General features: G+C 53.7%; 5 protein-coding genes and 1 long non-coding RNA gene across 11 annotated transcripts; 3 read left to right on the top strand and 3 right to left on the bottom strand.

Moving 5' to 3' along the window:
- The first annotated feature begins 839 nt into the window (after positions 1 to 839).
- ANKLE2 (ankyrin repeat and LEM domain containing 2) lies at positions 840 to 28184 on the top strand. Of its 2 annotated transcripts, none has more exons than XM_030335952.1 (13): positions 840 to 942; positions 9330 to 9803; positions 12246 to 12452; positions 13576 to 13769; positions 13850 to 14038; positions 16542 to 16664; positions 19242 to 19308; positions 20850 to 21022; positions 22693 to 22799; positions 23639 to 23823; positions 24198 to 24843; positions 25980 to 26111; positions 26473 to 28184. In XM_030335952.1, the coding sequence occupies exons 2-13, from the start codon at positions 9335 to 9337 to the stop codon at positions 26675 to 26677; spliced, it is 2697 nt and encodes an 898-aa protein (XP_030191812.1). In that variant the 5' UTR covers positions 840 to 942; positions 9330 to 9334; the 3' UTR covers positions 26678 to 28184. The 2 variants fall into 2 exon arrangements, with proteins under 2 accessions (XP_030191812.1, XP_030191811.1); XM_030335951.1 differs by lacking the exon at positions 840 to 942 and adding an exon at positions 1747 to 1960.
- A 1884-nt stretch (positions 28185 to 30068) lies between these two features.
- PGAM5 (PGAM family member 5, mitochondrial serine/threonine protein phosphatase) lies at positions 30069 to 37393 on the bottom strand. Of its 2 annotated transcripts, none has more exons than XM_030335954.1 (6): positions 37182 to 37393; positions 34283 to 34461; positions 33209 to 33334; positions 33016 to 33104; positions 32764 to 32897; positions 30069 to 31105 (listed from the first exon to the last, which is right to left on the bottom strand). In XM_030335954.1, the coding sequence occupies exons 1-6, from the start codon at positions 37370 to 37372 to the stop codon at positions 30955 to 30957; spliced, it is 870 nt and encodes a 289-aa protein (XP_030191814.1). In that variant the 5' UTR covers positions 37373 to 37393; the 3' UTR covers positions 30069 to 30954. The 2 variants fall into 2 exon arrangements, with proteins under 2 accessions (XP_030191814.1, XP_030191815.1); XM_030335955.1 differs by having other exon boundaries at positions 32764 to 32894.
- A 3119-nt stretch (positions 37394 to 40512) lies between these two features.
- On the bottom strand, positions 40513 to 50663 carry PXMP2 (peroxisomal membrane protein 2). The gene is made up of 5 exons (XM_030336553.2): positions 50527 to 50663; positions 48590 to 48703; positions 46917 to 47079; positions 43436 to 43555; positions 40513 to 40849 (listed from the first exon to the last, which is right to left on the bottom strand). The coding sequence occupies exons 1-5, from the start codon at positions 50646 to 50648 to the stop codon at positions 40781 to 40783; spliced, it is 588 nt and encodes a 195-aa protein (XP_030192413.1). The 5' UTR covers positions 50649 to 50663; the 3' UTR covers positions 40513 to 40780.
- Positions 47008 to 48460, top strand: LOC115528429. Its single transcript, XR_003973259.1, has 4 exons — positions 47008 to 47098; positions 47278 to 47394; positions 47484 to 47577; positions 48013 to 48460. It is a non-coding gene; the product is annotated as an uncharacterized LOC115528429 (long non-coding RNA).
- Positions 50664 to 50976: 313 nt separating the features above from the next.
- Positions 50977 to 96744, top strand: POLE (DNA polymerase epsilon, catalytic subunit). Its single transcript, XM_030336552.1, has 49 exons — positions 50977 to 51038; positions 53134 to 53275; positions 53697 to 53777; positions 54390 to 54434; positions 54582 to 54674; positions 54990 to 55144; positions 57300 to 57441; positions 57556 to 57636; positions 58377 to 58484; positions 58776 to 58886; positions 59157 to 59242; positions 59478 to 59597; positions 60843 to 60975; positions 61069 to 61182; positions 61312 to 61524; positions 61777 to 61884; positions 66558 to 66686; positions 66771 to 66873; positions 66965 to 67111; positions 67509 to 67654; positions 69946 to 70094; positions 71008 to 71100; positions 71294 to 71438; positions 74383 to 74540; positions 74907 to 75102; positions 76179 to 76393; positions 79480 to 79582; positions 79998 to 80078; positions 80199 to 80321; positions 81072 to 81284; positions 81536 to 81745; positions 81950 to 82093; positions 83313 to 83453; positions 83618 to 83771; positions 83858 to 83964; positions 84124 to 84300; positions 84383 to 84606; positions 84701 to 84921; positions 85210 to 85414; positions 85840 to 86013; positions 86967 to 87092; positions 88178 to 88310; positions 89682 to 89871; positions 90742 to 90873; positions 91014 to 91207; positions 94447 to 94647; positions 94842 to 94967; positions 95636 to 95725; positions 95858 to 96744. The coding sequence occupies exons 1-49, from the start codon at positions 50977 to 50979 to the stop codon at positions 95969 to 95971; spliced, it is 6858 nt and encodes a 2285-aa protein (XP_030192412.1). The 3' UTR covers positions 95972 to 96744.
- Positions 96745 to 98870: 2126 nt separating this feature from the next.
- On the bottom strand, positions 98871 to 102065 carry P2RX2 (purinergic receptor P2X 2). Of its 4 annotated transcripts, XM_030336400.1 has the most exons (12): positions 101890 to 102065; positions 101646 to 101781; positions 101474 to 101545; positions 101291 to 101366; positions 101124 to 101220; positions 100885 to 100965; positions 100622 to 100760; positions 100086 to 100216; positions 99842 to 99932; positions 99660 to 99725; positions 99502 to 99579; positions 98871 to 99342 (listed from the first exon to the last, which is right to left on the bottom strand). In XM_030336400.1, exons 1-12 carry the CDS (start codon positions 102063 to 102065, stop codon positions 99238 to 99240), a joined length of 1248 nt encoding a protein of 415 aa, XP_030192260.1. In that variant the 3' UTR covers positions 98871 to 99237. The 4 variants fall into 4 exon arrangements, with proteins under 4 accessions (XP_030192260.1, XP_030192259.1, XP_030192261.1 ...); XM_030336399.1 differs by having other exon boundaries at positions 98871 to 99579; XM_030336401.1 differs by lacking the exon at positions 99502 to 99579.
- Positions 102066 to 117089: the final 15024 nt, after the last annotated feature.

Raw genomic sequence — 117089 nt, 5'->3', positions numbered from 1 at the left:
GGTTTTCAGAATCATCCGTGTTATTGCTGAATGGTACAGCACCATAGGACTTTCAAATGACGGTTCCACAATTTGTGCATTCTTCCAGAGTTTATCCAGACACCTGGGCGTTTCCTGTTTGGGACTGCCACAAACATTGTGTGCCCGTCCCTCTTCATACCTAAGGCTGCACTACTGGGCCATAGAGCAGAGTTTGTCTGCTTATGAGAAACTGCCTGTTTTCCCCAGTGGTTAACTCATTTTACTCGTGCCAGCAGTGTAGGAGAATGCCAGAATTATGCCATTCTCACCAAAATCAACCGTTCTGGTGGGTGTAAAGCAGTATCTCACTGTGGTTTCATCTGCAGTTCACTCACCCTCAAATTTACTGACTCTTTGGTGCCCAATCCACTTAAATTTGCTTTTACCAAAGATGTCAATTGTATTTCTTCAGGGTTTTTCCATTTAAAAAAAAAAAAAAGTCTGAGTTACAAGGGCGAATGGGTGGCTCAGTCCTTAAGCATCCAACTCTCGATTTCGGCGGGAGCCCCACGTTGGCCTTTGCTGGTAGCTCGGAGCCGGCTTGAGATTCTCTCTCGCTGTCTCTCTGCCCCTCCCCTGCTTGCGTGCACTCTCCCTCTCAAAAAATAAACTTCTAAATGTTACAGAAGAGTCACCCTTTTCATCGTACACGTCGGAGAGTTCTGACAAGCTTGACAGGCATAACGCTTCCATCAGCCCCTACAGCCCTTCCCCCACCCCCGCCGCTCCCCCCGCAGCCACCCCTGCTCGGCTCCAAGCCCCTCTGCGCCAACGTGGAAGGAATGGGAGCACGCAGCCTGGAGCCCGACTAGACTACAGCGGCGGGCACCTGCTCCTCGGGGAAGCCCTCCGCGCCCCAGGACTAGGGCCGGGAGGAAACAGATTCACTCAGGCCACGGGAATACAACGCCGGCCGGCCAGGTAAGGCCAGCTTCACGGGCGGCAGGAAGCAGTTCTCCCGCGCACACGCGGCAGCTGCCCGGTCGCCTGCTTTGTCTGGCGCGGAGAACGTGGTTCTCTAAAAGCCCAGGCGGTCACAAATGCCGTTTCAAAGCGGGTCCGGGAGAACAAAATGCCGACTCCGGCCTGGAGAAGCTGGGTCGCTCCGATCCCGCGAGCGGCCCCGTTCCCACTGGGGCCGCGCGGAGCTAGCGCGCTCGCGGGGGCACCGCCGGCCAACGCCCAGGCCCCGGCTCGCCCCCGCCCTGGCTCGCGCGCAGGCCCTCAGGCCGCCCCCGGGGTCTCCAGGACCCGCCCGGCCGCCCCCGGCCCCCGGCGTTCAGATCCCACCGCCCCCTCCGCCCCCGGACCTCCGCCCGCCTTCCGGGCCCCCCTCGGCCCCCTGCCTCCCCCCCCCGCCCGTCCCGCGAGCCCCCGCCCTCCCGCCCTCCCCTCTCCCCAGCCGGGCCCGGGATTCCCCCTTTCGCCGAGCGCCGCCGCCGAGGACGCCGTTCGCCTCAGGACCTCGCGACCCGAGCTGCCCACGCTACTGCCTGACGGCGCCGCACCCAGGGGTGGTCGGTGCGGAGCCGGGATTTCACGCGGGGGCCGCGGCCTCGCTCCCTTGCCGGGCTACGGGGCGCGGCGGGCGAGCGCCCCGGCCGCCGCGTGCAGTCCCGGCTCCGCACCGACCACCCCTGGGTGCGGCGCCGTCAGGCAGTGGCGCGGGCAGCTCGGGTCGCGGGGTCCTGAGGCGGGCGGCCTCCTCGGCGGCGGCGGCGGCGACCGGGCGGCGGCGGCCGAGCGGCGGCGATGCTGTGGACGCGGCTGGCGGCGGCCGAGTGGGCGGCGCTGGTCTGGGAGCTGCTGGGGGCGTCCGTGCTGCTCATCGCGGTGCGCTGGCTGGTGCGGCGGCTGGATAAGCGGCCGCAGGGCCTGGGCCGGAGCGGGCCTCCAGCCCCGCCGCCCGGCGCGGCCGCGAACTCGGCCCTCGACCCAGGTGAGGCCTGGGCCTGAGCGCCACCCCCCCTCCCCCCTCCCCGCGCCCCGCTCGCTGGCCTGGGTCCCCTCCCCTCGCCCGGCCTGGGTCCCTTTCACTCCTCAGGCCTGTGTCCCCTCCCCTTGCCCGGCCTGTGTCCCCTCAGCTTGGTGGCCTGGGCCTCCTCCCCTCGCCCAGCCCGAGTCCCCTCAGCTTGGTGGCCTGTGTTCCCTCCCCTCGCCCGGCCTGGGTCCCCTCAGCTTGATGGCCTGTGTCCCCTCAGCTTGGTGGCCTGGGTCCCCTCAGCTTGGTGGCCTGGGTCCCCTTCTCTCGCCCGGCCTGGGTCTCTTTCACTCCTCAGGCCTGGGTCCCCTCTCTTCTCCCGACCCAGGTCCTCTCAGATTGGTGGTCTGTGTCCCCTCCCCTCGCCCGGCCTGGGTCCCCTCAGCTTGGTGGCCTGGGCCTCCTCCCCGCGCCCCGCTCGCTGGCCTGGGTCCCCTCCCCTCGCCCGGCCTGGGTCCCCTCAGCTTGGTGGCCTGGGCCTCCTCCCCGCGCCCCGCTCGCTGGCCTGGGTCCCCTCCCCTCGCCCGGCCTGGGTCCCTTTCACTCCTCAGGCCTGGGTCCCCCCCCCCCCCGGCCTGTGTCCCCTCAGCTTGGTGGCCTGGGTCCCCTCAGCTTGGTGGCCTGGGTCCCCTTTTCTCACCCGGCCTGGGTCCCTTTCACTCCTCAGGCCTGTGTCCCCCTCCCCCTCCCCCGGCCTGGGTCCCCTCAGCTTGATGGCCTGTGTCCCCTCAGCTTGGTGGCCTGGGTCCCCTTCTCTCGCCCGGCCTGGGTCCCTTTCACTCCTCAGGCCTGGGTCCCCCCCCCCCCCCCCCTGGCCTGGGTCCCCTCAGCTTGGTGGCCTGTGTCCCCTCCCCTTGCCCGGCTTGGGTCCCCTTCACTCCTCAGGCCTGGGTCCCCTCCTCTTGCCTGGCCTGGGTCCCTTTCATTCCCCAGGCCTGGGTCCCCTCTCTTCTCCCGACCCAGGTCCCCTCAGATTGGTGGTCTGTGTCCCCTCCCCTCGCCCGGCCTGGGTCCCCTCAGCTTGGTGGCCTGGGTGCCCTCAGCTTGGTGGCCCCTCGCCTGCCCTGTGTCCTCTTAGCTTGGTGGCCTTTGTCCCCTCCCCTTGTCAGGCTTGGGTCCCCTTCACTCCTCAGGCCTGGGTCCCCTCCCCTTGCCCGGCCCAGGTCCCCTCAGCTTGGTGGCCTGTGTTCCCTCGCCTGCCCTGTGTCCCCTTAGCTTGGTGGCGTGTGTCCCCTCCCCTTGCCCAGCTTGGGTCCCCTTTACTCCTCAGGCCTGGGTCCCCCCCCCTCCCCCGGCCCGGGTCCCCTCAGCTTGGTGGCCTGTGTCCCCTCCCCTCGCCCGGCCTGGGTCCCTTTCACTCTTCAGGCCTGTGTCCCCTCCTCTCGCCCAGCCTGAGTCCCCTTCTCTCTTCAGGCCTGGGTCCCCCCCCCCCCCCCCGGCCTGGGTCCCCCCCCCCCCCCCCGGCCTGGGTCCCCTCAGCTTGATGGCCTGTGTCCCCTCCCCTCGCCCGGCCTGGGTCCCCTCCACTCCCAGGCCTGGGTCCTCTCCCTCCGCCCGGCCCGGGTCCTTTTCATTCCCCAAGCCTGGGTCCCCACCCCTCCCAGGGCCTCAACTCTGTCCTGGGGCAGGGCTCTGCCCCCTCCCCTGGCGGGCCCGAGTGTGGTGTTTTGGGCGAAGGCCTGGAGTAAGTCCCGGAGGCTTCATGCGCACACGATAGGGAAGCGGGGAGCCGCGGGAGTGGCGCCCCTGTCTCCGGGCAGTCTTCATCCGCTTGGCTCCTTCGTTTGGCCGAGTTCTTCTCCAGGCCCTGCGGTCTGTGGTCCTCTCCCTCGCGGCCTCGCTCTGCCGTGCCACAGTGGTGGGCTTCCCAGACCGTGTGCGCCTGCAGGCGTTAGGGACCCTGCTTCTTCATACTGAGTTCACTCTCTCGCCAGAAAGTCGGCTTTCTTTTTGGAGAGTCAGCGGTCGTTCCTTAAGTACTCTGATAGGAGGATGGCGTTTAATTAGCAGAAAGTAAAGTTAATGACCGCGTCTCGGCATCTTGGGGCTAACCGTCAGGGTCCGTACGGATGGCTTCCTTCTGGTGTCCTGGCCCTGCAGCTGAGCACACAGGCCCCAGGAAGGGCCACCGGTGGTTGAGAGCACGCGGCTGGGAGGCTGGGGCCGGCTGGGACTGTAGGCCTGCTGACACCCGGTCCGCTTCCCCTCCGTCCTTGGGTTGCTTCCCTTTCTTCACCTCCTGGAGAGAGTTTTAGCCGGTATGTTGAGAAAATAGCACGCTGATTTGTCCGGTCACACCGCCAGCCCTCTGCCAAGTAGCCACACGACGCCGAGACTGCACACCGCCTGCATGCTGAAGCTAGATGATGTGTGGGGCCACGAGGTCAGGGTTGGGAGCGCCCCCCCCCCCTTTTTTTTTAAGATTATTTATTTGTTTTTGAGAGAGAGAGGTACTTGTATTCTCTCACGAGCAGGGGAAGGGCAGAGAGAGGGGGAGAGAGAATCCCAAGCAGGCTCCATACTGTCCATGCAGAGCCCGACACGGGGCTGGATCCCAGCAACCCGTTGGATCATGACCTGAGCCAAAATCAACAGTTGGACGCTCAACCGACTGAGCCACCCAGGTGTCACTGAAGTCATTTTTTAGACTTATAAAAAATTACAAAACTAGTATGAAGCAAATGTATGTGCGAAAAGGTGCTCAACGTCGCCAGCCAGTGGTGAAATACAGATTAAACCTCCAACGAGATACTGCACCTGTTAAAATGACTAAAATGAAAGGAGCCAGTACCGCAAGCTGCTGGTGGAAATGCTGAGAAACTGGGTCTCTCATTTACTGCTGGTGGAAATGTTACAGGGGCAGCCACTCTGAAATCAATTTGGCAGTTTCTCAAAAACGTAACTGTGCGCTGTATTTTTGGGCATTTATCCTAGAGACATGAAAACATTTTTACACAAAAACCCGTATGTGAATGCTTATAACTACTTGTAGTTTCCAAGACCTGGAAAAAGCCCAAATGTTTCTCGAGGGACAAAAGGGTAATAAGACTGGCTTGTTCACACCACGGAATGCTGCTCAGCAGTGAGAAGGAAGGAGGTGGTGGTGTGTCTCAGGAGTATTGTGCTAATTGAAAAAAGCCAAGGAGGTTTAGAGGGTGTGATTCCATTTATCAGAATGTTCTTGAAAGATTACGATGGAAGAGAACAAATTAGTGGTTGCCAGGGTCTGGGGACAGTGGAGGAGGTTGGGGGGGGGACAGTTCTGTGATCATGACTTTATCCACGTGATGGGTGGTGGTGGAAGCACGTACAAAGAAGAGCAGAGTCGTGCCGACGCTGGTGAGGCTTAGCCGGTGTCACTTCCCTGATTTGGGTGCGGCACTGTCACCAGCGATGGGTCCCCAGGAACTTCCCATACTATTGTTTGTGTTTATAGTTTTTTTCAAAATAAAAAGTTAAATCTATGCCATTCGTTTAGATTCCCTGATGTTAGTAGCTTACATAATCACTAGGAGTAGGACAGCCTGGGAGTGTTCATTCAGCTCGCAGACCTGACTGGGTTTCCTATACCGTCATCTTTGTCTGTCTGTCAGTCAGGGTTTGGCCGATACTTTGGATTCCAGCCCGAGGGTCGAGGGTCGGCAAACCGCATCTTGCCAGCCAAATCCAGCCCCCACCTGCTTTTTCAGTCTTGCTGGATCTGTAGCTGTTCTTGAGTGTTCGAGAGACCTTCTCGCTCACAAGTCTCACCCTTAGTCTGTGGCCCTTTATGGATGTTTGCTGACCCCATTTCTAGCCTCCTTGCTTGTAACTCCCTTCTGTCAGTGAGGAACTGGACTCTCCTTAGCCATGGTGTATCCAGGTGCTTGCCGACCCCTCAGGCTGGTGTAAAGTAGCTTCAGGATCGTGGACCTGTAGAATGTACAGTCACTGGGTTCGTTCACCACCACTCCTTGTACTTCTGTTGTCCACTTGGAAGGTCTTTCTCCATCTTTTTGTTTATTTACTTATTTTTTAGTATGTGACTCACAAATGTGTTTCTTTTATTCTTTTTCTTTTTCTTTTTTTTTTTTTTTTTAACATTTATTCATTTTTGAAAGACAGAGAGAGACAGAGCACAAGCAAGGGAGGGGCAGAGACAGAGGGAGACACAGAATCCAAAGCAGGCTCCAGGCTCTGAGCATCAGCACAGAGCCCGACACGGGGCTCAAACTCATGAACTGTGAGATCATGACCTGAGCCCAAGTCGTACACTCAACCTACTGAGCCTCCCCAGGCACCCCCCAAAAACGTGTTTCCAAAAGTCAGAACATAAGAGCGATGTTCAGAGATGTTTTTCTCCCCTGTGCTGGCCCTCTGTCCATTCTTCCTGTCCAGTTTCCATACTCCACTCCTACTGGGAGTTTCTGCTTTATTCTTTATTTGGTACAGGTGAGCAGGTATTCGTATACTGTATTACAGTGTGTATTAAACAGTGTATTAAAGCAGTGGTTTTTATTCAGATTGACTTTCTACCATATTACATGTGTTACAAAATAATAAGCCTGTGTAACCTAATAACTAAAACTGATAGTTGTGAGTAATTTGTCAGTGTCAAACCTAGCAGCACGGACTTTACATGTATTTTTCACCTCACTCTTACTGTAGCCTGAGGGGTAGAACTGTCATTATATCCATTTTATAGATGAGGAAACTGAGGCTTAGAGTTTACATAACTTGTCCAAGGTCACACAGTTAGTGCCGTGATGTGATGGAATTGCTCTGTTTAGGGCTTGCTTGGTTGCAAGGACAAACTAGCCCAGATCAGAAGGGTGGCTTTAGAGCAAAGACACAGGAATGGCATGAAGACTGGACTTTTCTAGGAATGGGTGTGGCCTCTCTGTTTATTTGGAGCGTCTGCCCCAGTTATCCCAACCCCTTGCATGTGACTTTGACCTACTTTGTGACGTTCACATCAGTTTCCCATCACTGAGCCACCTCTGTTGCTCTTATATCGAGGTTTGTAGGGAATCACCTGGGTACCCCCCCTAGGTGGAGTGGTCAGTAGGCCCTCCCCTTGAAGTTCTGTGGCAGATTTGGGGTCTGTGCGGTACACTCATTGTTTAAAAGGCCAGTATCCCCTTTGCCAATAAGTAATAGCCAGTTTTGAAATCTTGGAGTTGGGTGGGGAGAGATGGTATTAAAAGTTAAAAAAAACAAAACAAAACAATTTAATGTTTATTTATTTTTGAGAGAGAGAGCATCCAAAGCATGCTCCAAGCTGTCAGCACAGAGCCCGACACAGGGCTTGAACCCACGAGTTGTGAGGTCATGACCTGAGCTGAAGTCAGATGCTCAACCAGCTGAGCCACCCAGGTGCCCTGGCATTAAAAGTTTTTTAAAAAAGAAATTCACAGAAAAGATGGGGTAATATAAGAACTCTTTGCTCATAGCTATCATCCAGCTACAATGGGTATTAATATTTTGTGAATCTTTTTCTATCTCTCACTGCCTCCCTCCTTTGCTCTCCTGCTAGAATAATTTATTTTTTAATTTTTATGTATTTTTTATTGATTTATTCTGAGAGAGAGAGAGAGAGAGAGAGAGAGCAGGTGCACAAGCAGGGAAGGGGCAGAGAGAGGGTGAGACAGAACCCCAAGCAGGCTCCACACCATCAGAGCTTGATGCAGGGCCTGAACTTACAAACTGTGAGATCATGACCTGAGCCAAGGTCAAGATTGGATGCTTAGCCGACTGTGCCCCCCCACGGGTCCCCCTGCTAAAGTGTTTTCAAGTCAATCCTGGGTGTCCCATCACTTCATTTGTAAACACCTCCTAAAACCCTCTACTCCTTGGTTTCATTTTGTATCAGTGTGTGCATTTCTCTTCATCTCCTCTAGGGGTTTCTCTCTTTTTACTGTCAGGTTCCACTTTAGGCTCACTGTCTTTGTGTTTGTTCCTTGTTATTCCTGGTTTATTATTGGCATTAGAGCCAGCATGTATGTGCTTGTGACTCCCACAACCAATTTTTCCCACTCTGAACTTCTTCTAAATCGAAACACCTGATCGGTAGGCATTAAGATGTTTTTGATGCTCAGTGCGTAAGTCTCCACCTCTTCTAGTTCTAGTATTCTCTGCCTTGGGTCAGGTCACTCATCGGCACCTGGACCAGAAATCTGAGTGTCATCCTAGGCTGCCTGCAGGCCCACACACCCCTCCTCATGGCCTCTGATCCATCCGTCCTTCACACCTCCAGTTTTTCTCACCTAAGTGCTTGTTTCCAGCCCCATTACAATGCTAGTCTGTACCCCAATATTTCTTCCTTCTCCCCGATTCTTGCTGACCACACTTAAACCTGCGACCTGCTCTTTCTCTGAAGGTGTGGATTAGAGCTCCTGCTCCAATTCAGGTGCACTCGCTGAGTGGCTGTGTCACTCGAACAAGTGACTGAGTGTCTCTGTGATCCAGGTTCTTCATCTGTAAAGTGGGGTGAACAGTGGTGAGACCTGCCACACAGAGAAATCATGCTGGTTAAATACTTTGTGTAGTGCGCTTACACCGGAGCCAGGCACATGGAAAGCCCCCCACCCCCAAACCTCAAACATTAACTACTTAATATTAGCAAAGTGACTGCCAGAGCCATCTCTGAGGCTCCTCTGGTTAAATCTTTGTATAATTTCCTTTACTTATGGAATGAAGTGCACGTGTATCTATAGGATGCATCTCTAGAGTTGTATTTTTTTTTTTCCCAACGTTTTTTTATTTATTTTTGGGACAGAGAGAGACAGAGCATGAACGGGGGAGGGGCAGAGAGAGAGGGAGACACAGAATCGGAAACAGGCTCCAGGCTCCGAGCCATCAGCCCAGAGCCTGACGCGGGGCTCGAACTCACGGACCGCGAATTCGTGACCTGGCTGAAGTCGGATGCTTAACCGACTGCGCCACCCAGGCGCCCCTAGAGTTGTATTTTTGACGGATATTGTTCACATGCCCTCCTTGGGTTTGTTCTAGATTACACTCTAAGTAGCACCAAATGATGTGCCTGTTCCCCCAGTGTGAGTACCTACTTAGAAAGTTAGTGTGATTGTGTCACGTTATAGTATCAGGTTCTAAGATTCTTATCCAAATAAACCAGAAATTGCTTATCTAAATTTGGTTAGATTATGATCGATTGGGAAACAGTTTCAGAAAGCTCTCATAGGAGGCTCATAGACTACCAAAAATATGGACAAACACTGGCTTGAAATGAAACTGAAGCCAGCATTTTTGCCACTTGTGTTTTTTGTTTTGTTGCTCGTAAGAAAACAATGTACTTCTCACCATCAGATTAATTCTTGTCTTGGCCTAGGTGAGATGACAATGGACGCTATCTTGGCTCGATTGAAACTCCTGAATCCAGATGACCTTAGAGAAGAAATTGTGAAAGCTGGATTGAAATGTGGACCCATTACATCAACCACAAGGTTCATTTTTGAGAAAAAATTGGCTCAGGCTCTACTGGAGCATGGAAGAACACTGCCTTCACAGCCTCCTGGCCACGACATGTCAGGAGCCACAACCATAAGCCAGGACGCACAGAGAAATTGGAAGTCGGCTGTAGGGAGCCAACCTGAGCAGGTTGGCTTGTCTGAGGACAGAGATTTTGGTTACAGCGTGGGCCTGAATCCTCCAGAGGAAGATGTCGTGATGTCTAAGACCTGCTCTCTGTCCTTCGGTGCTGCCACTGGGGTCAACGGTCACAAAGCCATGGTGATGGCCTCTGCAGGGCCGCCTCTGTACTATGGGGTATGCCCGGCGTACGAGGACATCCCTGCAAGAAACGGTAATGTGACAGGCACCTGGTGTTTCTCACATGGGGTGGATGGACAGCAGGGGAAGGTGATTTTGAAAATCACAAACTACAGAGAAGAAGTAGGCCCCATAATTGCATTGCCCCAAATGAACCATCGTCAGCATTTTTATATAGAATTCTGCTGAATTATTTGTAAATCTACATGTGAATTTTTATAAAGAAAATTGGATTCTGTGAGACATGCTTCACTTGCAAGTAGTTTTTGGCTGGCTACCATTTCTTGATTAATCTTCTTCCTCCTTTTTTTTTATTCAATATAAGCTGAACCCCTTTTATGTTAATGTAAATGGCTAATGCAGCTATAAGTAATTTTCAACATCAAAGAATTGCAATTTTATTTTATTTTTTTTAATTTTTTTTTTTTTTAACGTTTATTTATTTTTGACAGAGACAGAGCATGAACAGGGGAGGGTCAGAGAGAGAGGGAGTCACAGAATCTGAAACAGGCTCCAGGCTCTGAGCTGTCAGCACAGAGCCTGACACGGGGCTCGAACTCACGGACCGCGAGATCATGACCTGAGCCGAAGTCGGACACTGAACCGACTGAGCCACCCAGGCGCCCAAGAATTGCAATTTTAAACAAGACTAGAGTAGGTAGCATTGGAAAGAATTAATGAAAGCCTGATATTGATTAGAATGTCAGAAATCCAGACTATCACTATTGTGATATCATTTGGGGTGGCACCCCAAAATAGGAGATTAGACACATTATGTACCATGAGTAGAACTGAATGTTTATTTTGAGAGAGTACGCGCGAGCAGGGGAGGGGCAGAGGGGGGGGGGGGGCAGAGGATCTGAAGTGGGCTCTGCTGACGGCCGACAGGCCACTGTGGGCCAACTCACGAACCTTGAGTTCATGACCTGAGCCAAAGTCAGACGCTTGACTGACTGAGCCACCTAGGAACCATGAGATCATGACCTGAGCCAGAGTCAAGAGTCGGATGCTCGACCAACTAACTGAGCCACCCAGACACCCCAAAAGGTGTGCATTTTCCTTTGAAAGCCACTGTCCTCCAGAAGCTGTTAGTACTCACTGTGTTTGAGAGAGTAACTTTCCCAGTCTGTCTACAGTATTGAACGCAAGGTTTTTATATCTGTAAAAAGGGAAGTCTTGTTTCCGTTCTGTCAGCCAAACTCCAGGTTATTGAACTTTCCTTTTTATGTTTTGAATAAGGGAAACTTCTGTCTTGTAGGTCAGTTACTTTTTATATGGTTTTAATTTATTATTAATTGTATGAATCTGTTGGTCATATCTACTGACCGTTTTTACTGGGCAATAGACATTACGATTCTTCTCTTATATTGGTTAAAATTTTTTTCTCCCCATTAAAAAAATTTTTTTTCTTCCCATTTGTATTTTATGTATTTTTGAGAGTTTCAAGCAAGCTTGATTGTGATAGTTCGCCTACAGAACTTTAATATTCTTATGTAATAGGAACTTTTCCTTTATGTATTCTGGGTTTCTTGGTACACTTAGAAAGGCATTCCCCACCCAAAATTATGTTTAAAATTCTCTTGCAATAGTCATAATTTTTAACTTGCTTTTTTTGTTATTTTTATTTATAACATTAATCCAGGAGTTTTATTTTTCAGTATGAAATCGTATCCTTAGATACAGTAAAGTTACACATGTGTATAGCATACACATTATTTACATTCACGTCCATGCATATGATCAGTCTTATTAACTGTGTTGTTTTGACTAGCTAAGGCCCTTTTTCTCAAGAATGACTTGGCTCAGGTCATGATTTCATGGTTTGTGAGCTCAAGCCCCACATCGGGCTCTGTGCTGACAGCTGTCAGCACAGGGGGCCCCCTTCAGATCCTCTGTCTCTCTCTCTGCCCCTCAGCTGTGCATGTATGCGTCTCTGTGTCTCTCAAAAAGAAGTCAACATTTTTTAAAAATGGCTTTAAGATTAAAAACCTGAAATACTGGGGCACCTGGCTGGCTCAGTTGGAGGAGCGTGCGACTCTTGATCTTGGGGTCGTGAGTTCAGGCCCCACATTCGGTGTAGAGATTACTTAAAAATAAAACCTTTAAGAAACAAATCTGAAATACTAATGTGAAAGAAATCAGACAGCTGGTAATGGTTATTATGAAACTCGGGGGGCACCTGGGTGGCGCAGTCGGTTAAGCGTCCGACTTCAGCCAGGTCACGATCTCGCGGTCCGTGAGTTCGAGCCCCGCGTCGGGCTCTGGGCTGATGGCTCGGAGCCTGGAGCCTGCTTCCGATTCTGTGTCTCCCTCTCTCTCTGCCCCTCCCCCGTTCATGCTCTGTCTCTCTCTGTCCCAAAAATAAACGTTGGAAAAAAAAAAAAAATTAAAAAAAAAAAAAAAAAAAAAAAACTCGGGGCCTTCGGGTGTGAGCCAGTTACTTCTCTGTGATTTTCCTGTTACTTTTCCTACACAGAAAGGATTCATGTTTATGAAGATAAAAAGGAAGCACTGCAAGCTGTCAGAATGATCAAAGGATCTCGATTTAAAGCTTTTTCAAGTAGAGAAGATGCTGAGAAATTTGCTAGAGGACTTTGTGATTATTTCCCTTCTCCCAGCAAAGCCTCTTCAGCACTTTCTCCTGTGAAAACAGCACCACTCATGAGCATTGGTGGGCTGAAAGGTGAGTTATATAGCAGTCCGCTTCTGGTACTGCTGTCAGGGTTACCCCTGGTGGTTTCTGGGCCCTCTTTCCTGATGTGTTGTGACTGGTTTTCTCCTCCTTTGAGAGAAGTCCAGTTTGCCAGGAAGTAGAGAGCTGAGGCCTAGGCCACGGAGTAGCCGAAGGAGAGTGGGTCGGTCACCTGGTCTGGGAAGGACTAGGGACCTTGAGGGTAGAGGCAGCGGGGCACTGAGGGGGCCCTGAACCTGACAAGGCCACTGTTGGCCCTTCCCTTCTGCTGCCTCTGTCTCCCTCTCTGCCTGCTGCCATGGGATCCTGGGGCTTTTTTAGATGCTGAGACCTGTCTCCTTCCCGCCTGCAGCCACACCTACTTCTAGGACGGTGGTGCCTGCTTTGGCACACATAGTCCTGCGGAAGGAGCTGGCCTGCGGGGGGAGCCCTGCAGCCCGGAATCCCACCACACCTGCTCCAGCTCTGAACAGGGGTCTCGTGAGAGGCCTTTTCGATAGGCCTTGTGCAGAACCCCAGCAGCCTCTGACCGTGGCCCACGCTCCGCCTTGCCCCCTCCTGGAGCCCGCAGCTGTCCTGCTTCCTAGGCTGGCTGGGGCTCCTGGGGAAGGCACCCTCTCCTTATGGACATACAGCCTTCAGTCGAAAGCTCCGCCAGCCTGTTTTCCTCTGCTTCCTTCCTCTGCTCACACAGGTGCTTCGTAGACGAAGCCACAGTGATTTCTAATACTTAGAGGTTTCCCTCTTTGCAGTCGGTAAAAATACTCAGATTGTTTTCAGACATTCTCGGGTGTTGTAATTAAAACGACAAATAGTCTTGGCTCACTCTGCCTTCGTGGGCGTGCTCCATGCACGTGGAGGTTCCTGTGTGCGTGCGGTGGTGTGCCCTCACCCTCCTCGCCGCCTTTTCTAGCTGCAGGCCACTCAGGCCCTTTTGCACTTGGACTCCTGCTGTGGTGGCACGTTTGTGCCCCGCTGTTGGCTAGCGCACTCCCAACTAGGTGGTGATGAGCTTGTGTGGGGGCGATTTCTGCGGCCTCAGCGTAGCACACAGTGGGTGATGAGAAAATGTTGGTGAAGTTAAACATTCTTAAATCCTTTCTCTTGATGACAGATGGTTTGTACCCACCTGAGTCTGAAACTGTAAACAAAGAGCGAGCCAACAGTTACAAAACCCCCCGTACTCAAGATCTCACTGCCAAACTTCGAAAGGCTGTGGAAAAGGGAGAAGACGACACCTTTTCCGATCTCACCTGGAGTAACCCCCGGTATCTGATTGGTTCGGGGGACAATCCCACCATTGTGCAGGTAAGCCTGCTTCTGGCACCGTTAGCCTCGGAAGACTGTGCTTGGCAGAAATGAAGCTCACATCTACAGTCTTCTTTCAGGAAGGATGTCGGTACAATGTTATGCATGTTGCTGCCAAAGAGAATCAGGCTTCTATCTGCCAGCTGACCCTAGAGACTCTGGAAAACCCCGAGTTTATGCGACTCATGTACCCGGATGATGACCAGAACATGCTGCAGCAGCGCATCTATTACATCGTCGACCTGTACCTAAACACGCCTGACAAAGTGGTGAGTGCTCCTAGGAGAGGTCATGTCAGCCTGGCAGCAAGCTTGGTGTCCCCGTGTGCATTTCCCCACATCGCCATGCACGTGGAGGGTGGGACAGGAGACGCGCGTTCATCATGCTCAGCTGCCTTCAAATTAGGGGTGGGGACGGGATCTGTTCACACATAGGAGATCTGCCGTCCCAGGCGGGGTGTACGTGGGTCTCACCTGTGGCCAGAGTTGCTGCAGGAACACGTCCCTCCTGGCCTTTGTCCGGGGAGACCTGAGCTGGGCTTTGATGAGAGGCTGAGCCAACGCCAAAACCTAGAGAGAAAAGAAAGTAAGAGGTTGTGGTGCCTTTTATTCGAGGGTTCTGTGTGGTTTTTTTTTTTTTCCCCCACTTAATATGAGGAATCTTTCCTGTGGAGGTAAAAATCTCAAAGGTTTGGTTTTTAATGGTGCATAAGGCTTATGTAAGAATTGTTAAAACAGAAGAATTTTACATAGTTTTGTAAGGCAGAACCCAGTGATAGCTTAGAGCCAAGACTTGTGAGCCCTGAGCAAGCCCGGGAGTTGGGAAAGTTGTGGTTGGAAGGAGAGGGAATGACAGAAGCGTGCTGAAGGTGTCATGACTCACTGTTTCATGACACATACTGAATGGGACACATCAAACTCCACGGTCGCAGAGCAAGGGTAACCTTTAAATTAACAAGAGAGAAAAGAGGGAGTGAAGACACATTTGGCCAATCTGGCACAATTCTAGAAGGAGGTATGGGAGAAAGCGATGATTATACATATGGAAGCATTACTAATTGTAAAAGAAGACAGAAGGAGCACAGAGTTCTGTGCTTTAGACTCAGTAAGGAAGGATTCCTGACTTGGTTATTACAATCAGGAAGTGTGACTTGAAAGGTAAAACAGAGAAGCGTGTGCCCTACAGAAAATACAGTATTTACAGAAAATATGCATATGTACATCCACAAGGAACGCTTAATAAATTCTTGAAATTAGATGTTATAGGCTATCTTTGAGCAGAACTCACTAAGAGTAGGAATCAAAGTATTAGACACAAGTACCTGGCTTGGCAGAGCCCAGTGTCGGTGAGAAACACCCAGAGCCTGCTGTCTGGGCAGGAGAAGCGGTTCCTGGCAGGAATGCGGGCAGAGGCAGGAGTCACATTTGCAGAGCTCGGAACAGGTTAGAGACGGATGTTCTGTGGTGCCAGGGAGAGGGGTGGCCAGAAGGATGTGGGCTGTTAGGTGCTGAGTGGAAACACTCACCCCTGCTGTGCCGCGATCGGTGTCCCCCCGCCTCTGTAGGCCTGGCACAGGAGGTCAGGCTATGAATGGATCTCGGGCCCAGAGCAGGAGTGTCCCCAGGACAGCATGAATTGAGAAAGTGCTAATGCAGAGAATGCACTAGAGCAGATCTAGGAAAGGCCGGCCTGTTTTGATAAATGAAGCTATACTGGAACACGAGTCTGCTCGTTCTTTCTGTGTCATCGTGGCCTCAGACACGCATAGAGCAGGGTGGCTGCCCTTGGCTGAGGCAGCTTGCCAACCTGGACGAGCGGGCAGGGTGCGGTCAGCACTGCTACGGGCAGACACCCAGACCTCTCCGGGTTCGTGTGGGCAGTCGTGTGGGATGGTGAGGTGGTCCTGGAGGGTGTGGAACAGGGAGTGGGTGCCTCCTGGAGGATATTTGTTCCCACGGGATCACTTGGATCACCTCTGGGGGATGCACAAGGTGGCGGTGTGAGTGTGAGTGCAAGTGGCAAGGCCCACGAGGAGTCTCGGAAGCCCGTGCAAGAGGCTAAGGGGAGGCCGGCACGTGGGGGACTTGCGAGCTGGGACATGCCGTCCTTGGTAGTCACAGGTGGACCGTGGCATTGAGTTCCTGGCCCTGGTCGATGGGAGTGGGTTCTGTTTCGGATGTGCTGCATTTGAGCCTGTGGCCGTTGCAAGTGAGGGTGCCCGGTTGAGGCGGGCTCCACAGCTCTTGGGCTCAGGGACGCTGTTAGTCGAAGGCCCGCTGATCTGTAGGCCTCAGTGGAAAGTATCCGGGGAGCGTTGGGAAGCGTCCTGAGGTCAGGAGCAGAGAGTCTCATTTACTGTGGTGTTGGCCGCGAGAGAGGGTTGAGGGCAGACCAGGTTCACAGACTTTGTTTTTTATTCTGGGTATTGCATCCATCTGTGTACCTCACCTTTTGAGCATTGATCATAGGACTTTGTACTGGGCCCTGAATTGTTAAAGATGCAGTTTACTGAGCGGTAGTTATGCCCCAGCTCACTTGTCAGCTCCGTCTGGGCCTGGGCACCTGTTAAGTGGGGTGCTGGGCTAGCCTCAAGCTCTGGCTTCAAGTGAGGGTAAGTGCTAACACGCCAATTATTTCTCAGTTATAAAAACAATGCCTTTCTATGGTCTTTTGTTTTTGAGCATTTTTTGTTCTGCTAAATACCTATTTTTATCTTAAAGCAACTTTATGAGACAAACATAAATAAATATTCTTCCTCTGCACCTCTCACAGGGCTATGACACACCATTGCATTTTGCTTGTAAGTTTGGGAATGCAGACGTGGTCAATGTGCTTTCTTCACACCCTTTGATTGTAAAAAACCCAAGGAATAAATATGATAAAACTCCTGAAGATGTAAGTATTTATTTTTGGTTTTAAGTTTATTTATTTACGTTTTTGAGAGAGCATCTGCATGTGTGTGCACATGCACATGAGTGGGGGAGGGTCAGAGAGTGAGGGAATCCCAAGCAGGTTCCTCACTGTCTGCCCAGAGCCCGATGTGGGGTTCCATCTCACAAACCGTGAGATCATGATCTGAGCCAAAACCAAGAGTTGGACACTTAACCATCCAGATGCGTCTGTAAGTATCTACTAAATTGCTGTTACTATATAGTACTAGATATGAAAATACACAAAGTTAGAGTCACTGTGAAGTCACAGTAACTGTTTGAACATGTTTGCGTCACAGGCACATCTTAGAACCATGATTACTGAGTAACGGGCATAGCTCCTGGCTTTCATCAAGTTTCCTCTGTGCGTACCTCAGTTGACCAGGGAACTGGAGAACAGAGGAGGTGATGGTGTTGGTCGTTTGGGTGATGATGATGTTGCTGATGGTAATGAGAAGGTGGTGAGGATGACAGAGGAGAGGTGGTGATAACGAGGGAAATGGTGGTGATGGTGGGGATGATGGTGATGTTGGTGCTGGTGGTGATGGTGATAATGGAGATGAGGATGACAGTGATGATGATGATGGTGGTGATGGTGGCGGTGATGATGATAAGGCCGGGGATGATGGTGCTAGTGGTGCTGGTAATGGTGATGACAGTGATGATGGTGGTGAGGTTGGTGATGGCAGTGATGAGGATGATGGTACTGAAAGCTGACGTGTTTAGCTCATGATGTACCAGCCGCCGTCCTAAGCCCCTTCCAGATATTCTCACCTGACCTATACAAGCCTTGTTAGGATTGATATTGGCCGTTGAGCAAAATGTGCCTTAGAGAGGGCAGAAGTGAGGTGGGGAGGGAGGTGGACCTGACGGAAACTGAAAGAAGCGTGATTTGTACTGTGCATCGGAGCTGTTGGCAAGCTGACCTGGGTCAGCCAGCCCTTGAGATGGAATCTGTAAGGCTCTTCATCTGGTAGCAAATGCCACCTGTGTAGTTGCTATGGTTATGAAGATAGTGCCCATTTTCTATAGAAACTAGAATACATGTAAACAGAAAATTTTTCATTCTATAACTCAGAAAATTACTATTGTTTTTCACATGTATGACTCAACTGTTTGTGTGCATAGGTATGTATATTTATTCAATATAAGATGGTCTTTGGTAACTGCTATTCTTTTTAAATTAAAAAAAAATTTCTTGATGCTTGTTTATTTTTGAGAAAGAGAGAGACAGAGGCAGAACATGAGTGTGGGAGGGGCAGAGAGAGAGGGAGACACAGAATATCAAGCAGGCTCCAGGCTCTGAGCTGTCAGCACAGAGCCCGACACGGGACTTGAACCCACGAACCGTGAGATCGTGACCTGACCCGAAGTTGGACACTTCATGGACTGAGCCACCCAGGCGCCCCAGTAACTGGTATTCTTTAAAGCATTTGCCTTTCGGGGCGCCTGGGTGGCTCAGTTGGTTGAGCATCCGACCTCGGCTCAGGTCATGATCTCACAGTTCATGGGTTCGAGTCCCGCGTCGGGCTCTGTGCTGACAGCTCGGAGCCTGGAGCCTGCTTTGGATTCTGTGTCTCCCTCTCTCTCTGCCCCTCCCCTGTTCATGCTCTGTCTCAAGAATAAAAAATAAACAGTAAAAAAAAAAAAAAAAAAGGCATTTGCCTTTCCTCACAATCAGTTACACATTTTAAATTTTTTTTTTTTTCAACGTTTATTTATTTTTGGGACAGAGAGAGACAGAGCATGAACGGGGGAGGGGCAGAGAGAGAGGGAGACACAGAATCGGAAACAGGCTCCAGGCTCTGAGCCATCAGCCCAGAGCCCGACGCGGGGCTCGAACTCACGGACCGCGAGATCGTGACCTGGCTGAAGTCGGACGCTTAACCGACTGCGCCACCCAGGCGCCCCTCAGTTACACATTTTAAAAAATAGTTGCACTACTTACAGAGTAGAGTTTAGTTTGTTTTTTTCACAGGCTGGCAGGAGATGTTAATTTTGTAGTTCCTTCCTTATTTTAAGGTTATTGTGGTTTTTTATTATTTCTAGTAAGAATGTTCTTGGAACATCCTGCAATTCTTTAAGGAAGAAAGTTGATTCCTAGAATAGCAAGAATAAAACACCGTATTCTCGTTAAATAGGAACTGTTTTAACCCATCCAAACAAGAGCAACAAACAGGCCCCCAGGCATTGGAGCTCATAGAACTAAAAATTACAAGTGTCTCTGCCTGTGTTTACCTAACTGAACATGCCTTTCCTTGAGGAAAACTAGAAAGTGTAGGGTAACACGAAGAAAGAAAATCCGTTCACTCCCAGGGTTTGTTTTTCTTGTCCTGATCCCTTTAGCTTTTATAGAACGTTTTGGGAGAAAATTGTACTGTTCAACATGGGTTTTTTGGTTGTGAGTTTGATGAAATATTTACCATTAGGACACTATCCTTTTTTTGTTAACCTTAAAACTTGCTTTTATAAAATTATTTTAATGATAAAATGTGACAAATTAAGATTTAAAGTGTTCACATACTGTGTCTTTTTAAAATAGGTCATTTGTGAAAGAAGCAAAAATAAGTCTGTGGAGCTGAAGGAGCGGATCAGAGAGTACTTAAAGGGTAAGGGGGACCCTGGCCTGGCGTCGTGGGGAGTGGATCCTCTCTCAGGGTGACAGCCTGAGGGTCGTCTTCTGCTTCCTGAACCCCCAGCTCAATGCCATCTTGTTGTCCTGTCATCCCTCCTTTGAAGCCTGAGCTTTTCCGAGAGACGCGGGTTGTCTGTCCTTTGACTATTGCTCGTGGCTTCACCCCGTCATCCCTGCCCGTGTCTCGTGCAGCAGGACCCTCTCTGGTCCCTGCTACCTGGGCACGGCCTGCAAGTTGGCAGAGCAGAGAGTGGGAGGGGCCCTTCCTGGAGCACTTGGGTCTGGGGTGTCAGTGGCTCCCCATCAGCCCTTTCCTGTGCCGCCTGCTGCACCCGGCCCTGCCGCTCCTGTAGCTACAGCTAGGACTGTCCTCACCTTGCTCCCAGAGGCAGCCCCGCTCCCGCCCTGGCCCAGCCCTCGGCGTTCTAGGCTGATGCTTGAATTTGCGTGAGCCATGGGGGCAGCCCTTCCTGATCAGGGCTGTGGGGGCTCTTCCCCGCCTTCTGGGCCTGCCTTTGATGGTGAAGAGCTTTAGAAGCGTGAAGATGGCCGGTTTCAGAAAGGGGTTGTTGCCGGTGGCTTCCTCTGGGCTGTTTCCAGTGTGTTCTGAAGGTGGAGGCACAGGTGCCTTTCCTTTCGTTTTCAGCTGGAAGTCTGGTGGCCCCATTTCCTGTCTTTCCTTCTCTCTTAGTTTCTGTTAGATCCGTTTAAAGCAAAGGTCAGCAGATGCCTGCCTGGCCTGCCACCTCCTTTGCAGATAAAGCTTTATTGGCACACCACAGCCACAGCTATCCTTCTGTACGTGGCGTCTGGACCCCTTCCTGCTACACCGTCCCAGGTGACATCATCACAGTCCACCATCGTTCTTTCCGCATTTCACGAGAGTGTCGCATGATGCCGGGTCTGTTCGGAGTTGTGTGTTCGATGATAGAAGATTGTATCGTAGGGGCGCCTGGGTGGCTAGTCAGTTGAGTGTTCAGCTTCAGCTCAGGTCATGATCTTGTGGTTCGTGGGTTCGAGCCCCGCATGGGACTCTGTGCTGACAGCTCAGAGCCTGGAGCCTGCTTCGGATTCTGTGTTTTCTCTCTCTCTCTGCCCCTCCCCCACTTGCATGTTTCTCTCTCAAAAATAAATAAACTTAAAAAAAATTTATTAAAAAAGAGAGTTAAAATCGAACTTTCTCTTTTTAACAATTCTCAGACTCCCATTATACTAATGTTGTTCACACAGGCCCAGTCCTTTTAGTACCTGGGGGTGAGGAAGTCTGCTGCTGCCCTTCCTTCCTTCCCCTTATTTTCCTGGCAGAGGAACAATGTGTGGCTGAGTGAGTCTGGCAAAAACTGGCCGCTTCCCCAGGTCTTTTGGCTCCAGAGCTTTTGTACCTTTTAGAGCTTTTGCAGCCTTTTTATCACTGAACAGCTTGCAAAACCCTGGTGTTTCTCAGACTGCCTGACACGGCATTGAGGTGAGGACCTGCCCAAGCAGATGCCTTTAGCCGGTGTCTCCTCCTCCCAGGCCACTACTACGTGCCACTCCTGAGAGCTGAGGACACGTCGTCTCCGGTGATCGGGGAGTTGTGGTCTTCAGACCAGATGACCGAGACCTCTCATGTCAGCCATGGTGGAGGCGGCCCCAGAGATCCTGTTCTGACCCTGCGAGCCTTTGCAGGGCCCCTCAGCCCATCCAAGGTGAGCTGCTGTGGAAGCTTCTGGAACCAGCTCCTGGCCATCCCCACCAGAAGTGCCGGGTGTTCCAGCTCTTGCTTTGTGTTTGGTGTTGAGACCAAGACTTATGGAATCGTAGTCAGTTGGTGACAAGGCTTGAGAACATCTGCTGGAGAAACCAGAACGTGTCTTAACCCTGTTCCTCACTCGCTAGCCAGAGCGGATGCGGTGGTGAGCCCATACGTGAGAGAAGTGAAGTTTACTTGGGCTGACCCTCCATGCTGTCGTCACCTGGTGCTCCGGTCCGTGTCAGTGGCCCTTCTCACAGTACATGCTGGTCTAGCCTGGCTGTCTATTCCCATATTCCTGGATTTGTATTGTCACTAGGAAACTTGCATTTGCAAACTGTGCAGTTCACCTTCTGGGCGGAGGTATTTCATACACTGTGTGTCATTTTCCTCTCGTTAAAAATAATTTTAAAGGGGTGCCTGGCTGGCTTGGTCGGTTAAACGTCCACCTCTTCTTGATCTCAGCTTAGGTCTTGATCTCAGGGTTGTGAATTCAAGCCCCACATTGGGCTCCTTGCCGACAGTGCAGAGCCTGCTTGGGATTCTGTCTCTCTTCCTCTCTCTCTGTTCCTCCCTTGCTTGTTCTCTCTCAAAATAAATAAATAAACTTAATTTTTTTTTTTTTTTTTTAATAAAGGGGCACCTGGCTGGCTTGATGGGTGGAGCGTGAGACTCTTGATCTCAGGGTTATGAGTTCAAGCCCAACATTGGCAACGTTGAGTGTGGAGATTACTTAAAAATAAAATCTTTTTTTTTTTTTTAATGTTTATTTTTGAGAGAGAGGGGGACACAGAATCCGAAGCAGGCTCCAGACTCTAAGCTGTCAGCACAAAGCTCAGTGCAGGGCTTGAACCCATGAAATGCGAGATTGTGACCCGAGCTGAAGTCGGGTTAACAGACTGAACCATCCACATGCCCCTACTTAAAAATCAAATCTGAAAAAAAAAACAAAAATCGCTTGACATGAGACCTACCATCTTAACGAAATGTAAAGATAAATCATTTCATTTATTTTTTAAAGTCTGTTTCTTTTGAGGGAGAAAGTGCACGTGAGCAGGGGAGGAATAGAGAGAGAGGGAGAGACAATCCCAAGCAGGCTCCACACTGTCAGTGCAGAGCCCGACATGGGGCTCAAACCCAGGAGCCATGAGATCATGAGCTGAGCCAAAACCAAGAGTTGGATGCTTAACTGAGAGCCACCCAGGCGCTCCAAAAATAATAATAATTTTAAATAGTTATGTGCGGTTACAGAAGTGTCTCCAAAAACAGGTGTTATTAGTTAAGATTAGATTCATTTGTGTAAAAGAAGACTCTAGTTAAGAGTGACCTGAAAACATAAACATGCATTTACTCTTATGTGATGGGAAAGTGGCTTGAGGGTGGCAGCTCTCCAGTGTTGGCCTCGGGGTCCCCGCGGGAAGCTCCGACCCTCCCAGCCCAGCCTGGGCCCCTGGAAGGGAGCAGGACCACGCCCCCTCGGAGCCTTGCCTCTGTGTGAGCGCCGCCCTGAGGCCATCAGGCTGCCAGACCAGAGGGGGAGGGAGGAGGGGCGCTGGGAGGTGCTCGCTGGTTCTGTTCGTTCACCTGTGACTTGGGTGAGCACCGCGCCATCCGGTTTCTCCTCAGGCAGAAGACTTCCGCAGGCTCTGGAAGACCCCACCTCGAGAGAAAGCGGGCTTCTTTCACAGTGTCAGGAAGACGGATCCAGAAAGAGGCGTAGAGAGAGTGGGAAGGTACTTGCCAGCGCAGTATGAAGCGACACGGAGCTGAGTAGCAGTGTCCTTTCATCCGCTGCGTGTGTCTGTGTTGAAACCAGTTAACAGCCTTCAAAATGTCATTCCTGGGAAGCGTTCACTGGGGGGACATAAAGCCTCTTTACTGAGGTGTGATCCCGCTGTGGCGGCCACTCTCCCGGCAAGATTGATGGGTAGCGTGCCTGGGTTCACGGTGTTTTGTGTGACGTGTCATACAGAGGGTGCCCTCTTGGCAGTAAAGGAGGAAATAAAACACAAGAAGAAGGTGTGGCTTGAAACTACTAGTAAAAAGTCCCAGAAAAGCATTTTTCCCACCATCAGGATGCTGAATACAGCGTCATCAAATAAGGCTACACTGAGTTGTTTCAGAGCCTTTTCTCAAAATATGTGCCCCCCCCGCCTCCCTATGTATATGTATGTATATGTGTGTCTGTGTGTGTATGTCCACACACATATATAACGTGCCTAGTTTCAGGTTGACAACTTGAACCTCAAAAGAACTTCCAAACGTTTATTTACGTGCTCAGCCAAAACCAGAGTCGTTTGTGGTGCGAGTGGGGTGGTCAAGGCCTCCTTGCCGTGACTTTAATACATTCAGTGTAACAGTTCACGAGTGAAACCGCTCTCAGTCCTGGCCTGCTTTAGAAAATAAAAACTGCTATCTTAGCCCCAAATTTAGGATAAAGTAAAAATCATAACCAGAAGTACAGGCATTACTTGGGCACTTTAGCACAAAGTGGCTCTTTTCTGTATAGTTGGTTCTGTGAGCGTTTTTTCCGACTGGTTTTCTAACTGATGGATGGTATCTCTTCCTGCAGGGAGCTGGCTCATGAGCTGGGGTATCCCTGGGTCGAGTACTGGGACTTTCTGGGCTGCTTTGTTGACTTGTCTTCCCAGGAGGGTCTGCAAAAACTAGAAGAATATCTCGCTCCCCAGGAAGTGCGCAACGATGCCCAAGAGTCGGGAGAAAACGAAGCCAGCCATCAGGACGCCTCTGTCTCTGGTAAGGACGCGCAGGCACATGTAGGTTCTCAGGACGCGGACCCTGTCCAGTGGCCGCGGACCAGGAAGCATGTCCACGTGAACGAGCAGATGCCTGCTGCTCCGCCTGCCCCTTATGTCCTGGCGAGTCATGACCGCATGTGCCTGCCCTTGACTTCCTTCTCCCTTTCCTGCTTTTGAGGGCAGGGTGCTGGGCCTGGAGGCTGTGCTTTCTGTTTGGCTTTTCCCAGGGAGCTCACCTCTGTCAGGGGCTGAGGAGGCGGCCTCGGCAAGAGGCTGGTTTCTGGCTGGTCCCGGGGATTTGCAGCCGTGCTGCCTGACGTGTCGCAGACTGCGTCGCCCGCGCCTCTGCATAACTGCTCCTCTCCCTTGCAGGCCGTCGGAAGTGCAGCAATTCCATCTCCGTGAGGGCTTTTCTGGACGAAGATGACGAATTGAGCTTGGAGGAGGTTAAAAATCGGCAGAACACAGCTCGGAACAACACCCGGCCCACACTTGGCACTTTTGGGGACTCGGAGTGTGACATCCTTCCCTTGGAGCAGGAGACCGAACTCATAGAAGCCTCCACCCTGACCAGTGCCCACAGAAGCAAGAATGGATTTTGTAGCCCCCTAAGCGGAGGCCAGACTCTGGGGAGGAGGCGGCCAGAAGCCCCGCGTGGGGAGGAAGCCCTTCTCTCACCGGTACCGGGCCTGACTGTTGAGTTTGATAAACTAAATTTGCAAGATCTAGGAAGTAACTTTTCTAAGACCCCGAATAAAAATATGAAAACTGCAGACAGACGGAGCCCGACATCAAGAACGGATGCGGTGGAGAGGGACTTGTTAGAGCCGTCTGCTGCTGATGCTCTTACAAATGAGCAAATGAGGACAGAAAATGAAATGTCAGCCAGAATTGCTAAGATACGCCTGGGTCTTGACGCTCCTGGGCACGAGGCACAGCAGAGCTACAGTTCCCCATCCCCAGAGCCCTCAGGGGTCCCAGCTAGGAAGGAACCCATCCAGAGGCTCTTCCTTTTTGGGTATGAGTGGGTTGTGTGCGTGTGGGAGGCTGTGGGAGTAGACATGGGAACGGAACATGGCAGGAGGCCATGGGGGTAGACGTGGGAGCACATGGGAGGTCATGGGGGTGGGGGTGGATGTGGGAACATGGCGGGAGGCGGTGAGGGTAGACGTGGGAGCATGTGGGAGGCTGCGGGGGTGGACATGGGAGCACATGGGGGTAGGGGTGGACCTGGGAGCATGTGGCAAGTCATGGGTGTGGGGGTGGACATGGGAGGCTGTGGGAGTAGACATGGGAACATGGCAGGAGGCCGTGGGGGTAGACGTGGGAGGCTGTGGGGTGGATGTGGGAACGTGGTGGGAGGCCGTGACGGTAGACGTGGGAGCACGTGGGAAGCTGCAGGGGTGGACGTGGGAGCATGTGGGAGGTCATGGGGGTGGGGGTGGACGTGGGAGACCATGGGGTGGACGTGGGAACATGGTGGGAGGCCATGAGGGGTAGACGTGGGAACATGTGGGAGGCTGCGGGGGTGGACGTGGGAGCACGTGGGAGCACGTGGGGGTAGGGGTGGACGTGGGAGCACGTGGGAGGTCGTGGGGGTGGGGGTGGACGTGGGAGGCTGTGGGGTGGATGTGGGAGCACGTGGCGCCATCCTAATTCTCCTGAAGCTTTTTTCTGCCCGCAACCTGGTTGGACGTGCACTCCTGGCTCCTATGTCTTTGATGAGTTTGTAGCTCTTGGTGCTTTTTGTGACCCTCCAAGTTGGCGGGAGACGCGTTTTCCTTTCCAGCTCAGCCTCCCGTCCTGCTGTACTTCTGGGGAAGCTGCGCTGAGAGCTCGGTGCGTTTTGGGAAGAACATCCCGGGGAGTCTCAGCCTTCTGGTTGGTGACCTTCGGAGGTGGCAATGCTCAGAATTGCATTTTCAGTGGGATGGTGTGTCCTCTCTGCCACTGTGGCTTTTGTCCTCCACAGCCCTCACCGCAGCTCTGACAGCCAAGCCCTGCAGTGGCAGCAACGGACCAGCTGCCCGTGCTTCCGTCCTGCTGCTCTGTTCCTGTGCCCAGCCCTCGAGTTCAGAACATCATGGTGTTGGAAGTCTGTGTTTCTAACTATGGGTATTTTTGTTTTTTCTTTCCTTTTTTTCTGCCTGGCAGAGAGGAGCCGTCCAAACTGGATCGGGACGTGTTGGCCGCTCTGGAGGGTACAGATGTGGACCCGCAGCGGTACCCGGCTGTCCACAGGTGGAAGAGCGCCGTCCTATGCTTCTCCCCCTCAGACAGACAGAGGTCAGTGGGCCTGCAGGGTCACCGGTCTCTTATATGGGGGCTGTTGGTGGCCGCCTTCCAGAACGGTCTGGTTCTGAGTCGGTGTGTGCACGCAGTGGCTTATCTGGGACACTGGCAGATGGGTCGGCCACGCTGACATGTGGCTGCCTGCACAGACAAGGGGTCTGCAGTTAGGGAGAAAGGGGACCGGGTGCTGCCAACAAGGTTGGGGCAGAGGATGGAAGCAGCCGGGGGTCTTGTTCAGGGCCACACGGGACTCGTGTGGAAGAGCTTGTGTGCTGTGAATCCACAGGCCTCGCAGGGCTGGGGCGCGGGGCCCACGTCACCATCCATGCTGACAGACCTTTCTTGGTTTCCTCAGTTGGCCGAGCCCCGCGCTGAAAGGGAGGCTGGAGTGTCGGCAGCCGGATCTTGGTGGCCCCCACAGCTGCAGCCCAGGGAGAAGCCCCGGGAAGCCCGGCCCCACACCCCACTCCCCAGGCCTGGGCAGCCCTGGGCGCTATAGCCCCGCAGGCGGGGGCCGCCTCCGCAGGATGGCGCGCCTGGCCCAGCTCACGGCCTTGTAGGGCTGGTGCCAGCTGCTGGGCGTCTTTTATTCTGTGTTTGTAAAGAAAGAAGGGTAACGTGTTTATTGCTAAAATTCTACCAAAAAGAATATATTCTGATTAATTTATTCTCATTTTGAGAGTTAAAAGAATTTTAGAAAATGCACATTTTTTTTGTATAAAATTTCGTTCTCTGGTGTTTTGGGAGAACTTGATGAAAGCAAACTCGGATACAGATTTTCTGAGAATTGTCACTTGTACCGACGCAGACTCAAGCTCACCGTCCCAGGCGGACGGCAGGTTGTGGGTGCCAGAGTTGGGGCGGCCAGATCGGCGGTGGCGCCCCTCGAATAGCTTCATTCACTTCAGTTCCGTTCTTAGAACAGATGAATTTTGTGTCGTCTTCCTTTTCTGGGAAGGAGTCTTGGACTTTCTAGTTCATGATAGAAAAATCTTTGTTTTGCCAGTGGATCCCAGTGGATTAGGCCAGTTGATAAAGGTGGCTGTCCGGCAGTAAACGAACCTTAAATAGGTCTTAGACTTGCAGCAATGTTTCTATTTTGGGTCATTACAAACATTGAACTAGGTTTTCTCTGGGAATAAATCCTCTAGTCTGTAGGAGTCCTAGGAACCGTCCGTAGCACTGGACAGGCCAGCAGCAGACCTAAGAAACCTGCACTTGCAGTTACTTTGTTTAGTTGCCAGAGTGATACCAATAAAATGATCTTTAAGTTGTTCTCTGGTTTTCAAATGTATTGCATATTTTCGAATTCATTTCCTTCCGATTTCCTGTGTAAAAGTGTTGTGTTTTAGTACAGAAACTAGAGGTTTATCTCTGAGTCCTGGTCAGTTACCGTAGTGCATTTATTTCAGCTTCCCCTTGGCCGTGACCTCTTGGGGGGTCTGCCTGGAGCGTGGGGGCCACCTTAGAACCACTGCCATGACTGACACCCAACCCACGGCCCCACGTTGAGGGCCGACCTTTCTCGGGTGTACGTGACCGCTCACACGCTGCTGGTGCTCTGTGAGCATGTCCAGTGTTATCCAAAATGCAAAGCTCTACCAATTTTTGCTAAATTCAGTGCCTTTTGTAAATTATTTTTTATTTTCCTGAAACTTGCTTTTTTGAGAATATACAGAGATACTAAGTAGGCATGAGGTTTTTTGTTTTTTTTTTTTTTTTCCTATGAAAACTCTGATTGGGAACTTGTGTTTAAAAAAAGTTTATTTCTTTCATGTGTTAATAAGAGACAGGTCAGGAATATTGGAATCTAGATTTAGATTTAAAAATTTTAAAGGTTGTTACATAGAGTGTGTAACACTGATGTGACAATCTAGATAAAACACAGAAAAATACATTCTATTCTAAAAGCCAATGGCGTTTATAAAAGGCATCTTTGTCCTCAAAAGAAATTAGAATACAGATAGCATATTCACAGTGGCAATCTGTTTTCTATAAAACCTTACCGTACTGTCCTGTATGTTGTTGTAAATATCCAGATGGAAATTAAAAGTGTTTCTGTCCTAATTTTGCAGACTGTGGTTCTTGTTTTCTGAGGTTTTAGGTCGTCTTTGACTATTTCCTCATTTGTTTATAGAAGGTGGCCCTGGCCTCAATGAATGCATTATCGTGTGTCTTAAGGTGATTTTGCATTGTTTTTTAAGCTACTTAATGAAATTATTATTAAAACCATGTGGTAATAATTCTAAGCTTTCAGAAAGACTGCTCTCACTGGTGTCTGGACAAGTACCGTTTTTAGTAGAATCTTAAGCAGTGTTGTGATGAAACAGTACATTAATCTGATGGTGGTGAATTTGCTGTTTTTTGGCCCTTTTTGTTCCTAACATGGTTGTGAAAAACTTTGAGTTAAGCTAGCACAGATTTCATAATCGCCCTTGGAAATGAAACCGGTCTCGTCATGTTAACAAATGGAGTGTAAGTTTTTCAGAAGAGGTGTTGGGGACCACTCAGTGGTGCTGTGGCACCGGCTGACACACGAGGGACACAGGAAAGCCCCCGCCATCGTCGCCTGGGGGAAAACCAGAGCCAGGCTCTTCTAGAATGAGTGCCCGCCACACGTGGCAGGTGTTGGTTTGCAACCCTCTTGGGAGTTTCCGGGAGAAATGTGTAACTGGTCCCCATACGGGGGCAGAGAGAAACCAAGAAAGAGGCCGGCCGCTCCAGGTGTAACAAGCCAAAGAACTTCTGTAGGAGGCCTGTCTCGGGTGGGAGGATGAAACAGATCCCTGCACCCACCCTCCAGAAGTTTCTGTGGAAGCCTCAGCGGTTCACTCACGCATGCTGTACACACGTTTTCGGTCCCACGTACCATCTCAAGGCTCCGTGGGCAGGAAAGGTGAGCGGAGTCCATATCCAAGGAGGGAAGAGGGTGAGGAGCTTCCAGGTGTGTGGGGCCAGCTCACAGGTCGACTGGCAGTCACGTCTTTTTGAAGACCTTCCCCAACAAGGACCACAGACGGATCCTCGTGAATAATTGGAGATACTCCCAGAAACATTCACAGCTTCGAGAGGAAATGGTGGGTTGTGGGATTACTGCTGTGACGGGGTGTGGCTTCGGAGGCCATCGCTCACTCACTGCCCTTTCGTCCTCAGCTGGGTGTGCTCACCGGGCCTGCACTTTCCTTGTCTTACACCCGCATGTTGCAGCTGCGCACAAAACCCGCCAGTACTGTCTTTGCTTACAGATGCACTCCGTTCCTTTCTTGATGGTCTCAGAAGACAGTATTTTGGAATAAGCAGCAGGCCACCATAGGAACCAAGTGCTGTTTGTTCCCAGATGTGGGTTCCTGATACAGCTCTCATTTGGGCCGAACTTGGGACAGTGCTGCTGACATCCCAGAAGTCTGGAGTCCCTGTCCCCTCAGACATCAGTGAGCCCCGACCCCATGTTAGCACCGACCTCCTGCTCCTCACCTGCCTCCCCGCGATGTGGACTTGTTTTTGGTTTCCAAAATGCTGCCGTGCATCTCAAAGGTCAAGTGAAATGCTGCCGGAAAGGCGGGTCTGAAGATGAGAGAGGCGGCAGCACCAACTTCCCTGAGGAAGGAGGGGAAGGGCCTGCTACCTCCACCTCAGGTCCTGGCTGGTCTGAGGGTCCAGGGCTCAGACTCGGGTTCCCATGCGTCATGCACACCGGAGGTCAGATGTATTGCCTGTCACTTGTATCCTCTGAGAAGCCGGCACAGCCCCTGGCATGTCGCAACTTTCTAGAAAGTGCCGTGGGGCTGGTGCATCTTGGGTCTGGGCCTTGGCCCCTGGTGGGTACACGCCCAGCAAGGCCGTCAACCCCAGGAAACACATCACCGTGGAAAACACTTGCCACCGCTGCTGCAGCATTCTGGCAAGTCTGGGCTCCTGTTTTCTTTAAAACATTCACAATAGCACCTTGAAAAACCAGTAAAATAAAATTTTATTTTGCAGTTATTTCCAAAGTTACAGAGAAATGGATCAGATGTCCCAATTAGTTGCACAGATTGCAGAAAACGTTCATAACCACCTCACAGGAAGTTTCTCCTAAGTTAACGAATACTTGGAATGGACACATCACGTCTAAACAGTTTCATCCGTAAGTGTAAAGGATTAACAGCCAGAGGCAGACTAAAGTGTCTGGTATTTTACTGAAACAGGACCCTGGCTGCACTGTCGCTCTCCGGTCCCCTCCCTCACCCATCATGCTCCTCTGAGGTGCCGGGAAAGGCCTAACAACACAGGGCAGTTCAAACCCAGCAGTGTCACGGGTGCAGGACTCCAGACTGAGTGGTTGCCAAAGCAAGAACCCAGATGAATAGAATCTTTAATTGACAAACAGTTAAGTGATAGAGCTTTAAGAAATGAGAAGAATGTATGACAAGTTCTGAATGGAAGCACTGGTGGCCCCTCCTGCGTGGAGCCCCTCGTGCCTAACGGACTTTGCCGACAGCCTCGAGGGGCTCACGTGGCCAACAGCGGTCACAACCAAAGACGCCTGGGCAAACTGGCCGTAGTCCCCGCAGACAGCGTCAGTGAGGCCCCGTCCTGGCAGACAGGGCAGGGAACCCCAAGAGAGAAATCAGGCTGATCTGCTCAGGATGATTCCCTTTTCCATCGTGGGCCGAAGTACAGACCGAAACGCCACATTTTAGATACTAAAGACATTCGTGCTTTTTCACCTTCCTCCCCGAGAAACAGCATCACCGCAGCAAAGCCTGTGGAAGGAAGATGGGGAAGGAGCTGTGTCCGTGGCGGCACCTGTGCGAACCAGGCTGGGGACCCGGAGAGCAGGTCCTCCGGGCAGCCCTCAGGAGCGGGAGATCTTGTCCGGAGGCATGAACCCCGTGTCCCCAAGGGCCCTGAGCGCCACTCGGCCATCAGGCCGAACCACCAGGTGGGTGATGCTGCCATTGTTGAGAGAGAGGCGGAGCCAGCCTTCTGGGGGGAACTGCAGCGCCCTGGAAGAGAAAGAACATGCTGGAACAGGGGGCTCAGTCACCCCTCAGACCTTCCCGGGGCCAGGACCCGCAAAGGGAAGGGCTGGGCAGACACCAACCCATCGAGTCAGGGGACCAACCCAGCTCAAGAGGTGCAGGTGAGTGTGGCTGATCTCTTTCCAGTGTAATCAGAAGGGGGCAGGGGGCGCCAGACGGTGCAGAAGACCCACTCCTGACCCGCTCACTGCCGGGAACCGGGTGGTGTAACCCATAATCCTTAGAGCGGTGTCTTCTTGTTCTTAGAAATGCTTTTTAGGCGCGATAGTTGCTGAAAAGCCCAGTGTCGTAATGGCTTCCCTTTGAGTCGTCAGACGTCCTTTGAGCCCCGAATGTCCCAGTGGACGAAGCGCCATCCCGGCGGCTCACCCTGCGGCCGACAGCCTCGGGGAGAGCTACCTTAGTGCTGCTTTCGAGTCTTCTTCACGTCTCCCCCAGGCTCTGCAGGGCCCTCATGTACCGTGACGGGGATGCTCTGGTTCCTTCTAGCCCTTTGTCACACGGGCCACCTTTACGCCAAACCCACGATTACTTCTGTGTTTTCAGCATTGGGGTCACTTCCTAATGGCCGCCTACGTCCGCCTACCCCAGGCCGTGTTAGAACATGGTGCTCACACACGGCTGATCCACGCATGCCAAGAGCAGCAGACAGGAGGGCGCGGAGGAAACGGTGTGTTGTACACAGGAGCTCCCAGACTACGCCTTCTGGGGGCACTTTAGCTGGAGGGTGTGGAGCCCCGTCTCAAGTCGCCCTCCATGTGGCCTGGCGTCCCTGTGCACCCTGCCCCGGATGCTCTGAGCTTCTCACCAGAGGCTGTACGCGCGCCCCACCCCCCAGCTCTGGCGACAGGCCCGAGGGTCAAGCAGGGTCAGCAGAGACCCTAGGCGTAGGTTTGGACGGCACCACAGGCCAGCCGGCCGGGCTGTGTCCTGTCCTGCTGCTGCCATACTTGTCATCTCACGAGAAGGGGAAATCCCACAGCTACTCAAATGCCTGACACACATTTTCTGGTGGGTCCGGGGGCTGGCTGGGCTTACGGCTGTTTCACATTCTGCACTAAGTGAGCTTTGGTCAGATACGTAAGCGCCAGCCAGCCTAACCACCTCCAGAGCCCTCTGACACACAGCTGCGCCTCAGGGCAGGCGTCGCTCATGGGGGCTCCGGAACCTACTATAGTGCCAGGAAGTGAGGCCCAGCAGCCAATGCTGGGGCAGCCAGAGCAGCGACGTGCTGATGCGTTACGACCCACGGCGCCAACTAAAGATCTGTGAGTCCATAATCCTACAAACAAACCAACGCAGAGTGAGAGTGAGCTCTTACCAAAGAATCTGAATGAAGAAATGCAGAATGAGGGAAACACGAAAGCACCGTCAGGCAAATGCCGCCACAGGATCCGCTGTGGCAGGACCCACTGGCGGGTACTAGGTACAAACAGTATAAACTGGAAAGAGAATGTTTGCACTGTCTCCCAAGATGGGGGAAATAGACTGTACGGTGCGAGGAGTCCAGGGCACACAGAGCCCTAAGCAGGTGGCCATGTGGGTTTCACCCAGGAAACACCACTGGCCAGGCGGCCCGCCCTACACTAGGCCAAGCGGCTGCGTCTGTACTGTTTCCTCACCGGCACACGATGTAGCGGATGACATTGGCATGGCAGATGAAGATCTCGTAACTGTCCTCCTGCTGCTTGGCGTCTGCCCGGTGGATGTAGTTCCGGAAGGCGGCCTCGATCCGGGCCCCATCTTCGTAATACTGCTGGGGGCAGAGTAGAGAATCTTAAGCATAGGGGCAGCACGCAGGCCACAGGTCGAGGGGTGTGGAGAGAGTGGGGGGGTGGAGCAGGGGGTGCTCCCCGGGGGAGTGGGGGTTTTACCACAGCCTCTGGCTTCCAGTGGGACACGGGTGGGTCAGGCTCAATGGGGGCGCCTTCCCTCAGCAGGTCTGTGCTGACTTTGGAGACGCCTACAGGAAAAGCAGGGACTCAGGTTACCCCTTCGGGAGAGGCTGCCCAGAGCCCTCCCATCTCAGTCCTGCCGCCAAGGGGCCTGGGGCGGCAGGGCACTCACCTGGCAGGTGTTTGCTGATGATATCAGTGGTTTCAATGGCACGGGTCATGGACGAATGGACAATTTTATTAAACTTCAAGCCCAAGCTTGCAAGTCGGAGCCCAGTCAGTTCAGCCTGTTCACGACCTTGAAGGTGAAACACACCAGAGAATTCCATGTTGCTGCAGCCCCTCTTCTGTTTACAAATACCCCAGTCCTCACCCAAGTACCATGAGGGTTGGGGGACAAGATGGGCAGGCCCTCCTGGGGCCTGGGCCTAACTGGGGGCCAGGCACTCAGCAGGTTAGACCAATGAGATAATCCAGTTACCTTCAGCCCCATCCAGAAGAAATGTTGAAAACAATGACCAAGGTTGAGGCTCGCTGAAGTCTAGGTAGGGTCCTGTTTACTATTTCTGGGTCCCTCATGCCACTTTTATTCAGTTTTGCCCAAAGATGGAGTCGCAACGTGCCACCGATCCACCAGCTGTGCAATCATCACAGATGTCAACACATAAAGACCCGATGGCCTCAGAGTGACCAGCACAGGAGGCTGGAGAACAGACTGCCAAACCCTCTATGCCATCTGAATTTTTCAATACGCGCACAAATGGGTAAGTGCAGCGCAGAGACCACTGTGTACTTCTCCTCCTGGAGTGTCTTCTACAGACATGCTTGCATGCAGCACACGGTGGACAGGCATGCCCGGCAGTGCCACTCACGACGGCCAGAAACTGCAACACGTGGCACTTCTGGCCAGTTAGAGCGGCTGTCACCCGGTCTCGTCGGTTTATCACAAAGCCGACTCTAAACAGACCTGCATGTGCAGACACAGGGTCTTCAGCAGCAGGCTGAGGCTGAGTCAAGCACACAGGGTGCACAGTAGGCACCCACAGGGCGTCGGGGGTACAGAACACCTCTGCTGTGCCTCAGATCTGATCGCTTGCAAGCCTCACCATCAATTTTTTAAAGCCGAGGGTGTTTTCAACGACTGTCTTGTGTCAGTCGGGCTGACGATCACTGTTAATGACCGTGCTTGAATCTTGGCCAGGCCCCTGACACAGGTACAATGGAGCCCGGTGCGACCAGCACGTACCCAGGGGCGTCAGCGTGCGGTCCTTTTCCTGGGAAGCATCCACATGGTACTGGGAGTGCCTAATGAGGAAGATGTGTCGCGTGGCCTTGGCTTTGTAGTGGTCCAGCCTGGAGGCCAGTTCTTCTTCTCCAGATTCCAGGTTCCTCTTCCGCAGGTTCACCAAGGACAGCGGTTCTCGCCTAATGTTGAAACAGGAGAGGGGTGCCTGGGTGGCTCAGTCGGTTGAGCGTCCGACTTCAGCTCAGGTCATGATCTCACTGTCCGTGAGTTCGAGCCCCGCGTCGGGCTCTGTGCTGACGGCTCAGAGCCTGGAGCCTGTTTCAGATTCTGGGTCTCCCTCTCTCTGCCCCTCCCCCACTCATGCTCTGTCTCTGTCTCTCTCTTTCTGTCAAAAATAAACATTGAAAAATTAAAAAAAAAACAAAAACAGGAGAGGTGTCATCTTTGTGACCCCTGTTCACAACTCAGTCTGGAGATTTCCGGCAAGCCAGTCTTTCTGTCTTGGGAAAGCACAGGGACAAGCCAGTTGTCCTCTGCCTTCTGCCACTGGCCCCTGAGAGTCCCTCCTCCCAGAGCACATCTCATTTACTGCACAGACCCAAGCACCAGGCCTGTTTGGGGTGATCAGCGAATGAAGCAGACAAGCGAAGCCCTCGTGCTACCTACGTTCTAGCGAAGACTGGTAACAGCCAGGTGGTCAGTGACATGGAGAAAATGAAACCAGGTAACAGGAAGGGGCAGCGGAGGGAGGGCTGGGGGAGTGCAGTGCCCACAAGAAGGCCAGTATGAACTTGCTGACACAGAGGAATGACAGCCCCTGGCCATGTGGCTACTTACAATCAAGATAATGAAAGTTAAAATAAAACTCCCATTTCCCCAGTCACGCTAGGCACACTTGAAATGCTCAGCAGCACATGGGATAGTGGCGATCATGGTGGACAGTGAGGAGGAAGACGTTCCCAGTATCATGAAGTCGATTGGGTGGCACTCTTGGAAAGGTGAGGAAGAGCTGATGGGAAAGTGGGAGGACAGCAGCAGGAAAGATGCTGAGAAATGACCAAATGTCATGAAGACAAGCATGTCTGGTGGCTCCCAGAACTGAAACTAGTAAGAGCTAAAGGTCTATGTCATGGGCAGAGCTAGGGAAAGAACATACTCAGCTGAGACAGTGGTGAAAGCGTAAGGTCTGGGGGGAGGGGTGGCGACTCAAGGGTTCTGCAGGGCAAACCTGGGGTGCCCTGATACAGATAGGCTGAGATGCCACATGGGTTAGGGTTAGAACCTAGGGCTGAGCCAGAGAAGACCCCTGGGCATGGCAGGCACAGACACAGAAAGCCCAGACTGGATGAGGTTCTTCAGGAAGAGGCTGGAGGATTCACTGGATGAGGTCCTGGAACTCTCCAGCACAGACAGCATCCCCCTTCATAAATCTAGACTTGGTGAACAAATACAGTGTGTCAGCCTCAACCAATAAAGTGAGTCCAGTGCTGCTTCAAACAGAGTCAGAGTCCACCTTGTTTCCTTAAAAAGCCCTAAGAAATTCAGAAGTTGTACTGATGTTAAAAAAAAAAAAAAGGATATGACCCTGGTCCAATCATGAGAAAAACAGACAAATCCCATTTGAGGGACGTTCTATAAAATTCCCGATAACCATCCTCAAAATGGTCAAAGTCATCAGAACAAGGAAAGTCTGAGAAACTGCCAGTCAAGAGAAGCCTGAGGAGACATGACTAATTGTCACGTGGGATCCTGGAAGAGACAACAATAACTGAAAACTGAAGAAACCGCAAAAAAGTACAATCGCTAAAAGAAAAAAAAAGTTAATAACACACAAATATTGGTTCACTTATTATAACACATAAACCATACTAAAGTAAGATGTTAGTAAAAGAGGAAATCAGGTGTGCAGTATACAGGAAGGCTTATTATCTTTCCAATTTTCCTGTAAATGTATTTATTCTAAGTCTTTATTTTAATTAAAGGTTCTAAAAGAAAATACCCATGAAGTTCTTGATACAACTAGGCTGCTAGTCAATACCAGTTCTGTGCACTCATTCAGATAAACGACAGAGGAGGAGCTGGGGTTGCGTAAACCATCCCACAGTGGCCACTCCCAGACTCCAGACCAGTGCTGTCCAATAGAAACAGAACACCAGCAACAAGTGTAAGTTTCCAAAAAGCCACCTTTAAAAAGTAGAATGGGACAGGTGAAATTTCAAAAGTTTACTTTATTTAATCCAACGTGTCAATACCACCACTGCAACACATAACCTATATTAAAAAACCTGCACTGCTTTGATTTTTAAATTTAAATTCACTAACATCAAATAACACTAAAAAATGTTTCCTGATCACAGGTGCCACATCTCAAGCGGTCGATAAGCACGTGTGGCCGATGGCTCGCGCGCGTATACAAGACGCACATCTTCCCCGCACACAGGTCCCTTGAGGGGCCAGGCTAGCATCCTTTGGGCCCCTCGTCCCCATTCCGCTCAGCTGGGAGGCAAGGATCCTCCAATCCGCGCGTTCAGAAGTCGAGGGAGGGAAACGAAGACAGGGAGATCTAAGCCCTCCGTCCACCGCCCACCATCGCCGCCCCGGGCTCCCCGGTGCGCAGGCAGCGCACTGCTCTCTCAACACGACCCCCGAGGCAGCCTCGGCGGCCCGGGCCGGCGGCGGGGTCGTGCGGCACGGCCGGGGCTCCGGGGGCCGCGGGCGCCTCCGCCCGCCCCCACAGCCGGCCTCGAGGCCAGATCCGGAACACAAGCCCGCACGCGAGCCGGTCTCGCCCGCGCCTCGGCGGAACCAGCCGTCTCAGACCCAACGGGACGGCAGGCGGCCCGCAGGGTCCCCACCGCCCGACCGTCGACGCGCCCGACGCCACCCGCGGGCCCCGCACCTGTCCCAGTTGGAGTCCCAGACGCCCGGCCCGGGGCGCGCGGACCCCGCCCACGCCGGCGCCTCGACCACGCGCGGCTCCGCGTCCCCGCCCGCGCGGGGCTTTCCCACCGCCACGGCCGAGAAGAGCACGGCGGCCGAGCCTCCGGCCAGGCCGCAGGCCGCCAGCTGCAGCGCCTGTCGGAACGCCATGCCCGCGCCCGTCGCGCGCCGGCTCCGCGCAGGCGCTCGCGGGAGGACGGCGCGCCGCGGGGGACACGATTCCTCCGGCGCCCGCTTCCGGCCGGCTGACAGCGCCGGGACGGAAGTCCCGCCCCGGCCAGGCAAAAGCAACTTCCGGAAACAAAGTGGAAGGGGTGTGGTGCGCGACGGGGCTGAGACCTTTTCCCCGGATCCGGTGCGGAAGGCCGGCGTGCTAGTCATTCCTGCCTTCAGACGGCGAGCGTTCACGCGGCGCCTCCCATTTGCCCTGCGCTGCCCGCGTGGAGCCTCCTTCGGGAGCCCGACGGGAGCGCCAGAGCCAGCGGCGGGGCCGCGGGGGTGTGTGTGTGTGTGTGTGTGTGAGACAAAAGGGGGGACCGCGGGTGTATGTGTGAGAGAGGGGGAGGGAGCTGCGGGTCGGGGGGGGGCGAGGGTGTGTGCAGCGGGGCTGCAGGGTGTTTGTGTGTGTGAGAGAGAGAGCCACGTGTGTGAGAGGGCGGTGCGTGCCTGTGTGTGTGAGATGGGGCCGCGGATGTGTGTGACAGGGCGGGGGGGCGGAGGGGGAAGGGGTGTGGTCACAGGGGTGTGTGACCCCGCAGGGGGCGGGGGGGTGGTCTACTCCTTGGGGGCCCCGCCTCTGGGAGTCCCAGCCTTGAGGCCACGAGGAGCTAGGAGAGATGAGGGAGCCTTGCAGAGAGAACCTAGTATAACTAGGAAACCAGCGAGTTTGTTTGGTTTTACTGCGGCAAAATGCATGTAACAAAATTGACTGTTAACCAGTTCGGGGTTTTGTTAAAAGGTGGGGTTTTTTGTTGTTGTTTTTGTAAGTAATCTCTACACCCAACGTGGGCCTTGAACTTACAGCCCTGAGATGAAGAGACCCATGTTCTACTGACTGAGCCAGCCAGGTGCCCCACCATCTCACCCAGGCGTCAGGTACACTCACATTATAGTGCGGCCACTCCACCATCCAAAGTGACACTGTCTGCATTAAACACAGACTCCCTATGCCTCCCCCCAGCCCCCAGGTCCCACCTTTCCCTTTTCTGTCTGGAGGAACTTGACAATTCTAGGGACTTCGTGTAAGTAGAGTCACACAGTATTCGTCCTTTTGGAACGGCTTGTTTCACTCAGCATAGTGTTCTCAAGGTTCATCCGTGTTGTAGCGTGTGTCAAAGTTCCTTTTTAAGGCTGAATAATATTCCACTTTATGCATATATCACATTTTGTTTATCCATCATGCATCACTGGACACTGGGTTGCTTCCACCTTTTGGCTGCTGTGAATAATGCTATGAACTTAAGTGTGCAAATATCTCTTCAAGTCCCTTTCAGTTTGGGAGGGGGGTATGCACCCAGAAAAGGAATTGCTGGGTCATCTTTGCAGATTTTTAAGTAGGAAATTGACATGATCTGACTTACACTTTTTTTAATGTTTCTTTAAGAGAGAGAGAGAGAGAGAGAGAGAGAGAGAGAGTGTGTGTGTGTGTGTGTGTGTGTGTGTGTGTGATGGGGAGGGGCCGAGAGAGAGAGATTGAGAGATTGAATCCCAATCTAGCTTCACACCCAGTGCAGAGCCCAATGCGGGGCTCAATCTCATGACCTCAAGGTCACGACCTGAGCCAAAATCAAGAGTTGGAAAAAATCACTCTGGGTTTTGGAGAATGCATCTGTTCCACAGAAATACCCAGATCTCTGTTTAAACATGGTGCCTTGGGGGCGCCTGGGTGGCTCAGTCGACTGAGCGTCCGACTTTGGCTCAGGTCACGATCTCACAGCTCATGGGTTCGAGCCCCACATCGGGCTCTGTGCTGACAGCTGGGAGCCTGGAGCCTGCTTCAGATTCTGTCTCCTCTCTCTGTCCGTCCCCCATTCATGCTCTCTCTCTCTCTCTCTCTCTCTCTCTCTCAAACATTATTTTAAATAAATTAACAAACAAACAAACGTGGTGTCTTGAAACCATACATTCATGCCTCTTTCTTCCAGAAGGCTGCTTACTAAAATGATAGTAAAAAGATTTTGAAAGGAAAAAAATTAGTCCACAGGAAGAAACAAAGCAAAAAGATCAGTTGACAAAATTTTGGAAGCTGGAAATCAGATCACCTTTGACCTGAGAAATGGAGCATCAGTTGCCAGTATTGTGGGGAAACCAAGAACAAGCTCAGTTAGTCCAGTGAGTCTGGAAGAATCTGGGAGTTACAAGCCGTAGCCCCACCTCTTAGGAAGGGGACAGGGTTGAACAAAGGAGGACTGATTGAAGAGCCTTTAAGAGACTGTCGTCTGCACACCCTCCGTGACCTGTACCCTCAGGTGAATACCTCACCTCCATCATGGCAGAAGACGTTCATTCCGGAGGATTTAAACCAGAAGGACTGTGGATCTGAGGACACCAGACCACAGAGACGAAGATACAGCAGTACAGCTGAGATTATGGAGTTCACATACTATTAGGACCTCTAACTCTTTTCCTCTAGTTAGCCACAAGAATGTTGGCCACTAGGCTTATACCATGCTCTGCTACAACCACGACCCTTCTGCTGGGCAAGAAATTAAAGAATTCCTCTCTGGGAAAACTGACCAGTCTAAGAGAAAAGGCCTCAGTTACTGAAAATGAGTCATCTCCAGCCAAATTGGTCAGCCCACACTGACGGTACCACCTGAGTGGCTCTGACTCTTAAACACTGATGTATGATTAGCAGACTTTGGGGGAAATCCTGATTGGGAGAAAGAGCAAAACAGGAAGGAAAGAAAAAAAAAAAACGTGAACCCTGAGAAAATAGAAACAGCATATGCAACAGAAGAGAGATTTTTTAATATAAAATTAAGATCCAAGGGTATTGTAGCTATGAAACAAGAATGGGATATTGAGAATGAGAAAAGGTGAGAAGGAAGGTTAACGAGTGAGTGATAACAGAGCAGAAAATCCACTGAAAGGTGGCGTATGGTTCTCGCAGGGCGAAATCCTGCTCTAGAAGGGCCCTTTTCCAACGGCTCCACGGAGGTAAGCAGTTGTAGAACAGATTTAACCACAACTTTTTTTAAAGTAAAAAAAAAAAAAAAAATCAGCCCTCTAACCACCCATTTCTTCTTCCAAAGTGACAGCAATTATTCTGAGAAATTAAAACCATCACGGAAAAGGCTACATTATAGTTTATTGTTGTCCTAACTCAATTCAGGGTGACAAGTGCAATCATTGCTACTGCATTCTACGACTCTGAGGCAGCATCACCCGAAGACAGTTTCTACCTTTTTAAAACACGAGATTCTTACATTAACAGATTGTTTCGCCATCTTGAACCACGTGATCTGGAGTCAGCTACAGTCTTGACCAGGTGGTTTCTGCTCTCTCACCCTAGGCAGGTGTCCCTACACAGCTGGGTGTGTTCACTGCAGGCCATCTTCACTTCCCCAGAGAGGCCAGGTAGATGTACCAGAACAGAGACACCAGGTTGGCAACAAGCACCCGGAACTGCCAAAGCGAACACAGGCCACAGTGAGCGAAGTCCTGACTGCGCTTCCCAGGCACCCATCCCCCAGGACTGAGCCCATCCGCCTACTACTGTATTCACTGAGCCTTACTTCGTACTGAGCACCGTGCTGGAGGGGTGAGCGGGACTCTGCCTAGCCATGTTACAGGCCAGGAGGGGAAACTGACGAGAACTGTCCCACATCCTCCTTCGCTGAGCACTAGCTCCTGGCTTAGCTTCCCAGCCCAGGACTGGTCAAGTGGTGGCCTCACCCAGCCCACTGGTGGCCGCCAGCCCCCCCACCCCAAGCCATTACCCTGCTTTGATGCTCTCATGGATGTACTCCCACCTGAAATGCCTTTAGTCAGGGAGTCTCCCTGGCATATAAGCTCCATGAAAATAGCGGTCTGGTCTGTCTTGTTAATCACTGTACCCCTAGAGTTTGGAACAGTGGGGCATACAGTAGTTGCTCAGTATTTGCTTAATAAGCTTCACTGCCCCTGAGGCACTTGCCTGCGACCACCTCAAATGGAAACCGTGACCACAGCCTCCTGGCGCTCTGTCCCCAGGGTGCCCAGAAGGGTTCCATTTTCCAGGCTCTCCTACTCTCCCATCCACAGACCCCTTCACATCCTCAGCCCTTCTGCCTTTCTGTGTCTATTTCCTTTGCTACATACATTAGAATACAAGGCCCAAAGCCCTCATTGCCTTCCCTTCCTGTTCCTTGGTTATACTCCTTGGCAAAGCTCCATTCTCCCTGCTCCCCTGCCACGCTGGGGCCCTAGGTCCACACACACGAGGGGCTCCAGTCGGCTCCCTCTGCCGTCCTCTACAGGTTTGCCCCTCCTCTCCCCTCGAAGTACCCATCCTACCTCCTTTTGCCTCAGTGTGGCCCCGCCCTGGCCTCTGCCTTCCCCAAGGAAAGAGGTATGGATGGGAGGTCACCAGTGAACAGGCACCACTCTCTTGTCTTAGTGAAGAAGAGCCTCTGTCCAAAGCATCCCTCTGCCTGTGTCCAAACCCCATGCACCCTCTTTAGGGTAGAATATGGCCTCTCCAAGCTTCAGAGACCCTCTCCTATCACTTCTCCCCACCTCGTCACACACTTCTTGAGAGAACTTCGCAGACTTAACGATTTCTTTTCTACTTCCCCACCCACTGCTCAATTCACAGCAGTCTGGCTTCAGCCCTCACGGAGCCACTGAAATTGCTCCTGGGAAGGTCACTGATGAGGATTGTTGTTAAAGTCAATGAAACTAACTGATTTTCATTTTCCTTTAACTCCCTGCAGTGACTGTGGTTGTGTCACTGCCACCTCTGGTTTTCTGCTACTCCTTGGTGTGTGTGTGTGTATATGTGTGTGTGAGTGACCACCCGGCCTGCACCTCCCTCCCTCTTCCCATCCTTGCAACGGAGCTCTGCTCCAGGGGGTTCTGCCTCAGGTCGGTCTCTCCTTTCTAAAGCAGGGGGAAACCAAGTAGGTTACTTAAATGGTGTGCAAAAAAAGCTTGAGGCTGCTCTCCTTGGAAAGGCCTGTCAGAGTGGCTAGCCCTTGCCTGGGCTCTGGGAACTTAGAGTTCCTGTGGGTTCCTACCTTTCCCCAACGGATAAGAATGGCCTCTGTGCTTAGACTGCTCGCTAAAACAAAGCAGTTCTGCTGAGCACTGACTCTCCTTCTGGGAGTCTGGAATTCTGGTAAGCACCAGGCAGAGGGTGCCTATGTGACTAGCTCTCCCCCAAACCCCAGGCACTGGGTCTTTACAGGGCTTCCCTGGACAGAAACGTGGCCTGAGTGTTGCTGCGTTTTGTTGGTGGGTGAGAGCTTGCCCTGCGTGACCCTCACGGGAGGGAGGGAGCGTAGGAAGGCTGCAGTGGATTCCTAAGATGCAGTTGCAAATCCTTGCTCTGAGGCTGTAATACACCCACGGCCGTCAGCAGACGCTGTGCCAAGCCCCGCCTCCAGATCTCTAGCCCTGGGCGTGGTCTTGGGGCTGGACACGGGTGGGCTGTCCTTGGTGTGTAAAGACGGCGCAGGACGGCGGGCCCCTCAGCCTTGCCCTGGTGAGCTCTTCCTGCAGCTCAGAGCCCCTTCAGGCTCCCACCGTGCTCCGAGTGGAGGCCCAGTTTCAGCAGCCTGCCTCGGGCCGCGACCCCCGGTGCCCAGAAGGGCTGAACCTGGTGCGCGGCGCCCCGACGGCATCCCTGCCCCCAGGGTCCTGCCTGCCGCTTGCCGCTCAGGGCTCAGGCGCACGCTGATGTCAGGGCAGGTAAGGCCGGACTCGCCTCTGCCCCACACCCTGCTGGGCACGGCCACCGCTCGGCTCCCGCACACAAGCCCAGCTGTGACCCACGGGGCCAGGCACTGGCAACGCCGCGCCCCTGGAAAACTCGAGCTGTCCTGGACTGGAGGCTTTTCAGAAACGTTTCTGGGACCAAGGGATGAGGTGTGGGCACACGCTTCGCCCGTCCACATCCAAAGCTGCTAATGATTCTGCGCGGAGAGAAAACCACCAATGGTTCCAAGAAGGAACGAGGCTGGTGGAGGATGAGGCCCCCTCGGGCTCCGCGTGGTGTCAGCCGGCCCTCACCTGCAGAGGGACGTAGTTGATGTTGATGAACTGCACTGGGGTCCAGACTCGCCAGTTCATGCGCAGCGCCGGCCAGAAGCTTCTTCTTATCTGGACAGAGAGAGCAGCTGCGTCTCTCCCCTGGAAAGGAGGGGAGTGTGGACAGTCAGTGATCACCACTGCCCTCAGAACTGAAGCGGGGGCGCCACGGTCTGGAGGGCCCCAAACCCTAACACGATGGTTTTGAAAACTGTGGATTTTGTTCCATTTGTATAGAGACAGCACATCTGTGTGTCTCATTAGCACCGCAGGGATCAGGAGCCAGTCACCTGGTCAGAAAGCCGACGGTGAGACGCCCCTTGGCTCACCCTGTGCCCGCTGCCCGCACAGACCCTCATCGCTCCTCGCAGAGCTGATTAAGTGGTGTGACCCGTACTGCTGGCAGCGGGCACCAGAGCTGCTATCTATGGCCTGGCTGTTCGTGTTTCCCAAGATGGCCTCCAAAATTGATGCGTTTTTCAAGCAAAACTTGTCAGGAGTTTTTAAAAAATGAGCCCCAATAAGGTGATTCTGAATGTCATCTGAAAGGATAAGTGCATAAAAAATAACTATCTTGAAAAATAATAACAGGGGAGGCCTAAATTACCGAAGATTTAAAAAATACTCTATGGTAATTAATACTAATAATTATGGTAATTAAAAGCTAAAAAATAAAAGACATACGATGGAAATAGAATCCAGCAAAAGATCGAAGAGTCCAGATAATGGCCTGTACATAGGAGAATGACAGTATATGATAAAGTTGACACTTCAAGGCACGGGATTGTTTGATAAATGGCAATGAGATAATTTGCAGTTGAAGTGGAAGAAACAAGCCAAGTGTATCTCCCACGTATAATTAAAAAAATAAGAATACTGGAGGAAAATATAGAATATTTCTATTATGTTTGCATTTGTCAAAATGCACATAATATCATAAGAGTAAAAGAACAAAGTTTAAGAGAATATTTCCAGTATCTTCCTTTAAAGAAACCCACAAAGAAAAAGAATCACATATTTGAATACATGAATTTTTTAAACTCCTGCATGGGGAAACACACTATAAATGAACTATTTTTGTAACTTCAAATGTTTAACTTTATATGAAGTTAAAAGATAAACACCTAGGAGCGCCTGGGTGGCTCAGTCGGTTAAGCGTCTGACTTCAGCTCAGGTCATGATCTCATGGCTCATGAATTCGAGCCCCACGTTGGGCTCTGTGCTGACAGCTCAGAGCCTGGAACCTGCTTCAGATTCAGTGTCTCCCTCTCCCTTTGCTCCTCCCCTGCTCATGCTGTCTGTCTGTCTCTCTCTCAAAAATAAATATTTAAAAAAAAAAAAGACAAACACCTAAAAAATGGGGAAAATATCTGCAATTTGTATCCGGCAAAGGATTGATCTCCTTAATATATACAAACACACAATCAGTGAGAAAAAGCCAACACTGATAGAAAATAAGCAAAGTTCATAGAATATAGGAGGTGTATAAAAAGATATTCAACCTTATAAAGATGTATATGTTGTTTTTACATATCAACCTGCAAACTATTTAAAAGAAAAGTATAACCATGATTGTCAAGAATGTGGGGAAACAAACCTCACGTGGAGGAGAAAGAAGCTCTGGGGTCACAAAGCCTGGGTCTGACTCGATTCAAGGGCTCGTAAGTTATGAGAACTTAAGCCATGGGCCTCAGCTTTGTCATCTGTAAAATGGGGTTGCCTTGTGGCTCAAATGACACGAAGGGCTCAACGCGGGGCTTGGAACAAGTGCTCATAGATGTCCGCCGTTTGTATTACTCTGTACCACCGCAGGGAGGACGCGTTGAGGACAGCCTTTTTGGATAAGGGACGGACATACGGTGGACTAGAAAACACTGTGTGGTCCAAACATGATGTCTGTGATCAAGAAATGCTAGATGTCGGCACGGTGCAGGGAAGAGAGAAAGGGATGTTTTAACAGAGTCGTATGCTGACACTTGCGGTGAGCATAGTGTAATGTATTGAGAAGTTGAGTCACTGTGCTGCACACCTGAAACTAACATAACATTGTGGGTCACCTATATTCAAATTAAAAAAAAATTTTTTTAATGCAGATGCAGAAGCATCTATCGTGTGTGTGGTATAACGTGGTCCAACACAAGGCATTTATGTTGGGTGCTTTACACACCTTGGTAACATACGATACGTGGATTTAGGGTTTTTGTCTATTAATGAAAAGTATATTCCTTTCGTAGCTAGAAGGAAAAAAAGAGACACTCCTGTACCTTCACTTCTAATGTGGGTATCCTTTGCTTCCTACCTCAGGTTCTCTAACGGCTTCCCAAACACTTCTTCTTACTATCAAGGACTTATTAGCAATCATGGTCGAGGTTACGCATCTTTCCTGCTTCCCCCGCAAGGATCACTTTTGGCCACGGGGGCATTCTCTTCAGTAATAAGACCTCAAGGTGCTGCTTCAAAACAAAACCTGCAGAAGCATTTGCCTGCTGTGATTGGTTGGAACGATTACTGTCAGGGCAGAATGTGATTGGTTGGAACGATTACTTTCAGGGCAGAACAGGACACATCTCAGGCACACAGTGGACAGAGAGACGGTGAGAGGCTGGAGGTGTAGTGAACTGGGAAGGGTCTTAGGCTGGGCACGTTAGAACAGACATGCCTAGTGATTTGCGTGAACACACCTCTCCTGCGGTGAGTTGTGAGGTTTTCAGTCTATGCTGGTCTGTTAGCCTCTTCAGAGCACTTATGATGTTCAGGCACTGAATTAGCACAGGCTTCTGCGATACCATTAGGGGCCTGAAACTTCTGTGTCGTGAGTCCCATAGACCCCCTTCTCAGAATCCTGTTTATATAACATATATAAGATTGCCAGGGAACTATACTGAATACAGCTACCAAAATATTCAGAAAAGAATCTTATTGGGGCGCCTGGGTGGCTCAGTCGGTTAAGCGGCCGACTTTGGCTCGGGTCATGATTTCGCAGTCTGCGAGTTTGAGCCCCGCGTCGGGCTCTGTGCTGACAGCTCAGAGCCTGGAGCCTGTTTCAGATTCTGTGTCTCACTCTCTCTGACCCTCCCCCGTTCGTGCTCTGTCTCTATCTCAAAAATAAATAAACATTAAAAATTTTTTTTTTTAAAAAAAGAATCTTATGATAGACCAGTATATGTGCTTCCTTAACACATTCAGTGACAAGACTTGAAAGCAGGTGCAGGGGGTCCAGAAACATAAAAGATATTTTGGGATGTGTGATATCAAGACCTCCGTGATTTCTTACTGCAGACCGACAGGTACCGCCAATGTGACTGGGGTTTGTGTCTGACATTCATAAAAACAAGAGAGAGAAGTTTCAATTTTGGTGTGCTGGAAAGTTCACAGACCCTCTGAATTCCACCCACGGATGCCAGGTCAAGAATCGCTGTGCCCCGCAAAGAGCTATATCGCAAGTACTATGGCGGCGACCAACCTCCAGGAAGTTCATGACGAGGAGAAACAACAACAGGAAGGCCGGTGCAAAGAGGAGGCGGTCCAGGAGGAGCCTCTTGACCCCAGCCCAGGGGACCTCAGAAGGGATCCAGTGCTCCATGAAGAGGTAGAAGAAGTGACTCAGTGGCCCTGTGAAGAAGAACCTGAGGCCCCACAGCGGGGGTGAGCAGGACTGCCATTTCCTGGATGTGTCCTTCTTGGGTCCAGCTTCACCCCCCAACCCCAGGTCCTAAGCCCTGCTCCCTGGGCCCCCCATCCCTGACCACACAGGTATGTGTGGTCCTTCTAGGAAACAGGCTTTCTTTGAATCTGCTTCAAGCATTGTCTTTTGTCCCTGATAGACCAGATCCCCCCTCAATCTTCACGCGGCCAGCTCCTTCTCAACACTGTCAGCTTGGAGACCTCCTCATTGTTCTGGACAACGCACCAGCTGCTGTCTCAGCCACTCTCAACTCCAGGTCCTGTTTCACTGCCTTCATAGCATTTATCACTACATGTCCTCATCTCATTTGTTTAGTCACGTGGTGCCCTCTTCGCCCTGCTACAGGTACGCGTCACAAGACGGATTGTGTCTGTCTCATCACTGCTGTGTCCACAGCGCCTAGAACATGGCCTGGCTCAGAGGAGGTGCTCAGTAGTAAGTAAGTGGGGGCACCCCTGGTATTAGAGCTTCTCAGCAAATCCTGTTGGGTAGTTAGCAAGAGTGAAGCCTGGTGCTGGGCACTGGCTTGTCTGTCCTGCTACTGTGCATTCCCAAGTGTAGAACGCTTGGGACAGAACTGAACCCAGCCACGCCATCTGCTGGTAAAACACATCCACAGTTCCGTAAGATTCAGCAATAAAATGGGGGGTAGGGACCTAAGGGTCTTCTCATTTTTGACACTAAAGTCCTTAAACAAGTGGTTCTCAGCTGTGGCTTCCTGTCCTGCCACAGGTTATGTGGCCGGGAGCAGGGTCCTCAGTGAGAGGGAATGGAAGTCAACGCCATCAACCGTGAGTGGGTGAGGCCTCTCAGGTGATCCTGACTCCCTCCTTCCCTCCAGGAGGATTATGGCTTCTCTTTATCTACATTACAGGACAGCTGTGGTGGCTGCAACCAGCGGGCTTCCGAAGACGAAGGGATATTTGTGAGTTTTAGATCAAAAACAAAACACGACTTCAAAATAATCCATCTATACAATCACTATTGTTGGCCAGAGAACGTGACGTGGATTTAATTGGGTAAAACTCCTGAATCTCTGTGTTCTTTGCAGTTCCAAAAGTGATTCCGAAACTGGACATTTTTCAGGATTCCTAAGTATTTATTTTCTGGTTGTTTAAGCTATGAAAATAACAGAAACAACTGGCAATATTTGAGTAGTTTTCCTCTTTCACGGTCTTTGTGTCTTGAAGTCTAATTTAGGTTCAGGTGAATTATCTGCCCTCAGATCTCTCGGCCCAATGAGGACAGCCGCCCCCACTCATGCGATTCAAAATGAAAACCATAAAACAAGTTAATGTTATCCATCATTCTGACTTTTTCCCCATGATTACTTCAACGCTTTTTAAAAATTATTTCTCAAAATTAGGTTATTTCAGAGACTTGGTCTTGATACCCTAGCTTTGTCATGGTTAGTCTGCTGCTGGTTAGATCAGCCCCTTTGTGAAACTCACCCATAAATGGCGTATCTGAGAGGCCCACTGACATCTAGCTTTTGGGAGTTTTCTTTTTTCCGCTGCTTCGCCATCATCTGGGCCAGGAAGTTCCCAAGGGCTGACAAAATGCCACTGTGGACAGAGATGTCATCAGAAAACGGGGGCAACCAGCAAGAGGGGGGCCATTCCTGCATGTACTTAGCGTGGCTGTTCTGAGATCATGGTGGGGTGGGTAGAGAGGAGTCCTTTTTAAAGCAGGTTTTTAGGGGCGCCTGGGTGGCGCAGTCGGTTAAGCGTCCGACTTCAGCCAGGTCACGATCTCGCGGTCCGGGAGTTCGAGCCCCGCGTCGGGCTCTGGGTTGATGGCTCAGAGCCTGGAGCCTGTTTCCCATTCTGTGTCTCCCTCTCTCTCTGCCCCTCCCCCGTTCATGCTCTGTCTCTCTCTGTCCCAAAAAAATAAATAAACGTTGAAAAAAAAAATAAAATAAAGCAGGTTTTTAGTTTTAATTTTTTATTTTTTTAGAGAGAGCGCAAGTGGTGGAGAGGGGCAAAGGGAGAGAGAGAGAGAATCCCAAGCAGGCTCCACACTCTGCACGGAGCCTGGCGCAGGGCTCAATCCCACGACCCTTGGGATCATGACCCGAGCTGAAATCAAGAATCTGACGCTCGACTGAGCCACCCAGGCACCCCTGAAGCAGGTTTTTAAGGCAGCTCCAGTGTAAGGTCCCTATGTCAAAAGGTGGGGATAGCAGAACGAAAGCCAGGAAAATCTGATCCGTGGACTGTGTCTGTGCCAGTGCCTGGCTGTGATACTGTACTACACTTTTACAAAATGTTACCCATGGGGGGAACTGGGCAAAGTGTGCGAGGGATCTCCCTGTATTCTTTCTTACACCCGCATGTAAACTACAGTGATCACAACAGAAATGTCAATAGAGAGGTGGAGACAGGCCCGGTTGCTCCAAGGCTTGGTCTACAGCTACCTTCTGATAAGCTCTGTGGGCTAAAAATGTCAAAATTCTTTGTATGGGTGATAAGCACCTTCTCGAGCTGATCCTTGGCTACCTCTTTCTCATCTGCTTCCTTTCTCGGCTTTTCATTTCTCCAGCAACACCGTCTTCCTTCCGCCCCTCCATTATTAGCTTGCTCCTCCCTCGGGATCTTTGCACCTGAAGTACCCTCTGCCCAGGGAGGTTTGGCTCCCCTCGTTCCCTCCCTTCATTCAGGCCTCCTGTTCAAATGTCACCTTCCCCGACCACTTCATCTGTGCTATGTATTTATCTGTTGCTCCTCTACTCTTTCACTAGAATAGAAACGCCTTTGAGGGTCCCTACCCTCTTGATTGCTGCTGATGCCTGACACGCAGGAAGCGTGCTGTACCTACTTATGAAAAGCTGGCTTTAACAAAAGCGGACAAACTTATAAAATTAAGTAATTAAAGTAATGGAGGAGGACGATGTCTCATAAAAAGTTTAGTACCCCAAATCAAAGGGTGCAACTGACCAGCAGACGGGGGAGGGGGGAGTGCGGAGGGCGGAGGGGGGTTGTCACCTTTCTGCCGAATGCAAAGCTGACTAAAAAAACAAATCTTAACACGTCGCGCCTGAGCCACTCTAACCTCAGAACAAGCGCACGTCAGGCTTCGACCGCCCGCGGAGAAGCTGGGCCGGAGGTCACGTCCAGGGCAGGAGGTCTGCCTGGAGCCCTTCGCTTTGTGCCTTCCTTCGGTCTGGCCCCTGGTAACTACTTGTGAGGACCGAATGCACCAAGCCGCCTATGCTGAGCTCTCGGGCTAACTGAAGGCCTTTGGGAGGTCATTTTGACACCCGGACATTTTGCCTTTCGCACTCAAATCCCTGCACAGGATGCATCTACGTGGCTGGGTCCCCGAGGCCGGCCGAGCTCCGGGCCGCCCCCCGCCCGGTCCCGTCCCTCCGCGGCCGTTGCGCGCCGACCTGGTGGCCGCCTTGGTGAGCACAGGGTAGAGCCGCAGAAGGCGCAGGTACTGGGCGAGCGCCCGCTGCGGGAGCGCCCCGAGCCCGGCCTCCGCCCGCAGCTTCGACGCCGCCGACGCCATCGCCTCCCGCGCTCCGCGCCCTCCGGGGCCCCACGACCCCGCACCAGGCGGGGACGGCCTGACATTTCCCGCCCCGCCGCGGCACGCAGCGCGGCCCGGGACAGACCCCGCCTTGCGCGGCGACCGCCTCCGCACACTTTTCCCTGAGTCCCTATCTGGCCGCCACCCCTCGGGCGGCCGTGGCCATTGGAGCTCGGTGGGAGGGCGGGGCGGGGCGGGGCGGGGCGAACCTCCTGAGGGAGCGGCGGGCGCTTCCGGTCTCTCGCGAGAGTTGGGGGGAGCGCGCCAAATTTCTCCGGGAGAGCCGGGGCGGTGCGAGCGCGGCGCGATGGTTCTGAGGAACAGCGGGCGGCGGCGCGCGGAACCGGGCGCGGACGGCGAGGCCAGCCGGTGAGGGGCGCCGGGCCGTCCGGGCGGGTGGGCGGCGGGCGTTTGGGGCGCGCGGCCGCGGCGGCCCCGCTCAGGACGCCTCGGTGCGGCGCGTCGGTCCCGGGCTCGCACTGGGTTTCCGTGCGCTTCGCTCCGAGGTCTGTGTGGGAACGTCTGTGGTTGGCGACGTGGCGGCGCAGCAGGTGGGGCCGCCTCCCTGGGTTTGTAACGCGGGCCGGTGGGGGACGGCTTCGTGCAGACCGCGGCGTGTGCGCGCCCCTCGCTCCGCTCCCGACTGGTGCAGACGGAGGCCTTGCGGGCGCGGGGGGTGCGGAGGTGGGGGGGGGGGAGCGCGGAGGCTGAGCGGGCGCGGGGCGCGGGCCGAGTTCCCGGAGCGCTTCCCCGGCTCTCCGCGTGGACGGAGTGGGTCGTTCGAGTGTTTGCTTTCAGCGAGCGCCGCTAGCGTAGGATCTTCCCTTACAGACGAGAGACATACTCCCTTGTATTTGTGTTGACCTTTGATGAGTATCCCAAGTGCTGTTTATTGAGCACCCACTGTATACATCACGTGCGTCATATGACTTAATTGTCACGCTCGATTTTGGCAGAACTAGAATCCAGGCCAGATCTGTCATCAGGACTCTTGCTTTCTTGTGTACTGCGCTGCCGGTTTTGCGGGCTCATTGTTGTGGTGGATGACGTTGATTTCACTTTACAGACTAATACATTTCAGAACGGTCATTTTAAAAATAAAAATACAAAGAAACAGCTTTTTGAGTTCATTGTAGATTCGCAAGCAGTTGTAAGAAATGACACACAGATCGCATGCCCCCATAAGCCATAAGTTTCACCCCCGGGGTAACATCTTAGTTGCTAAAGCACAAGGTTGCAACCAGGAAATTGACGTGCATGCAGTGCATGGACACTCGTGTGTGTGTGTGTGTGTGTGTGTGTGTGTGTGTGTGTGTGTGTTTACTCGTGTGTGTGCACATCGTATGTGACCACCACCAAATCAAGGCGCAGAACAGTTCTAGCCCACGGATCCCTCCTGCTGCCCTTTTGTGGCCACAGCCGCCTCCGCTCCTCCCTCTTCCTCATCCATGCCAGCCACTGCTCTGTTGTCCACTCTGATTTTACTCCAGGGATGCTATCTCAGGGGAATTGTGAAGTGTGTAATTTTAGAGAGTTGGCTTTTTTCACTCTGAATAATACCCTTGATGGGTAAGTTTGTTCCTTCTTATTGACCAATAGTATTGCATGGGAAGGATATAGCCTAGGTTGATGACTCACCTGTTAAGGAGTCCCTGGGTGGTTTCCACTTTGGGTTATCATGAGTGAGCTGCTAGGCACAGTCACGCACAAGTGTGTGTGTGAATGTGAGTTTCATTTCTCCGGGGTAAATGCCCGCGAGCGCAATGCTGGACTTCGTGCATTTTTAGTATCCCATAAGGCAGCAGTGTCCAGTCACGATTGTTTCTTTTTAAGTTTTTTTGTTTTTTTAGTTTATTTTTTTAAAGAGAGAGAGCGGGGGAGGGGTAGAGAGGATCTGAAGCAGGCTCTGTGCTGCCAGCAGAGAACCCGATGCGGGGCTCACACTCACAAACCATGAGATCATGACTTGAGACAAAGTTGGACGCTCAAGCCCCACGATTGTTTTTATTAGTGCTCTGGTTACAGAGTCCAGCGTGTTTTGAGGATCCTGCCTGTCGTGTTTCCCATGACATATGTTGTTTTAATGAGTTGTTTTGCCACATGTGAGGTGTTTTGGGGGATGCATCTCCTGTGTCACATCCAAAATGGTTACACTGAGGGGCGCCGGGGTGGCGCAGTCGGTTGAGCGTCCGACTTCAGCCAGGTCACGATCTCGCGGTCCGGGAGTTCGAGCCCCGCGTCGGGCTCTGGGCTGATGGCTCGGAGCCTGGAGCCTGTTTCCGATTCTGTGTCTCCCTCTCTCTCTGCCTCTCCCCCGTTCATGCTCTGTCTCTCTCTGTCTGAAAAAATAAATAAACATTGAAAAAAAAATTTAAAAACAAAATGGTTACACTGGGTGGACGGAGGGTTGTGGGAATAGATGGCGTCATGATTGCTGAAGACGGATTTCCCTCCTTTCATTCAGGGACGATGGCCCCTCTTCCTCTGTCTCGGCACTTAAGCGCCTGGAGCGCAGTCAGTGGACAGATAAGATGGATTTGCGGTTTGGTTTTGAGAGACTCAAGGAGCCTGGTGAGAAGACGGGCTGGCTCATCAACATGCACCCTGTAAGCACTGGGGCTTTTTCTCGGTCCTCGTCCCGCTCAGGAGGGCAGCTGCACCCCTCGGAGCCGCCTAGGCCTTGGCAGAGTGGGGGATACAGGTGGAGACGGCATTGTTTGTAGCTCTCCTGCTTCCTTCTTTCACACCGCTGGGTCGCGTAGGGGCTACTGGGAAGACCAGGGTGAAGGGTGTCCCTGTTAACCTCTAAGAATGAAGTTTTCAGGGATGAAGGAGGGATTGAGAGAAATCCTCATTTGAAAGGTGTAGCGCTGCAGTTCTTGTGAATGGGGCTGCGGGATGTTTATGCGGGGGCGGGGCAGGGAGAAAGGGTTTGTTTTTGTGCTCAGTTTCCCAGAGAGTGAAAAGCAAGAGGGGTCTTGGACTGTGCAGCGGGTAAGGTGCCTGTGCTGGCTGGTTCTCTCGTAGACCGAGATTTTAGATGAAGATAAACGCCTGGTCAGTGCGGTGGATTACTACTTTATTCAAGATGACGGGAGCAGATTTAAGGTAAGCCCCTGAACCCCAAGAAGCTAAAACCCACTCAAGTGATGAGGTGTAGCTGGGTCCAAAGTGGTAGCTGTGAGGAGAGGGGGTTGGGAGGTGTCAGGGACACGGGTCCCTTGGAGCCACATGGGTCACCATTTAGGATGTCATAAGAGGAGCCAGCTTGGACAGACTGAAAGAGCAGTGTTGTCTGTCTCAGACTTTTGCCCCTGCCATACGTGCAGCTCTTAATTTCCTGCTGTAGCACCTTTTTTTTTTTTTTAGTTTTTTTTTTTAAATATTTATTTATTTTTGAGACAGAGACAGAGCATGAATGGGGGAGGGTCAGAGAGAGAGGGAGACACAGAGTCTGAAGCAGGCTCCAGGCTCTGAGCGGTCAGCACAGAGCCCGACGCGGGGCTCGAACTCACCGACCCTGAGATCATGACCTGAGCCGAAGTCGGAAGCTCAACTGACTGAGCCACCCAGGTGCCCCTGCAGCATCTTTTAAGAGGTGTCTAAGGGCAAGGGTGCATTGGATCCAGGCTGCTCACGAGTATAATAGCAAACAGCGTGTCTTCACTCGTCTCCCTTTTTTCTTTCTTGTTGCCTCTGAATGGTCGGTGGCTTTCGCAGGTGGCCTTGCCCTACAAGCCATATTTCTACATTGCAACCAGAAAGGTAAGTGTGGTTAGTAGAGTCAGGTCACACGACCTGAGCCTTATGTTATGGGGAGCTTCGGAACTGAACATAAAGGGGCCTCTAGAGAAACGGGCCAGGAAGACAGATTTCACTGTAGAAAGTCCTTTCACTCTGATCTCAATTTAGGGTTGTGAGCGAGAAGTTTCATCTTTTCTCTCCAAGAAGTTTCAGGGTAAAATTGCTAAAGTAGAGACTGTCCCCAAAGAGGATCTGGACTTGGTGAGTACCACTTGGCCCTTCCAGGATAAATGAGGCTGGGTCTGCCCTGCACATGGGGCGAGATGGGTGAGATGGGAGGAGGCCAAGTTTAGCACCTGTGGGGTGGTACGGGTGGCGGGGCTTCGGTGACTGTCCGTATGTCCTGGAGAAGTCCAGTGGCATAGTTGGTGCCACACGCAGAGTTGGACAAGGTGCTTTGGACTTGCTGACTCTTCCACTTGTGGGTTTACCTTTGAGTCATTCTCCCTTTATTTTCTTTCCCCAATAAAGTCTTTTTTCTCTTGAGCTTATGAACACAATCTCTTCATTTTGTAGCCAAATCACTTGGTGGGTTTGAAGCGAAATTACATTAAGCTGTCCTTCAACACGGTGGAGGACCTTGTCAGAGTGAGGAAGGACATCTCCCCTGCCGTGAGGAAGAGCCGGGAGCAGGGCCACGCCAGTGATGCCTACACAGCTATGCTGTCCAGGTGAGCTTACCTGTCGTAAGCAGCCAGTGAGTCCACACGGATGGGTTCCTGGAGTGTGTCCCGAGGGGCAAGATGGATGGGAGGTAGGAAAACCCAGTGGTGAAGTTACCGTAAGGATTGGCTTGTCCAGTGTAGAAGCACTTTCAAACAATTAGATAGAATTTCTTTCTTTTTTTTTTTTTTTTTTTTAATATTTGAGAGGGAGAGAGAGCGTGAATGCACAAGCAGGGGAGGGCCAGAGAGAGAGAGAGAGAGAGAGACACATAGAATCTGAAGCAGGCTCCAGACTCTGAGCTGTCAACACAGAGCCCGACGCGGGGCTTAAACTCATGAGCCGTGAGATCATGACCTGAGCCAAAGTCGGACGCTTAACCAACTGAGCTGCCCAGGTGCCCCTAGATAGAATTTTTTATGTGCTGCATTTTTGTTAAAGAAATGGTGGTTTTTTGGCTTACATTTGAGCTCTTCCTCTTTTCTTACATAGCGGTGGGTTTGTGGCTCTAAAATTGAGTTGCTGTAACAGAGACATTTTGGATTCCTAGTCACACCACTTCGCTTCAGTCTGTTTTCATGGCTTATGGCAAGTGTCAAGCTGCCTACAGAGTTTACTGAATGCCTAGAGTTACATAGCACATCTCTAGAAAACTTTGGGTGTTATACAGAAAAACGTAAATATAGGACACCCAACACTGTTCATCAAGTGTTTAGATATCAACAATAATAGGAAACAGGATAAGAGATTAAGAAGAGGAAATCTTGGGGTGCCTGGGTGGCTCAGTCAGTTAAGTATCCGACTCTTGGTTTTGGCTCACGTCATGAGATTGAGCCCCTCGTTGGGCTCCACACTGAGTATGGAGCCTGCTTGGGATTTTGTCTCTCTCCCCCCGTCCCTAGCTCACGCTCTGTCTCTCTCTCAAAATAAATAAAGAAAAGATGAGGAAATCTTGGCTAATTAAAACTTATGAAGACTTCAAGAGAGCTAATCATATTCTCTGAAAAAAGATCAATTTGGGACCCTGAACATTTCTGCACTGCACCCGCCCCCTGCCCCCAGTATAATTACCTTTTACAGTATTGCAAGGTGTACCCAGAGGCCTATGCCTTTTCTCTAAAACTCGTTGTCTTTTTTTTCCCCTTTAATAGTCCATTTAGTGTTCGGAAGCTTACTGGGCTGATATTAGAGTTAATATTCTAGTGACAGTGATTTCCTGCTTTCCAATGATAAGGTAATTATGGTACGGAAAATTGCTACTTACCAGCTGCTCTGCCACGCAGAGAGCTCTATGAGTGTTACCTCACAACACTCCTGCAGGGTGGACGTGTTCCTGTGACCCTTGTTCTTTAAAAAAAAAAAAAAAAAAATTTTTTTTTTTTAATGTTTGTTTTTGAGACAGAGAGAGACAGAGCATGAACAGGGAAGGGTCAGAGAGAGAGGGAGACACAGAATCCGAAGCAGGCTCCAGGCTCTGAGCTGTCCGCACAGAGCCCAATGCAGGGCTCGAACTCATGAACCATGAGATCATGACCTGAGCTGAAGTCAGACTCTTAATCAACTGAGCCACCTAGGCACCCCATGACTCTCGTTCTTGATGGGGAAACAAGGTCAGCCAGGGTGGTTCACATCTGTACATGTGCCTCCCAAGTAACAGAGCATTTTCCTTTCTTTGTTTCTAATTGGGATGTAACGTACATCCCATAAAATATGTGTTCGGAGCTCTCACTGAATTTCCTGCCCGTAGCCTGCTGCTTGTGGGAGGCTGTCATCCAACGTCGTCCTTTTTGTTTAAAGGATTTTTTTTTTTTTTAGTTTGTTTTTGAGAGAGAGGGAGAGAACATGAGCAGGGTAGGGGCAGAGAGAGGGAGAGAGAGATCCCAAGGAGACTCCACGCTGTCCGTGTAGAGCCTGACACGGGGCTCAGACTAATGAACCGAGAGATCATGACCTGAGCCAAAATCAGGAGTCAGATACTTAACCGACTGAGCACCCCAGCATCCCCGCCACCCCCCCCCCACCCCACTAATTCTTTAAGAAGAGCCTGTCCTGGTCATCTTAGCCACCTTCTACCTTTTGTGTTTACTCTACATGGACTCTGGCCCCCCCCTGCACCATCCCCCAGCAGACTGTAGTTAGGAGTATCCTGTCTCTGTTTCACAGTGTTCTGCAAGGGGGCAGTGTGGTTGTTGATGAAGAGGAAGCCTCTAAGAAGGTCACTGACCAGTTGGACAACATCGTGGACATGCGAGAGTATGATGTGCCCTATCACATCCGCCTCTCCATTGACCTGAAGATCCATGCGGTGAGTGGGCCGTCGCTTTCGGGCAGCCCCTGGCGGTCAGGAGGTGACACTGAAGAGAAATACCCCTCCTGGGACAGACGTAGACTCTTGATAAACACGCTGCACGTCCCGCAGGCTCACTGGTACAACGTCAGGTACCGAGGAAATGCCTTCCCTGTGGAAATCACCCGCCGAGATGACCTTGTTGAACGACCCGTAAGTACTGCTTGCGTTTCCTCCATCCTGGCTTTTCCACTTGTTTCTAGAGAGATCTAATTCGGTGCTGAAGAATGAATACAATTCAGAGATTTGTTTTCTTCTTTTTCCTCAAATACTTTCTTAAAAAAGTTGTAGAGAAATATTTTTCCTTTTTCTTTTTTGTCGGTTTCTGACGACGTGTGATTTCACTTAGTGCTTGTGTGTCACCATGTGATGTCCTTGTTTAAGCCGGGCTGGATCTGAACTTCAAAGGAGAGCTCTGACTTCCATTTTGGGTGGTTGGTAGCGACGTGATGGGGTGAAAAGCGGATTCGTATGTGGAAGGCTTTGGTTCAGGAACACATTTGTGATCTTGGGCAAGTCTGTACTCTGTTTTCTCATTTCCAAAGTGGAGATGTTGACTCTAGCACAGTCTCCGATGTGGGTTATCGTAAAGGTCAAAAGGAGGTCATGATTTTAAAGTACTTTTTGCCTCAAGTGCTCTGTAATTCTAGGATTTTCCCATCGTGCTTTAGCCTCTCGTAGGTGTTTAAGATTTCATACCCTCTGTGAGTCGTGGTGTTCTTGACATAGGTTAGTCAACCCAAAATGCCTCTCTCGCTTCTTTTGGAACCTCTCTCTGGCTGCTTGGCTCTTGTTTTAGCAGCTGGAGGTGGAGGTGGTGGGTGTCGGGAAGACCCTTGGCGTCTCCAGAGCTCAGCTTGGTTTACGTCCAACTTAATGAGATGTCCCTGCAGGACCCTGTGGTTTTGGCATTTGACATCGAGACAACCAAACTGCCCCTCAAGTTTCCAGATGCCGAGACTGACCAGATTATGATGATTTCCTATATGATTGACGGTCAGGTAAGTGGTGCCTTTTGGGGTGTACGCTTCCTGGGAGCAGCATGCACCCTGTGGCTGGTATTTTTTCAGTGAAAATAAGTGAGTTGAGTCCAGGAAAGTGAAGAAACAAGCCGTGCCCCTGCCTTCCAATCTGAGTCTGACACGTTTGGGGTCTAGGGGCTGCAGCTCCTGGTGGGCGAGGGGCCTCCCGTTGCTGCAGACTCTTGTTGCAGGAGCTTCTGGGCCAAGTGTGGGGAGGTGTGTTTGGCTTTTTGTGTCCTAACTCACACCGACTGCTCACACGCTTCCCAGGGCTACCTCATCACCAATAGGGAGATAGTGTCAGAGGACGTTGGAGATTTCGAGTTCACCCCCAAGCCAGAGTATGAGGGACCCTTCTGTGTCTTCAATGAACCCGACGAGGTAAAGAGGTGTCATGTGAGAAACTCCCTGGTGTTTGGGGTGAGACGGGAAGAAGAGCCGCCTGACCCTTGAGGCCTCAGTGCTCATTTGACCAGAATGGCAGCTTGCTGGTCTGGGTTCCTGGCGGTATGGTCCTTGTTCACACTGGGGGCACGGGGTGGGTGTGGAAATGAGATACAGCCTGCTTTTCTGAAATTTTGGGAGGGGTGATTGGAAGTAGCTGGAAGAAGAGAAACACATCCACTGACTGCTACGAATCATTGAATTCAGGTTCATCTAATCCAGAGGTGGTTTGAACACGTCCAAGAGGCCAAACCCACCATCATGGTCACCTACAATGGGGACTTTTTTGACTGGTGAGTCTGATGTCTAGTTTGTGAGTAACTGAAGTGTGTCGGGGAGGGGATGTTGTGTGGCACTGTGAATGTACTCACGCTAACGAGCTGTACACTTAGAAATGGTTAAGATATAGAGGAGAGGTGGGTGGGGGGGTTCCTGGGTTTTCTCGAGAGTCTTGTGGGGCAGTCTTTCTGTATTTGAGGGAGCTGAAGAATACCTGCCGTGTGCTCATCTGTCTGCCCTCATCCCTAGGCCGTTTGTGGAGGCCAGAGCGGCGATCCATGGGCTGAGCATGTACCAGGAGATAGGGTTCCAGAAGGACAGCCAGGGGGAGTATAAGGCATCCCAGTGCATCCACATGGACTGTCTCAGGTAGGCCCGGTGGCTCCTGGCACTGTCTTAGAGGGCTTTCTGTGTGCGGGTCCAAGGCTCCCTTCTTGCACACCCTTGTCCTGTCTGCGTCCCTTTGAGGGAGGATGGTGGCCTCTGTTGCAGCTCCGTCACCTTCAAGGACAGCGGCTGTGGCTGGGTCTGGGGACATGCTGTCTTCCGTTGTGTGTTCATTACTCCTTCCACCAGCAAACACATCAGTGTCAGGCCTCGGGCTGGGGAAGCCAGAACAGAAAGAGGCCGGGTTGAGTGAGGCCCCGGTGCTGTGAGAGCTCCCCACGGAGGTGAGGGTGCTGCAGCCAGGGGTGTCCAGGCTGGAGAGAAAGGAGCTCTTGTGGGCCTCCTGTACCCTGTGGGGAGGCAGATTTTATCTTGGGGGGTCTGGCATTATGATGGGGGCCGGAGGGAGCAGATGGGAGTGAGGAGAGGGGTGGACTTGGGCATCCACAGACCTGGGCGGGGGGCAGGGGCACCTGGGGCACAGGGAATGTTGGTTCTCAGGGTTTGGGGTGGGCTCTGGAGCAGGAGGGTGGGTTCTAGGTAGAAGCAGGCCTGGGAACCCCACTTACAGGGGGCGTGGTGATCAACGGATTCCAGAAGAGAAGAAAAAGGATGGGGGGGGGCTTCAGAGGAGGCGGCAATATTGGGAGACCCCAGGGGCACTTCTAGGGGTGAGGATGGCCAAGGGTCTGGAGGCTGAGGGAGGGGAGGCTTGATGCAGTCAAGAGAGAGCTGTGGGCGCCAGGGACACGACCACATACGTCTCGGAGCTGCCTCACAGGGAGGATTTGCAGACAGGTGTGAGGGTGAGGGGCGCAGGGTAGCCCCCGGTTTCTGCGCCGAAGGGACTGTGTAAGCAGAGAGGAGGTTAAGAAGAGGGCCTGAGCCGGGTGGGGGAGAGCAGGGCAGACTGGCAGTCCCATGGGACAAGCTGGGGGGCTGAGGGCTCCCTCCTGCTCAGCGTTCTCTCCACAAGGGACAGAGGGAGGCCATGGGACTCGGGAGACTGGCGTTTCCTTGTGTTTGTGGGCGTATCTGTGAGATTACCTGGATCTGGGATAGAGGCTTCGCGAGGCGCCTGTGCCACGCGGGGTCTCGGTGGCAATCCTTGGCGTACCTGTTGGGACGAGGCGTCTTTCTGTGTCGTGTCCAGCGGGGCTGCCTCTCGCAGCGCGTGGGCTGTGTCTCAGAGCCATCTCTGACCTTTGCACGTGTTCTTGTTCCTAGGTGGGTGAAGAGGGACAGTTACCTGCCTGTGGGCAGTCACAACCTCAAGGCGGCTGCCAAAGCCAAGTTGGGCTACGACCCCGTGGAGCTGGACCCTGAAGACATGTGCCGGATGGCCACCGAGCAGCCCCAGGCATGCGCCTCTTCTCATGGCCTTTACCTGTAGCTCCCACACGGTGCCTGCCCGGCTCCTTGTCGCTCTTACTGCCCTGTGTTCTCTCCTCAGACTCTGGCCACATACTCGGTGTCAGACGCGGTGGCCACGTACTACCTGTACATGAAGTACGTCCACCCCTTCATATTCGCCCTCTGCACCATTATCCCCATGGAGCCTGACGAGGTCAGTGCGTCTCCCGGCCCCGTGTGCCAGTGTCAGCCCGCCGGCCCTCGGAGCTCGTCCCCGGCGGCTGCCGTGGATGCAGCTGTGTGATTTTGGCGTTTGGTTTGACGTCTGGCTTTTCCCCCGCAGGTGCTGCGGAAGGGCTCCGGGACGCTGTGTGAGGCCTTGTTGATGGTGCAGGCCTTCCATGCCAACATCGTCTTCCCCAACAAGCAGGAGCAGGAGTTTAACAAGCTGACCGATGATGGCCACGTGCTGGATGCCGAGACCTATGTGGGTGGCCATGTGGAGGCCCTGGAGTCGGGCGTGTTCCGCAGTGACATCCCCTGCCGGTTCAGGATGGTGAGCCCTCCCCGCTCTCCCGAGGGCTGAGACCCAGAAGCCTCCAGGGCTGCAGTACAGCCCTCACCCCTTTCTTGCCCTGTGGGTCCCTCACCAGCCCTCCCTTGTCTGGCCTGTCCTTGACTGAGGTGCTGCGGGACAAGCCCTTGGCTTCTCCGGGCCAGTCCCCACAGTGTCCTGCCCGAGGTAGTTGGGCACGTGTGAGGGCGTTTTCCCTTCTCACTTGCGTCCTCTCTTGGTCATCTGTACTAGAATCCTGCCGCCTTTGACTTCCTGCTGCAGCGGGTGGAGAAGACCATGCGTCATGCCATCGAGGAAGAGGAGAAGGTGCCCATGGAGCAGGTCACCAACTTCCAAGAGGTAACGCTCCGGGGGCCAGGAGAGACCGTCTTCACACGCCCTGCTTGTAGACTGGCTGCTTTCAGTAGCATGCACCTACTGTGTGCTGGTACTTGGGCTCCGAGCCTGGTGATACAGAGTCTGTTCTGGTCTGCTTGGGGGGCACATGACAGTGTTGTGGTTACAGTGAATGACTGGGCTTTGGGAGATGGTAGAGATTCACAAGTTGGCCGTGGGGTCTTGAGCTGGCTATTGCTTAGGACATCGTGGTGGGTGGACGCAGGACAAAGGAGAGGGATAGGCCTTATGCCCAGTTCATTTGGACTTTATTTTGTAGGCAGCGAGGAGCCACTGGTTTTAATTTTTGTTGTTCAGGAGACTTTAAAAGTGATGATAGTCAATTCCTACAGATGACAAAGTAGAATATAGTGACTGTAAAAACTGTCCAGTAATGGTTAGAAAGCACCATTTACAAGTGCTACGTGCGTAGAGACCCCAGGTACCTCCCGCCTTGCTTGTCTTACTTGAACGTGGCACTTCTCAGGTGTGTCTGTCGGGCACTGCTCAACACTACAGCATATTGAGTTACTAGTGGTTTGGAGCTTTTACGAGTTTTAGGATTGATTTTAAGAAATATGTCATAACATGGGCAGATGAGTGGGTCTGTCAGTTAAGCACGTGACTCTTGATTTTAGCTCGGGTCATGATCTTGACGTTGTGAGATGGAGACCCGCATCAGCCTCCACGCTCAGGGCAGAGATTCTCTCCTCGTCCTCCCCGTCTCTCCTCTCTGTCCATCTCTCTCTAAGAAATGTCTCAGAACAGACTCACTAGGCAGAATTCGAATAAGAATGTGGTTACGGGGTGCCTGGGTGGCTCAGTCAGTTAAGTATCCAACTCTTAATAGATTCTTGATATCAGTTCAGGTCACGATCTCATGGTCCTGAGATCAAGCCACACGCTGGGCTCTGTGCTGGGCGTGGAGCCTGCTTAAGATTCTCCCTCTCCCTCTGCCCCTCCCCTGCTTGTGCTCTCTGGTCTCTCACACGTGAGAAAGCTGTGTTTGTACACTGTAAAGTGCTGTGCAGCTGTTGTTAGCTCCAGCTACCATACACTTTAAGAACTAAGAACAACCTGGGGGCGCCTGGGTGGCTCAGTCGCTTAAGCATCCAACTTCGGCTCAGGTCATGATCTCACGGCTCTTGAGTTCAGGCCCCACGTTGGGCTCTGTGCTGACAGCTCGGAGCCTGGAGCCTGCTTCGGATTCTGTGTCTCCCTCTCTTTCTGCCCCTCCCCTGCTCACACTCTGTCTCTGTCTCAAAAACAAATAATATTAAAAAAACAAAAAAAGGAACTAAGAACAATCTAGAAGAGTGGCTAGGCTAAAGAACAAATGTGAGTTAACACCTTAGAAGGAACACACTTTCAACTTGAAGAAACAGTGAAATGAGTGAGAACAAAGATATGCTGATTGGAGGGACTCTAGACACCCTGGTGAATCCAGCACTAGGCTCCTAGAGGACAGAGTATGGCTCCTTGAGGACGGAGTATGGCTCCTTCGCGGTTTCTAAAGTGTGTTCTAGAGGGCACTGGACTCATCTCTTTGTTCCCGAGGGACCATCTCATCCCGAGGATGCTGATGGGAGGTGCCAGCCGGGGATCTCGGCAGCGGAGGTGTGTTCCGTGGGAACTGTGTCTCCCTCCCCTCTTACCTGGACTGTCTCCGTGGGCCTCCTCATTGGCATTTCAGGACCTGCCTCAGGGTGGAGAAGGATGGAGTGATTATTCAAATGATTGATTTGCTTAAAATTCAACTAGGAACAAATATTAATACTTCTGGTATTTTCTGTTGTATATGATAAACGTTCTTCCTTTTAGTCATTGTTGCTGTATAGTTTTGGTGTGTTTTTTTATTTTGACTACTTTGGAGGGTTTTAAGGAATGTTTTGTTGTTGTGTTTTGTTTTTTGAGAGAGAACTTGCAGGGGTAGGGGTGCAGAGAGAGAGAGAATCCCAAGCAGGCTCCACACACAGCGCAGAGCCTGACGCGGGGCTTGATCTCCCGACCGTGAGATCATGACCTGAGCTGAAATGAAGAGTCGAATGATGCTTAACTGAGCCACCCAGGCGCCCCTTAAGGAGTTTAATACTAAAGGCAATTTTTCATTCAAATGATTTTTCTAATATGACTTCCAAATTTAACATATTTCATTAAAAAAAAAAAAAGATGGCTACTCTCCTGGTTAGTCTTCGTATTTATTCAGATGTTTTTTAGTTTTCTCTATTCTTTTTTAAGCATTTTTTTTTTTAATGTTCATTATCTTTGAGAGGAGAGAGAGCAGGGGAGGCGCAGAGAGAGGGGTAGATACAGAATCCAAAGCAGACTCCAGGCTCTGAGCTGTCAGTACAGAGCCCGACGTGGGGCTTGAACCCACAAACCGTGAGATCATGACCTGAGCTGAAGTCGGATGCTTAACCAAGTGAGCCACCCAGGCACCCCTGGTTTTCTCTATTCTTAAATGTCTATAACAGACGTTGGCAAACTATAGCCCATGAGGCCTGTGTAACCAGCAAGCTAAGAATAGCTTTTACATTTTAAAGATGTTATAAAAAAAACATTGTGACAGATTGTGTGGCCACAAAACCTAAATTAAGATATTTATTATCTGGTCCCATCCAGAGGTTTCCTGAGTCATTAGATTAACTTCTAAATATACTAATTCTCCAGTTCTGATGTGTATGTTTTGTGCAGAATGAACTTACCAGATAAGTACATATGAATGTTATGACGTAATCAGGTATTGGTTTTGGGAGAGTGAATATATGACCATTAGAAGACAGTTAGTTTTAGGGGCACCAGGGTGGCTCAGTTGGTTAAGCATCCGACTTCGGCTCAGGTCTGATCATCGTTTGTGAGTTTTAGCCCCACATCGGGCTCTGTGCTGACAGCTCGGAGCCTGGAGCCTGCTTCTGCTTCTGTGTCTCCCTCTCTCTCTGCCCCTCACCCACTCGTGTTCTGTCTCCCTCTCTTTCTGATCCTCCTCCACTCGCACTCTGTGTCTCTCTCTCAAAAATAAACATTAAAAAAAAAAAAAAAAAGAAGTGGACTCTTTCTCTCCCTGTTTTATTTAGGGCTTGGTCTTTAGTATTTTTAATTGTGCTAGTTTCCCCACGTTTACTCTGGGAGGCTTATTCTCTCGGGTATCGGCCTCCTCCCCCTGTGTCTGCTGTTGGTCATGGGGGTGTTTCTTCTCATGCTCTGTGATTTTGGGATGTGAATTTGTATTCAGCAGGGAGTCTCCTGCAGCCCTTCAGGGGCCATCAGTTACTTTGATGGTTGTTTGTGGCCGGGGTCCCTTGTCACCTGGTTCCTGGGCCGGAGGGTTCCCAGATCCAGTGGAGTGTAACGTAAACCCCACACTTATTAGAGGGACTAGCCTGCGATGCCAGATGTGCAGCCCAGAGGAGATGTGATTTTGGTGAGCAGACTTGTAGTTTATTCTTTCACAGAGGTGGCCTTTGTTGGTCCTGCCTTTTTGGGGGGGTTCTGTATCGTCCCCCTGTTGTGTGCAGGCTTCCTGTCCCTGAGGAGGCACGAGAACCGTGCGGGAGCGCACACACCCTGGGCCAAGGCAGCCGACCTCAGAAAGGCCTGCTCGTGAGGCCGGGAGCTCGGGTCCCAGAAGGGAGGTTTCTCTCCTTTCTCGGACAGGAGTCCCTCCTGAACCTCGCTCGCTCGTGCAGACACTTGTTCACATGGAGCATTGCCCTCCTGGGAGTGTGGTTTGGGTGTGTGTGGGCCAAGGTGCCCAGGTGCCCAGTGCTCAGTGAACACTCTGGGCACTGGGTCCATGAGCAAGATGGCATCAGGCACATGTCCCGGTTTGATGCCGGGAGAATTAAGCTCATCCCAGCTTGAGCCGGACCTCCTCCTGACCTTGCCCCAATGCCTTTCCCCTTTGCTGACTGAGTTCTGTGTCCTTGCACTGCGAGTCACTGCACCTGGGAGTGGTCCTAGAGACCCCGACCCAGAGCCTGGCCTCTGCCAGGCCACTGCTGATGTAGCTCTCTGCTCTGGTTTTGAGTCTACTCTTCGCTCTTGCCCTCTGGGGTAACTTAGAAACTCAGTTCTGCATTTACAGGGATAGTCCTCATATTTCATGCAGGATATCTAGGTGTTAGGTACCAGGAGGGTTTTTTTAGATAACAGTTTAACCTCTGGCCGGAAACAAATCTGATTCATCGGTTTGTAAAGTAATGCTGGGGACCATCTAGCACCGAGGTTCAGAGTGTGGCGTTTGGGCTAAGGGCGCCTGTGCTTGAGCCCCTGCTAAGCTCTTGAGCCTCTCATGTGTCAGGTGAGGGGCTGCTGAGGCAGGGATATCACATGTCCACACTGTGCATGCACACAGGGCACCCAGGAAGGGTGCTGTTGATACTCGAGCTGGGTCTTACACCTTGCTGGCGGGTGGGCCCTGCCATCTGAGGCCACAGTCTTTCAGTTTTCTCCCAGTCCCAAAAGGTCCTCTGGAGTGGAGGCTGCTGCTTCCCGAGATGCTGTGCTCCTTAGGGTTCTTTCCTTGTGAGGTTCCTGTACCTCCCGGACCTAGCATTGGTGGCCAGCGTCTGCTGTCCTTCTGGGACCCACGTGCTTGCTTTGTTACTGTCTGTACAGTCTTTCTCTTTTCTCCATAGGTGTGTGATCAGATTAAGACCAAGCTCACCTCCCTGAAAGATGTCCCAAACAGAATCGAGTGTCCCCTTATCTACCACCTGGATGTGGGGGCCATGTACCCCAACATCATCCTGACGAACCGCCTGCAGGTGAGACGGATTCCCCTGGCAGAATCGAGCTCTTTTCTGCCCAAATACTAACTGCTGCCCTCCCCCCACCCTCCCCACCCCCAGCCCTCTGCCGTGGTGGACGAGGCCACCTGTGCCGCCTGTGACTTCAACAAGCCTGGAGCAGACTGCCAGAGGAAGATGGCCTGGCAGTGGAGGGGCGAGTTCAGTGAGTGCGACCCAGGGGCAGGGGCCGGGTGGCTCAGCAGGCAGCGGGTGCGTAGGTCTCTGTCACAGACTCTCCTCGGTCGCCCTCCTAGTGCCAGCCAGTCGCAGCGAGTACCATCGGATCCAGCACCAGCTGGAGTCAGAGAAGTTCCCTCCCTTGACTGCAGAGGGCCCAGCCCGGGCCTTTCACGAGCTGTCCCGCGAGGAGCAGGCTAAATATGAGAAGCGGAGGCTGTCAGGTGAGCGGTTTCCAAACACTGTGGTTCCTCTGACTTGGGCCTTTCTGGTATGTCACAGCTTGATGTCATCTAAACCAGATGTTGCACTAGATGAGAGATGAGATCACTGTGAACTATCTCTTCCTAGCTTCCCTTTCCTTATTTCTCCCTCAGTGAATGTTTGGATGATGAATTCTGTTTCCCGGGCTCTTGCCGAATTTGGCCCGTTCGCACTGGGCTGTCCTTTGATAGGATAAACCAGCACTGTCTCTCTGAGTTTCGTGCTCCTCCGTACTGACCTGGGAAGCTTCATTTGTTGGTGTTGGCCTTATCCTGACTTCCTTTGGCTACGTACAGGTGGCCCGGCTATCTCCTGTTTGGGGTCTCACATGCTTCCCTGCTCTCGATTGTGCCGCAGATTACTGCCGGAAGGCCTACAAGAAGATCCACGTGACCAGGGTGGAGGAGCGCCTCACCACCATCTGCCAGCGGGAGAACTCCTTCTATGTGGACACAGTGCGCGCCTTCCGGGACAGGCGCTATGAGTTCAAGGGTCTCCACAAGGCGAGTCTGACCTTTGTGAAGTCAGAACAGTCTAGTTTCTTTTTTTTTTATTTTTAAAAAATTTTTTTTTTCAACGTTTATTTATTTTTGGGACAGAGAGAGACAGAGCATGAACGGGGGAGGGGCAGAGAGAGAGGGAGACACAGAATCGGAAACAGGCTCCAGGCTCTGAGCCATCAGCCCAGAGCCCGACGCGGGGCTCGAACTCCCGGACCGCGAGATCGTGACCTGGCTGAAGTCGGACGCTTAACCGACTGCGCCACCCAGGCGCCCCAACAGTCTAGTTTCTGAGATGAGAGTCCTTGCTTGGTGCTGTCTGGACAGTCATGACTTCCCCAGTTAGGATGTGTGGCTCCCAGCCTCACGCGTTTGGAAAGTAATTGAATGCACAGTTTTGAGTTTGTTTGTTTCTTGTTTTTAAGTAGGCTTCATGCCCAGTGTGGAGCCCAGCGAGGGGCCCGAACTCATGACCTGGAGACCAAGACCTAGGATGAGCTCAAGAGTCAGACACATAACCAACTGAGCCACCCAGGCGCCCCTCGGTTATTTTTAGTTTTGAGGATTTAAGGGCCTGAGGCCTTGAAACTATTTTGAATGATTGCTTTTGAAATATTTATTTAGAGCAGGGATCCGCTGACTATGGGTGGGCAGACTTTTTATAAATAAAATTTGATAGGAACGGAGCCGTGTCCGCTGCAGCAGGGAGGTGAGCAGCAGAGCAGAAGCGGAGGCTGCATGAGCACGGTACTGGCCATATGGCCGTAGTTTGCCAGCCTCCGATGGGGACAAATTCGGGTGATTTACTGGCCTGGCTCATCCAGGAGGATCAGGGAAGACACATACCACCTCAGTTGTCATGACAAATCGTAGCTTTATACTTAAGCAAATGGGGTTCTTTTCCCTGAAAGACCTTCCTTCATTGTTGGACTCAGTAAGGTCCCTGCTCTGATAGACTTTATCACTGTAAAAGATACGCGACATAAAACCTAACGTTTTTAAGTGCACGGTTCTGTGGCGTTGGGTATGTTCACACTGTTATGCAGCCACCACCCCCGGCCCTTGCCAGAAGTCTTCATCTCGCAGAGCTAAAACTCGGCACCATTTAATCACAAGCCCCCCATCCCACTTTCGGTCTCTGAGTCCAGCTCCTCTAGGCCCTCACGGAAGTGGACTCACGCGGTGTTTGTCTCTTATGACGGCTCCTTTCCCTTCGCGTCATGTCCTCCGGGTTCGTCCGTGTAGTCGCGGGTGTCAGAATCTCCTGTCGGGGGCTGAATGGTTCTCCGTTGTGTGTACGCACCACATCGTGTGCATCCGCCCCCTGTCCACGGACACTGGGTTGCTTCTGCGGTTTGGCCGCTGTGAAGAATGCCGCTGTGAACGTGGGTGTGCAAATCTCTTGAAGTCCCTGATGTCATTCTTTTGAGTGTGCACCCAGACGGGATTGCTGGGTCGTGTGCTAATTCCGTTTTTAACCTTTTGAGGAACTGCCATACCATTTCATGTTAATTAACTGTTAAGTTACTTATTCTCTCTCTCTCTCTCTTCAGACAAGCACTAAAAGTGTCTGTCTTGTTCTTCAGAGTCTACACAGTACCAGGCACATAGTAGGCATTCAACAAATATCTGAATTGTTTCTTTCTTTTTATTACTTTATTACTTTTTTTTAGAAAGAGCGCACGCAGGAGAGGGGCAGAGAGAGAGAATCTTAAGCAGCCTCCGTACTCAGTGAGGAGCCCAACACAGGCTCTGTCCCACAACCCTGGCATCATGACCTGAGCTGAAATCAAGAGTTGGACACTTGGGGCGCCTGGGTGGCCCAGCCAGTTAAGCGTCCGACTTCGGCTCAGGTCAGGGTCTCATGGGTTTGTGGGTTTGAGCCCCGTGTCGGGCTCTGTGCTGACAGCTCAGAGCCTGGAGCCTCCATCAGATTCTGTGTCTCCCTCTCGCTCTGCCCCTCCCCAACTTGTGTGCTTGTGCACGTGCTGTCGCTCTGTCTCTCAAAAATAAACATTAAAAAAAAAAAAGAGAGAAACCATGTGCTGGAGTCTCTAGGGGGTCGGTCACGATGTCTGCCCTGTTCATCTGGCTGTGCCACTAGAGAGAACGGGATAAGGAAACGTGGCAGAGCATCAACGGTTGTTTTTCCGGATGTGTCTATAGTCTTCACTTGTATTGGATTTTGAAGGTTTCTAGAGATTTGACATTTTCACAGTACGAGAATGCCGGGCCGCGGACTGTAGACTGAGCTGGAGGAGCCGAGTTGGTGATCGGTGCGCGTGTGGTTCCAGGTGTGGAAGAAGAAGCTGTGTGCGGCCGTGGAGGTGGGCGACGCCGCCGAAGTGAAGCGCTGCAAGAACATGGAGGTCCTGTACGACTCCCTGCAGCTGGCACACAAGTGCATCCTGAACTCCTTCTACGGCTACGTCATGCGCAAAGGGTGGGCTCCCGGCCGAGGGCCTCACTACGCGGAGCGCGGGGGAGAGCCGGGGCGGGGGTGGGGGCGTCCGGCTGCGCTGACCCAAAGCGTCTGGACTGCCGGGGATCGGTACCACGGACGTGTTGTCGGCACGTCTTGGGCCGGAGACGGTGATTTGGCAGTTGCCAGTGTATTTACGTGACTTGGTGAATGGCATAACTTGGGGGCTGTAGAGGGTGTAGGCCGTCCTGAAAAAGCACCACGTGAGCCATGGGGGGTGTAAAGCGGTCTGAGAAGTCAGGATGGCCAGGAGTGGGGGGGTCTGAAAGCCAAGATGGATGCTCTTTCTGATGGAGATGTGCAGCCAGGTGGGTGAGGGCCTTGGGGAGAGCAGGCTGTAGAGGCCTGGCCGCCGTGGGCGGGGTCGTGAGGAGCAGCAACATGGAGGCTCTGGAGGAGAACGATGGGGTGCTGGGGTCTGTCGGGTTTGGATGAGGGGGAGGAAAGCGGGGCCGGGAGGGGCCGGCCTCTGGGCGCCCGACCTTGCGGGTGAGACCTGGTTTGGGGGCAACGAGGCGGGTGTCTGGTGGGGAGTTAGGGTGTTTGTGGGCCTGTGCTTTCCCTGAGAAGTCGGAGGATGCGCGTCAGGTCTGGGAGATGGAGAAGGCACGAGGTGGAGCTGGGGACAGAGGGAGAGGGCTCGTGGGAGGGGGGGCGGGCCACGGGACCATCTGGGCGGGTACCGAGAGAGCATGCCGCCTCCAGCCCCACACCCTGAAGCAGGGCGGAGGAGTGTCCTCGGCACGGCCCCGTGCTGCCACGGTTCCTGCCCCACTTCAGACGTCCCCTCTGTGGTGCCCTCCTGACCTCCTCTAAGGACCCTTTGTGGGGAGCCCTACCCACCCCACCCCCAGGCTGTGACTGTCTTCCTCAGGGCTCGCTGGTACTCCATGGAGATGGCAGGCATTGTCTGCTTCACGGGAGCCAACATCATCACCCAGGCGCGGGAACTGATCGAGCAGATCGGGTGAGCGCTGTGCTCTGGTCAGCTGCCGGGAGTGGACAGCCTAGGGGGGGAAGGCTGGGGGGCACAGACGGGGAGTGAGCATGTGGGCATTGTGTTTTTGGGTCCACGGCCTGGAAGGGCCTTCACACTGGGTACTTCCTGCATGGAGGCCATGGTCCAGCATCCACGTGGCCTCGTTTCTCTCTTTCTAAAGGAGGCCCTTAGAGCTGGACACAGACGGAATATGGTGCGTCCTGCCCAACAGCTTCCCTGAAAACTTTGTCATCAAGACGACCAGTGTAAAAAAACCCAAGGTGACCATCTCCTACCCTGGGGCCATGTTAAACATCATGGTCAAGGTGAGCCTGGGTCTCCAGGGAGGGCCTGCTATCTCTGGGCCTGGGTTCTTAACGTCTCTACTCTGATGGGGATTTGTGGGGGGGGGGGGGGGGCGGGGGGACTGCATCGGCTGTCACACTGGCGCATTCCCCTTCCTAACGTCACGTCACCCTGCTTGACGCCGTTCAGATTCTTCTGTAGCCTGAGAATCTATACAGAAAATGCTGTGCTCACACTCAAGTGAGTCTGTGTTCCCTGTAGGAAAGCAGCAGACTATTTCGCTTTTAAGTTTGTATTTTGAAGTAACTTCAGATCTACAGAAAAGTTTTAAAAGTAAAACGCGGGGCGCCTGGGTGGCGCAGTCGGTTAAGCGTCCGACTTCAGCCAGGTCACGATCTCGCGGTCCGGGAGTTCGAGCCCCGCGTCAGGCTCTGGGCTGATGGCTCAGAGCCTGGAGCCTGTTTCCGATTCTGTGTCTCCCTCTCTCTCTGCCCCTCCCCCGTTCATGCTCTGTCTCTCTCTGTCCCAAAATAAATAAACGTTGAAAAAAAAAATTTTTTAAAGTAAAACGCAATTTGTATATATGCTTCAGCCTCTTTCCTCTAACGTTAGTTCACATATATAAACCGTGGCACGCTTACCAGAACTAAGAAGTTCACGTTGGCGCAGCCCCATAACCAAGCCACAGTCTTTGTTTGGATTTCCCGGTTTCTCCAGGGCTCCTGTCTTCTTAGTCCCCCCAGGCTGGCAGCTCCCTGTCTTCAGTAAGCCCTGCTCAGGTGTCTTGTTGGCTGCCCCTCATTTGGGTTTGTTGTTTCTTATCATGTTTGTTGTATCTTATCAAATGAGATTATTTGCATTTTTTAAGGCACGCTAGCGATATGACCCATGTTTCATTCTTTGGCTGCATGGTGTCAGGGTCTGCGCTTCTGGTCACCGGGCACAGCTGCTGTCTCCCCGCCCTGTACTGCTGCTGGAGCGAGGCATTGAGCCTACGCCGGCGGGCAGGGGTGTCGGAGAGTCTGGCCATGTGTTAAAGCCACCAGAGCCTTGAAGAACCCTAGAGGAGATACTTGAGACTGTGCAGATGTCCTGTGTCTCCCTAATTTTCACTGGTTTGAGTGACGGTGGTTCTGCGGTGACTTTCCCCAACGGTGGCTCCCGCTTTCCCACAGTCCTGGTACATTTATTGGAATCCCTCTGTAAGGAAGCGTATCACCCCTCTTTCCACTCAGCAGTTCTCTTCGTCGTCGATATTGGTTAGACTGGGTTACAACCCAGGCCTGCCCTGGTGTTTTGTGACTCAGCTCATTCCTCCTGGGCTGTTAGGGCCTCCTTCACATTTGCCTACGTATTCCTGACACATGTCCCTGGTCTGTGGTTCGGGTTTGGGGCATTTTTAATTTAATTAATTTATTTCTTTAGCACTTTCTTACTTCTTGGTCCTGAAGGCACTCTAGCCTCATCTTGGTTATCCTAGTCCTCACCCTGGAATCCGCCATTTCTCTGAGGAACCAGGTTCTTTTTATTGGAGAGGGTATTGGAAACCAAGGTCAAGTGCAGATGCTCATTGCTGCTGGGTGTAACTGCTTCTAGCGGTTCTCAGACTGAGCTAGGAGATATGTATATGCCTGATCGCCCTGTCCACGCATGCATCTAGGTTTATTTCTCTGTGTGTGCACTTTAATTTTTTTTTTAATGTTTATTTTTGAGAGACAGAGACAGCATGAGCAGGAAAGGGCAGAGAGAGAGAGCGGGAGACCCAGAATTGGAAGCAGGCTCCAGGCTCCGAGCTGTCACTACAGAGCCAGATGCGGGGCTCGAACCCACAAGCCGTGAAATCATGACCTGAGCCGAAGTCGGACACTCAACTGACTGAGCCACCCAGGCGCCCCTGCGTGTGCACTTTAAAGTACTAAATGCAAGGGGAGCCTGGATGGCTCAGTCAGTTGAGTGGCCGATTCTTGGTTTCGACTCAAGTCATGGTCCAGGGGTTGTGGGATCACACTCCACATTGGGCTATGCACTGGGCATGGAGCCTACTTAGGATTCTCTCTCCCTCTCCCTCTCCACCCCTTTTCCCCACTCACACTCTCTGTCACACGCACGTGCGCGCGTGCTCTCTCTCTCTCTCTCTCTCCAAACATTTAAAAAACATACGTCTGTACGTAAAGGACGTGAGTCCACATCTATATGTCCAGCCCCAATCTAGGCCCCTTTCCGTTAGTCACTTCTTTCTCTTGCAGTGAGAAGCCTGTCCCTCATTTTCTCAATATGTTTATTTGTTCACTAGTGTGTGTGTAAAATTGTAAAACGGCTTCAGGATCATGCCACCGTGTGCCGTAAACTTAACCGACTACGGCACAGTGTGTGTGTATAGTTGCTACTGTCTTTAGTCTGTATTACCTCGTCACAACCAGGTTTGCCAAAGTGACTGAAGCCGGCCCTTCAGTGGGATTGTTTGTCCCAGTCTGCAGTTTCCCTTGGGGTTGCCCGACATCCTGGTTGGATGCTTTTTAATTTGCTTACAGTAAAATTCACGCTTCGTAGAGTGCAGTTCTGTGGGTTTTGAGCCACACAGGGTCCTGTTTCCACCACCGCAGAGAACATGGAAAAGTTCCACCCCTCAGAAGTTCCCGAGTGCTGCCTCTATCACCAGCCTTTCTCCCTCTCTTCCCCTAGACCCTGGCTACCTAGTGTGTTCCTTTGCAACGCTAATTCTGCCTTTTCCAGAACGTCCTGTGAATGGAAACAAGGTGTATAAGCTTCTGGGCTTGGCAGAATGTGTTTGGGTTCATCCACTTCTGGCACGTGTCACAGCTTGGCCTCTTTCTCTGGCTGAGTGGTGTCCACTGTATGGAAGAACCCCAGTTTGCTGGTCTGGTCAGTCCTCACAGGCAACTGGTCACTTCGAAGTTTGGATGGTCAGGAGTGAAGCTGCCTCCACTTCCTCTTGTTTTGCAGGAAGGCTTCACCAATGATCAGTACCAGGAGCTGACTGAGCCAGCCTCACTTACCTATGTCACCCGCTCAGAGAACAGCATCTTTTTTGAGGTTGATGGACCCTACCTTGCCATGATCCTTCCAGCCTCCAAGGAAGAGGGCAAGAAACTGAAGAAGAGGTAGGAATCCCACAGCCTTTGTGCTTGGGGAGAAAATGAATGAGATTTAACAACCCATCCGGGAAGTGGACCAGGAGGCCAGATGGGACTACTTCTGTTTCTTGACCTTTTTGTTTCAGTATGGAAAGCTGTTGCCAACACAGATCCCGCCATCTCTGCTTTCCACCTGCTAGATTCTCGTTCTACAGGCTGCAGCCTCTTATGTTGTTTTTGTGTCAGAAATATGAACCTCAGGGTGGGGAGATGTTTGCTGCCTAGTACATGCTGGAGGGTAGGGTTGGACGGAGAAGGGGAAGGTGGAGAGCCAGTGACTAACAGCCAGCATCCCAGGCCCCCATTCACCGCTGGGCTCGCCTATGATTCCAGATATGCTGTCTTCAACGAGGACGGTTCCCTGGCTGAGCTAAAGGGCTTTGAGATCAAACGCCGGGGGGAGCTGCAGCTGATTAAAATCTTCCAGTCCTCAGTGTTTGAGGCCTTCCTCAAGGGCAGCACCCTAGAAGAAGTGTATGGCTCCGTCGCCAAGGTGGCTGACTACTGGCTGGACGTGCTGTACAGTAAGGTGAGCCGCCCTCCACCTGGCCGTGAGGGCCCTGCAGGCTCCTGGCGAACAGGGTGAGTCAGGGCTGATTCTGATGAAACAGGACTTCGTAGACGGTGCCTCTCAGTCCCTCTCGGTCGGACCCTGTGCCCAGTGACAGAATGCCAGGAAGGAGGCACCTAGCATAGTGAAAGGATTTGTAAGAGAAAACTTTACCGGTGATCCCATCAGCTTCTTTGATTTTTTTTTACTTTGTAGGCCCTGTTAACGAATACGCAATTTCTACAATTTAAATGACAGTGTTGGCTTACCTTGCAACATACCTTCTCATGGGATCTATCATTATTTATGACTCTTTAGTCTGTGTTTGTCAAGTTTGCACTACTTAATTTAATCTGTAAATGTTGGGTATCATATAGGCTTTTTTCACTATTTTAATGTTTTCTAAGCGAAAGGAATACTGGGATGGATATTCTAGAACTTTTCTGGCTTCCTTTGCTTTGTGGGCTGCTGCAGCTTGAGGCATATTGTCTTGTTCTGTAGAGTTGGCCCATACATGAGAGTAAGCACCAAGAGAGAAAAACACACGAAACAGGATCCAAACAAATCTTCCAGGATGTCAGGGCTGGGGGGTCAGGGATGTGTGCACATGGGACAGCAGGGCCGGGGGGTCAGGGGTGCATGTGCACAGGTACAGATATAGCTATTTGTCCTCAGACTGCTCCGACTCCTCCCTTCTGAGTCCCATGGCTCTCCAGGGGGCTAGTGTCTCCTTTTTCCTGGCTCCTCCTTTCCCTAGTTTTCTTTTTGTTTTAGGAGAAAAATATCACTAATTCTGTCTTTCCTCTTTTTCTGTTAACTTTGGTGTCAGTAGCTCAGTAAATGTCTTTTAATGTTTTCCACATAGTTCGACAAAATGGAATTTAAGGTTTTGTGTGTGGATTTGTAGCGTTGCTACTCACTGGCATGAGACAACCGTGTTGTACCGCTGCCTTCAGCCCATCAGGCTGGAGAAGCTCGCTACTCGGGGGAGATGTCCCCGTGAGCTTGGGAGAGCGCTCTGTTCCTTCTGTGTGATCTGCTCGTTGCCTCTCCAGGCCGCGAACATGCCTGATTCTGAGCTGTTTGAGCTGATATCTGAGAACCGCTCCATGTCTCGGAAGCTGGAAGATTATGGGGAGCAGAAGTCCACGTCTATCAGCACAGCCAAGCGCCTGGCTGAGTTCCTGGGGGATCAGATGGTGAAGGACGCGGGGCTGAGCTGCCGCTACATCATCTCCCGGAAGCCCGAGGGCTCTCCAGTCACAGAGAGGTAAGGGTTTCTGGGGTTAAGGAAGGGATTCCGTACGGTCTTGGATGTTCGGGTTGGAAGCTTGAGTCTGTTATGGGACCTCTGTCCCTTTGTAGCGATGTCAGCTTCCTTGTAAAGAGCAGGATGGTCAGGAGTGGAAGACAGGGACTGGGCTTTGGTCCCCTGCAGAACCTGGGTTGTGGGGGCCTAGACTGAGGGTGCCCTGTCAGTCAGCAGGCACAGAGATGTGAGAGTGTATTGGAGCGGGGATTGCTATGATGGGAGCCATCACAGAGTTCGGTTGAGGTCTAGGGCAGGCCCTGGATCACTCACACCCTTGAGGAGACCGTTGTCACCCTGGCTGGAGAGGTCTTTCTGGCGAGCTGCACAGAATGCTCTAGCATCCGAGGCTCCATGGCACTGCCAATGCTGCAGCCTCAGCTCTCTTTACCGACAGACAGAAATGTCTTCCAGCTTCTGAAACACGTTCAGCGTGACAGCAAAGGGTTCTGTCAGACGGCATCTTCCACTCCCAGCTACGGAATCTTCGGGGTCAGCAGTGGTTCTCCTGTCACCCTGTCGCTCATCAGGCTGCTTGAACCGTGCAGGGACCGTGTGAATGGAACAGGAAAAAACTGTGTTGAGGGCATGGATTTCTAGAACAATAGGTTTTCTTCCTGCGAATCATTGTATAACCATGGCAGAATTTCCCACCAAGAGCTCAGGGACTAGAAGTGGTTCCGCGGACAAGCCTTGAGAACAGCGGGCAGATGGAGGAAGTGCTAAGCACCAACAAGAGAAAACGTTTCAAAGATGGCCACAGCAGTGCTTCCGTGACTGTTTGTGGCAGGGCCTCGTTCCTCCCGTGACACTCCTTCCCTTGCACAGAGTCTGGGCAGTCCTGTGACTTGCTGCGGCCTGTGCAATGTGGCAGAAGTGAACCCTGGTTGCAGGAGGCCTCATGCTTCTGCTCTTGCCCTTTGGCTGCCTGGTCAGCCTGCTGGGGGCTGGGGGTCCCTTGCAGAGGCAGCACCAGGTAACTGCAGCAGCTGCCACACCTGCAGGGGAGGCCACAGCGGCCACACAAGTGACCCCGGGCAGAACCACCTCAATCATAGGCTCATAAGCCAAGACAGTTACTGTTTCGATCCGTGGAGTTTGAGGTGGTTTGTAATATAGCAGTAGGTAACTGATAAAGCTAGACACGTCAGTGATCCGCGTTTTCACCTACACTAGGAAGGTCTGGAGTGGAGGGGGTGGGGAGCAAATGAATGAAACACAGCAAATATTTCCTTAAAAAGAAATTCCCAGAGTTCTAACAAAAGAAGGAATTTGGTGTAAGGCTAAAACAGATTACATGGAGAGTAAAATGCAGGATTGCTGTGTATCATTAAGAAAATGGCAACACAGGGGCGCCTGGGTGGCGCAGTCGGTTAAGCGTCCGACTTCAGCCAGGTCACGATCTCGCGGTCCGTGGGTTCGAGCCCCGCGTCGGGCTCTGGGCTGATGATGGCCCAGAGCCTGGAGCCTGCTTCCGATTCTGTGTCTCCCTCTCTCTCTGCCCCTCCCCCGTTCATGCTCTGTCTCTCTCTGTCCCAAAAATAAATAAACGTTGAAAAAAAATTAAAAAAAAAAAAAAAAGAAAGAAAATGGCAACACAGGGGCGCCTGGGTGGCGCAGTCGGTTAAGTGTCCGACTTTAGCCAGGTCACGATCTCGCGGTCCGTGAGTTCGAGCCCCGCGTCGGGCTCTGGGCTGATGGCTCAGAGCCTGGAGCCTGTTTCCGATTCTGTGTCTCCCTCTCTCTCTGCCCCTCCCCCGTTCATGCTCTCTCTCTCTCTCTCTCTCTCTCTGTCCCAAAAATAAACATTGAAAAAAAAAATTTAATACAAAAATTTTTTTAAAAATAAAAAAAAAAATTTAAATAAAAAAAGAAAATGGCAACACAGAAAGTAGGCAACTTCTGTGAACAGGCAATTTGCAAGTGAAGTTGATGGTCAGTGCATGTAAAGATGTGCAAATCCACTGTAATTGGGAAACAAGTGTGTTAATACCAGTCGTCCCACATGTACACAGCGTGGTGACAGTCACTTTGCAGAAGCCAGCAGTGCACGATGCATTAGATGGTGCCTGATTCCCCTCACAATTGAGCACGTCTGGGGATGCGTCCTGGATGATTGCCCCTGTGGTTTACATTGTGTTTAATAGCAAACGTTGGGAATGCCGTAGTGTCCCTCAATCAGAAAATGGGCAAATGTGTTTTTAATGCAGTGAAATGCTATGCGGGCATTGGAACGATTGAATCGCAGCTGCATGGTAAATGCGCGGGCTGGCACAGGCAGTCTACTTCCATCTGTATAAAATTTACAGACATGGACAACGCTCTTGTTTGTTTACACATACGTACGGACAAGAGTAGTATGGGAGCAGGTGTAGGATTGGTAAACGCCAAGACAGGGACCATGTTTATCTTTGTGAGGACAGTCAGGATTGCTGCACAGGGCCTCATCCTTGTATCTGTTTTCTCAAATGTGAAGTAAAATGGCAAGGCATGAAGTTTGATAGGACTAGGTGATAGGTGCACAGGGGTTTGTTGTGTTCTAAGTTTCTTTGTGTTTATAAAAATCACAGGAACAACTGTTTCCTCCAGTGAAAGGAAAGGTATTAACAGTTGCCCTGTAGCCTTGTTAGTGCCATGAAAACTGGCGCATTCTTTCAGGAAAGCAGATAGACCTTTCTGTATCTTACTCAATGAGTAACACTTTAGAAATGTCTAATTACATGCACGCACATGGATATGTAATTTAGGGGAGGGCTTAGGCAATAGCTCTGTTAACAGTGGTCAAACAATGCAGACCAAACGGCCACCAGTGGGGGGATCGTGCATTAATCCGTGGTATTTTAATACAGTGAAGGATTATTTGGTTATTGAATATGATAAACATTAGATATTAGCTGTAGTTTATACAAAACAATGTCATTAAATAAAAGAGGTTGCAATCTAGGTTCTAAGTCCTTATTTCCACGTGAAATACATGTACGTGGTCAACGCTGTACAGAGTTAGAGAGATTTCCGTGTTTGTGAGTTTTGTGCCTCTTTTCACCCAGGGCCATCCCACTCGCCATTTTCCAGGCGGAGCCCATGGTGAGGAAGCATTTTCTCCGGAAATGGCTTAAGAGTTCTTCCCTCCAAGACTTCGATATTCGGACAGTGAGTGCTGACTTCTGTACTGAGAAGTTTGGGAGGAGGAGTCGACAGCACAGTATCCCTGACTCGGGTCGTCGTTCTGTCTGAGTCTCCACCCTCGATGTCCTCCTCTCTGTACACAGTGGGTGAGGAAGTAGTTCCACTTAAGGACAAAACCAGAAAAACTAGTGCCGGGCAGCGCTTAGATTCTGGTGCAGGGTTCTTGTGCTGGCTCAGCCAGCTACTAACTGTCATCCTGGGAGTCCTTTCTTTAAGTGTTCTGCCTCAGTTTCCTTCTCTGTGAAATGGGTACCTCTTGCCCCAGAATTTCTAGGTGGGATAAGTATGACACAGGAAGCATTCAGTGTGGTGCTCAGTATAGAGTGGAGCACGGGGCTGCTGCTGCTTTCCTCTTACGTTTCTCCTTGTGCGCACCCAGATCCTGGACTGGGACTACTACATTGAGCGGCTAGGGAGTGCCATACAGAAGATCATCACAATCCCTGCGGCCCTGCAGCAGGTGAGGCCCCGCCCATGCAGACAGGGCCTGATGTGGCTCAGAAGCCATGGAAACCTGGGCCTGGCCCCTACTAGCAGTCAGACAAGTGATCGGTAAGTGATTGGTGTCACCTTCTTGTAGGTGAAGAACCCGGTGCCACGCGTCAAGCACCCTGACTGGCTGCACAAGAAACTTCTGGAGAAGAATGACATCTGCAAGCAGAAGAAGATCAGTGAGCTTTTTGTCCTCGAAGGCCGGAGACAGGTAGTGGGCCCAGGGCCGCCGAGCCGTGCCCGTCAGGCCTCGTGGGGGCCCCATGCTACCCAGGCTTGGATGCTCCCATTCAAGTGTCTAGAGTGTTTCTTTTCTTTTCTTTCTTCCTAAAACTGTGTACCTGACAGACAACTCTTTCCACCTGGGGCGGGGGGGGGGGTCTTCTGGCACAGGAAGCCTTGGGCCTTCTGTCAGGGAGGAGGACTGTTTTCTGTATGAATAGAGCAGTAACTGGGCTCAGGGACTCAGTGCGTCAGTGTGCCTTGGGACTCCCGTTTTCTAAACTGTGAAGTAAAAACCTGTAGAAACACTAGACAGTACTAAAGACAGTGCAATGAAGGGCTTAGCTGAAGTCAGGGGAGCCAAAAGAAAATTCTCAGCTGCTGGAAATGCAAAGTGAACTTTATTTTTACTATTGTTTTTTTCCCCACCCCCCAAAAGCACACTGTAAACTAGAGCACTGGGGGCTGGGAAGGAAAAGAGAGGACCTGTTCTCTGCAGTATTTTATTCTGTCTTACGAAAAGGAGCGAATCCCAGAGCAAACAAGGGAAAAATAGTCGTACTCGACTGATGTTTTCTATTTGACCTTTTCGCTATTAGAAATCGGAACCAGATCAGTCAGTAGATGCACATCTTTGTGTACAAGTATCTTAGCCTATTCATTTGATCCCACATGTGTATTTCTAGAGGTGGAGTTTCCTGAGAGATCGTGGTGTTTTCAGTCTCCTGGGTCTTTGCAGGTGGGCGTGGCCCAGGCTCCAGAAGGCACACAGAGCCTTGGTGCTCCGGACATGGAAGACCTCGGCCTGGCAAAGCCACCGCGCTCAGTGGTTCCTGTTGCCACCAGGAGGAAGCGCGTCCTCTGGGAGAGCCAGGGGGAGTCGCAGGACCTGGAGCTGACGGTGCCCTGGCAGGAGATCTTGGGGCCGCCTCCGGCCCTCGGGACCACGCAGGTGACACGTCGACGTGGCCGGTGGGAGGGGGCGGGGGCAGCAGCCTGGCCCGAGCTGTGGCTTGAGGTCTCCCGTGGAGTCTGCTGCGTAGCTCCGGGGCCCTGCATGGGTGAGAGGCGTCCTCACCAGAGACACCTGCGCTGGGAAGCTGTGCAGTGCAGTTGCTGTGCAAGGCTGCTTCTGCTTTACCGCGTGCCCCTGGGTTGCGTTGACTGCCCCCTCTTCCTGACTTGCTTCACCGTCTGCCCTAGGAAGAGTGGCTGGTCTGGCTCCGATTCCACAAGAAGAAGTGGCAGCTGCAGGCCCGGCAGCGCCTGGGTCGCAAGAAGAGGCGGCGTCTGGAGGTGGCAGAGGGCGACCCTCGGCCTGGGGCTGTCCGCGACAGGCCTGCCACCGGGCTGGGGGGCTTCTTGCGAAGAGCCGCCCGCAGCATTTTGGACCTTCCGTGGCAGATCGTGCAGGTGCAGACTGCCATCAGTTTGGGGGGTGGGATGCCCCCCAAGGGCAGCATCACAGCCGATGGGAAGGGGTGTCCGGCCGGCTCACGATCCTGGGGACCCTCCGTTACTTTTGTGCCCTGCGATTGGGGCTGGTGCCGGAGAGCACTCAGGAGTGTGAGCACGGTTTGTGTCGAGGTGACACGTGGTCTGCTCTCTCCGTTCCAGATCAGTGAGACCAGCCAGGCCGGCTTGTTCAGGCTGTGGGCCGTCATCAGCAGTGACTTGTACTGCATCAGGCTGAACATCCCCCGCCAGTTCTATGTTAACCAGCGGGTGGCTAAAGCCGAGGAGGGGCCTTCATACCGCAAGGTACGGGGCAGCAGATGCTGCTGGTCACTGTGGTCAGCTGTCTGCTCCGCCTCTGAGGTGGTGTCCCCAGCGATGAGGGAGCCGCATAAAGGATGGGGCTTTGTGGACGCAAAAGCCTGGTGAGCTGTGACGCTGAGCCGGGTGTGCTGGAGCACCTTCTTGGGGTGCTGTGAGGAGTGAAACGGTGTCTGTGGAGCACCGGGCACAGAGCGAACGCTCAGGGGCTGGAGTTGCCGGTGTCCTGGGGGCGCCATCCTCTTACGTCCGATGTCTGTGTAGCAGGGGAGGGACGAGGGGGACGTGTGTCAGTGGCTGGAGTCTGTTTCCATAGGCGCTTCTCATGTTAGCAGCCTCCCTGGACAGACTTCTCACGCCTCAGGGTTCCCTTGGTGAAAGCGTGCGGTTCAGTGGCTTTCCGTGCGTCCCGTCCTGCAGCCTCTGCCACAGCCAGTCCTCGAGCGTTTTATCTCCCTCAGAACAAACTGGGACCCTTTGCAGATCGTCCCCTCCCCCAGCCTGGCTCACCACCGTTCCCTTGACACCCGGGTTCTGCCTGTAGGTTAGCCTGTCGTGGAGTCTGGCTAGTTTAGTTCTGCCCAAAGCTCGTGTACTGAGGCTGTCGTGCGCATTTCTCAGTGGGTGCTGGGACGCGCGGAATGCGCCGACGTCTAGTTGCGACGAGATGTGGGAGTTTGTAACTGAGACTAGACTGCAGAGGCTTTCTGGAGAAGGTGGGACTCTGCCCCCACCAGGATTCAGGGGCGTGCGGCCCTGGAAAGGGCGGGGCGCGTGAAGGCGGAGAACAGATGGTCTGGGATTCCTGTCGCTTTCCTGGATGCGATGCCGCATTGTAACCTCGGAGAACACTTTTTCTGTGGGGAGGTTTTCCCTTTGGGTGCCCTGCTCTGCTCCGCTCTCTGGCTCCCCCACACCCGTCCTCTGACTGGCAGACAACAGGAAAACAACCTGGGGACACCTGCTCCCCTCACTGCCCCAAAGCTCCTCTGCTTTTCATAAGCCACAGGCTGCTTTTTGAACCTACAGCCCCAGCTTCCAGGTTTAGTTTTACCCGTGAGGAGAGACGGGCTCTGAGGGGCTCAGGTGTGGCTGCGGCTGCACAAGCCCTAGGACTGTTTAAGGGATGCACGGAGTATGCGAGTTCAACAGACGTCACCGGTGAGCCTTGTGACCAGGCTGGCGCGCTGCGCTGTTTCACCAGGTCAGTCGAGTGCTTCCTCGCTCCAACGTGGTCTACAACCTCTACGAGTACTCGGTGCCCGAGGACATGTATCAGGAACACGTCAACGAGATCAATACTGAATTGTCGGCCCCAGACATCGAGGGCGTGTACGAGACACAGGTGATCATCCTCCCAGCTGGATGGGATGGAGGAAGCAAAGTTGCGAATGGCGTGGACGGGCTAGCAGCCCGGCTCTGGGCCGCCCTCCCGGTGAACTCCAGCAACGAGTCTGCTGAGGACACGCGGGCTGTGGCCTCACCCTGCCCTGTCCACCCCTCTCCCAGGTTCCGTTATTGTTCCGGGCCCTGGTGCAGCTGGGCTGCGTGTGTGTGGTCAATAAACAGCTGGTGAGACACCTTTCAGGCCGAGAGGCAGAAACCTTTGCTCTCGAGCACCTGGAGATGCGCTCTCTGGCCCAGTTCAGCTACTTGGAACCAGGTAGGACGTGTGCCCGCTGCCTTGGCCCGGCCCGGCCCGGCCCGGCCTCCCACGCACGTCGGGGTGACGGCCGTGTTGCCCTGCAGGGAGCATCCGCCACCTCTACCTGTACCACCACGCGCAAGGCCACAAGGCGCTCTTTGGTCTGTTTGTGCCCTCCCAGCGCAGGGCGTCTGTGTTCGTGCTGGACACCGTGAGTTCCTGGCGAGGGGCTCGGGGAGGGACAGGCCCCTGGGCGGGACGGGCCTCTGCCCCCGGTGCCTGTGGTGACGGCTTTTGAAGTGGAGCCACAAAGGGGTCCCTGCGGCAGCACCTGCGTGGGGAGAGGGCTGACACGGCCCCCGCTGTCCAGGTGCGAAGCAACCAGATGCCCAGCCTCAGCGCCCTGTACACCGCCGAGCACAGCCTCCTGATGGAGAAGGTGGGCCCCGAGCTCCTGCCTCCCCCCAAACACACTTTTGAAGTTCGGGCTGAAACCGACTTGAAAACCATCTGCAGAGCCATCCAGCGCTTCCTGCTGGCCTACAAGGTGAGTGGGGTGGGGCTTCTGTGTGTGAGCCCCTCCCCCCAACGCCCCCTCCCCGCCAGCCGCTTGCTTCCCTTACGTCCAGGAGGAGCGCCGTGGGCCCACACTCATCGCTGTTCAGTCCAACTGGGAGCTGAAGAGGCTGGCTGGCGAGGTGCCCGTCCTGGAGGACTTCCCGCTGGTGCCGGTCCGCGTGGCTGATGGGGTCAGCTATGGAGTCCTGGACTGGCAGCGCCTCGGTGCCCGGCGCATGATCCGCCACTACCTCAACCTGGACACCTGCCTGTCCCAGGCCTTCGAGATGAGCAGGTGAGGGCAGTGGAGGGCATCTCTCCGTTTCTGGGCTCTGGCTGTTCCCGGTTCGTCCGTCCCTTCCCTGGGGCTGACCCCGTGCCCTCTGCAGGTACTTCCACATCCCCATTGGGAACCTGCCCGAAGACATCTCCACCTTCGGCTCCGACCTCTTCTTTGCCCGCCACCTGCAGCGCCACAACCACCTGCTCTGGCTGTCCCCCACGGCGCGCCCTGACCTGGGCGGCAAGGAGGCCGACGACAATCGCCTCGTCATGGAGTTCGACGACCAGGCCAGCGTGGAGATCAACTGTCCGGGCTGCTACTCTACGCGTAGGTGCTTGAGGCACCGGGGGTCCCCGGCTGCTGGCGTTTCCGCCACGCATTGCCATTCTGTGGTGGCGGGAACGCCCAGTGGCGGATGCTCCGCGCTCGGCCGTGACAGTGGGGGCACTGAGCCTGCAGCAGCATCCGTGGGTGTGGGACGAGCGGGGCTGGGCTCTTTAGTCGCTCAGTGACAGGCTTGTCAGCCAGCCCGGCTGCCCCGGGAGCGGTGTGTTTCCTGAGGTAGCACTTGCTGCAGTCGGCCCACGGGCACCACAGGGGTGTCTCTGTGTGCAGTGTGCGTGGAGCTGGACGTCCAGAACCTGGCCGTCAACACCATCTTGCAGTCCCACCACATCAATGACATGGAGGGGGCTGACAGCGTGGGCATCAGCTTCGACGTGATCCAGCAGGCCTCCCTGGAGGACATGATCACCGGCAATCAGGCCGCCGGCACCCCGGCCAGCTACGATGAGACGGCCCTCTGCTCCAGCACGTTCAGGTGCCCTGAGAGCACAGCCTGGCCTCTTGTTCGTGTGCCCAGTCCTCTCCCTAGGCAGGATGGCTGGGCTTGGGATTTAGAAGGAACATCAGAAACCTATTTATCCTCTGCCCTCGTTTTGGAAAACTAAGAGCTGAGACATTGTCACTGGGGCTTCTCTCCCCCAGGGCGGCAGAACCAGCACCCCATATGGGGCCAAGCTCTTTCCTCCAGTCGCTGGGCTTTGCAGCCCTCCGGGCACCATTCTGGCCCCTTCCTGTGGCCATTGGTGTGTTGTAGGCGTTGAGTGCAGAGTGAGGCCTGAGGGCGCACATGAGGGCCCAGCGATAGGGTTTGGACAGTGAGGAGAGGGGGCAGAGGTGACAGCACGACAGGGGGAAGCTGGTATCAGGGACGAAGGGCCACCCTCCATGGCTTTCTTCCAGGATCCTGAAGAGCATGGTGGTGGGCTGGGTGAAGGAGATCACACAGTACCGCAATATCTACGCTGACAACCAGGTGATGCACTTTTACCGCTGGCTCCGGTCCCCATCCTCGCTGCTGCACGACCCCGCCCTGCACCGCACGCTCCACAACATGATGAAGAAGCTCTTCCTGCAGTGAGTGCTGCCAGCGGCTTGCTCCAGGCCCTGCTGACCCCAGCCCCCCCCCCCCCCCCAGTCCCCAAATCCACAGGAATGGCCGGCCGACGCCCCGGGCTAGTGGTCCATGGCGGTAAAGGTCCCAGGGAGTGCTTAGCTGCTGTCCCAGCCTGCTCAGCATCCTGCACAGGTGTGCCGTGTGCTGGGGTCTTTCTGCGTCCTGTTGGCACAAGTCCTCATGCCCTGTGTGTGTGTTCTGCACCTGTAGTTAAGAGCAGATATTGGAGACCCATGTGTGGATGTATCATCCTAATGGGCACTCGGGCTGCTTCCAGAACTCAGGCTGTTACAGATCACCAAGCAAGAATGGCCTTGTGCCCAAGGTCACAGGAACACATCTCTGGAATAATCTCTAGCAAAAGCACTGGTGCAGGTTTGATAGATCTCTTGACTGGATAGGAAAACGCTAATTTGATTCTTAGCGACAAAGCGCTGTCCGTGGAAGTTGTACAGTTGTTTGTGTGTCCAACAGAGACTGAGAATGTGTGTCCGCAGCCCCACCAGCACGGCAGGCACTGGGGCCGGCCTCGTGTGGTGAAGTGCTAACCCAGTGTACTCTTGCTCTGCAGTACTCATAAGTGAATTTGAACTTTCTTTTTATATCCTTTGTCCATTTTTCTGTAGTTCTGTTGTTTTTTTCCTCATTGATTTATATGAGTTGTTTCTACGTAACAATTAGCCATTTTTGTGTGATGTGGTAGCATGTTTTCTCCTGTTTTTGATTCTCTTTGGCTTTGTTTATGAAAGAAACAAGTATTTGTTTTGCCCTGAGAAATCTTCACTCTGTTGGGTCTGGATTTCAGGCATATTTAGAATAGCTTTTTCGTTTAGGATCCTTAGCTTGTTTTCCCATGATGTCTCGTGGTGTCCTCTGTGGCATCGCGACTGGTGATTGTGACCTTGGTCTACAGGCTCATCGCTGAGTTCAAGCGCTTGGGGTCCTCTGTCGTCTATGCCAACTTCAACCGCATCATCCTCTGCACGAAGAAGCGGCGGGTCGCAGACGCCATTGCCTACGTGGAGTACATCACCAACAGGTGTTTACATTTCTAGAATTCTGCCTTCCTTTGTGTTCTGGTCTGGTGTCCTTTCCCTTCTGCTGAGGGACTTCCTGTAAATCACTCGTAGCATGGATCTGTTCGTAATGAATTCTTTCTGCCACTGGATGTCCAAAGAAGCCTTTATTTTACCTTTATTTTTGGGAGATCTCGTTGCTGGTATAGAATTATAGTTAGATCTGTTTTGAAAGTTTTATTTCTCTCTGTGTTTCTTTTTGGGTAATTTCCTTTGTTGTGTCCTTAAAGTTGCTAATCCTTTCCTGCAGTGTTTAGTCTGCCGTTCATCCCGTCCAGGGTGGTTTTCCTCTCACGTGTCTGTAAGCCTAGCTGGGTCTTAGTATTCCTAGAGTCTGCTGAGTCTGCTCTGTCTTTCCTCTAGCTTTATGACTAGAATCCGGGGTCAATAACCATTTCAGTGTCCTGCTTTGCTCAGTAAGACACTTGTGTCCGTTCTGATTTGTATTCAGTGGTAGGTTTTTCTCCCGATTCCGCATTGCCTGGGAGCCTGGTGATACCGCAGTGGATGTCGGCAGTTGTGAACACATGTGAATGCCTTGTCTCATGGATACCTTGGCGTTTTATTCTTCTGTAGATGTTCTAGAGCTTTCTTACTTGGAAACACATTGGCCTTTTGAGCATTTTTTGTGATTTATAGGTAGGCTGGGCCAGAGCCATGTTTAGTCTAGAGCTCACTGTTGCTCACTGGTGAAGCAAGATTGCTATGAGTGCAGCCCTGGGCACCTTGTGAGTCCTGAGGCTCTCAGACAGCGGTGGGAGCGGGCACTCAGCGGTCCTTGTCCCTGCTCTGTGTAGTCTCCTTGCACACAGAGGGGCTCTTACTTCTCTGGTCCCTCAGCACGGGTCCCTGCCGCTCCCTCTTGCTTGGTGCAGAAGTCGCCTTAGCGTCGGGTTTATCACGTCCTCTGGAAAGTTGGAGGGCTGATATAGTTTGAATCCACCGTAAGTTTTTGTTAAGAAGTGAAAGGTAAGCAGGTACGAAAATAAAAGGAGAGTGGAGAAAAAAATGATTTCATGTAAGCAGTTTCTATTTGGCTTCTTTTCAGCGTCCATTCTAAAGAGATCTTCCATTCCTTGACGATTTCTTTCTCTCGGTGCTGGGAGTTTCTTCTCTGGATGGATCCCTCTAACTATGGTGGAATCAAAGGAAACGTCCCATCTAGTATTCACTGTGGACAGGTAAGATGTCACAGTCTGGAGAGCCCAGGCTGGGGTCTGAGACAGCTTTGGGGCCCGTCTTTGTCTCTTTGCACATGTTTGGTGCTCATGGGTCCGGCGCCTGGCCCAGTTCTGGGCCCCATCCTGCAGCCGTTCCCGCAAGAGCGTGCTGCCCCCGGGGGGATCTGTGAGGGAAGAGGTGAGCAAATGGGCAGATGGGGAACGTGCAGCACTGGCAATGGTAGGGGCTGAGGGAGGGCAGAGAGCGGGCTGTGGGGCAGGGGGCTGACTTAGGTGGGACCGTCACAGAGGCCTCTAAAGAGGGGACAGGCAAGCAGGAAATGAAGAACTGGGCCGGGGGTGCAGTGTCAGCGTAGCCATGACAACAGAGCAGGGCTGGGTGGGGGTCACGGGTAGCACAGAGCAGCCAGGAAAACAACTGGAACATCGTACGGTTCCTGCCACAGGCAGCCTCCTTGGGCCCAAAGGCCGAGTTGGAGTCTTGGCTTTTAGTGACAAAGAGACTCTGAGCAGGAGCACGTCAGGGCCTCCACTAGGGCCCCGTGTTGTCGACAACAGCGTAGGAGATCAAGGCTTCAGTAGAAGCCCAGTTAGCATCAGCCCAGGGGAGGGTGGGGGGCAGGGTGGAGTCTGGGAGAAGGACTTGGGTGGGTTTTGAAGGTGGAGTGTACAAGCCAATGGAATGGATGGAGGTGACACCTGGGGGTGTGGGTGCACCCAGGGGTGTGGAGCCACGCGTCTATGATAAGATGGATGGGGCAGGAGAGCACGTGTAGGGTGAGAGGAGCCAAGCCTGGCCAGGGTGTGTGGCGTGTGCACAAGGTCCGGCCGTCCTCAGTGCTGGGACAGGAGGTCTGTGGAGACCTCGATGGGAGGGAAGTGCAGGTATCGTAGCTGCATCAGGAGAAGGCAGTGGATGCTGCTTGAAGGGCGTGGGGGATGCCGGAGTTCACACGTTGACGTGGAAGGCGCCACTGAGAGGGGAATTTGGTCATGCGGGAGATATCTGCAGTAGGGCCCCTCGGGTAGGATTGTCACCGTCCCAGGACGTGTGGGATTCAGACAAGAGATCTAGTCACCCAAGGTCACCCACTCGTGAATCTTCCCTACCTGGGAGGTGGGAGTTAAAGAATTCTGAAGTGAATTCACTGGAAGAACAAAGTGAGAATCACGATCAGCATTTGCCGGGTACACACCGGGTGCGTTACCTAAGCAGCTTCATCTCCTAAGTGGCCTCGTCCTTAGAGCCATCCTGCGGGACTTTGACTCAGGCTCAGGGATGTGGAACGACTCGATGAGCATCTCACGAGGCACAAGGGGTCAGTAGACCCAGGTGTAGAATGACTCAGGTGTGTTGCGTCTGTGTTACAGCAAGACTCCCAAAAAGAAGGCAGAGAAGAGGAGGAGGAGGAGGAGGAGGAGGAAGGTGGGGAGGAAGAGGAGGAGGAGGAAGGTGCCCAGGAGCCCGACGTGGAGGACATGCTGGAAAACAACTGGAACATCGTGCAGTTCCTGCCACAGGCAGCCTCCTGCCAGAGCTACTTCCTCATGATCGTTTCGGGTGAGCCGGCCCGCTAGCTTGCGTCGGAGTCTGGCGGTGGGAGTAATGTGGCTCTGGCGTGTTTGCATAGCAAGGAGGTAAAGGGGAAGTCAAGTCTGGTGGGCGTGCACTGGCTGCTCCGGCCTCGCGGGGCTGGACCGCTGTCCTCTGCCCTGGGGCGTGTCCGCAAGTCCCAGGACTTGCGTGTGCACACAGAGCAAGTAAAAGTAAACACCAAGTACAGAAGGTTGGAAACTTCCTGAATCAGTTGCCCACTGGCCGGTCTTTGAGGCTCAACTTCTGTGTCAGAATCTTCTGTATCTGACTCGGGTCTAGAGGTGCAGTGTTAATAAAGGTTCGGTGTTTACAAACCAGGGTGTCTGAGATCACATGCACACAAAGTGTATACATTACACTCTGTCACACAGAGCTCGTCATTAGGGGACAGCAGGTGGCGAGGGCTGGGAACACCACTCAGACCTAGCGATGTGCGGCCACAGCGGTGGTTTCGTTTATAACTGCATGTGTGCTCGCCCTTGAGTCTCTCTCTACTTCTCTTTTGAAACTCCTGGGGGGCTACCTCAGAAGGCGTGCCGACACCAGGAGCCTAGACTTGTGTTTGTTATGAGCCATGTTTTGTCACTGTGTCACTGTGCGGCAGGAAGGTTGGTGAGTGTGGCTTACACGGCACTCTCCCTACTAAGGTGCACTTGGACTTGGGCCTCAGTAAGTGCCCTGCTTATTCCCATTTTTCCAATTGATTTTGGCTCGTCCAAATGCAGCCAAGAGTCACGACTAGTAATGATATTTCAGCCCAGGCTGGCTGGAGGTCTGACCGGCCACAGGGCCCCCTGGGTCCTGACTCTCAAGGCCTGTGGCCTGTCTCTGCAGCATACATTGTGGCCGTGTACCACAGCATGAAGGAGGAGCTGAGGCGCAGTGTCCCGGGGAGCACCCCCCTGCGGAGGAGGGGGCCCAGCCAGCTCTCCCAAGAGGCCCAGGCGGTGGCCGGAGCCCTTCCTGGTGAGCACCCCCTTGCTGCCTGAGGCCACCCCTCTGTCCCTAGAACCTGAGCCCTCTGCTCTGGGGGTCCCCGTGTCCTTCCCTTAGTGTCCTTATCGCTGCAAAATGGGGAGCATGTGCCGCATCCCTTTCCTTCCCAGGAGTGATCACCTTCTCTCAAGATTACGTGGCAAATGAACTCACTCAGAACTTCTTCACCATCACTCAGAAGATTCAGAAGAAAGTCACGGGTTCCCGGAACGCCACTGAGCTCTCAAAAATGTTCCCTGTCCTCCCTGGTTCTCACTTGCTGCTCAATAACCCTGCGCTGGAGTTCATCAAATACGTGTGCAAGGTGAGGCCGCGACACGTGTGCGGGGCAGAGACGCTTAACGCTAATGCGAGCACTCACGAGAGTGTCAGTGTGTGTGGGAAGCGAGGGTGCCAGGAGTACAATCTTGTTGATTCCACGAACTCTCACTGCTCATTCCTTGCATCTGCTGTGTGAGGCATTTGGGGCTAGAAGTGGGAGGAGACCAGAGCCCCCCCTGTCCTCACGGAGCCTGTGCTCCAGTGAGGGCGAGGACAAGTCAGTCGGGGACAGGTGAGCCCAGAGAGGGGAGGCGGGCTGAGGTGGCCTCGGAAGGGCAGGGTAGATGAGGAAGTTGGGGCCTGAGACCCCATTGAGCAGGAGGGTCCAGCCGTGTGTGGACCTGAAGAAGAACCTGAGGGTGCAAAGGCCCTGGGGTAGGGTGGTCTGGGGCTGCTGGTGAGAGGCACCTGCTGAGTGGGCGAGCTGTGAAATGGCGGTGCTTGTGGATCTGGTGGGGCCAAGGGCCGAGACCAGGAACAGTCTCCCACATGAGCAGGCTGTGGTGAAATCACAGAGGAGAGCTTGCTCGGATGCTAAAGGCTTTCTGGGAAAGGCGGGCGGAGTCGGCGATGGGATAATATTACCAGATGGCGGCTGTGCAGGTGTCACCCCTCAGAGAGCACTTTCCTGGGCATTCAGTTACAGGATGCTTCAGGATCAGGTGACTTCTGGTTGTGGTGCAGAAATAGTTTAGTTTGCCATTTTATTCTTCTGTTAGACTCCAGGGTTTTTGAAATTTATTTTTACTCAGGTATAGTTTACGTACGGTGAGATTTCACCATTGTGGGTGTGTGTTCTGTGAGTTGTGGCAGAGGCAGGATGCAGGGCATTTCACCGTTCCGCAAACATCGCACCCACCCCTGCCACGCGCTGATCTGTCTGTCCGATGTCCGTGCACTCTCTAAAGTTGACCCAGTCACGTTCGGTCTGTGCAGTGAGTTGTTCAAGCTTTCACAGAGCGATGGGGCTGTGCTGCGGGCAGGTTCAAACGGTCTCCACCTGAGCTAACTCCCCCCGAACCACCGATCTGCCCTTGCACGGCCACCTCTTCCAGAATCCCACGTTGTGGATTATGTGGCCGGTTAGGTCTGGCTCCTTTCACGGCACACACAGAGTGTACATGCGGTCCTCCACGCGGTCGCGAGTTGGGGAGGTGCAGAGAGGGAGAGGGGGACAGAGGGAGAGGAGGGGCACAGAAGAAATAAAGCGGGCTCTGTGTGGATTGGAACCCACAAACCATGATATCATGACTTGTGCTGAAGTTGGACACTCAACCAACTGAACCACCTAGGTATCCCTAGAATCATTTTAATCTATAGATTAACTTAGGGAGAATTAACATCTTGGGTTTTTTTTTAATGTTTATTTATTTATTTTGAGAGAGAGCGCAGAAGCACAAGGAGGGGAGGGGCAGGTGAGAGAGAATCCCAAGCAGGCTCTGCACTGTCAGTGCAGAGCCCGACGTGGGACTCACACTCACGAACATGCGATCATGACCTGAGCTGAAATCAGGGGTCCAATGAACGCTTAACCGACTGAGCCACCTGGGCACCCACAACATCTTAGTGTTGAGACTCCTGATTCATGAACCACTGTCTCTTTCCATTTATTTAGGTCGCCTCTGATTTTCTTCATCAGTGTTTGGGGTTTTCAGTATTTGCACCTAAGGTTTTCAGGCTGTTTGGTGCCATCGTAATAGCACTGACTTTTTAAAACTTCAGTTTCCGGTTGTTCACTGCTAATATGTAGAGATACATGGATATTTGTATCTTGTGTCGCATCTTTTTTGTCCATTCGTTTATCAGTGGACATTTGGGTGGCTTCCATAAGTTGGCTATTGTAAAAAATGCTGCAGTAAACACAGGGGTGCGTATATCTTTTTGAATTAGTGTTTGCTTATCCTTTGAGTAAATACTCAGTAGTGGAATTGTTGGATCATAGCGTAATTTTATTTCTAACTTTTTGAGGAACTTCCATACTGTTCTCCAGAGTGGCTACACCGGTTTGCATTCCCAGGGATAGTGTAAGAGAGTCCCTTTTCTTCACATCGTCACCGACACGTGTTATGTCTTGTGTTTTTTATTTTGCCCATTCTGGCAGCTGTGAGGGGATACGTCGTTGTGATTTTGGTTTGTATTTCCCTAATGACGAGTGACGTTGAGCATCTTTTCATATGTCTGATGTCCATCTGGACATGACACTGATTTTTAAATATTAATCCAGCCTTGCTTGTATTCTTGGAGTAGATCGCACTTGGTTGTGACGTGTCGTCCTTTTTACACGGTGGTGGGTTCGATTTGCTGGTATTGTTGAGGATTTTTGAGTGCACGTGATGGGGGCTGGTCTGCTGTTTTCTTGTGCTGTCTTTGGTATCAGGATGATGATAGCCTCATAAACGAGCTAGAAGTGTTTTCCCTTTTGTGTTTCCTGGAAGATACTGTGTAGGATACTTTTTTTTTTGCTTAATGTTTGGTAAATTTACCAGTGAAATCTTTTCTCTTTGTTTTCCTCTTTAATTCAATCCAGTTTTTTTTTTTTTTTTTATAATGGAGATATATAAACTATACGTTTTAAGCAAACAGCTTCATACTAACAGGCCGTCGCTCCTCATTATACATACTTGCAAATTTACCTGCTTGCCGAAATCTACTCGTCTCACTGGATGGGGTGGCGGGCTTCGAATCTGACCATAAATAGTTCTCCCAAAAATGTCTTCTAAGAGGGCTTTGGTTCTGTGGTGTTCTTGGTGTTGAGCTGGGACAGTAGAGTTTCAGGGGTGGGAGGGACCTCTGAAGAGGTCTGTCCTGTCCTGTCCTCTCCATTATGGACAAAAGGAGGAGACACCTCACCTGTGGTTCTGCAGGCACCACCACGAGAGCCAGGCTTCCCAGCGGGCTCCGGGCTGGCACGGGAACCCCCACCGTCGGGGCTGAGAGCACGCACTCTGCCGATGAGACCGTGCGGCCCCGCAGATTTAGGACTTCCTGTCCTTGAGGAGGAGGGGGCCAGGAAGGACGACAGGAAGAGCCCGTAGTGCCCCCGTCCCCCGGAGCTGACGGAAACCTGCTCGCAGGGCCGCACTGAGGAAGCCCCCCTCACTTCCAGCGGGAGAAGGAGGGCGCGGTGCTGAGACGCTGCAGCCTGAAGAGTCCGCTGCAGGCTTTTCCGCTCCCGATAGAGACCGGCCCGCGAGGCCATCACTGATGCTCTGTTCTTTGTAGGTTCTGTCTCTGGACACGAACATCACGAACCAGGTGAACAAGCTGAACCGGGACCTGCTGCGCCTGGTGGACGTTGGCGAGTTCTCAGAGGAGGCCCAGTTCCGAGACCCCTGCCGTTCCTACGTGCTCCCTGAGGTCATCTGCCGCAGCTGTAACTTCTGCCGGGACCTGGACCTATGCAAAGAGCCCTCCTTCTCTCAGGTGGGCGGGGCCGGGAGGCTCTCAGACACCTTTCCTGTGTGCCGGAGCGGTGTCCTGATAGACGGTGGCGGTGACGGTGGTGCGTGCGGGCCGGCAGCCCCCTCCCCCCGGCTCCCCAGCTGGCTCCGCACGGTCCCTGGCTGCCGAGGAAGGCTGGGCGGACCGCTGACCCGGCCCCCTCCTCCCCTGCCTAGGACGGGGCTGTGCTGCCTCAGTGGCTCTGCTCCAACTGCCTGGTTGCCTATGACTCATCAGTCATCGAGATGGCCCTGGTGGAAGCCGTGCAGAAGAAACTGATGGCCTTCACTCTGCAGGACCTGGTGAGTGGCAGGCCTGGCGTGGGGACTCCACCCCAGCCCCCTCTCCAGCGGGCAGAGGGCTTCCTGATGAGCGATTTGCACCCCGAGAAGCCACAGGTGTGCACAGTTCTCAAGTCCCGACTCAGTGCTCTGAGGTGGCCAGCCCTTGGATCAGGGCTCCTCTTGACTCCTTGTCACACATCTCTGGGGCCCCTGCAGGGGCGGGTGCTGGCTCCATGCACCTTTTGTTGTAATGGAAGAGGGTAGCTGGTGAGCAGGATGGAGTGTGAGAGTCATGGCAAGTGTAAAGACAACAAACAGGGAAGAGAGAGAGAAACAGGGACGTTGTCAGCATTAGATAGAGGGGTGTTCTTGACGAGAGGATGTGAAGGGGTGTCGGGGCCCGGGCAGGGAACAGCCCACATCTGCTCTGATGGAATAGGGAGACCCAAGGAAGGCACAGGGGTGAGGTCCCTGGGACTCAGAGGCAAGGGTGCAGTGCCGCCCGCCCCCCCGGGAAGGTGTTAGGAAGCAGCTGGCATGTTTGGATAAATCCCGTTACAAAGTATTGGTCTTTCCTGGTTGAGTTGAAGGCCATGGGGTGGGTGGGCATGCCGAGCTCTTGGCTACCACTGGCCACCACAGGCCCAGAAGGGGACACTGGTGACCGGGGCTGCTCCTCATTGCAGATCTGCCTCAAGTGCCAGGGTGTGAAGGAGACCAACATGCCTGTGTACTGCAGCTGTGCCGGGGACTTCGCCCTCACCATCCGCACCAAGGTGGGGGTCCCACGGCTGGCCTGGCGGCCCCCCCCTCCCGTTTGCCCTTTCTGGTCTCTGCCATCTGCCTCTCTCCCTACACGCCCGAGCCTGTGCCTTGCATCCCTGTGCCTCCTCTGGTCATTTCTGCAGGTCTTCATGGACCAGATTAGAATCTTCCAGAACATCGCCCAGCACTATGGCATGTCGTACCTCATGGAGACCCTGGAGTGGCTGCTGCAGAAGAACCTTCAGCTGGGCCATTAGCGAGTCGAGCAGCGACCCCATTCCCTGCCCTGACTTCCAGACTTGTGACCCTGGCCAGGACGGAGCACCGAGGAAAAGGAGCAGGTCACATAGAGAAGCACGAGCCAGCCAGAGCAGGAAGTGGCTCCACCTGGGGCTGCCTAGGCCGCCAGCTGTGGTCAGGGCAGCCCACTGTTGGCCTGAGAGGGGTCTCCAGGGCGGTTCCTGCTGAGTGGACAGCCCTCCCTGCGGTCCCGCTCTGTCACTCTGTCCTCTGCTGTTGAGGGGGTCTTCTGTCTGGTGACGACTAGTGGGGTTTGCAGCCCTTGTTTCTCATCACTTGTGACCACGGAGACGGTCTCATAGCTGGATGCCAGCAGGATGTGGGCCTGTTCCAGGGAATCCGGAGCCAAACCCTGAGGGGACCTGGACACCTTTCCCACAATGAGTTCCCAGGACTCAGGCTTCTTGTCTGGAGACTTCCTGGTCAGTGTAGGGTCTGCAGGGGTGGGGCCTGCGTCATGGCAGTCACCTTGTCTGCAGCAGCAAGATCTGGAATCGGGTGTGGCACCCTTGCCCTCTGAACCTGCAGGTGGGGGTGGGGACAGACACGAGCACCGGGCTCGGACTGCCGCACGTGGGTGGGAGGATGCACGTGTTTGTCACAGGCTTTAACGTCATCTGTTAGCACTTGGGTTTATAGGGAAATCCTTCACATGCAAGACAGTCGGTTTTTTCCTTCCGCTTTGAGGGATCTGGTCGGGGGAAGAGACGGGAATAAAACGGCAGCAGCAGTTTTGTTGGGCTTCTAGCGGATCTGCTCTGGCTTTTTAGCTTCAGAGTCCAAGACCTCCGACCCTTGCGGGCCTGCCCGTCCTCCAGGGGCCACTCGGGGCATGCACGCCCAGGGTCGGCGGCCCTCACCTGCAGAGAGGGTCAGTCGGGACCATGGCCCCTTTAAACCTGGGCACTTGCCACCAGTTTCTTCAGAGAGCCGGTGCAGCGCGGAGATGTGGGACCTCACTCTTTGCTGACCCTGTGGTGGGGATGGAAAGGGGGGGGAGGCCCAGACAGGGGAGTCTGCGTCCCAGTGACCTCAGGAAGACTTTGCTGAGCTGGTCCCTCTGTCGTCACCTGCCCCAGCACAAAAGACCCAACTCCACACTTCATTTTAGTAGTTAGGTTTTATTTTTTTATTTTAGAGAGGAAGCGTGAGCGGGGTGGGGGAGGGGCAGAGGATGAAAGACAGAATTTTAAGCAGGCTCCATGCTCCCCGCTGACGGAACTCGACCCCACAACCCTGGAATCATGACCTGAGCCAAAATCAAGAGTCGAGCCACCAGGCGCCTCACGCTTCATTTTTAACTAAATGAGACTGGAAGTGGAAAAAGAAGAATGGCCAGGTTGGCAAGGCAACACACAGGCTAACTGAATCATAAACTCAGACCCCAAATGGGCAGCCTCCAGGGAGGCCGTACGGAAGCCGTGGGCCAGCGTCCGCTCTGGGGCCCGGCTCGAGTTCATCATTGCTGCCTGACTTCTCCAAGTATCTCCTAGTATTTTACACTTTAACTTCAGTTTTACTCTTTGGATTTTGCATTCCTGAAAATTTTTACATGTGTTTGTGCGAGGACAGAAAGAAGACTGACCTCTGTTGCAACTGGGTGCATTGGCTCCTGGGTCCTGTGCTCCGGGTGTGCCCAGGCCCTGTGGCCACGAGAAACCTGACACTGGCTGGAAGGTGGACAGAGCCTGCATCAGCCCCCAGATGGAGATCAAATCGAATTAGGGCTGGGATGGGGAGGGGAGCTAACTAGGCTTCCTGGAAGTGCAGCAGAGAGCAGAGATGTCCCCAGAGAGGAGAGGGGAGGGGCTGGGGGCCTGCATACCACTCCCTGTCCTTACAACAGGGCCAGAGGGTGCCTGCCGGGTGGGTCCCTCAGAGGCCAGCTTAGGGATTGGAGCATTTGGGACAGCAAAGGGTCCTGGGGTCACTCTCGTGCTTGGGAATGGGAAACCTGAACCCCTGGCCATGGTTCTTGAGCTGCAGCCCAGGCCCAACTGGAAAAGCCAGTTTCTCCAAAACTGGACATCAGGGAGCCAGACACAGGGCATTGCAGGCATTTGGGTGACTGAGGAATCCTCACCTCAAGGTGGCCGACGGCGGGGGTGGGGGGGGGGCTTCTCAGGTGTGTGCTGTTGCTGGCCCCCCTGTTGGGTGTGGGCAGGTGAGATGGCCAGCTCTGGACACCTGCCAGCATGATTTGGACACGGGGACCCCCTGAGCTATCGCTCCGCCTCGGAAGAGGGATCCTGGCCGAGGGAGTCTGTGCAAAGCACAGCATGTGCCGCCATAGACCTGCGTGCTCACCATCCGTGTTGCTAGGGGAACCGCCACCCAGCCAAGTTCTGGCGGCCCCCGGGGGAGGGGGGGCCTGGCCAGACAGGCACCAGGCAGCGCCACTGAATATAATGACCGTTGTGGCATCTGAGGGTGTGGTGACTAGCTGCTGGCTTGTGCTCCCCCTCAGCCTCACCGTGACCATCCCCTTCCCCCAGCACCAACTTCTTGCCCCTCCTGGGTCCTTGCTTCAAGTTCCCTCACCTACGCCTTGTCTTCCTTCCTCCAGAGTCCCCATCCTTGCACATGTTTTGAGGGTGGGTCTGGGATCACCCCCCCCCCCACCCCAGGAGGTTGGTAAGCAAGCTGACTGAAGGGCAGGTGCTGGGTTCCTCATGCACCCCGTCTCTGCCTGCCCCCCCCCCCGTCCCCCTGCTTGGACACAACATGCAGTCTGCACCCAGGCTGATTAGAGGACAGACCGGACCAGAGGCACCCACAGCTCCCATGCGCGAGGACCCTCTACTGCCTATGTCTTCAGGACCTCAAGATGCTTCTCCCAAAAAATGAGGCCAGAGGTTCTGGACACAGGTTTATTGGACTCTGGGTATGTGACTTCTTGGCCATGAAGCAAGCAAAGGGTCTGGGTGGGGAGGGGTGAGAAGTTTGTGAGGAGGTCAGCTGGGGAGGAGGAGGAGGCAGGAGTTTACCCCTTCCTCCAGGCCCCGGGGACGTTGGGGGGCCAGCCAGGATCCGGTGCCACCCACTTCGTGCCCGCCCACTGCCCGGTTGCGTGGGGGGGGTGTCTTTTCGTTCCCAGCTTCTCAGAGCGTGTTGAGGTGCATGGGCAGGGCCCAGGGGAGCTGGCGGCTTGGTCTCGGGACCAGACTTCAGGACCCCATCAGGCCCGCCTTGGACACAGCGTGATGGAAGGCATGTGGTGGGCTCAGAGCTGGGCCAAACCTCGGGGGTCCGTGAGTGTGGAGTCCTGCCGGGAAGGCTCGGAGGCACACAACTCTGGTCCCACAGTCTGCTCAGGGGTGTCGGCCATCTGCTCAGAAGGGGCAGAGGCAGGGCAAGGCCATGGGGGCGGGGTGGCCAGGGACTGGCCTGGGTCTGCAGAGCAGGGACGGGGTGGGGGAGGAGCCTGGCCCAAAACAAGAGCCAGAGTCACAGGCCAGCTACCAGAGGAGCGCCTGGGTGTGCACACCTTGTCGAATTTCTTATGGCTGTACACCTTGTTTTTGTTCATGAACGTCAGCAAGATCCAGTCACACAGGAAGGAGCCCTGGGCCAGCAAGACCGACACGTGAGGGCCCAGGAGACCCCCCCACCCAGGCCCCCCAGGCCCAGCATGCATTTCCTTACCACCCCGATGGAGGTCAGTGCTGTGGCCAGATTAATGATGGTGGGAATCAGGCTGAACTTCCCTGCCTTGGGAGAGGAGGCTGCCTTAGATGGTTGTTGGGTCCGGGGCAGGTGGGGCTCAGGGGAGGGTGGGGGAGATGAGGCCGTGGCAGCTGGGCCCTGGGCAAAGCAGGCTGGCCTACCTGTCCATGCACAATGACGTCGATGCGGATCCCATAGGCCTTGATGAGCGTGCGGGTGGCGCTGCCGTTTACCTTGTAATACTTGGCAAACCTGGGACAGCATGACCCTGAGGAGCACGGTGGCGGGCGCCCGCCCATCACCCAAGATGGGAAGCTCCCCTGGACCTTGGAGCACCTGCCCTGTTCTTTTAGAGCCACCACAGCCAGGGCAGATGAGGACCCAGGTGTCCCAAGGCCAAGGTACCTGAAGTTGTAGCCAGACGAGGCTGGGACGTGCTTGGGGTCAAGCCTCCGGAAAGAATACTTGGGGTTGCACTTTGACGCTGACAGGTCCAGGTCACAGTCCCAGTTGATGATGACCCCGATGACACCACCCTGCCCAGAAGTGGGCACAGGGATGGGTGTCAGGGAGGCCGCACAGAGGACCCCCAAGAGCCGTGGGTCCTGCCCTGAGACTGTGCACGGGGCGCTCATCTTGGGGCACCTCGGGCCGCTCAGGGCCGAGAGCCAGGAGTGCCTGGCGAGCGCCCCGCCCGCTTCTGAAGCACAAGGCTATGCTGGTGGCCAGCCGTGTGTGTGACCAGGAGTCAATAATTTAGCAGCAGCCATGCATGCCCAGACCGGTCGGCCGATTGTGTTTCTCTTTCCTTTGCCCGAACAGGGCCAGGGTTGGCCAAGACCGCAAAGGGGGCTGGCTGTAATGGAGACCCTCCGTTTGCAGCTAGGAGCCAGCACCTGGAGGAGAGCTGGCCCGCCCAATCCCTCGGCCGCCCGCCTCACCGTGTGTGCGAGCTCCGTGAAGTTTTCCCCTGCCTGTTCCACAATGAAGCCCAGCTTGAAAATGGGACAGTAGGGGTCGGAGACCTCATCGAATGTGCAGCGTTTCAGGTAGCCGTCCTTCCGGTGCTCGATGTTGCCTCTGAGGACAGGGCCCAGCCACATCAGGTGGGGAGGGGGCAGAAGCTCTGTAACCCACAAACGCCACATTCCCAGGACGTAGCTCCCATCCCGACCCGTGGTCACCACAGCCTGGTGGCTCTTACTTGGAGAACTGGAATTTAGGGTAGTGGATGCTGTTCTTGATGAGGATGGTGAAATTCGGAGCCATCTTGCCGAGAAATTGGCTGAGGAGGCACAGACTGGGTGTGTTTAGTCTCCCCCACCCCGAACCCCTCCCCGGCACATCCCCAGTCCTGGCCAGTGAGGAGAGAAAGGAGCAAAACAGAGTCGTGCTGGGGTGTCAGCTGCGTCCCAGCTAGGTGGGGTCACTGGGCGTGCGCACCTGACCGACGCCCCGTCTTCCACCGGGCACCAGCCCCACACCTCGCAGGTCTTGGCCGACCCTTGGTAGTAGGGTACGCAGCGCCCGGTCCGCAGGCCTGCGGGCAGATGGACGCTCAGGGGGCGAGGGGCCCCGCCCCGCCCCACCCCCAGCCGGCGCGCACTGACCGCTTCCCAGCATGTCCAGCTGTTCCGCCACGCAGTCCTCGTCTGTGTCACAGGAGGCGTTGCTAACCCTCACGCTCTAGGGAGGAGCCGCCTGGGTCAGGGGCCCCGAGCCTTCTGGGGCAAGCTGACCAGGCAGGCAGGGCCCCTCCCTCTGCCCCAGCTCTGCCCTCCACCAGGCCTCACCTCCGGGCAGGTTCCGAGGGTCTGCGAGGGTGTGACCTCGATCCTGGTGATGATGCTGAACACGCTGCCTCCCTGGGCTCAGAAAGAGGGGATGGTCGGCCGAGGCTCAGAGAGACGGGGTGGTCGGTCCCGTCCCGGGGTGCGCGGCCGCGGGCGGAGCGGGCAGGCGCACCTCGGGGGGCTTCACGTACTCCTCCACGTCCCACACTTTGCGCTCGGAGAAGGTGATGCCCTTGACCTTGGTAATGACGGAGCTCTCGGGGCCCGTCTCGCTGTCCTGGTAGCTCTTCTGCACGATGAACACGTACCTGCGGGACGGGCAGGGCCGCGCTGGAGGCGACCCGGGACCCTCCCCCCGCCGGCCGCCGCCTCCCGGGGCCCCGAGGCCCCGCGCCCCCCGGCCGCGCCGCACCCACCACACGAAGTAGAGCAGGATGAGGAGCTGCACCGCGCGGTACACGACGCCCAGGCGCCGGTTCTTCACCACGATCACCTTGGGCGTCTCGTAGTCCCAGAACGCGGACCAGCAGCCTCGGGCCAGGCGCCCGGCCGCGGCCGCCCCCGCGGGGGGCTTGGGCTCGGCGGCCGCCATGGCCCGGAGCTCCGCCCGGGGCGCGACGCGGGCGCACCCTGCGGGCTCGGGGCGCGGGCCGGGGAGCCCCGCGGCACCGCCCCGGGGCGTGGCCTCGCGCGCCCCGCCCCTCACCCCTGCCGGGCCGCGCGGCCTGGGGCGCGCGGGGGCGCACCTGGCAGGTGTCTCCAGGTGGGCGCGGCGCGGGCATAGCGCGGGCGGCGGCCTTCGCCCCACCCGCCCCGGGGGCCCGCACGTCCCTGGGGTGGGACACGGAGCCGCGGGGACATTGTTGAGACGCGGGAGGAAGACCTGGCGAGGCTCCGCAGGCCTCCTGGCGTCTCCGGCGGCGTCTGACGGCGGCGCGCCCTGACCCCGAGGGGCTGTCCCTGTGTCCAGTGCCCTGACTTCGAACACCGTGGGGGGTTAGGTGTCTCAGGAGGGGATTTCCGAAGGGCAGTCCTGGATTCTCCGCAGCTCGGCAGAGACCCCCGGCCCCCCGCCCCCGCCAGGCTCGCACAAACCTGGGTCCTTTCCTTTGCCCAGACGGCCCCTTGGCTTGAGCCACGGGCGCGCTCTGAGCCGTCAGTTCTCGCCCCTCCTCCACCCAGCCGCCCAGCCCTGGCGTCTGTCCTGGACTTCGGCTGAGGCCCCTAACTGCTTTTACCCGCTTCCATCCATTTCCGCTTTCTTTGCAAACCCAAGTGGTTGTGGGTTTTTTTGAACCCTTTTAGATCTTCACCCCATTTCGTTATTTTGGTATTTCACAAAATGACACGTTTCTTACAGCTTTATTTAGGTGAAATTCATTTAGCATCTAATTAACTTTTTTTTTTTTTTACAGTTTATTTATTTATTTTGAGAGAGAACAAGCGGGAGAGAGGAAGAGTGGGCGGGGGCGCAGACAGAGGATCGGAAGCAGGCTCTGCGTTGACAGCTGAGAGCCGGATGCGGGGCTCAAACCCGCAACCCCCAAGATCATGGCCAGAGGTGAACTTGCACGCATAGCAGACTGAGCCACCCAGGTGCCCCAAGTGTGGGACTCTTGATTTCAGTTCAGGTCATGATCTCGCGGCTTGTGGGTTCGAGCCCCCACATCAGGCTCTGCACCGACAGTGTGGAGCCTACTTGGGATTCTCTCTGCCCCTCACAAGCTTGCCCCCTCTCTCACTCTCAAAAATAAACATTAAAAAAAAATCAAATGAAAACACCAGGCAAACTCTCCAGGCTGGGAGAAAACCAGTGTAGATCCTAACCACGGAATTTGTAAGGACAGCCACGGTGTCCATTAAAATTTATAATTTGAGGGGCATCTGGGTGGCTCACTTGATTAAGCCTCGGACTTCGGCTCAGGTCATGATCTTGTGGTTCACGAGTGAGAGCCCCGCATCGGGGTCTGTGCTGACAGCTCAGAGTCTGGAGCCTGCTTCAGATTCTGTCTCCCTCTCTGCTCCTCCCCCACTCATGTTCTGTCTCTGTCTCTCTCTCTCTCTCAAAAATAAACATTAAAAAGAATTAAAAAATATTTTTTAAATTTATAATTTGCATGAAACTTTCTTTTTTTTTTTTTTTATTTTTTTTTCAACGTTTATTTTTATTTTTGGGACAGAGAGAGACAGAGCATGAACGGGGGAGGGGCAGAGAGAGAGGGAGACACAGAATCGGAAACAGGCTCCAGGCTCCGAGCCGTCAGCCCAGAGCCTGACGCGGGGCTCGAACTCACAGACTGCGAGATCGTGACCTGGCTGAAGTCGGACGCTTAACCGACTGCGCCACCCAGGCGCCCCATGAAACTTTCAAATACGTTAAAGAAATTAGTCAGGAGGAGTGAGTCTCATAATAGTTTTTTTTTTTGTGGTTGTTTTTTTACTTAAAAAGGCCTTTTACAAGTGAAAAAATAAAGTTATTCAACTGAATTTTAAGACGTTTGGTTAACCGGAAATATTACTCTACGGCAAGAATAGTATAAACATATCTGTAAATAACAATGTAAAAACAGCCTAGTTATAAGTAAAAGTCCTAAGTAAAAATAAAATTAGATTTCCTTTTCTAAACAGCTTTATTGAGATAAAATTCACACGCCATACAATTTACCCATTTGGAGTACGGAATTCATTGTTTCTAGTATATTCACACGGTGGTACAAACATCACAACCTAATTTTAGAACACTCACCGCTTCTAAAGGAAACCCCAGACCCATTACCAGCCCCCACTCTGCTCCCCTCGACCCCGCAGCTGCCCCCGGAGGACCCCCGGCCACGCCTGCGTCTCCGCCCACCGCCTCCGGGGCTCCCTCCTGCTCGTGGCCGGATTCCCGGGCTGGGTCGCAGAGCCGCTCAGACTCCGCAGGGCCCCTGGCGTGCGCCCGGCCAACCCACACGCCCCGAGAGATGATGTGACCAACTGCCCTTTCAGGCCAGCGAGCTCTGGCGCGCGGTGTTAACGCTGCGCGAACGCGGATCCCCGACACCCCAGTCGCGACGGGCCGGGGTCGCTCTGGGTTCTCGCCCAGCCCCCCGCCCCCGCCCCCGCCTGCCCCTCGTTCCTGCGCCAGCCCCGACCCCGCCCCGCGTCCTGAAGCGCTTCCCGCCGGCTGCAGGTCCAGACGCGGCTGCCCACCCGCCGCCAGGGGCCGCTCGCTAACCGCTCACCGTCCCAGCTCCCGACACCCCCTCCTCGCTCTAAACCCACCCACCTCCTTCTGCCTGATCTCTTTGTTGACACGACCATTTCCCAAACTAGACCAAGCACTCTTGGGGGCAAGGAGGGGCGGGCACACGCAATCTTTCCCTGGGCAGAGCCTCGCATATAGTCAACAGTGAGTAAATACATGTTTACTGAATGACGACGTCCGCAGAGAGAAACGAAGACCACCCCCGATGAGAACAAACCCCTGCTTGGCATCCGGCCACCCACAGGCAGGTGTGGGGGGATGCTGGTGGTGCCAGGCTGGTGCAGGTGCCCCCAGGGGACTTGGGGGGGGGGTGGGAGCATCCCGCTAGATCGGTTAAGGGCATATTTGACGTCCTGAGTCGGAAGAGGGGAAAGCCTGGGGAAGCCACAGCCACTGACCCAGTGCTGGCTGTCTGGCCGCTTGGCCTGCAGCAGCTGTGGTCAGCTTCCTGGGCTCCTGTGTGGCCCGGCCCCGTCTGCCTCCATCCGGTCCTTCCTGCAGAGGGGGGAGACTCCGGTCAGCTGGAAGGTGGGGCCAGGAAGGAGGCAGGAGAGGAGGGCGGGCCTCGCCCCGGTGAGTCTGTGGCGCTTTGCCCGGGACTCCCTTGGCCTTGGTCCTGTGGATTCTCCCTTGGGGGCTGGAGTCTGTTCTGGAGTTGCGGCCTGGCCGGTCTCCCTTACAGAGGGGCAGGTGGAGCCCACGATAGAAAGGTAGGAGCACTGAACACTTGAGCAGTTATCAGCGGCCAGGGAGAGATTTTCTGCGAGCACTGTCCAGCCTCACGCATTTGCCCGTGTGGTCTGCTTCCCTGTGTGTAAGCGTGCGGAGGCTGCTGCCCTGGGCCGACGGCCCCGGTCCGGGCCACACTGCCTTCCCTTGGAGGTGGCAAAGGAGGCAGGGCGGGTAAGGCCCCAGTGTGAGGGGTTCGTGCTCGAAATATGGGAGTCACAGTTCAGGGAATAATTTATTGGCGTCTGTGATTTCTGGCAAGATTTGGCATCAAGCTTTTTTTAAATAAGTTTATTTTTGACACACAGAGAGAGAGAGAGAGATCACAGTGGGGGAGGGGGAGGGGCAGAGAGAGAAAGGGAGACACAGAATCCGAAGCAGGCTCCAGGCTCTGAGCTGTCAGCACAGAGCCTGACGCGGGGCTCGAACTCACGAACCGTGAGATCTTGACTTGAGCTGAAGTCGGACACAACTGACCGAGCCCCCCGGGCACCCCTGGCATCAAGCTTTTATTTGCCAGATTGAGATACTATGGAATCATATTTTGGTGTTGAGGTTTGGGAGGAAAGACTGTGGAAAGATGTCTGCTCTGAGAGATTTATACACAAATATCCAAGGAAAGAGACTGCATTAATAAAAGAATATTTAAGGGGCGCCTGGGTGGCTCAGTCAGTTGAGCATCTGACTTTGGCTCAGGTCATGATCTCATGGTTCATGGGTTCGAGCCCCGCGTGGGGCTCTGTGCCAACGGCTCGGAGCCTGGAGCCTGCTTCGGATTCTGTGTCTCCTTCTCCCTCTGCCCCTTCCCCACTTGTGCTCTGTCTCTCTCTATCAAAAATAAATAAAATATTAAAAAATTTTAAAAATAAATAAATAAATAAATAAATAAAAGAATATTTAAGAATAAGCAGGGGCTGTGAATGCCCTGTTCTTCCAAGTTCAGGAACAGCTACACCTCAGGGCCTCCCGGGCCTCTGAGCAGTGCCGGTAGCCTTTGATTTACGGCAGTGAGATACACATAAACATTTTCCCATTGTGAACACCGTAACGGGCACAGTTCAGGGGCACCAGTTACCCCCGCACCGCCCTGCCGGGGCCACCGTCCACGTCCAGCACTGTCTCGCCCTCCGAGACTGACGCTCTGTCCCGCTCCACGCTGACGGCGGCCCAGCGCCCGGCACCCACCCTCCACCCTCTGCTTCTACGAACCTGGCTGCTCTAAGGCCTTCCTACAAGCGGAAGTCTGAAGTGTCTGTCCTTCTGGGACCGGCTCATTTCACTCAGCGTCACGTCCTCAGCGCCCAGCCAGGTTGTGACACGTGTCGGGATTTCCCTCCTTTTTCAGGTGAATTACATGTCATCGTATGGATGGACTACGTTCTGTTTATCCTTCACCCTGGACACCTGGGCCGCACCCACCTCTTGGCTGCTGGCCTTGTTGCTGCCGTGGGCGGCGTGGGGACAGTGGGTGTCTGGGGGGCATGGCTGTTTGACCAGGCACATCAGGCCCAGTTTTATAAACGGCCTGTGAACTTTTCAAGGGCCCATGAGAAATCAGAGACCATAAAGGTTTTTTTTTGCCCTGTTCAAAGTACAAAAAAATTGGCAAGTTTTAAATTCTTAAATATTCAAGTTGTGATTTAAATCCAGCTTTCATATAGTTGTATTACTCATATTCTTTACATTTGATGTAGCATGGAGGCAAGACTTTCAAGACTGATACCGTGGCTACAGGTTTGCCCATTTATTTTCGGGAATGTTTATCTGACTCCGTTGTCTAGTGTCATTTCTCTGGAACATGTGCTTAGGGGCATCTGAGAGCCTTGACCTGCAGTGAGGGGACAGAAAGAGTTCCCACAGGGGCGCCTGGGTGGTTCAGTCAGTTGACTTTAGCTCAGGTCATGATCTTGTGGCTCGCGAGTTCGAGCCCCGTGTCAGACTGCTGTCAGCACAGAGCCCACTTCAGATCCTCTGTCCCCCTCTCTCTTGCCCCTCCCCTGCTTGCACTCTCTCTCTCTCTCTCTCTCTCAAAAATCTTTATATATATAAATATAAAAGAGTTCCCACAGCCCTTCCACTGTCCCTCGAGCGCTGGCTCATGGAGCTTACGGATCAGGAGAACAGAGGCCCAGGGGTCAGCAGAATGGAACGCGGCCAGGCGCGTAAGCATGACAGAGGGAGATGTGTCCACACCCCAGGAGAGGGGCCCCGGAAGGGACAGCCCCACCCACACCCGGATCTGGACCTCCAGCCTCCAGGACCGTGAGGAACAACCCGTGGCTGAACCCACCCCGCTCACGGTGTTTGTTACGCAGCCGTAGCGGGCCGGTACGGGTGTCCCACGGTTGCTCAGGGGGCATCGTTGGCTTCGCGGGCTGGTCCTGACTTGAGGACGCTGCAGCCGCTGGCCCACTGCTGGTCCCCGAGGGCCAGCTGAGAGACGGCAGTTGGCTTCCAGGTTGGCTGCTGCGGCCCGGGGGCCGAGTCCCACTTTCAAAGACGGTCCGGCCATTGTCCGTCTGCGTGCTCAGTCTTCCAGGACTAAAAGGTGGGTCTTGGGTTGCATCAGGGAGATACTTGGCGACCTCGTAAGAGCTGTTTCTGAATGTTCCGTAAGTCCGGTGGCCTCCAGGGCCTGGGGGTCTGGGAGGTGCTGGCAGGAGCTGCCAGGCGGGCGGCCTCAGCGGCCCCCGGAACGCACGGAGGCCGCCCCACAAGGCTTCGCTCGCCCTCCCCATCCGCCGTGCGGGCCGTGCAGGGAACCCACAAGCTCACACATCACAGCTGCCGGCATCTGGGGCCACACGCGGCACACGTATGTCCTGACTGCCAGCTGCTGCTCTTGAGGGGAAAACGTTTCAACACCGGTAGCACGCGCACGCTGAGATAGACTTCGAAGTGCTTTTCCGGAGGTAAGAAGTGAAAGAGCTTTGGCCCTGCTCGTGCTGCGCCCCGCAGCCTCCCTCTGCTCTCCTCTCCCGTGTCTTTGTCATTCTTTGGTGGCTGCAGATCAGAATAGGGCTCCGCGTTCACGCTGTTGTACCTCTTTTGAAACCAATTAGCAAAACTCGGGAACAAGATGGTCTAGCAATGCTTTTGTGACTTCTGAACTATCTCAAACGGAGTGCAGATAAATTTAAGTATAAAATTGCAGAAAGCCCGAAACTCAGCTGATGTGTGCTGTGATTTGCTATTTTTTCCAAAACCAAAACAAAACAAAAGCCCGATAGACGATGATAGCCTCCTTTGGCCTGAGATGTCCTGTGTTGCTGAACGTGTCTTCACGGGGATTCACATGTCGCACGGGCAGCGGGTCGTTTCCGGAGATTTTTGTGGAGGCCAAATGACTAAGTGTGGAGGCGCTCTGGAAAATACCAGCCTCACCGGTTCTGCTAGCGCTCCTGTTGATGTGACTTGAGCAGGAGGTACACAGAGTCCTCGGGGGCCCCCGTGCCGGCTCCCTGACCCCAACCCTGCCATGGGCTCTGGCTCCCGCCTCCTCACAAGCTTCCCCCACGGGAGCCTGCCCAGAAATGGCTGTCCCTGGGCCGTCCCGTGTGGCTCCACTGTTTTGTCCAGCTCCTGGGCTCTCCTCGTCCGTCTGCGTCACCCCACGCGCGAGGACACGGTGTGTCTGCCTTTCTCCCTGGGGACCTTCTGCGTTTCTCAGTTCCAGCCCCAGGAGGACTTGTCTTGTGGTCAGAGGTGCTCCTGGCCTGGGGACCTGAACAGACCAGGAGACAACAAACAGGTTTCCACTGTGCTTTGCGGGGCAAGTGACCCCAGTAAAGAACGAAGGGGCAAGATGAGCACATCTTCACTGGAATCATCTGGAAACCAGAGGTTCAGGGGACACGACATGGGACAGCAAGAGGCCACCACTGACCTCATAGATGGGCAGCAAGGTCCTGGAAAGGCTCAGCCGTTCCCCCCACTTCCACCCCACCCCCAAGGGCCTGCAGCACCTGGGACGGAAACCAAAGGCAGGACTGAGTCTGAGGCTCGTGGGCCCTGGGCTGGGAGCTGGTGGTCCTGAGGGGAGCACGGCCACGGGGCGGGAAGACAGACTTGAGGAGGGTTCTAGAACAGGAGTCTAGCTTGTACTGTGGGATGATGGAATGTTCTAGAACCAGACAGAGGTGGTGCTTGCACACTGTTAAGAATGCACTAAAGGCCCCTGAATTGTTTACTTTACAAAAAATTATGGAGGCGCCTGGGTGACTCAATCGGTTAAGCCTCGGACCTCAGCTGAGGTCATGACCTCACTGTTCATGGGTTCGAGCCCCACGTTGGGCTCTGGGCTGACAGCTCGGAGCCTGGAGCCTGCTTCGGATTCTGTGTCTCCCTCTCTCTCTACCCCTCCTCCGCTCATGCTCTGTCTCTCTGTCTCTATCTCTCTCCCAAAAATAAACATTTGAAAATTCTTTTTTAATTTATAAAAATTTAAAAATGGTTAATTTTATGTTCTGTGAATATCACTTCAGTTTTATTTTATTTGTCTGTTTATTTATTTATTTACTTTGAGGGAGAGAGAGAGCACAGGCAGAAGAGAGGGGCAGAGGGAGAGGGACGATCGGAAGCAGGTTCCATGCCCAGCACAGAGCCTGACTCGGGGCTCAATCCCATAACCCCCGGGGTCATGACCGGAGCCAAAATCGAGAGTTGGATGCTCGGGGGCGCCTGGGTGGCTCATCTTTCAGGCATCCAACTCTTGATTTTGGCTCAGGTCATGACCTCACAGTTTGTGAGTCCAAGGCTCACATCAGGCTCTGCACTGATGGTGTGGAGCCTCCTTGGGATTCTCTCTCTCCCTCTCTCTCTACCCGCTCTCTCTCTCAAAAAAAAAAAAAAAAGAAAAGAAAAAAAAAGAGAAAAGAGTTGGATGCTCAATGGACTGAACCACCCAGGTACTCCATCACTTAATTTAAAAGATAAAAGAGAGGCATCTTGCGGGGGGGGGGGGGGGTCTGTCAGTTATGCCCCTTGATTTCGGCTCAGGTTATGATCTTGCGGTTCGTGGATTCAAGCCCTGCATCAGGCTCTGTGCTGATGATGCGGAAGCTGTTTGGGATTCTCTCTCTCTCTCTCCCTCTTTGCCGCTTCCCCCACCTCTCAAAATAAATAAATATTGAGAAAAAAAAAAAAAGATAAAAGAACTAGGGGCAAAGTTGGAGGCCAAACCGTCAGCTTTATGAATAGCCAGACAATCGGCCAAATACCCTGCGCGTGGGCAGGGGCGGCTGAGGCTTGGATCTGAGGCTGACTTGGGACTCCTGGCCATCTTCCCCCATCTGGGGCGGGAGACTCACCCGTGCCTGGGGGTTTGCCACGCCTGCTTCCCCAACTGCAGCGCGTGGGCTCACGGCTCAACCTGCCTGCCTCAGCGGGGGGGGGGGGGGGGGGGGGGGGGGGGGGGGGGGGGGGGGGGGGGGGGGGGGGGGGGGGGGGGGGGGGGGGGGGAGGGGAGGGAGGAGGGGGGAGGGCATAGGAGCTGGACTCACAGGAGGGTTGCACAGCCCATGGGTGCTCTCTGATGCCAAGCAGAGAGGTTCCTGTTCAACTCAGAGAGGGCAGGATCCTTCCCAGGAGAAAGGGGTGTTGAAAATTCATTCTCCACTCAGCGATAAACAGGGATTTGCTATCAAGTGAGTGAAGGAAGCCAGTCTGGAAAGGCTGCATCTTGTACGGTTCCAGCTCTAGGATACTGGGGAAAAGGCACGAGGCACAACTACGAGACCAAAAAAGAACCCCCAAAAGATCCATGGTTGCCGGGGTTTCATGGGCAAGGCTGAGCAGGCAGCGCACAGAGGGTTTAGGGCAGTGAAAATACTGTGTGTTAATGTGGTGGCCTTCGTCCAACCGGCAGAACGTCCTGCACCGGCAGTGAACCCGGGAACTCGTAATAATGTATCTGTATCACCTGGCCAACTGTAGCCGATGATCCGCTGACGGAATACTAGGGAAACAGGGGGAAGGGGGCTGTATGGGAACTCTTTGTACTTTCTGCGCAATTTCTGTAGTCCTAAAACTGCTCCAGAAAATGTCTGTTACCGTAAAAAAACCTGTTTTGCGAGAGAAAGACTGGGAAGGGGGGAAGGAAGCGGGTGCCCACGCAGGTGCCGTGGGGGGACAGGGAGAGCCATCTGGGGCATTGACAGGCCCGGAGCCCCATGGCGTGCGCCAGGCATCTGCTGCTGCTGCTCAACCTGCTGCCTGTGTCCTTGGCCTGGAGGCCCAAGACCGTGTTCCATTTGCATAAGGTAAGCACCACCCCCCCAGCGGAGGTGGCCCCCACTCGGGCTCCCGGGGGTTCCCGGCTCCTCTCCGCAGGTGCCTGCCCCCGCGAATCCTGTCTGGGCTCTCTGGAAAAGAAGGCCCCCGGGCGTTTGGGCCCCCAGGACAGCTGACGCTGGGTCCCCCAGGCCGCAGGGTCCCCGACGATGACGGTCACAGGCCGGGGAGCCAGGCAGGTAGCGCTGTGCCAGGTGCCGGGTGGGGCCACTCCGTGTTCAGCACGTTCTGCTTTGCTTTGGAAAATAGACTTGTGTTTCATAAGAAGCTGTTCTGTAGGTGAACACGGGCTGGAGTTCCTATTTTTAACTAAGTTTACACACACGTACGTAAAACTCTGTGAGTACCCGCCGCGGGAAAAGTCGTTACGAGGGACCCACACCAACAACGGCTCTGGGGCCTCAGTAGTTTGCTGAGTTTGCAAAGGGGTGTTGCGACCCGAAGCTCGAGAACTGCCATCAAAGGCCTCAGGAGCAGGGGGCCTCCAGCGGCCGGGCCAGGACCTGGGTGAGGGCCAGCCACGGCTCCTGCCCGCACGTGACCCCGCCCCGCCCTCCTGGGCCCGTAGAAGCTGTGAGAGTCCGTGGCAGCTCTTCCCCTCCCCTCCCCGCTCCGCTGCTCCTCCTCTCGTCCTCTGTGCCTTGGTTTACCTCCCGTCCGCGTGGCTCACCACACACAGACCACGTTAGTTCTCTTCCCCTCCCTTTCCGCTGGCTCCCCCCGCCATCAGCCCCACCAGGTCTGGGACGTTCGGGAACTTGGAAGGGAAGCAGAAAGGAGGGGAGGGTGTTCCTAAATCAAGAAGCCCTACTGGGCGCTGGGTCTGCAGGGGATGCGAGGCCCGTGAGGATCGCCTGGAGGGCCCGAGCCACTGCTGTGTCCCCAGCAGCCTGGAGTCACAGAAGCTCTGCACCACCCAGACCGGCTCCCTCCAGGGCCGGGCCCGGCAGGAGGCGCCCGAGCGGGCTGGCCGGCACCAGGAGGAGGAGGGTCCCGCCGCCCAGAGCTGGCCGCCGAGGGGGCAGGGGGCCGGCGGAGAGAACGGGGTCTCCCCTCCGGCGGCGGGCAGCCGGACGGCCACGCCTGCTCCGAGCACTCCGAATGCCGGAGCCGCTGCTGTGTGCTCAGCATCTCCGGCCCCGAGCTGACCTGCAGACCCATGACCATCTTCCTGCAGTGTCAGCCTTGGCGCAAGGTGAGCCGGCGGCCGGGCCGCGGCAGGGAGGGCGGGGGCCAGGGCGGGAGGCGGGCGCCAGGCTCCGGCTCTGTGTCCCCAGCCCAACGGGAGCCACTGCACCAACGACAACGAGTGCCAGAGCAGGTGTTGCCTCGCTCCGACCGAGGTCAGCCACCGCCGCTGCGTCCCCCAGAGAGGGATCCTGGTTCAATGCCTGATCTTGGTGAGTGCCCCCGATGCCCGGGTGGAGGGGCTGCCCGGAGCCCTGGACTGGCCCTAGGGCCTGCGCCGAGTGGACGGGATTCTCCGAACCCACGGAGCGTCCCCTTCCAGGAGAGGCTGTCCTCTGCCATGTGGACGCTGGCCTCCGCGTCCGCTTCCTTGAGCGGGAAGGCCCGGATGAGGCCTCCGAAAAGGAAACAGGTCACAGACAGGTCCCTCGGGGTCTCAGCAGGGAACAGGTGCCCCCGCCTGGGAAAGGGCCATCTGATGCGTGGCTGGGTGGTGAACCCACCTCACCAGGTGCCAGGATTACCGGGTGCCAGGATTCCCAACATGGGGCTGAGGGCGACAGAAGGGGGACAGAAGGAGGGGGTGGAAGAAGGGACTTCGGAGATGAGGGGGTGAGTGATGGGGAGGGGGTGGGCAGAGGTGGGGAGGGTCGGAGATGGGGAGGGGGCCACAGCAGCTGGAGATGGGCCTTGGGGGGTTGCTGAGAGAACGCACGGGTGCAGTGATGTGTGGGTGTTTAAGTACGTGGTCTGATGCCGGAATCCAGAACTTCTTTCCGATTATGAAGGGGTCTCTGCTCCCAGCGTTAAGGGGCACATTTTTGAGTACATACGACCTCTTTGGAGCTGCGGCACGATCAGCTCCCAGGGGAGCACTGGGCACAGCAGGTGTTCACCGCAGTGTGTGAATGCTGGATTCCCTGTGTGGTCCTTGCCCCAGACGAGCTGGTTCCGCCAGTGAGGGTGAGGGTGGGGGCGGTGTTGGGTGCCTGGCGGCCCCGCATCTCTCTGTGCTTTTTCTAACTTTGCCCCGTTAGTGACGGGGAAACTCATCCTCGTGGAAGAACCAGTCCGGACCCGGGAGAAGCTCAGCCTGGATCTCGTGCCTGCATTTAGCTGGGAGCTCAGCTTGCGGTTCCTGCCGCTCGTTCTGGGCTGTGAAAACCCGCAGGTGTCAGACGAGCCCGTCCTGGGCTGTGAAAACCCGCAGGTGTCAGACGCGCCCGTCCTGTCGTAGCAGCGAGCTCCGGAGACCGCTCCGTGAGGACAAACGTAGCTCCGGGGAACCTGCAGCTCGATGGCCTCACGTCAGTGAGCCCCGCTGACCGAGTCAAGGCGCTTCGTCACTTCTATTTTTTTTCAGACAATAAAGTAATACAAATCTGTAGAAGACGTGGAGACCGTGGAGAGGTGGAGCCTGCTCAGGTTGCCTGCCTAGGAATGTGCGTCCAGCAGAGACGAGCCTGACCTGGAGGGAAAGGGGCAGAGCAGGGGCGTGCCCTCCCCACGGGGCGTCTTGTCCTGCCGGGTAGAAATCGTCCGCCCACTGTCCCAAACTGAAAAGCCTCCCCTGAGCGTTGCTGCCCGACAGGAAACACAAGCACGGGCGCAGAGCGGAGCCAGGACTCCCTGGACGGGCCCCAGGTCCTGCCGCTTCCCTGGGAGCAGACGCGCTGGCTAACTCAGAGCCCGTTCCCGCCAGGGCCTTCTTGGCGTTCCCGGAGTGCAGGGCCTCGGGCGAAGCACCCGGACAACTGCCTTCTGGGGCTCCCGTCACCCATGCTGACACCGGGCTGCTTCTCTGGGCGCCTTAAAAATATTTCGCCTCCTCCCTCCCCACCTCGTCCCTTCTGCCCCTCCTCCTCCTCCCCTCTTCCCCTCCCCCCTCCTTCTTCCACTCCTCCTCCCCTCCCCCTTCCTCTCCCTCTTCCCTTCCTCCCCTCCTTCTCCCCTCCTTCTCCCCTCCTCCTCCCCTTCCTCTCCCTCTTCCTTTCCTCCCCTCCCCCTTCCTCTCCCTCCTCCCTTCTGCCTCTCCTCCTCCTCCTTCTTCCACTCCTCCCCTCCCCCTTCCTCTCCCTCCTCCCTTCCTCCTCCCCTCCTTTTCCCCCTCCTCCTCCCCTTTCTCTCCCTCTTCCCTTCCTCCCCTTTCTATCCCTTCTTTCCCACCTCCTCTTCCTTCTCCCCCTTCTTCTCTTCCTTTCCCCTTCCTCTCCCTCCTTCCTTCCCTCTTCCTCTCCCTCCTTCCTTCCTCTCCTCTCCTCCCTCCTCCTTAGCCTGAGCTAAGATGATTGTTGCAGAGAAAGTTAGGAGAAGCCATTGCTTCTATGCTAATAATGAGAGCAGGTGAGGTAAGCCATAAAGTATAGCAAAAAAAAAAAAAAAAAAAAAGGAAAGAACAGATGTAAGTGTAAAACATAACGTACAAAGCATTTAGAAGAAAAATAGGATATTTTCTTGACTTCGGATTCAACAAAGAGTTCTTAGATGTGACCAAATGTCACTCATAAGAGAAAAGGTAGATAAACCCCTAAAATTAAGAACTTTCATTCTATGATACATACCATTTTATAGGTTTTATTAAAACTTGCAGAAACCACGTGCTTTTAAAAAATGTTTATTTATTTTTGAGAGAGAGAAAGAGGCAGAGAGGGAGAGAGAATCCCTAGCAGGCTCAGCACCGTCAGTGCAGAGCCCGATGTGCGGCTCAAACTCACATGCCACAAAATCATGACCTGAGCCGAAATCAAGAGTCGGACGCTTAACCAACAGTCACCCAGGCACCGCTATTTTTTTATCTTATTATTTTATATTTTACTTTATATTTAATTTCATTTCATTATTTCATTTTATTGTAATCTCTATGCCCAACATGGGGCTGGAACTCAAGACCCTGAGATCAAGAGTTTCGTGCCCCTCCACCTGAGCCGGCAGGTGCCCCCAGGACAGAAACCGTTAAGGGAAACTGTTAACCTAACAAAGGGCTTATATCCAGGGTATATTAAAAAAAACTCTTGGGACTTAACAGTTACTAAACAACCCAATTAAAAAGTAGACCAAAGACTTGCGCAGACATTTCGCCAAAGAGATCCACAGGGGGCAGAGAAGGGCATACAACGTGTTGGCCGTCAGGGAAACGCACGTCAGGACAGACGGCGGAGTGACAGTCCTGACTGTCCCCACTGCTTGTGCCAGATTCACAGGGAGACCCCTGTGACCAAAGTTCGTGACCAAAGTCACTGTTTTCCACGCCTGTATTTCTAGCAGCTGAACACAGCTCCTATCATCCAAAAGCCAAGTTCCCTTTTCTTGAAGGTTTGGAAGAGATTTCTCTAACTGAGCACCAGAGGAAGGCTTGCATTTGGAGGCCCGTGTGTGAAAAGATAGGTAACATCCGAGTTCCATTTGACGGCACAGGTGTACCCAGCGCCTGGCTGAGAACGAGTGAGCCGCTCGGCCGAGGGAGGCCTGGACCTGAAACAGGGAAGCCCAGGTAGAGCCGGGTCTCTGAACAGCATCCCCCCAGGGACCACAGGCAAGGGGATCTGGCAGCCACTTGGGTTCGCGTACAGCTGGAGGCCCACAGACAGTGAGCCCACGGCGCACGTGCAGACGGTGGAGGCCCCAGCACAGTGCAGGCGGTGCAGGCCAAGGGCGCATGTGCAGGCGCCGCAGGCCAAGGGCGCATGTGCGGGCGGTGCAGGCCAAGGGCGCATGTGCGGGCGCCGCAGGCCAAGGGCGCATGTGCGGGCGCCGCAGGCCAAGGGCGCATGTGCAGGCGGTGCAGGCGGGGGGCGGTCTTGACCTCAAAAGCGCGGCCAACTGCAGAACCTGGGCCCGGGAGCTGCTCCCAGAGCCACTCGGCATCTGTTCGATCCAAGCAGGATCCCCCACAACGGCACATTTCTCCCCGAATCCAGAGCAGGTTGCGTGCCTGGGCGGGGGTCGAGGGGGACGGTCGGGTTGCCCTGCAGAGGGAGGGTCAGAAGCCTCCCTTGCTGGAGAGGCCGGGGCACCCACCGGGCAAGTGGACCACCTGGGGACTGACTGGTGCCAGGTACAATGTGCCGCATCAGAAAGACGGTCCTGGTGTGGGCATCCTAGGGTGGGTCGGGATCTCCACGGGGCTGGGGTGTCCCCGGGGCCGAAGGGGCGGACGGCACA

The sequence above is a fragment of the Lynx canadensis genome, chromosome D3 (assembly GCF_007474595.2).
Source record: "Lynx canadensis isolate LIC74 chromosome D3, mLynCan4.pri.v2, whole genome shotgun sequence".
Taxonomy (NCBI): Eukaryota; Metazoa; Chordata; class Mammalia; order Carnivora; family Felidae; genus Lynx; species Lynx canadensis.
This window is presented reverse-complemented; position numbering and strand designations above follow the sequence as displayed.

Coding starts and splice junctions, on each gene's coding strand:
- P2RX2 (XM_030336399.1), bottom strand. CDS start 102,065: ATGGCGGCCGCCGAGCCCAAGCCCCCCGCGGGGGCGGCCGCGGCCGGG. Junction 101,367..101,473: donor CCCTCGGAACCTGCCCGGAG/GTGAGGCCTGGT, acceptor GCTCCTCCCTAG/AGCGTGAGGGTTAGCAACGC. Junction 101,221..101,290: donor GCTGGACATGCTGGGAAGCG/GTCAGTGCGCGC, acceptor ATCTGCCCGCAG/GCCTGCGGACCGGGCGCTGC.
- PXMP2 (XM_030336553.2), bottom strand. CDS start 50,648: ATGGCGTCGGCGGCGTCGAAGCTGCGGGCGGAGGCCGGGCTCGGGGCG. Junction 47,080..48,589: donor CTCAGATACGCCATTTATGG/GTGAGTTTCACA, acceptor GTGGGGCCTCAG/GTTCTTCTTCACAGGGCCAC. Junction 43,556..46,916: donor TCGTCATGAACTTCCTGGAG/GTTGGTCGCCGC, acceptor CCTCCTTTCCAG/GGGAGAGACGCAGCTGCTCT.
- PGAM5 (XM_030335954.1), bottom strand. CDS start 37,372: ATGGCGTTCCGACAGGCGCTGCAGCTGGCGGCCTGCGGCCTGGCCGGA. Junction 33,105..33,208: donor CATCAGCAAACACCTGCCAG/GTGAGTGCCCTG, acceptor CTTTTCCTGTAG/GCGTCTCCAAAGTCAGCACA. Junction 31,106..32,763: donor ATCCGCTACATCGTGTGCCG/GTGAGGAAACAG, acceptor TTTCTCTTCCAG/GGCGCTGCAGTTCCCCCCAG.
- POLE (XM_030336552.1), top strand. CDS start 50,977: ATGGTTCTGAGGAACAGCGGGCGGCGGCGCGCGGAACCGGGCGCGGAC. Junction 81,285..81,535: donor CGGCCCTCGGGACCACGCAG/GTGACACGTCGA, acceptor CGTCTGCCCTAG/GAAGAGTGGCTGGTCTGGCT. Junction 94,648..94,841: donor AAGAGCCCTCCTTCTCTCAG/GTGGGCGGGGCC, acceptor TCCCCTGCCTAG/GACGGGGCTGTGCTGCCTCA.
- ANKLE2 (XM_030335951.1), top strand. CDS start 1,774: ATGCTGTGGACGCGGCTGGCGGCGGCCGAGTGGGCGGCGCTGGTCTGG. Junction 1,961..9,329: donor GAACTCGGCCCTCGACCCAG/GTGAGGCCTGGG, acceptor GTCTTGGCCTAG/GTGAGATGACAATGGACGCT. Junction 13,770..13,849: donor ACAATCCCACCATTGTGCAG/GTAAGCCTGCTT, acceptor GTCTTCTTTCAG/GAAGGATGTCGGTACAATGT.